Here is a 144,179-nt window from a genome sequence, read left to right on the forward strand (position 1 = left end):
AAGAAATACCTGTGCTAATGCCACGTACCAAACTGATGTGTTATATCTGCATATAACATGTTATAGTGAAATGTCAGGAAACAGTATTGCCACAATTCCCTGTGAATTAACTTTGTCCAAGAATTTTAAAGGAACTCAAACTCTTTTCCCCTCCTGTATCAGTACATTTGTATCTTTTCTCCTCAATGAGGCAATGGGATGAATAAGTTCCTTGTGCTTTCTACTTGTGCTTCCACAGAACCCTTGCTTTCAAACAAAATGGGCAATACAGCAGGGTGGGCACCCAGTAATCAGCACTGCTAATAATGCAGGCAACTGTGTGATTGTTGTGCTGGCACTACTTGTAGTCCCTGGGTTGAGCAAGGTTGCCCAGAGGAGAGAACAAGGTGTCCTTGTGAGTTATCTCCTCTGAATCCACTGCATCTGCCCCCGCTGTGAGATTCTCCCTTCATTTATCCAACACAGTCCCCTGGCTGGAAATGGCTGTCGGATGGACAGCAACCCACCCTCCAAGCCATGTAATTAGGGGTTGGAGTGCCATTGGCTGTGTTGTGTGGCTTTTGCTTGAACATTCACTACAGAATTGTGGCTGTCACATATGAGTGGTGGTTTGAAAGGTCCAAGTTAGGATGTAGCGCAGACATGCAAGCAGAAGCAGAGTGAGAATATTTTAAATGTGCACACATGGCAGGCACTTTATGCAGCAGCTTTGCCATGTAGGCTTAGCACCACCAGGTTCTTGGACTGCTGGTCTCACATTTCACCTATTATGGCACACCACCTTGCCTAGATTGAGGTTCATCACCAGAAAACACTCATCTGTGCAGTTTATTTCTCCTTAGCAGTTCCGCCTAGGTGTGTGGATAGATGAGTTTCAGGACAGCTTGACGTCGCTCATCCCTGGATGTGCTGAAGTTAGTGGTGCAACAGCTATGGTGAGAGCATGAGGAGGTGGCAGAGGAGGAAAGTTGGTGGGAGGATGAGGTAACAGGAAGCGAGGATTGATGTCTAGCAATCCAGTGTGATGATGGGACAAGTGAAAAAATGCTTTACTTTTGAGACCCAGCTGCCCATATATTAACCCAGTGAACAATTAGGGAGATGTAATGTCCCTGCCCAGGCTTAATGGTTTACGTATTGGTGGTTATGTGGACGTTGCCACTGATGTTGTTGCATAGTGCTTTGTTTTGTGAATTCCTGCTGATTCATTAGAAATTTTTGGGAAAAAATGGCGTCCGCACACGTTGCCTGGAGAATCACTGGACGGGAGAAAGGGATTAACCATAATCCCTAGCACCTGACCAATATGCTGCAGGCCACTGTGTGATGTCCGCACCTATCCTTTACCTTCTAAGGCAGTTTGTTAATGAAGTTCATTAAAGCGCAACTATAATTTAAGAAGCCAAAGAATGAAATTCCTCAAATAAAAAGCCCACGTGTTACCCTTTAAAAAGAGCCCTAAACTGTGTTGATAGTGTGTACACTCGCTGAGATAACACCAGTTGTTTGGCTCAGAGGAATAAATGAATTTTTCTTCTGGCTGAGAGAATGTGGGCGTGGCCTCCTCCCTCATCTCCCTGGCTGCGTCCCTCTATCCACTGACCAGCACCTTAGCAGATGTATCACACAAAGTGGGATTAGATACAGCCCCAGCATACAGTATCACAATGTAAGATTAGATACAGAGCCCCAGACGATGGTATCACACACAGTGGGATTAGATACAGTCATCTGCTCTCATTACACTGTAGGATAATGTCAGCTCCAGCTCTTCCCCTGCGCTGCTCCTCACACACAACACCCTCAGCTCTGCTTAGTCACCTCTGTGAGGGGAGGGGGGAGAACGTGCTGCTAGGCGGGGGAGCAGGTTTTGTTTATGTCTCTCTCTGTGTGTCAGGGCTGTTATCTGATCCTCCTGTCAGAGTCTGTACACTCAGGACGGATCTGCAGGGAGGGGGCGTGTCCAGCAGGAATGCAGAAATAAGTCACAGCCAGAGAGGGCTATAAGGGCTTAATCAGCCTTATGTATTTAAAAAAAAATGTTCATTTTAGGTTATTAATGTATATTGGAAAAATTCTTATCATGACCTAAGCTAACTAAAACTGAAAGGTCAAAATATTTTATAGTTGCGCTTTAACCCTTTAAGGACATGGCCCATTTTCGTTTTTACGTTTTCGGTTTTTCCTCCTTGTGTTTAAAAGGTCATAGCACTTGCATTTTTCCACCTAGAAACCCCCATGACCCCTTATTTTTTGCGTCACTAATTGTACTTTGCAATTACAGGCTGAATTTTTGCATAAAGTACACTGCGAAACCAGAAAAAAATTCGAAGTGTGGTGAAATTGAAAAAAAAACCGCATTTCTTTTATTTGGGGGAAATGTGTTTTTACGCCATTCACCCTGGGGTAAAACTGACTTGTTATGCATGTTCCTCAAGTCGTTACGATTAAAACGATATATAACATGTATAACTTATATTGTATCTGATGGCCTGTAAAAAATTCAAACCGTTGTTAACCAATATACGTTCCTTAAAATCGCTCCATTCCCAGGCTTATAGCGCTTTTATCCTTTGGTCTATGGGGCTGTGCGAGGTGTCATTTTTTGCGCCATGATGTGATCTTTCTATCGGTACCTTGATTGCTCATATACGTCTTTTTGATCGCTTTTTATTACATTTTTTCTGGATTTGATGCGACCAAAAATGCGCAATTTTGCACTTTGGGATTTTTTTGCGCTGACGCCGTTTACCGTACGAGATCAGGAATGTGATTAATTAATAGTTCGGGCGATTACGCACGCGGCGATAGCAAACATGTTTATTTATTTATTTATTTGTTTACTTTTATTTAAAACCTGGGAAAAGGGGGGTGATTCAGACTTTTATTAGGGGAGGGGGCTTTTTACTATTAACAACACTTTTTTTTTTTTTTTTACACATATACTAGAAGCCCCCATGGGGGACTTCTAGTATATACACTGTGATCTCTCATTGAGATCTCTGCAGCATAGATATGCTGCAGAGATCCATGAGATCGGCACTCGTTTGCTTTCGGCTGCTGCAGCCGGAAGTAAACGAGTGCCGAGCCGAGGACGGCGCCATCTTGGACGCGTCCCCGGCCGGCATCAGTAACGGAGATCGCTCCTCCGGGACAAGGTCCCGGAGGAGCGATCTCCCCCACTAGACACCAGGGAAACGTTGCCTCCGGTAATCGGAGGCAGCTGTCAACTTTGACAGCTGCCTCCGATTAGCTAATTAGCGGGCACGGCGATCAGACCGTGCCCGCTAATAGCGGCGGTCCCGGGCTACACGCGGCACCCGGGATCGCGGCACTTCAAAGCGGGGCCGCCGCGCGGCCCCGCTTTGAAGTGCAAGTGAGGACATAGGACGTACCGGTACGTCCTATGTCCTTAAGAGGTTAAGGGGGTGGCCAGTCTGCTGTGTGTGGAGGAGGGAGCAGGATCACAGCAGGTAGTTAGAGCAGAGCAGGGATAGACTAAGAGAGTGATTTAGGGACAGAGAGGAGAGGATAGGAGAGGAAAGGACAGGAAAGGACAGGAGGGCTGAGTGTGGGTTATGTCAGCACCTCCACCTAACGCTCTATATATTCCTCAGGAAGGTGGGCAGTCGGCTGTGTGTGGAGGAGAGAGCAGGATTGCAGCAGACACAGCAGAGCAGGGAGAGTGAGACTAACGGACAGAGAGGAGAGGAATGGTGGAAATTGGATGATTGACTGGCTGATTGACATTTTTTTTTATTGTGATTTTATGATTTTTTACACTTTTACAACAACTTGCTTTAACGAATTCTCCCTTCGGTAATAGTCCCAGTATTGTAGCTACTATAGTTTTAGCTGTTTTAATGGAATTTGTTAAGATTCGATTTGCGATAAAATTTTCAATTTTAGCCGAAGATTTGTAAAGCTCGCAAAAACGAATTTCTGGCTGCTTCGCTCATCTCTAGTTGTGAGCTAAATGTTTCGGTGTCAACTATACCTTTGTCGAGGGGTCTGTACATGGAGATTATGAGAAGAGAAGCGGCAGAGAGAAGATTTGCTGCATGTGGCTAGCGATCCTAGGTCATAGTGTGCCAACAATTATTTATGCTCTGTAGATACAACCACCAAATAAGTAGGCACAAGACAAGGAGTTTGCATTTGAAAAATGACTTATTTATTCATTTGAGTTTATGTAGTGGATGTAGGATAACCATATGTCTTGTTTCCACTTTTAACCACCACAACTGAGTGCCTCCTCATTATGTTTATTTGATGCAAGAAAGGAAGACATGGAAGTATAACAGATCACCCAACATGATTACTTTTAATATTTTAATAAAACCATAGACAACTGATAATGGAAAACCATTATAAATCATAATATAAATTATACATTTCTATAGCTCTGAATACTAAAATGAACACAAGCAGCTTTCACTCTGAAGTGAATAATGCTGATAATTACAATCACAATAATCTGTATACATTTATTCAGCTTCAAAGCAAATCACAGACACTTCCTAGATGCTTGACAACCCTGCAGCTAAACCAAAGACTCTTATCTGTGGACAGGACCCTATTGGAGATATTGCTTCTCATCAGTACAGAGTCAACTTGTAATCAAATCTCAGTTTATTTGTTTTTTGTTTTTTTTCCCTCTATGGCATACTTAAACCTTGATGCTGGGTTCACTCACTGTAAAACAAAAACAACACCAACAATCAAAAATAGAATAAAAAGTGACAATCTAAAAATGTGTTTTATCATTGGCTATGTTCCCACAATGTAAAAATAAGAGTAAATAACGGCCAATATTTCAAAACAACGGATGTTATTAATGATCATGATTAGAGATAAGCGAGTACTGTTCGATCGAGTAGGTATTCGATCAAATAGTTCACTATTCGAAATACTCATATTCAACCAAAAATGCAGTAAAAATTTGATTCCCCTCCCACCTTCCCTGGTGGCATCTGCGCTCGCTCGCATCAGAGCTTCCCATAGCCCCGGAGCCGCTTGCTTCACTTTGGGAACTGACAGGTCTTTCTGTCCTGGCCGGAGCGTATACGATGTGTGTACGCTCCGGCCGGGATCCCATTGCAAATAAGGCTATGTTACACACCGCAAAACTACAGCCGAAATTCTGCGGCAAGAACTACGGCCATAGTTTTACGTAGTGTGAACATAGCCTTACAGTAGAAGAATAGTGTTTTTCAGATTCCTATTCAGATGCTACTTGGAGCTAGACAGGAAGACAGTGTGTAGCAGGGACAGTTAGGTACTAGGTGATTTTAAGCAGGAAGGACCCCCAAAAGCCCTTGTTAGGGCTAAAGCTATGAGGTGAAAACCTCAGATATAGGTTATACAGCTGTATACTGAGAGTGTGCCAAAAAATATAAAAATTTGGTACTACTGTTTTTTTTTGCGTTCTGTGCGTAACATTAACCATTGTAACGCCTGTTACTGAGCATTTCTAAAAAAAAATCCTATATATTGGGTATATGGCTGTATACTGAGAGTGTTTACTGTTTGGAGTGTATTGTTGATAGGTAGTGATAGTGGTATAATGCTGCAACTTGAGTTTGTTAGATGCACCCAGGTATGCTTCCCCTGCTGTCCCAGTTGCATTCCAGAGGTGTTGGCATAATTTCCTAAGGTGTCATGGTGGACATGGAAACCTAAATTCGACCACTTGAAGTTTACCAAGTCACAAGCATTTTTTCCTATAGACTTTAATGGGATTCAATATTTGAACGAATGGTCAAGCATTGTGGTCTATTCTAATCGAATTTCGAACTTTAGAATATTTCACTACTCGCTCATCTCTAATCATGATCATTAATAACTGCCTTGGCTCTTAATAACTGCTGTTATTTGCTCTTATTTTTACATTGTAGAAACATAGCCTTAGTCAATAAAAAAAACAACATTGTCTATAGAAAAAGCAAATTGTACAAAATAACAGCAGTATAACACACTTTTTTTTTTTTGCTTACAGCGGTCCATATTTATCAAATTGTGTGAAAAAGAAACTGGTGTAAACTGCCCACAGCAACCAATCAAAGCACAAATCTGAAAGCTGAGCTGTAATTGGTTATTATGGGCAATTTACATCAGTTTCTTTTTCACACAGTTAAAGCCGCACACTCCATTGTGTGCACTGACAGATTCTCATGTCAGTTTTTTACCGGGCAGGTAGCAATCCCGGCCGTAGTGTATACTATTTAGTGCTATGTTCTCACAAAGTTTCCAACAATAAGTACTCGGCACTTAACCCCACAACCACATTTGGGCAGCGTCTTGTGTGAACACTCACTGCTTCTGAAACCGTACTGCTGGGGGATCTCAACTAAATATAGTTCCAACGTGAAATCAACTCCTCCAAGATGAAAGACATGGCACTCACCATGTAGCAAGAAATAATATTCCTTTATTCCATCACCAACACAGGTAAAATGAAGTGGATGAAATGATTAGGCGACAGCTGTTTCGCACGTCATGTGCTTTCTCGCAGCCTATGTTCACACAACATTTTCACAGCGTTTAAAATTACATCTGTCTTTTTGTGTGTAAAATGACAAATGTCATTTAGCTGTCTGGCCTCCTCTTAGTGCAATGATGTCTGTTGGTACATTATTCTAGTTTGGGTAACTAATCGGCCTTTGGGTGTGGCTTAATTAAAAAGACCATTAAATTTAATAGGAAAAACAGTGAAACGATGGTGACAAAAGAAAAACTCTGTTTGAGCAACCAAAAAATAACGTACAAAAATAATTGTCATGCTCATTATTTTGACGTTCGCACAGAACAAATCCGTTATTTAATACATTGTGTGCATTGGATGTTTGTCATTCCATTGAATTCAATGCAATGCAATCTTGGCAAAAAACAAATGTCTTTTCAAATAGCAAACGCCTTTTCTCTTTTTTTGACGCTGTGTGAACATAGCCTTACGCACAATTCTGGACCAGTGTGTAAACTGACAGCCCTTTTCCAAAGGAGTTTAATAAAACACATTATTACACTAAGGTTTTGTTCCCACAATACCTTTTTCCTGGTCTTTTACAGGTAATCCACATTCTTTCCATTTTTAGGAGGGTAGATCAGAAACCAGCTGATTGTCAGCAGTACTCCTAGCTATACTTTCTGGCCCTATACGGGATACTTTCTGGCCCTATTTCTCGCCCTTTTACGCCATAACATAATGCTGGAGAAAATGCGTTGCTCTTAATAGAGAGAGGATTACAACTAGGAGGTGGAACCATTTACACTGTATTTAAACAAGCATTTACCAAAGAACAGCTGCTAGAGCTTTATGGGTGCTCAGAGATAACAGGGAAATCTAATTTTACTTTTTAGACAGTGTAGATCCTCTGAAACACAGCAGAGATCCCCTTGGAGACAAACAAATCAGCTTGCATTACAATGGGCAATGGACAGTAATATGAAGTGCAGAAAGATGACTATTGGCCAATGTTTGTTGCTCACAAGTTGTTTGAAATGACAGTGGCCATTTAAGAATGTAGCAATATAAATCTTAAACTGCTATTTAAAATTTAAGATTAACCCTTTTTTGTCTTTATATCTGCACAGTAATATAAATAGGGATGGTCCGAACCTGCCGAGGTTCGGGTTCGTATGAACCCGAACGTTTGGCAGCAGATTCCCGCTGTCTGCCCGCTTCGTGGAGCGGATACAGCGGGAGTAACGCCTGGAAAACTGGGATACAGCCTATGGCTGTGGCTGTATCCCAGTTTTCCAGGCGGTCCTCCCACTGGATCCGCCCACTCCAAGGAGCGGGCAGACAGCGAGAATCATTACCGAGGGTTCGGGTTCGTACAAACCCGAACCGTACTCGGTTCGGACCATCCCTAAATATAAACACTGTCAAATATTTCCAGCACAGCTTGCAAAGTAACATTGTAAATGCTCTATTTGTGCTAACACACAGCATAAGTTCACACGACGGGACTTTCCCGGCCATCACTGCTGAAGGCCGTCAAAAAGACGTCCAAAATTTGCAAATGACAGCCATTTTTAATGACTATTATAGATGGGCGGCATTAACAAATATCGGTTGTGTTTTTGACGGCAGTTGTCAGTGATGGGCAAAATGTCACATAGTGTGAATTTAACCTGTGGCTACATTCACACACACAGTATTTTTGCTTAGTATTTTGGTCAGAATTTTTCAACGAAAACCAGAAGTGGATTCAAAACACAGAAAGGCTATGTTCACACACTGTTGAAATTGAGTGGATGGCTGCCATTTAATGGCAAATAGTTGTTAAATAATTATTTTAACCCCTTAACGACCATGGGCGTTCATTTACACCCCCACTGCCTGTGCCTTAACGCAGGAGGGTGTAAATGTACGCCCTGCTGGGGACCCGGGCTATGAAGTGGGCTCACGAGCTGAGCTCGCTCCATAGCCCGTGAGGACCAGCTGCTATCTGCCATTAACCCGTTAAACGATGTGGCCGAGGCGTTTAAGTATAAGTGACAGGAGCTTCTCCTGTGACTTAGCGATCGGGTCTGCGCGGGTCTCGAACACACGGCCTGACTGCCGGAAGTCTCTTACCTTGCTCTGTGCAGTCAGGTCTTCAGTCTTTTGATACAGTCTGCTACAGACAGGCTCTATCAGAAGATCACCGATAACACTGATCCCTGCTGTGCTATGTGTTTAATCTAATGTATGTATATATGTAAAAGTCCTCTAAGGGGACTTGAAAAGTGTAAAAAAATAAAAATAAATAAAAGTTTTAAAAGATTCCCCAAAGCACCTCCCCCGATAAAAGTGAAAATCACCTCCCCTTCCCATTTTATACATAAAAAACATAAAAATAATTAAGTTAATTAACAAATAATATACCATAGCATGCGTTATCATCTGATCTATTAAAATAAAACAATATTATTCCCGCACAGTGAACGGCGTGAACAAAAAGTGGTAACAAAATGCAGAGATTGCTTTTTTTAAAGCAATTTTTTTAATTTTATGTGTAAAAAATATTAATAAAAAGTGATCAATACGCTTGATCTAGAAAAAAAAATTAATAATAAAACCTAGAGATCATGACAAAAAATGACACCCCATAAAAATGACAAAAAATGACAGCCCATACAACCGCATAGGTGAAAAAATAAATGCGCTATAGCTATAGGAGTTACAATAGGGCCATTTTAAAATCCTATTTGCAAAAAAAAAAAAAATTACTGCTAATAAAAATAGTAAAATGTTAGAAAACCTAAAAACATGCATATCGCTGTGTTCAGACTGACCTATAGAATAAAGAAAAAAATGCCAGTTTTACTGTGAAGTGCATTACGTAAACATGGAAGCCCACCAAAATTTGCAGAATTACATTTCTTGACCCAAGTTTACCCCATTAATTATATTTTGGGGTTTCCGTCATTCATTTTATGGCAGATTGAAATATGTTGTTACAAAGTACACCTGCTCCTGAACAAAACAAGTCCTGAAGTTGAAAAAATTAAAGAGTTATGGGTCTTAGAAGGCGAGGAGGAAAAAACGAAAAAGCAAAAGTGACAAATTGTCCCGGTCCTTAAGGCCATTTCAGGCTCGATCCTTAAGGGGTTAAACAACGGTCATTGTTTTGAAATGGCGGCCATCCATTCAATTTCAACAGTGTGTGAACATAGCCTTTCTGTGTGTTTCAATCCATTTCTGGTTTTAGTTGAAAAATACTGAGCAAAAATAATGTGTGTGAACATAGCCTATAAATGTAAAATAATTTAATTTTCCATGTGAAAAAAAAATGCTGAAAAGTTGTTCAGTTTGGCTGATTAATAAAAGAACTTTATCAGATGAGGAAGTCATACAGTGGGGGTGGACAACTTTTCCTTACTTTGACACAATCTGTCCTCTGTGGAATCCTACTTATATTTCACACATTGTGGGGTATTTCAGTGTATAAAATGAATCATTCAAGTCTTATTTAAAAGCTAAAGCTTTCAGTATGCACATGATCAGGATACGGCTAGAAGAGGAAGCAGATAGGAAATATGATTTTTACTCAGTGACAGAATTAATCCATCTTATTGCTGTACTATGCTGAAAAAAATACAAATTGATGTCATTTGCCCTTTCCTAAACATAAGTCATTTAAAGGAATGTACTTTTTGTGTTTGCTGTCATTCTGGTAAAATGTCCAATTCATTTACACAAAATACTGTATTGTATCAGCATGTCATCTACGGCTCATAAATGAATATTGATGGGAGCAGTATCAAAATATGCATTGATTTCAAGATATTTCAGAATATGTCATTTTTATTTAGAAACAAGGTTTCAATGGGCCATTTATTGCAGATTAATGATGCATAGTTTTCACACAGACAAGATACTATTTAAAAACTTGCAGCACAGACTATTGATGGCCTCATTGACTTAAATATGTGTGTAAGGGCCCTTTTCTATGGCCCAATATTAGGCCGTGCAAGGATGCAAGGATCAGTGAGACCAGTGCTTATTTGCAGTGCTTTTACATAGCTGATCACTGTGTCATTAGTGCAATTATTTAAATGTATATGTATCAGCTGCGCATCCTGTTTACTCTTAGAGATGTGTGGCCGATAATAAGTTTAATCACCCACATAAAAGATGAGATCAACCGATGAGTGGGTGTTTTTCCTCTCCAGACACTTTTACACACGTTTATAGCAACGCACCTTGCTGACAATGGGCCCATGAAAAAGGGTCTTTAGGTTAACCCCCTCTCGTTGATGCACTGTAAATTTATGTCACTGCAGCCTATGCCTGGTGCTGCAGCGACTTTACTGTAGAGGATGACACAGGTGTGGGAGCTACGTCTGTGACATCCGCGGCGGATCCCGCCACAACCCTCAGCACCGGAGCCACGCTCCGGTGCTGAGAGTCAACCCTATAGATACTGCGGTCAGCACGACCACAGTATCTATAGTACTCCAGACAGACAATTCTCCCTCAGAAGAGGGAGAATTGTCTCTCCGGCGTCCATCGTGGCTCTGCGAACTGATCGCAGAGCCCCGATGGTAGCCATAGAAACTATGTATTACAGTATGTATTACAGTATTGATTTGATGATCACTGTAAGGCCATGTTCATATTCTGCAAGAAAATCAGCCATTGTTTGACACGGTTGACAGCCGTTGTCTAACATGTTCACCCGCCTTATACTGCAGTACCAGCCGCATGTACATAATTTTATTTTAATTGGAATGTGGGCACAATCAAGTATGCCCACAATCCAATTGCCCATTGACCACAGTGTACGTCCGGGAGCCATACTTTACACTGTGAGTTTAGCCTATTTTTTACGGTCGCTGTTTACTGAATTGCAGCTGTAGAAAATAGACACTTCAATTTATTTTTTATGGCTGCAGTGAAAGGCCAAGGGCCATAGTGTATACAGTGTGTATACACTATGGATATTGTCACATTCACTGCGATTCAATTAATCAGCGTTATTAAACAATGGCCGTTGTTGTGACCTCCAACAATGGCCATTGTTAAACAAATAAATACAGTGTGAACTTGCCCTCAGTATTTTTAAGTAAAACAATGGGCTTTGTTAGAGGTTGCAACAACGGCTGTTGTTAATTAGCACTGCTTAATTAATTCACAGCATACACTACAGCCGTTGATCACTGCGGCTGTAGAAAAAAACTGACATGTCTATTTTCTACAGCTGCAAATCGTTGAACAACAGCCATAGAAAGCCGGCTCAGCTCATAGCGTAAAGTATGGCTCTTGGACGTACTTTACACTGTTGTCAATGGGCAATTGGATTGCGGGGAAAAATAGGTTACACTGCTTGGAAGCACACTTTTTAAACGTTTAAATCTACCTACGAGACTTGAAAAAGTAATTGCTTATACATTACATTGCAATATTAAATTGAAGTATATAGAATTTTGACAGCACTGCTAGTAGACCCTGATTATCTTTACCACTTGGCATCCCTTGGTCTCCTTTTTCTAGCTGCCTAGATGTAATTGTCACTATAGACTACAGCATCTAGAGTGTTAAATGGCCAGGATCAGCGTTATCTGCAATCCTGCTCCACCCACTATATTTGGAGCAGAGTGATGAGTGAATCATTTTTACAGGGGACTTTTTTGTGTGAATCACATTGGGGACATGCCAATTGCTCAGATATTTCAGAATATTTATACACCAGCAGGTACTCCTGTCAACGGTAGGAGCTTCTGCTCATACGCAGTGAGCGGTAAGACACTGACTGTATACCTTGCCATTCCAGCAAATGCATGCAGGAGGTTAGCCATGATGCTATATACATTCAATACATTCACTGGTCCAGGCATAAAGCACCAAGCCTAGTATACACAACAATAGTGTAGGGCACAATCTAGGTCGAGGATTGTCAACCTGTGTAAAATAAAAAGCTTTCCCATTAGGTATTGTTTTATTAGAGCTTATTAGAATAAGAAACCTGATCCGTGATTGGTTGCTATGGGCAAATTACACCAGTTTTGGTTTTACCCAGATTGATAAATCTGGGCCTTAGTGGCATGGCATATACTGCATGCTCACCTGCTCATCAATGGAAATGTTCTGGAAGCCCACTCCAGTATGAGAAAATTGTATTTAAATTAGACTATCACCCACAGATCTATACATTTCTAATATAATGTTATTACCAATAGTCCTCGTTTCAGTGGCTTTTCTGGCTTTTCACCACTGACAAGAAATGGAAAATAGAAGAACTACAAAATTTGAATTGACCCCCAGCTTTTCTTTCCCGTGTCAACGCATCATCTTCTGATGTCACAGGAGGCTTGGCTGGATTTCCCATCCCCCTGAGTGATTCACCAATTCACCATCTTTGACCACCCCCTCCAGCCTACACCTGAGCAGGCAAGGAGAGACAGAAATAGCTGCAGCAGCTTCACTGATCCACAGTAAAAATAGGGCTTTGTCCACACACAGAGTTTCATTGCAGTACTGTCACAATACTGCAACATCTTCACAAAAATGATGCAGTACTGCAATGAGCTGGCACTGCCAATACCACACACATAAAAAATGGAGTAAAAACATTATTTTGGAAAAAGTCCTTATTTTGGGGGTCAACTTCAAAGAAAAAAAGATGCTTGATCATAATATATGCTTGGAGATGAGACGAAAAGAAAAACAGCACAAATTAAGTTTTTTTTTTAAAACTTCATCGCAATATAAGCGTTAAAGGTAGAGAATACAGCGCACTGTGTGGGTCAGACCTGATGCAGTACTGCAATTAAATAATTCAGTAAAACATTGAGTTCGGGTTCACACTACATATGACACCGACCATTCTCTGACACGGCCATGTCAAAGAACGGCTAATGTCAGTGAAGTTTATTCCAGCTGGTACTGCAGTACCGGCTGAATGAACTTTAATTTCTTTAGAACTGGGATCTGGGCTCATTCGGGTGTGTTCACATTCCAATTTCCCATAGCACAGAATGTAAAGTCCGACTGGAGCCTTACTTTACATTGTCTCAACTGTCAGTGTTGTGCAATTGCTATTCTATGAATAACGGCCGCAAAAAAATTATATGCCAGTTTTTTCTGCATCCGCAAGGACTCCCGGCTGGAGTGTATACAGAGTGTCCGGTTGGGATTCCATTACATTCAATGTAATCGGCAATTTCATTAAGTAACATCCGTAGTTGCAAAACTGCAACTACGGCCGTTGTTTAATGTAATTATACATTTTGTGAACTTAGCCTGAAAATGCAGTGTGTAATGACAGCCTTAAATGTTCTGCAACAGCTTTGGGTGGGAACTAGGCAGGGTGGAGGACTATGATGAAGAGCTGAGGAAAAGCAAAGAAAAGCAATACAGAACTAAGACGCATTAAAAAAAAATGGATAGTTTCAGTGCTGGGCCAGACAGGTAAGCAATACAATATGCTTTTCAGCAGGTTTATTTTATTTTATTAACCTCTAGTTGGAGAACCCCTTTAAGAAAATATATTTGTGGCTGCCACCTATATATTATGTAGTACATACAATACCCTGAATGCTTTAAAAATTGAACACTAATTCAGACCCTCTTAACAATCTGTCACTCTAGGGCTATGTTCTCACACCGTTTAACAGCGTCCATTGCATAGCAACGGATGCTGATAAACAGCCGGCCGCCGGGCTGCACTCAGCCCGTTCCTGTGTTTCTTTTATAAAGCTTCAGTCTTTTCCTAATACTAAGTGTCCATACAAAAACCTTATGTGTCCTTAATAGTGACAAGTGTGTTTTAAATATTAAAATCTGCTTGATAAGTATTGGTAACATGTTCCACTGGGTGTAAACATAGAGTATTGTACCACATATTGTAGTTCTTAACTGGGAGCATAAGAACAGTCCTCTTTCTTGAATGAAGCTCACACATCACTTAAAGGGAGGGGTCACCTACTACTTCTACTAATGACCGTCAACAATTCGTAAGTAACTCTAAAGTAGCTAAATCACTCTAAGGGTGGTATTACAAGGGCCGATGGGGGCCCGATAATACCTGTAAACAAGCGCCGATCTGCTAGATCAGCACTTGTTTACTGGGCCTATTACACGGCTCAAAAATCGTATAACAAGGGCTGCAGGGACATCGTTACCGATGTCCTCGCAGCCCTTGTTTAAACTGTATACATACTTATCCAGGCTGCAGGGCTCCTCTTCCTCTGTGCTTCTCCCCGAGTCCCGCGCGCTCCAACTTCACAGAGGCTTGCCTCAGCTGACAGGCCGCTCGGCTAATCACTGGCCGCGGCGGTCCCGCAATGAGTTCATCCGCCTAGGTCACAATAAAGAATATCTAGAAGACAATAAAAATAGTCATTTTTAGCAATTGTAATCACTGTCAGTGAATGAAGGACTTTTTGATGGACATTTTGATCCACCTATTACGTTGCACAATTTGATTATCTTCACTTGTATATAATGGAGGAGTTTGATACATACTGGCATGCTTGAAAAAGGCAGTGGAGACCGCTGAAACGTTGCACAAAACCTTTGTTTGCTGTGCTGAACTTTTCTGTTGTTTCCTGTGAGATGGAATAAATCACTACGTTTAGGCTATGTTCACACAAAGTAAATTTTCGTAAAACCATGGCTGTGATTATTACGAAAATATACGTTGCCTAGCCGTCTATGGGATCTCGGACGGAGCGTATACGCATAGTATACGCTCCGGCCATGATCGCTAACAGCGCCGCAAACAACTGACATGTCAGTTTTCTGCGGCTGCTATTAATTGAAAACCCTGTTAGTGCACACTGTGGAGCAAGCGGCTACGGCCGCTCGCTTCATAGGGTGCAGTGGAGACACGAATGTGCCCGCATCAGAACTCTGCAGCCGAAAAGATCATCTGCAGCACCGTCCGGGATGATCTTTTCAGAGACTGGTCGTTCCGTGACCCAGCCGGGTCATGGACTGCCCGGTCCAATACGTAGTCTGCACGTAGTCTGCCTTATACTGCAAGACGTGCTGTGCATAATTCCTTGTGATAGATAGATAGATAGATAGATAGATAGATAGATAGATAGACAGATAGATTTGATCAGGGGTTTGGACCCCCCCAGGGGACTTTAGACCTACCTGCATATGAGTCTCTAGCCTTTATCAAGGTTTTTGATTCCCCAGGGCTTTGGAATTAAATGCAGGAGAAAGGCTACCCCTGCTGTTCTTTACATCTGTCCATGTTGTTCTTCCCCAGTAGTTTACTGTGAGCAAAAAATGCTATACTGTAACAAGCCACAACCTTAGTCACTTAAGCCACAAGAGGATAAAGCCTACTTCAGCCTTCAGGCACCATATTGCAGGGAAAAGCCCTGAAGCGGGTGACAGCACTCTGGAATATAAAATGCATAAGACAGCTGTGGTTTCAAGCCAATTTTTGTATAATTATATTCAGTCTCAACATGCAGTAAATGTACAGTTTCTATTATTACGACTTTTATAATTCAGTAATTACAGTTTTATATAGTAAAATGAATGTAATTACTGTTGAACGTGATAAATCAATTTAATCTTTTATCCCTGCCTCATTGCATTAGAAAACAGATTTTTGTCAATCATAAGATGGCATTGTGTCTTTTTTCCACAGGCTCTATAGACAACAAGTCTTATGCATAGAGCAGATGTCAGATGGTAAAGTTTTGTTGTTGCAGATCATGTTGCTTCTGCCAAGTCTCGCGAGCTTTAATTCAGACACAGTTTCTATTAATGTCTGTACTATCCAATTTACAGAACTGAGGCAGCAGATGCACTTCTAGGCTCTGAACTACTTAAGATCTTCTCTGTTTCTAACTTAAACTTTGAAACATCAATACAGGTGAGTGTCACTGCATTTTTGCATTTCAAAAAGTCTTTTAATCTATGTTCATCTAAACCTTCTGTTGACTGAGAATATTGCAGGGAGAATTCATACAGTGTTTGTTAGCCAGAAAAGACTATGTTAAGCCTGCATCATTTGCTAAAGATAAAGTGATCACAGCATTTAGTGTAACACTTCTTCCCAATGATAAATCTACATATAATGTATTATTATTTATTATACTTCCCATAATTACGTATATGGTCTAGTCAATTGATGTTCAATTATATTTTTATACCGTATATTATTTATTTTTATTATTTTACTGGTGCATAAAGATGCACAGATTTTACTACCATAGTATGCATTTCTGTGTAACACAGGCTTACAACATAGACATGTCAAATAGACTTACAATGTATTAAATTATTGATAACTACATTCTATATAATAATACTTTACACTTGTTATCTGAACCACGCACCTCTTCAGCAGTTGTGAGACTACAAGTTAAAAGAAGTCACGGAAGCTGCAGACTTTCACTGTGCTGTACACAGATAGAGATACAATCTAATTTTATTAGAATTTCATTCCGATATGTTCCATTTATAGATTAGTTCCACTGTACATCTGACATCTATTTAACTTCATTTCAAAATATGGATCAAAGGCTAAATGCCACAAAATAGAATTACATATTCATTATGAAAAAGGAAAATAATTGTAAAAGCATTGCACTATACCAATACTAAAGAATATATTTTTAAAGTGAAGACAAAAATATACAATTAGCATTGAAATGAAGAAAAAAAAATATTAAAAGAATCCCAAAAGGATATGCAGGTTGTCAGGGGCTACTTCTAACAAATGTGATCTATGAATAAATTCTGATGCCGCTACAGCTTTCAGAAGTTTGCAGAAGTTTGCTTGAACTTAGTTGCCAACTTTAACATTGTTAAGGATTCCAGCATGTTACCATAATTGGCTTTATTTATGTTTTCCCATTGTTAAGCCTGCCAAAGAAAAATAAGTGTGTGCACTAAAAATAATTGAATAACTGGGTAACCCTGTGCTTTGTGTTTACTAAAAAGGAAAATATCTTAGAAGTTAAAGGAAATTCTAATCAGAGCAGCTCTCTGCATTCAGAGACAGACAAATAACATGACAGTACTTTCTAATTAACATACGCTGTGAATAGATTTATTGTTATGGCGGCTACAGTGTAACAGTTGAACATCAATACAGCTTTTGTGATATATATTTATAACACTAGTTTATTACCATTCTATCTCCTTCAGTCAGTTGTTAAGCTGCACTAATTCCTGCTTTATTATCATGTAGAAATATACTTGAACTAAAATAGCACAAGTAATAGGATTAGTGCATCTAATATTAGCGTAAATAAAGTTGTTAATATGTAAGGGGCATATGAGGGCAATGGAGCATATTGGGTTATTGGCCTCCGAAACAACGCAAGAGATTACATGGTCATAAACATTGAAAATAAAGATTTCCCTTTCTATAAGTACAATTAAATATGAAAATATGGTAACAGCAATGTAATATTGCAGAAGTGATACAGTAAAGTCAGTAGCATTTATATACTTCCTTATACATAATTGTTAGTGGTAAGGGTGGACTTTGGGTAGTAGCTTCTCAAACAAACAAACAAAGGCTATGTTCACACAACTTCAAAAACAGAGAAAAGGCGCACAATTTTGATATTTAAAATAACTACAGTTTTTGCCGTGATTTAACTGACTGCAATGGCAATGCAATGAAGTCAATGGGAAGACGGACATCCAATGCACACAATGCATTGAATAACTGACGTTTTTACCACGGACGTCAAAATAAAAAACATGATCAATATTTTCGGACGTCTTTTGCAAACAGCGGATGTTTCTTTATTAGTTGTTCACACACAGTTTTTCTTTTGTCACCGTTCCGTCAACGTTTTTACTATTAAAGTCAATGGACTTTTCAATTAAGCCACACCCAAAGTCAAATTAGTCCACCTAAACTAGAATAATGTAGAAACACCAGACGGATCTTATTTTAAATAGAGCTGAAAAAACTTTGTGTGCACATAGCCAAATACTTTTTTTGGTGGTGTTTTTTATGGTGTTGTAAAAGTCTACAGCTTAATATAAGGCTATTTTTACACAATATTTTTTTCCGGCCGTATTTTGATAATTATGGTGATTTTAATCTTTATATCTTTAATTATAAAAATACGGACATATTTTTTTCCTTACAATGATGGCAGTACAAACATACGGCCTGAAAAAGATGTTGTGTACCTAAAAAAAGCTATAAATTATGGGGGAAATTTGCTAAGGAGTCTAATGTGTGCGACTATTCTAATGTGGGTTGGTATTTATTTTGTGACAGTATTTTGTGTGTGATTTAAGAAAAAGTGGCGCTGTCATAGTAAATGTGTCTAAGTAAAAAGGTCACAAAAAAAGTTTTTAACAAAATCACCTGTACTGACAAGACGTAAGCCTGCCCCAGCTTTTTTAACTTTTTTAAAAGTGGCAAATGATAAATTAGGTGCTAATCCTAGATTATGCAAATCTTTAGGTGAATACTCAAAACAGGCAGATTAAAAAAAAAAAGTGGCAGTTAAAAAATATTCTCCTGTAGAATACTGGTTCATAAATAGCTTAGACCAAAAATTGGAAAAAAAAATCCAATTATTCACCTCAAAATAGGTGCAAAGCCCTTGATAAATTCCCCCTATGTGTTTCTGTTTGACTTTTTTTTTTTTGAAAACACAATTTAGAAAAAAAAAATCTGACAAAATTGTGTGCATGATTGAGGTGGTTCAAATGTTACCAGTTTTCTCTATTTTCTAAATCCTTTTGTTTCTTGTCTTCATGAGAGGGGATGGAAGGATCAATGATAGCATAATCCCTCCAACGCCAATAGTATTGTTTGTATGCTAGCTAATATATGATTAATTGCAATAAAAGGTATAATATTTTAAATGTAGGCTATTTTACACATTAAAATAAAATAAAAATACAGCCATAATTTTAAGATAAATATAAAGCAGTATTTTCAATATATTAATGCTCTCCATTGAAATCATTAGTAAATTGGCTGCTAGTGCACCCACTGTATAGCATAACGTCCGTAATTTATTAAATCCGTCCAAATAATGAACAGGTTTATTTTCCTACAAACTTTACATATTCTATTAGAGAAATCCTCACAGAGAATCTTTCCCTCCCCAGCCTGAAGCATCAGCATTAGGGTATATTCACACGGACGGGCTCGCAGCGAGATTCTCGCTGCGAGCCCGGCAGGTCCTGGCAGTTCCCATACACTACATACTTGCTGCGGTCTATACGACCGCAGCGAGTATGTAATTATACCGCCCTTAACCCCTTCTGCTCCCCCGCTGTGTATATACTTTACCTGTCCTCGCTGCACGGGTCCGGCGTCCTGCTCTCCTGCCCGGCCAATCAGTGGCTGCGGCTGGGCAACACACTGATTGGCCGGACAGGAGAGCAGGACGCCGGACCCGTGCAGCGAGGACAGGTAAAGTATATACACAGCGGGGGAGCAGAAGGGGTTAAGGGCGGTATAATTACATACTCGCTGCGGTAGTTTAGACCGCAGCAAGTATGTAGTGTATGGGAACTGCCAGGACCTGCCGGGCTCGCAGCGAGAATCTCGCTGCGAGCCCGCCCGTGTGAATATACCCTTAGCTGGCTATTACTAACTGCATTTATTAATACTACCTCCAGTAAGAAATTTTAAGTATGCACAGGTAATAAGGATACAGTCCCTAACATGTCAAAGTGATTTTTGGTGTACATCCTAATAACCAAGTGCTATCTCAGAGTCTATAAGCATGTTGCCAGCGCTATGGGTTATAACAGGAGAAAGTGAACAATTTTACTCAATTTGCTTTAAATTTAGATACCTTGTCTATTCCACATGCCCCTAGATGTTCCATAATACAAGTTTGATGCATAGTGAAGACTATTTCTTGTGCACTAGAGATTTCTGTATCTTTGGGTTAGTTTCATCCTTGCTATCATAACAACATTATGTGCAATAGTGAGGTGTGGAGACGCTCTCTAGCCCAATCAGCAGTAACACAAGTTTGGGTTTCAAAGGGAGACATGCTTCAATTATTTGATAAATTGTGTATTATTAGCTTACACTGCCACCATACATGCAAAGTCGTACCTGTATCTCGTAGACAACGCCAGCAGAGACTTGGAGGTTTGTGGGTATATTAAGGAGAAATGATAGGGTGTGATATACCACCTGTACATGAGCTTTCTAGATGACTCCAGATGGTTTATGCAGTGAGAAGTATGGGGACTTACTGAGAAGGTGGCAAGCAATTGGTGATCTGTAATTTGTATCCCCAGGTCTTTATTCTTCATTCCATTTTTCCTTAAGTTTAGGAAGAGCTGAGTTGTCTACAAGGGCGAGTATGCTTTAGATATCCCTTTGGGAGTCTAGAATTATATTATAAACCACTTCCAAGGGTACTTTATCATGTCGAAGTAGTAGTACCCCAAAAGCTGAAATAGTCGGAAACACATATATTAAAGGTACAGTGGTTAGTCTGAATATCAAAAGCAAGTGAGCCAGAGAGGTGTGCTCAATAAGTGCTGCCTCTATGTTGACCCAATGTTTACACCTATCTCTTCGATCCCACAACTTCAATTGGCCAAGCATAGTGGCTTGGTAGTATGCTGCCATATTTGGGGATCCTCGACCCCTCCTGTGCTGTTGGTAAAAATAAAATATTTTCTGTATCCATATGTATGATAAATAAAATATTTTCTGTATCCATATGTATTTAGAGAATAATAATAGCCTTAGGAATAATACATTATCAGGGGAAGGATAACAATTTTTATAATGGAGATTCTGCAAATCCAGGAGACTAGTAACACTAGGAAATTCTTGGGGGAATTTATTGGGGGAATAAGTTTCAAATGTGGTGATGTGACATTTGCACATGATTTAATAAAACTGCCTAAAGCATATGTTGCATATCAGCGGACACTGTTAAACTGCCAACCACCAGGCTGCATTCAGGATGCTCCTGCAGCTGATACCCCGGTATCGGCTGCAGAAACTCCATTTTTTTTACAATTGACTTGCAGGCACCATCGGGTGTGCCCGCAACTCAATTAATCATTCACTTCAATGTAATGTGGGGCCGTCGCTGCACTTTACATTGTGTGAACAGCTATTATTACTGGATGCTGTTCGGTGGACAGCATCTGGAAATAATAGGCAGGTACATTATTTTAATGTCTGTTCTAAAGAATCGGCATTAAAATAATGACGTGTGAACACAGCAGACGGCATTGCATTGACTTCAATGCAATGCTGCCCCTGCAGTAAAGAACGGATGCTGATTCCATTGCAATCAGAGTCCATTCTTTACTTTAACCCCTTGCCGCAAAATGACGTTTGGGGAACGTCATGTAAAACAAGTAGTTCCCGCAACATGACGTTCCCCAAGCGTCATGCTTTCCCTGCCTCCCCCCGCTGTCCCTGACGGTGATCGGGCAGCGGGAGGAGGCTGTGTCACACAGCCTCCTCCCGCTGCATCTGCCCGGAGGGGAGCCGCGCTCCCCGCGGGCAGTTAACCCCATAAACGCCGCGGTCAATGCGACCGCAGCGTCTATGGGGGAGATTTGAGTTCCCCCGCCGATCGGGCGGCGGGAGGAGGCTGCAGAACGTTGCCTCCTCCCGCCGCCACATCAGATGTGTCCCCCTCTAACCACCGCACGTCGCCTCTAACCACCGCACGCCGTCCCTAACCACCGCACGTCGCCCCTAACCACCGCACGTCGCCCCTAACCACCGCACGTCGCCTCTAACCACCGCACGTCGTCCCTAACCACCGCACGTCGTCCCTAACCACCGCACGTCGTCCCTAACCACCGCACGTCGCCCCTAACCACCGCACGTCGCCCCTAACCACCGCACGTCGCCCCTAACCACCGCACGTCGTCCCTAACCACCGCACGTCATCCCTAACCACCGCATGTCGCCTCTAACCACCGCACGTCGCCTCTAACCACCGCACGTCGCCTCTAACCACCGCACGTCGCCCATAACCACCGCACGTTGCCCCTAACCACCGCACGTTGCCTATAACCACCGCACGTTGCCTGTAACCACCATATGTTGACCGTAACCACCCCGAATTGCCAGTGACCCTCTCCAGATTTCCCGTAACCACGCCAGATTGCCTGTAAGGACCCCAAATTACAGGTACCCATCCCAGATTACCTATAAGCACTTCAGTTTATCCGTAACCACCCCACGTTGCCCGTTACCACCCCACGTTGCCCGTAACCACCCCACGTTGCCCGCAACCACCGCAGGTTGCCCATAACCACACCAGGTTGCCCATAACCACACCAGGTTGCCCGTGACCACCCCAGCTTGCCCGTGACCACACCAGGTTGCCCGTGACCACCCCAGGTTGCCCGTGACCACCCCAGGTTGCCCGTGACCACCCCAGGTTGGCCGTGACCACCCCACATTACCTGTAATCTCATTTTTTATTGTATTTTAGTAACTGCGCTATTCTAATAACTATTTCTAGCTGCGGTTTTGCTCCAGCAAATTGGCGCTCCCTTCCTTCTGAGCCCTGCTGTGTGCCCATACTGTGGTTTATGCCCACATATGGGGTACCGTTGTATTCAGGAGAACCTTCTTTACAAATTTTGGGGTACTTTTTTTCTCTTGTTCCTCGTGAAATTGAGAAATTTCAAACTAAACGAACATATTATTGGAAAAATTTGTGTTTTTCATTTTTACTGTCTAATTTTGAATACTTTCCTCTAATACCTGTGGGGTCAAACCGCTCAATGCACCCCAAGATGAATTCTTTCAGGGGTGTATTTCCTAAATGGGGTGACCTTTGGGGGAGTTCTATTCTGCTGGCACTACAGGGGCGCTGCAAACGCACCTGGCGCTCAGAAACTTCTTCGGAAAAATCTGCACTGAAAATGCTAATTGGCGCTCCTTCCCTTCTGAGCCCGGCTGGGTGCCCATACAGTGGTTTATGCCCACATATGGGATACAGTTCTACTCAGGAGAACCTGCGTTACAGATTTGGGCATGCAGCTTCTCCCCTGTTCCTAGTGAAATTGAGAAATTTCAACCTAAACGAACATATTATTGGAAAAATTCTAGTTTTTCAATTTTACGGTCTTATTTTAAATACTTTCCTCTAATACCTGTGGGGTCAAAATGGTCACCACACCCCAAGATGAATTCTTTGAGGGGTGTACTTTCCAAAATGGGGTGACTTTTGGGGGGGTTCTCTTCTGCGGACACTACAGGGGCTCTGCAAACGGACCTGGCGCTCAGAAACTTCTTCAGCAAAATCTGCATTGAAAAAGCTAATTGGCGCTCCTTTTCTTCTGAGCCACGCTGTGTGCCCATACAGTGGTTTATGCCCACATATGGGGTACCGTTGTATTCAGGAGAACCTTCTTTACAAATTTTGGGGTACTTTTTTTCTCTTGTTCCTCGTGAAATTGAGAAATTTTAAACTAAACGAACATATTATTGGAAAAATTTGTGTTTTTCATTTTTACTGTCTAATTTTGAATACTTTCCTCTAATGCCTGTGGGGTCAAAATGCTCATCCTACCCAAAGATGAATCCTTTGAGGGGTGTACTTTCGAAAATGGGGTGACTTTTGGGGGGATTCTATTCTGCGGACACTACAGGGGCTCTGCAAATGCACCTGGCGCTCAGAAACTTCTTCAGCAAAATCTGCATTAAAAAAGCTAATTGGCGCTCCTTCCCTTCTGAGCCCGGCTGTGTGCCCATACAGTGGTTTACGCCCACATATGGGGTACCGTTGTATTCAGGAGAACCTCCGTTACAGATTTGGGCATGCAGCTTCTCCCCTGTTCCTAGTGAAATTGAGAAATTTCAAACTAAACGAACATATTATTGGAAAAATTCTAGTTTTTCAATTTTACGGTCTTATTTTAAATACTTTCCTCTAATACCTGTGAAGTCAAAATGGTCACCACACCCCAAGATGAATTCTTTGAGGGGTGTACTTTCCAAAATGGGGTGACTTTTGGGGGGGTTCTCTTCTGCGGACACTACAGGGGCTCTGCAAACGGACCTGGCGCTCAGAAACTTCTTCAGCAAAATCTGCATTGAAAAAGCTAATTGGCGCTCCTTTTCTTCTGAGCCCCGCTGTGTGCCCATACAGTGGTTTATGCCCACATATGGGGTACCGTTGTATTCAGGAGAACCTTCTTTACAAATTTTGGGGTACTTTTTTTCTCTTGTTCCTCGTGAAATTGAGAAATTTCAAACTAACTGAACATATTATTGGAAAAATTTGTGTTTTTCATTTTTACTGTCTAATTTTGAATACTTTCCTCTAATGCCTGTGGGGTCAAAATGCTCATCCTACCCAAAGATGAATCCTTTGAGGGGTGTACTTTCGAAAATGGGGTGACTTTTGGGGGGATTCTATTCTGCGGACACTACAGGGGCTCTGCAAATGCACCTGGCGCTCAGAAACTTCTTCAGCAAAATCTGCATTAAAAAAGCTAATTGGCGCTCCTTCCCTTCTGAGCCGGGCTGTGTGCCCATACAGTGGTTTACGCCCACATATGGGGTACCGTTGTATTCAGGAGAACCTGCGTTACAAATTTTGGCATGCTTTTTTTCTCATGTTCCTTTTGAAAATGAGAAACTTTAATCTAAACGTATATATTATTTGAAAATTTAAATTTTCGATTTTTTTACGGCCTAATTGTGAATAATTTCCTCCAGCCCCTGTAGGGTTAAAATGCTCATGATACCCCTAGATTAATTCTTTATGGTGTCTAGTTTCCAAAATGGGGTCACTTATGGGGATTTCCAGTATACAAGCCTTCTAAATCCATTTAAAAAAAGAACTGGTCCCTAAAAAAAATCAGTTTTGGAAATTTTCACAAAATGTGATAATTTGCTAATAAATTTCTAAGCCCCGTAACACCCTAAAAAAGTAAAACATGTTTCCCAAATTATGCCAGAATAAAGAGGACATATTGGTTATGTGATTTAGTAACTAATTTATGTGCTGTGACTTCCTTTTTTAGAAGCAGAGAATTTCAGAAGTTCATAAAATGCAAAATTTTCTAATTTTTCATGATATTTTGATGTTTTTCACAAAAAATACACAAAGTAGTGACCAAATTTTGCTACTAATATAAAGTGTCATATGTGACGAAAAAACAATCTCAGAATCGCTAGCATACGTTAAAGCATCACTGAGCTATAAGTGCATAAAGTGAAACAGGTCAGATTTTGAAAAATGAGCCTGGTCATTAAGGCCAAAACAGGCTTTAGAGGCAAGGGGTTAAAAGAGCGAAGTGTGATTATAGCCAAATGATGAAAAAAAAAGCTGAGCTTTAGCTGCTATGGCCAACAAAGACAGATTTTCTTTTTAAAAGTTTTGATAAATTAAGCCATTGCATAAGCAGTTACATACACTTCTACCTCACTAAATATTCCATTGTAGCCAGTTGTTACTGCTCCTTGCAATATTTACAACTTAATGTGATTCCCTATTTTTTAGATCCAACATTTTGTGCTGATTAATTTCTTAATATATCCTTATAGCAGTCGGAGCTTTGTTATTCTGATACCAATCTCCAAATCCCCAACATAAGAAAAGGATTTAAAGATAACATGCTGACTACCTGCAGCTAACACTAGAAGGTGTTTGGAAGCTTACTCCACACTGTTAACATTCTCCTGTTTGTCATTGAATTGTTACATTTTTGTCCTGTGAATTTGCCATTTTTTCTGAAGTAGTTTTTTTTTTTTAAATGATGCACTTTAAAGTTAAAGTTTTCCCCATAGTTATTATAGGAATGCATTGACTGTTTAATTATAATCATTTGTTGTAACAAACGCAAGAACATAGAAATTAATGAAAAGAGAACATCTAATATGTTTTTTTAACATCTAGAGAAAACATCTAATATGTTTTTTTATTTAAGGTATATATTTATTTCAAACATGTTTATATTGCCTTACTGTGGTTTTAACTACCACATCTGCTGGACATTCTTTCCAAGTAGCAACTATTCTTTCAGTAAAAAAATATTTTCTCATGTTGCTTCTGATATTTCATCCAACTAACCTCAGATTGTGTCCCTCGTCCCTGTGTTTCTTTTGAAAAACTATTTCTTCCTGAACCTTATTTACCATTTAACCTTTACTTAACGGTTTTGACCATGCTCCCCTTTATATCCTTTCCTTCAAGGTTTATCCTGTTTTTATGCTGGAGACTTTACACAATTTTTTAAGTCTATCTTTGGACTTGCTCTAGTTTATTAATAATACTTTTGTAGGTGAGGTCTCCAGAACTGGACATAGTATTCCAGGTGTTATCTTATTAGATCTCTATACTGTGGCATCACAGTCTCCCTCTTCCTTAGTATACGGTCCCCCGTACCGGATCCGCAGCAGATTTTTCGCTGTGTATTCGCAGTGAGACCCGCTGCTGATCCCTGCCCAGTAAACTCTATGGGCAGACAAACTCGCAGCAGGATGCACATCCCACTGTGAGTTTGTCCGCAGCCCACCCCGTTAACCTCCCGCCGCCGGAGCCTATACTTTTCTTTGTCCCCGCTTGCTTCGGGGGTTTTCGTCACGTCCCGCTAGGCCAATCAGTGTGCTGCCCTGCTGCAGCTCACTGATTGGCTAAGTGGGACATGAAAACACCAGGAGCCCCGAAGCAAGCCGGAGAGGGGACCAGGTGAAGTATATGCTCTGGCAGTGGGGGGTTAACGGGGTGGGCTGCGGATAAACAGTGGGATGTGCATCCTGCTTTGAGTTTTGTCTGCCGATAGGGTGTACTGGGCAGGGATCCGCAGCGGGTCTCGCTGTGAATTTGCAGCAAGAAACCCGCTGCTGATCTGTTATGTGTGAACGCAGCCTTAAGGCTATACCTTTAACTATGCAGCCAACAATTGAACAATTGCTAACTCTAAATGTGACTATACATCTTTAATACCTGTGTGTCAAATAAGCAGAGAAGAAAAGGGTTACACAATATTTCCACATACTTGTATGAAGACCTTAAATCCTTCTCTTCTGAAATATACTCAAACACATACCTGCTTATATGATACTTGGACATTCGAAGTGTCTTCTTTTATATTTTTGGCCAATATTGGAGAAAATATTCGTTTTGATATATTTTACAAACATTTGTAATCAAACTTAATAGAAAATTGATAAAAATTGATAATAATAATAATAATAATAATAATAATAATAATAATTTATATGGGATACAAAATAATTACAATGATTACAAACAGAAATTAGTATAAACTGATATTTTATGATTCAATCAGAGAAAAAAAACAAAACAAAACAAAGAAAGCATCAAAACGCAATTACTGCTCATTATCTTAGTCTGCTGTGTATGAATGGAGAGAATTCTGCGTATGTTACCTAAAAATCTATCATTAGGAAAAAAAAGTTGATGGTTGACACAATACAGTTTAGGCTGGATGATTAAGAACAGATATCCCTGACCATTACATTTTAATTGACTATATAGTAATGTTTATATGTGCTATGCAAAATCCTTGTACCGGGTAAATTTCCGCGTAAATCTATCTATCTGTCTGTCTGTCTGTCTGTCTGTCTATCTATCTATCTATCTATCTAGAAGGGAAGGATAGAAGTATGGAATTAATGAACCACTGAATACATTACATTTACAGCACCATTCACTTTACAAGCACATTTTAGTTTATTTAAAACAGTATCTTACCATAAATAACAGACAATTAAACTGATCCAAAATCCATAGTTATAGCCCCATTTATCTATTTTTATATAGATCAACACATTGTTTAACAGTTATTGAAATGCTTCCATATTTATTTACTTGATATATAGTTTACTGCACTTTAATTATGTCAGCACTTATATCAGTGTATGTTCAGGCAAAATTCACTGCTGTAGTCATGTATACAGATCAGTATACAGAAAGTTATTTACTGTATGCGCTATGAATCTATTTTAAGCAACCAAATATTTTTCAGTCCACATTCACAGTTATTGTCTTTCATTATAAGGCTATGTTCACACTGATTCTGCGGGGCTGCATTTAGCACGTACCGATAGCTCTGTATCGGCTGCAGGAATGCTTTTTTTTTATAATTGACTTGCGGGCACTGTCAGGTGTCTCTCCAGGTTGCAGCACTACAATCATCGTTATATCCTGCTGGAAGCTCATGATGGGAGTTGTAGTTTTGCAGTCTGTGTCTTTTCGTGTTGCAGAACTACAACCCCCATAATTGTCTGCTGTTTTGCAAGTGACATGTCATTTCTTTGAGCGGAGAGGAAGGGAAGCAGACATGCGCCCGCCCTATCATTCACTCACTGCAGGATACTGAGGACGGCAGTATTTTGAGGCGGAGAGCTCCACCACAGAATTAAGCCGTTTTTGCTCAGTGTGAACTGAGCCTTATATGGTAATTTGCTTTACTGAGGCAGAGTTACATCATGCAGGATCATTTAAAAAAAAATATGCTAGGCAACTAATATATACAGTTATATGCTTATAAAATTATATGGGAGAGATATATAATTTGTACCTTTTGTGCTTCAGTCACTGTGAATCTTGATGTTAAAACCCTGGAGAATTGTTAGTATCCATTTCCATTTTATTCACTATAGCTCTTTACTGCACTCCTGCCATTACTAGGCGTGCTGTGAGGGCAGATGACATCACTTCCTGTACATGCCCACACAGTTTAGGAGAACTGCAGATAAGGTGAGCAGAGGAATGGGGCTGATTGCTGCCAAAGCAAAACATTAAAATAAATTAAAAAAGGGGCTAAGAAGGATCCCAGACACTGCCAAAGCAAGTCTGCATTTTTTTCTACACATGTGATGTCGGGTACGCTTTAAGAGAAGAATGTTTTCAATAGAAAACTGAACAAAGGAACAAGGGGACATAATCTGTGGTTAGTTTGGGAAAGGTCAGAAACAACAAGAAAATATTACTTTATCGAAAGAGTAGTAGATGCTTGGAACAAAACTCCAGCAGATGTGGTAGGTAAATCTACAATAACTGAATTTAAATGGACATGTTTGTTAACCCCTAGACGACCCTGGACGTACAGTTACGTCATGGAAGTCTGTCACCAGACGACCTAGGGCGTAACTGTATGTCCTGGGTGTTTCTCCTACTCTGAACCGCGCTCCGGAGCAGAGCGCTCTTCATAGGAGGTGGGGGCCTGCTGCAGTGAGCAGCCGGGACCTCACCGTTAATGACAGGCTGCAGCGATCGCGGCCGCGGCATTTAAGTGTAAATGACTGCGGTGGTCCCGATTGTTAAAACGGACCACCGGAGGTCTCTCACCTGCCTCCGTGCAGTCCGATCAGCGATCTGTTCACTGAGCCTGCACAGGCTGGCTCAATGAGCAGATCGCCTATCACACTAATCAATGCTATGCCTATGGCCTATTAGTGTGTATCATGTAATAAATAAATGTAAAACTCCCCCAAAGGGACTTCAAATGTGTAAAAAAAAGTAAAATCACTATTACACTACCCCAAAACCCCTCCCCAATAAAAGTTTAAAAGACCCCCCTTTTCCATTATATAAATAAAACATATAAAAGGAAATAAATAAACATATAATATACCGTAGAGTGCATTATTGTCCAATCTATTAAAATATAACAAGCGTCATTGTGAACGGTGAACGGCGTACAGAAAAGAGGGTGAAAAGTGTGCAGATTACCCATTTTAGGTTACATTATATACAGTATAAAAAAAAATTAAGGATTTCATAAAAAAAAATATATATATATATATATATATATATAACATTAGAGAATCTGTGTAAACCTGCATATGGTTGTGTTCGGGCTGACCTATAAAGTAATAGTATCATGTCGCTTTTACCATATAGTGCATTACGTAGACACAGGAACCCCCCAAAAGTTACCATATTACATTGTTTATTACGATTTCACTAATTTATATCTTCATAAATAATAATTTTAGAATTTCGTCATACATGTTATGGTAAAATGAAAGGCGCCATTACACAGTACAACTATTCCTGTAAAAAACAAGCACTTACATGGTCCTGTAGATAGAAAACTGAAAGCTCTTGCATGGTCCACTGGGTCATTTTGGGCCTGGTCCTCAAAGGGTTAAAGGGAATCTGTCAGCACCGGGGCTGGTCCCGAGGTGCTCACAGTGTAGTGCAGATGTGTGTCCCCCACTGTGTGTCCTACCCTTCTTTTTGCCATCTGTGCTGTGGTTTGTCCACAATCTTGCCCGATTTGTTGGTAGCAAGTGTCAAAGAGGAGTAGCGGTGAGGGGTTTTTGCCGCACTTTGGCACACCTTACCATTACTGCCTTCTCCCTGTTTGACATGAATATTGATTGCGGCCCGGCCTCCTGCTTCCTAATAACATTATCTTTAGGTCCGCATGCAACGTTGCTGGAAGGGCTGCGCGCGGACTTGCCGGTTTGCACCTGCGCCCTGGCTTTGCACAGTCTGCTTGCTCCTGTTGGCAGTAACATGCATGCGCCATAGAGCAGAGGAGTTGTGCAGACACGTTGAGGGCTTGAAGACAATACACTCAGCGCTCTTACGACGCTCATCTGCTTTATGGTGCATGCACGTTACCACCGACAGGAGCACGCAGACTGCCCAGATCCAGGGCCACAATCAATATTCATGCCAAACAGAGAGGTGGAAGTAGTGGTGAGGCGTACCAAAGTGCGACATGAATGCTTCACTGCTACTCCTTTTTGACACTTGCTACCAACATATTGGGACTGATTGTCAACAAACTACTGCACAGATGGAAAAAAAAAGTTAAGACACACAATGAGGGACACACATCTCCACTACACTGTCAGCACTTCGGGACCAGCCCAGGTGCTGACAGATTCCCTTTAAATCTGAAAACATGCCTTGGACGGTTATAATCAATTACGTCTGGTATTCTATAAGGTGTGTGCACTGCTGGCCAATTTCCCATTGACTTTAATGGAGTACATTTTTATATTTGAAAACACATCCATGTTTTTACCTCAAAATTAAACCTGTATTTTTATTTTATAGTCTGAACAAAGCCTTCTGGTTTCAGGCAGATTAATAAATCTGGGGCCTAGCTTAGGCTCACACACTGTTATTTTTTATTTTTTGGTCATTATTTTTAAATAAAAAAAAAATAACAACAGTTTTTATAACTTTTTCAATCATATTTTATCACTCTCATTCAGTGATTTACCATTTTGGTGGAGCAATTAATTTTCAATTGATCTTTTAGAAATATGGTGACTTTGTTTACAAATATCAAGTCAAGTAGTAAATAATAAGCATGTTAATTCTTACCACTGAACTCAATTCCGCCACTTTTCTCTGCACCGATGGCCAATTGCCCATAGACTTCAATGGAACGCATTATTACATTGAAAAAACAGCCTTATTTTTAGCTTAATTTTATAGTCATATTTGGTATTATTTTACTGTGTGGCAGATGCATCAAGTTTTGCAACTAATGCAAACCAGCAAATAATCTCAATTTTTTTTGCTTAAAAATGTATAAATCTATTGACAAATCCTAGTATGCCAGTATGACCTTGGCATTCCTGTAACCTACTCTGATCGTCAAAGAGTGAAGGCAGCATCCTTCGAACCATGTGCATATGATGGGCTACCGATATTGATGCACTGGCCCCTAAATATTTTAATATATGTCTTTTTCTTTTTCTAGCTATTCATTTGGTTTATTTTGGCTGCATTCACTCCATGTGTATAAAATACACACACACACACACACACACACACACATACACACACACACACACACACACACACATATATATATATATATATATATATATATATATATATATCAGAATACCAGAAAAGGGAACAAAATAGAATTCATTTGTTGTATAAGCCCCTATATGCTACCTTCACAAATATAGCAATGACTATACCAAAAATAATTAAGAGTGATGCTAAATGAGCAGGTGCTGAGAAACCTACATGATCACAGTACACATTACTGGGCAATGAAACTGATTACCAAGGCAAATGCTGACTAGCAGACAAAATTATAGTTTAACAGCTCAGAAAACTTGCATAGGCAGCAGGTAGATTCCTAGGAGGAGGTTGAGTTATGCATGCATGTTATTAATGCTCTAATCATTCAGTTTCTTATTTATTTACTATTTTCTTTTTTATGTATTTATTTTATTTTATTATATCCTATATCTCTGCTTCCCATAATAGTTATGGCTAAATTTAACTAAAGTCAGGCAAATACGGTACTTTTTTGTGGTACTGTTTTTATTTAACCAACCTAAAAATAGCCATAAATTTATCCATAATTACAATAATGTGAAAGTCAATGGACAAAGTCAAGGAGTATTCAATAAATGCTAAGAAATATGTTTGTAGTTCAAAACTGATCAACTCCAGTCAACTTTTCTTATATGCAGACATCTAACAACCAGCATTCTACAGACACCTTGATTTGCTTTTATAGGTAGTTAGTGGTATGCCGACTGTTGTTTTTAGACATGACTTTTGGCCACATCAAGCCATATCAAGTTTTTTTTTAACAAATTATTGTATCTATTGCAGCTATCAGTTATGTGGTACAAGCCGACACAAAGAAAGAATATCTGTGCAATCTGCTTCACAGTCATTTGTGTGTTTTCCTCAACGGTCTGTAGTAATGATGAGGATGAGGATGTTCTAACTAAATCTGGAAAAGTAAGAGGGATAGAAATATCAGTGTTTTCTAGGACAATCACAGCCTACCTTGGGATACCCTATGCAGAACCACCAATCGGAGCCTTGAGATTTAAAAAACCTGAACCTGTTAAACCTTGGTCTGAGGTGTTGAATGCTACAACATTCGGCAATTCCTGCTATCAATATGTTGATCAAACATTCCCTGGCTTTTCTGGAGCTGAAATGTGGAATCCAAATACACAATTAAGTGAAGACTGTCTGTACCTTAATATATGGATACCAAGCCCAAAGCCAAGAAATGCCAGTGTCATGGTTTGGATATATGGTGGTGGTTTCGAAACAGGAACATCCTCTTTAGATGTTTATGATGGAAAATTTTTAGCTCGGAATGAACGTGTTATTGTTGTGTCATTGAATTACAGGGTGGGGGTTTTGGGCTTTTTGGCTTTTCCGGGTAACTCCGAAGCCCCCGGAAATGTTGGTCTGTTTGATCAGAGGTTAGCACTTCAGTGGGTTCATGAAAATATTGCAGCATTTGGTGGCAATCCAAAAAGTATAACTATTTTTGGAGAAAGTGCAGGAGGAGCATCTGTCAGTTATCATTTGCTTTCTCCAAAAAGTCATCCATATTTTACAAGAGCCATTATGCAAAGTGGTACGGCAAATGCCCCTTGGGCAGCTGTAAATAGTGCGGAAGCTCAAAATCGAGCACTGACATTGGCAAACATTTTGAGCTGTTCCTTCAGAAATGAAACTGAAATAATTAACTGCATTCGGAGAAAGACTCCACAGGAAATTATTGAAAAATCACTTTCTATTTTAACACATAGGTCATTAATAGAAATTAATTTTCTTCCAGTAGTTGATGGAGATTTTCTCATTGATTTACCCGAAAATCTTCTGCAACTGGGACAACTTAAAAAAAATACACAGATATTGACAGGAGTTAATAAGGACGAGGGATCATATTTTTTAGTTTATCAGATACCAGGGTTTAGCATTGACCATGAAAGTTTCATAAATCGAACTCAGTTTCAAGAAAGCGTAAAATTAGCATTTCCCAAAGCCACTGAACTTGCAGTTGACTCAGTGATTTTTCACTACACAAACTGGGAGGATGAACAGAATCCAGTTCTTAATCGTGATGCCATGGATGATATTGTTGGAGATTACAATTTTATATGTCCACTACTGGAATTCACAAAGAGGAATTTGGAACTTGGAAACAAAGCATATTTGTACTTCTTCAACCACAGATCATCAAAACTAGCATGGCCGGGTTGGATGGGAGTTGTGCATGGCTATGAAATAGAATTTGTTTTTGGAATTCCAATGTACAGAAGACTCAATTACACAAAGGAGGAAGAAACACTCAGTAGAAATGTAATGAGGTTTTGGGCCAATTTTGCAAAAACTGGGTAAGTTTAATTTTCTTCTCAATGAATTCAATACTTTAGTATTGTTTTTACTTACTCCAATGAGTCAAAGATAATGAAAAATAGTATAATAGATAATGAAATAGTATTATTATTACCCTGATTTACTGTGTAAAGTATTTTTTAAGCATGATCTCAATACTTATATATATATAATAATATATATATTATACTTATATAATATATATATATATATATATATATATATATATATATATATATATATATATATTTATTTTCCTGTTTGGCAGCCGTCAGACTTCTCACAGTTTTTTTGGGGGAGAACTGTAGCTGCAATTTTTGAGCCAAAAATAGGTGTGGATTTAATAAGATATAGATGACAAGTAAGTCCCAAAACTGCGTTGTTGGTCTTCCAAAAAACTGCAGTGTAGGATGCCAACTTTAGGGTGCTTGTACATACAGCAGTAGCACAAGGGCAATTGCTCTTTAGTCAGGAAGCACAAGGCAGCTATCATGTATAGGCCAGCAATTCTCTGGGAGGAAATGCCAGCCTTTTGCATGCTACAGATATGGTTCTGCATCAAACACTAGAATAGTGTTGAAGAATTCTTAGTCTTCTTAGTAGTACCATATCTGTAGCACATAAAAGGCCTCTCAGAGGGTTGATGGCCTATACTGCCTGATGACATTGCTGCTGCAACAAAATATGCTGAAGGGGTCATATAAAATTTTACTAAGTAGCCATCTGTTATGCATTTTGTTTAACAGTACTGCAGAAAGTTGTTGATACAACACTGGGTCTTTTCACCCTGTCGATAACGACTTAGTTCAAAATACACTCATTGCACAAAGAGCCGTGTTTTTAACAAGTGGCATTAAGTTATATTTTAGGGGTTGCGTTTCTCTAAAAAAGGTCCCCCACAGGCCTCGGTGCCTGAGGGTTTGGTTGTTTATATAATGTGTATCATAGTACAGATTTATTACTCTCTTTGGGACAATAACTACTGTTTCTCCAAAAATAAGCCTTACCCCAAAAATAAGCACTAGCTCGATTTTGCAGGGATTTTGGAGTAGGCTTTAAATAAAAACTTTACTCTAAAAATAAGCTACTCCATGGAGTACAAGAAAGGAATCAAATATAATATGTGATTGCTGTTCATGGGGAAAAAATTACACAAAAATAATATAAGACCCTTATTTGAGAAACACAGTAGTAAAATTTGCTCATAGCAAACGATCATAACTCATGTTTCATACAGTATTTTAATGAGCTCCTGGTCAAACTGGTCCATGATCGGTGCTATAGGCAAATTAGACTAGTTTCTGTCTCAGAAAGATTGACTAGTTTAGGCATTTTTTAATAATTAGTTTGTATAATTTGCACATCTATGTTCAAGGACTACTATAGGCTATGTTCACACAATGTCAAAAATAGAGAAAAGGCGGCCAATTTTCATATTTAAAATAACATCCGTTTTGCTGCGATTTAACTGGCTGCAATGGCAATGCATTGAAGTTAATGGGAAAACGGACCTCCAATGGACACAATGCATTGAATAACTGATGTTTATACCGTTATATTGAACATTAAAAAAAAAAAAGTAAAAAAAAAAAAAACCGATGTGTTTTAATTAGAGATGAGCGAACCTCGAGCATGCTCGAGTCGATCCGAACCCGAACTTTCGGCATTTGATTAGCGGTGGCTGCTGAACTTGGAGGCTATTTGGAAATCATGGATATAGTCATTGGCTGTATTCATGTTTTCCAGACAACCTTAGAGCTTTATCCAAGTTCAGCAGCCCCAGCTAATCAAATACTGAACATTCGGGTTCGGATCGACTCGAACCCGAACCCGAACCTGGTTTGCTCATCTCTAATCATGATCATTATTTTCGGATGTCTTTTGCAAACAGCAGACATTTTTTATTAGTTGTTCACACACAGTTTTTCTTTTGTCGCTGTTCTCTCTTAGTTTTTACTATTAAATTCAATGTACTTTTAATTAAGCCACACCCAAGTCTAATTGGTAACCCCAAACTAGAATAATGTACAAACACCAGTCATTGCACTAAGGTGAGGCCAGACAGCTTAATGATGTCCGTTATTTTAGACTCAAAATGACGGACGTCATTTTAAACAGAGCTGAAAAAAACGTGTGAACATAGCCATATTATGTATCTGTAGGCATTCTGCCTGTGTGTCACTTTTACCCCTAGACGACCCTGGACGTAGGGTTACGTCATGGAAGTCTGTCCCCAGACGACCCATGACGTAACTGTACGTTCTGGGTGTTTCTCCCGCTATGAAGCGCGCTCTGGAGCGGAGCGCGCTTCATAGGAGGTGGGGGCCGGCTGCAGTGAGCAGCCGGGACCTCACCGGTAATGACACGCTGCGGCGATCGCGCTGCCGCGTGTCATTAACCCCTTAATCGCGGCGTTCAAGTGTAAGTGACAGGGGGAGTCCCCTGTCACTTACCGATCGGGACCACCGCAGTGTGACTGCGGGGGTCCCGATCGGTAAAACAGACTGCCGGAGGTCTTACCTTCCTCTGTGCGGTCCGATCGGCGATCTGCTACACTGAGCCTGCACAGGCAGGCTCAATGAGCAGATCGCCGATAACACTGATCAATGCTATGCCTATGGCATAGCAATCATCAGTGTAGAAACATAGAAACATAGACATAGTGTAGAAACATAAACATATAATATACCGTAGCGTGCGTAATTGTCCGATCTATTAAAATATAACAAGCGTCATTGTGATCGGTGAACAGCGTACACGAAAAGAGGGGAAAAAGTGCGCAGATTACCGATTTTATGTTACATTATATATTTAAAAAAATCAATAAAAAGTGATCAAAACGTCCGATCTTCACAAATATGGTATTAATAAAAACTAGAGATCATGGCAAAAAAAATGACACCCCATACAGCCCTGTAGGTGAAAAAATAAAACCGTTATAAGCGTCACAATAGGCCCATTTTATTAATATTTAATTGCCAAAAAAAAGGATTTCATAAAAAAATACATATATAACATTAGAGAATCTGTGTAACCTGCATATGGTTGTGTTCGGACTGACCTATAGAATAATAGTGTCATGTCGCTGTTACCATATAGTGTATTATGTAGACACAGGAACCCCCCAAACGTTACCATATTGCATTCTTTTTTATGATTTCACCTATTTATATCTTCATAAATAATATATTTGGAATTCCATCATACATGTTATGGTAAAATGAATGACGCCATTACACAGTACAACTATTCCTGTAAAAAACAAGCACTTACATGGCTTGTAGATAGAAAACTGAGAGTGCTACAGCTCTTAGAAGGGGAGGAGGGTAAAACGAAAACACTAAGATCAAAATTTGCGCGGTCCACTGGGTCATTTTGGGCCTGGTCCTCAAAGGGTTAAAGTGGAGCAATACAAACAATGTATAGCAATAGTTTAATGTTTATTACAGAATAAACATTTCCTCCTTTGATTTATGATAAAACATTGTCTAATTGCTTATCTTTCCTTATTATTTTAGCTCTCCAGTTTTAGGTACATAAATGCTCAAGAGATAGTTCAGATGTTGTGTGCATATGCTCAAGCTACCGAAGATCAGGGAAGTGATATTTGAAAACACTGAGGCAGTTTAGAAACCTCTCAGGACTTTATAACCTAAGATAATATAAACAAGATAATTGTAAGTATTAGTTTAGCACAACATGAGATTTTTCTAGTATTGGGCTATGTTTAGACATGGTAAGACACCGGCTGTTCCGTGATTTGGCCGGTGTCAGAAAATATCTTCCCGGCCGGTACTGCAGTACGTCCGGGTGATCTTTAATGTCGCTATATTCTGATGCGGGCGCATTAGTTTGCACCCGCATCAGAATTCCCCACTGCTTACAATGGAGCATGCGGCTGGGGCTGCACGCTCCATTGTGAGCACTGACAGGGTTTTCAGTGGCCGCTATTCACTAAATAACGGCGGTTGAAAACTAACATGTCAGTTTCTCACGGTGCTGCTAGGGATCCCGGACGGGACCCATAGTATACACTCTGTCCGGGATCCCTAGCATTCCATTGAAGGTAGCGCTACGTAAGTTCCGTAGTAATTATGGCCGTTGTTGCCAATTTGCCGTGATTATTACGTAGCTTACGTAGTGTGAATATAGCCTTGAGCTGTAAAAATATTGGTCACAGAAAATATATTCACAGGAAAGCACGCATACATTAACCCTACATTTTTTAAAGGGGAACTCCGAATAAGCGTTAAGTTATATACATGTGTCTATACAATGTATTACCGTATCTGTACGATTCTGCCACACTGGTAGCTGATAGAAATCCAGGAAGTGAAAAACAATGGCCCCTGTGCCAATTCACATTGTCCTGCTCTCCTGCTCCCTCTGCTATCCCCCCTTAGAAGACAAATATTCCATGCCTCTGTCTCACATTGTATTTGTTTGCTAAGCAAAGGCTGACGATGCAGACGGGGGCAGGGCGTGATCTCACTGGAGGCTTGACTGGATCCCTTAATCTCCTGAGTGATTCACCATCTCTGAATGGCTAGAAGCAGATGTAGCACTAATTATACTGATTTTGATGGGTGGGGGACTGTGATTATCAGTTGAGGGAAAGCATTGCATTCTGGGAACTGCTCAACCAAGAAGGACAGAAACACAATACAGAACAAAAAACACCCAAACAAATGGATTTTTGGTAGTTTCAAAACTAGGATAGACAAGTAAGTAATGCTATATGCTTCTGCAGAAGTTTCATTTTTTTTAACCTCTACCTGGAGTTCCCCTTTAAATGTAAGATTATTATTTAGTATAATCCAATATATTCTGCAGCCCATTATAATTCTGAGGATGAATGTACAGATGAAATCAGACATTTGAGAGAAAATAAATGGGTGTGCAGCAGGCCAAAGCAATCTATGACTAATGTAACCGATCTTTGCTGTGTATATACACAGCATTGATCTCTATGAGAGATCAGTGCTGTTTATATACAAGTCCCCCAGGGGGACTTCTAGTTTATGTAAAAAAAAAAAAGTAAAAAAAAGTGTTTTTATTAATAAAAAAATCCCCTCCCCTAATAAAAGTTCAAATAACCCCCCTTTTCCCATTTTATAAATATAAATTAATAAATAAACAAATAAACATATTTAGTATCGCCGCGCACGTAATCAACCGAACTATTAAATTATCACATTCCAGATCTTGCATGGTAAACGGCGTCAGCGCAAAAAAATTCCAAAGTGCAAAATTGCGCATTTTTGGTTGCATCAAATCCAAAATAAATGTAATAAAAAGTGATCAAAAAGTCGCTCATATAAGTCTCTAGGTGAAAAAATGCAAGCGCTATGGACTTTTAAACATAAAATGGAAAAAGCAAAAGCGCAAAAATGAAAATTGGCTTTGACCTTAAGGGGTTAAAAAGCAAACAAACAAACAAAAAAACTGGTGCAGCATGAGCCTTCGAGGTAGAAGTGGGAAGGTCAGATTATGGAGAGTGTTAGGGCCCTATTCCACCGGACGTTTATCGTTCAGATTATCGTTAAATCATTCGAATCTAAACGATAATCGTTCGGTTGAAATGCAGTTAACGATTAACGACCGAACGAGAAATTGTTGATCGCTTTATAAGACCTGAACCTATTTTTATCGTTGCTCATTCGCAAAACGTTCGCATTGAATAAGACATCGTTCGGTCGTTCGCAATAGATACGAACGCTATAGCGAATAAATAGCAAAGGAAAAACTATCGCAATTACGATCATAAGTAAAGATTATCGTTCCATGGAAATGAGTGAACGTTTTCAGGTCTTTCGCAATAGCGGTCGTTTGAGATTGTTAATCGTTGACGATTATGCAAACGATAATCATCCAGTGGAATAGGGCCCTTAGTTTTAGACTGTTAGCAGAATGCTGGGGAATGTAGGGTTGTAGAAAGAGACAAGTAAGTGAATATAGAGAGGTGGCAGCACTGAGGAGAGCTTTGTAGGTGATTATGTGGAGCGTTAATTGTATTCTACAGTGGTCAACCAGTGCAGTGACTTGCCCAAGGTAAAGTCAATTAAGCTGGGTCCACACTACATTTTTGTAATCCCTTTTTTTGCAAAAAAAAAAAGGATGAAAAAGGGATGGAAAAAACGGATTCAGTTGTGTGCATCCATTTTGATCCGTTTTTCCATTGACTTTCATTATAAAAAGAAAAAAAACGGATCAAAACGCATCCGTTTTTTTAACGTACACAAATATTTAGATGACCTTACTTTTGTGTACGTAAAAAAAAAAACAAAAAAAAACGATGTGTTTAAATTAGAGATGAGCGAACCTCGAGCATGCTCGAGTCGATCCGAACCCGAACGTTCGGCATTTGATTAGCGGTGGCTGCTGAAGTTGGATAAAGCCCTAAGGCTATGTGGAAATCATGGATATAGTCATTAGCTGTATCCATGTTTTCCAGACAACCTTAGAGCTTTATCCAAGTTTAGCAGCCCCAGCTAATCAAATACCGAACGTTCAGGTTCAGATCGACTCGAACACGAACCCGGTTCGCTCATTTCTAGTTTTAATCCTTTTTATTTTATTTTTTTAATGGAATACAATAGAAAAGCAGATCAAAATGGATGCCCACAACTGTATCCATTTTTTCCATTCATTTTTCATTGGGGGGGGGGTGGAACGGATTGCAAAAACGTAGTGTGGACCCAGCCTTATGCAGCCACTGAATCGAAAGGTGAGCATGGGCACTGCATATAGGATAAAGGCTAGATAAAGATAGAATGCACAGTATAGTGTGTGTGTGTGTGTGGGGGGGGGGGGGGGGGGGGGGATTTGAGTGATAGTTACCAAAGCAGAATAAGGAGGCAATACACCCCTGAGCACTTTAGGAACTTGGGAAAGCTGCTTTTGACACTTTGCACTGGAGAATAAAAGAATTTTACTATGTTCTGGAAATGCAGATAGATGTTTGAAATGTACCATATGTCTCCTTGCTTTAACATTTAATAGTGTCAGCAGTTTCAAACATGAATTGCAGCTGACTGATTCAATTTAAATGATGAATTTGCCTTAGGATTATATTTACTTATATCACAAGCGTGAAATAATACCACAACACCATGACAGCACATAACCATAAACCAGCTTTTCCTGTACCCAGGGCAAAGATTCAGTTGTTCCTTTTCTTCCCCATCTTATCAAGACCATCACAACTTCTTTCATTTATGTATTATCTCTGCAGAGTTTGAAGCCCAGATATCTTTAGCTCTTTACTTCTAATACACTTATAATACACTGTGTCCCCTTAATGTGGTATTCTCTACCATGCCCCTTAAAACACCATGCTGAGCCAATGAGTCATAAGGCACTGTGTGCTCCCCTCCCCAAAGGGGAATCATGCACTGTGCCTCTTTAACACACTGTGTCCCACTGCACTGTACCCCTTAATGCACTTTGCACTCCCTTAATAAAAATAATGAATTTTGTCCACTTCCATGCTGTCCTTAGCAACCACTGCTTTAGCGCTTTAGCATTTGTTGGTAGGTCTGTCTCCTAGAAAGGATGCACTCTCAGGCTATGTTCACACTATGTAAAAAACACAGCCGTATTTCATAACAACGGCCGTAGTTGTGCAAATAATGTCCATTACGTAGTGTGAACCCGGCCTCAGTGTGAAATAGAAGAAGCCTCATTCCCTACCAAGCTACCTCCATCTCACAATGGGATTGCCATTTGGGTTGCAGATGCAGGAGAGTTGGCAAGTCCAGCAACCTTCAGCATACAGCCCCTTTGTAAGTAGCTCTTTCAAAGTGACAGAGGTGCTGTGTCAGTTGGGACAAGCTGCCAATCATTCCATCCACACAGCCTCTAATAAATAAAGCTTCTGACAGAGGTGCCATATATGCATAAGACTGGCACCCCCTTCCCCAGACATGCACCGGGGGGGGGGGGGACTTCTGCCTTCCCTCCCTATACCCAGGAGTGAATGTCATCTCAGTAGTAGCAAAGGTCAATGGGGGGAACCAGAGACACTGCAGGAGGAAAATGGGGGATGGGGGGGTCATGGAGAGGTAAGGATTAGAGATGAGGGAACCGGGTTCGGGTTCGAGTCCATCCGAACCCGAATGTTCGGTATTTGATTAGCGGTGGCTGCTGAACTTGGATAGAGCTCTAAGGTTGTCTGGAAAACACGGATACAGCCAATGACTATATCCATGTTTTCCACATAGCCTTAGGGCTTTATCCAACTTCAGCAGCCACCGCTAATCAAATGCCGAAAGTTCGGGTTCGGATCAACTCAAAGTTTAGCATGCTCAAGGTTCGCTCATCTCTAGAAAGGATAAGACGTATATTATGTTTTATATAAGTGCAGGAGTATCCCTTTATTCCCTTGGTGACCAGCCCAATGTGGGCCTTTTTGTCCATACAATGCTTCTAAAAACTTCTCTTTAGTCAACATAGACATAAAAAGGCTTCTTTTTCTTGTGACAAGTTCTTTTTAATGGTATCTTTTTCACATCATTATCTGAATAACTCATTGATCACTTTGTATTGTTTACTGTGCAGCCTACCAGCAGTGATGTCTCTCCGCTGCCCCAATGGAAATACAAAGCCTGCATACAGATTCCACCTCAATTATGTAAATTACATTGTATTGTATAGGTTTTGCTTTAGGGCCCTATTCCACCGGACGATTATCGTTAGCATAATCGTTAACGATTAACGATCTCAAACGACCGCTATTGCGACAGACCTGAAAACGTTCACTCATTTCCATGGAACGATAATCGTTACTTATGATCGTAATTGCGATCGTTTCTTCTTCCGTATTTCTTCGCTATTGCGTTCGTATCTATTGCGAACGACCGAACGATGTCTTATTCAATGCGAACGATTTGCGAACGTTTTACGAACGAGCAACGATAAAAATAGGTCCGGGTCTTATAAAGCGATCAACGATTTCTCGTTCGGTCGTTAATCGTTACTGCATTTCAACCGAACGATTATCGTTTAGATTCGAACGATTTAACGATAATCTGAACGATAATCGTCCGGTGGAATAGGGCCTTTACTTGTTTCTTTTTCCTTGCTACTTACATTACTTGTGTAACACAACTAACACAAAAAATAAATAAGTGGAACACAGAAAGAAAACAGCAATTGCTGAGCTCAGGGAGACAAAAGACAAAAAAAATCTAATGGATTACTTACTGAGGAATCACCCCCTTGGCAATAGACTTTCCTCCCATGGAGGGATATCTGGCTATTTCTGTGTTTTGAGACTCGTAACTTAGGCGCCACAGACCCCTCTTTTGCAAATTTAAATTTATAGGGGGCAATGTATCAATGGAGACTCTTCAGAGTACTCAATTTGATTTTTTTGTCGCTGGTCTCCCTGAGCTCAACGATTGCTGTGTTTTGCTTGTCTATTTTTCTTTGGTTCTGTTAGCCAGAATCCTACTCCACACTGATGAGGGGCAACTGCCCTAAAATGGCTGTCTGTGGATAGATGCCTGCCTTGGTAAACCTTTGTCATGTTGCCACACTCGCAACCGAGTGGGACTTAAGGGGCTACGTATCAGGGTGGTTTGGCGATCTCCCCACTGGAAGTCACCCCCTTGGCAATAGGCTTTCCTTCCCTGGAGGGATATCTGGCTACTCTTGTGTTTTGAGACTAGTAACTAAGGCTCCACACACCCCTCTTTTGTATATTGGAACACAGAAACACCTAATCATTCAGTCAGGAACAGGTATATGCTACCTCTATAAATACACCGATATAACCGAAAACACCGCCATATAGTGATTAGACACCAGGTCTACACAAGTGGTCTAATATTATTCTGCGGACTATTGAAGAAAATACAGCACTGATTACAGGCAGGATACAGACATATTATATAAATATTATAAAGAATCTGTCGGCTCTCCTGTCATGTAATAACGGTCAAACTATTTTCCTCGTCTCCTCTTTAGAGAAGGCAGTGCCGTATTCTGGTATATTATACCCATGTTATCATTCCCCTTGACCCTTCACACTGTCCAATTCTTTCTGGCACAGTGTGCAGGAACACATTCTACTGACCAGAGGATCAGTTAAACACCCAGATGCTATTTAGACCCGAACTACACAGAATAGTGACAGATAATTGTGTCACAAAAAATGGCCATGCAGGCCAGACCTTATTCTCACGTTTCCTGGAGGAATAACAGAACTGCAAACTCATGAGAAATACAGTTATTAATTATACCAGATATATTAGGAGATGAGGCAGCTCCTCTATAATCCAGTGATTGGTCACCTTTCCTTTACCATCCAGACCACCAAGATTACGTCTGACTGAGTTCGCTGCTGAAAGATCTTTAGTCCCCTGTTTCTGCAGTGATCCCATGAAGACAAACAATTAAATTCAGACCTCTAATAAAATTATACCTGGGACCCCTGATTAATCTAAAAATGCAGACTCCTGAATAAATTCATGCTGTAGACCCCTTAAATATATTGAGACACCTGAACAAATTCCTACCCCAGACCCCTAAATAACTTCCCATTGCAGACTTCTGTATTCAATCAATCTGTAGACGCCTGAAAAAAAATCCAGACCTCGGACCCGGAAATAAATTCTTCCTGCGGACGACTAAATATAATACCCCAGACCACTAAATAAAAATACAGTATGCTTCAGGCTCCAAAAAAAAAGAAAAAGAAAAACATTCCACAGACCCTTAAATAAATTAGTAAACTTTAGACCTTGTAAATAAATTAATACTTTATAGTGCACAACTGGCTGGCTGCTACAATGATTATTTATACTTCACATAACAAGGGAGACCCCAGATTACGCATCATGCAGTTTTCTCCTCATCATTTGATCGAGACCGCCATAAAGGCTACTTAAAGCAATAACTTTCTGCAGAATTTACTAAACAAATATCTTAAGCTACTCACGGACAAGAAATCTCCCCACCTCTATACAAACTCCCTTGTGTGCCTTTAAAGTGAATGTACCATCATGTACATTCGTTTTTTAAATATTACCCATGTATAGAACAGCGCCGGTGTGGGGAAGCCAGTGCCATGGTACTTTTTTTTGAACTGCGGCCCGCTTCACGTGTTTCTCGGGCACCGGGCCAGGAGTAAAGCACTGGAGGAGCCCCGGCCCACCCCCAGTAGGAGGAAAACCCCTCCCCTCTATGATATGGTTCTATCCGTGAATAGAACAGTGCCATTCTATCAGTGGCGAAATTAGAGGGGGGCAAAGGGGGCGGTCGCCCCCGGGCCCACCAAGGCTGGGGGCCCCCCGGGCCGGTCCCCCCCAGTACACTTAAGAGCCGCAGAGGCCGGATGTTAATTAGGCTGCTCTGCCACTTTAAGGCTGCCCGGAAGTAGCGGCGGCTGCTCTCAGGGTAGACACTGCAGCTTCCTGTCTGTGTGTCTGCTCACTCTATACCAGGGCAGAAGAGACACAGACAGGACCCCCTCCTCACAGCCCGGGCCCCTCCCCCACTCCCTCACTACCTCCTCCGGCTGCTTCCTGCTCTCCTGGATGTCGGGACAGAAGAAGAGGAGGGGCCCAGAGTCCGACTGTGAGGAGAAGATCAGAGAACTGCACCACATGGCCCCCTCAGAGCTTCCCTGCAATTACAGTAAGTGCTGTGTGTCCTGGGTGCATGGGATGTGTGTGTCCTGGGTGCATGGGATGTGTGTGTCCTGGGTGCATGGGATGTGTGTGTGTGTGTGTGTGTGTCCTGGGTGCATGGGATGTGTGTGTCCTGGGTGCATGGGATGTGTGTGTCCTGGGTGCATGAGATGTGTGTGTCCTGGGTGCATGGGATGTGTGTGTCCTGGGTGCATGGGATGTGTGTGTCCTGGGTGCATGAGATGTGTGTGTGTCCTGGGTGCATGGGATATATGTGTGTGTGTGTGTGTGTGTGTGTCTGTCCTGGGTGCATGAGATGTGTGTGTCCTGAGTGCATGTGATGTGTGTGCCCTGGGTGCATGTGATGTGTGTGTGTGTCCTTGGTGCATGGGATGTGTGTGTGTCCTGGGTGCATGGGATGTGTGTGTGTCCTGGGTGCATGTGATGTGTGTGCCCTGGGTGCATGGGATGTGTGTGTGTCCTGGGTGCATGGGATGTGTGTGTGTCCTGGGTGCATGGGATGTATGTGTGTGTGTGTCCTGGGTGCATGTGATGTGTGTGCCCTGGGTGCATGAGATGTGTGTGTCCTGGGTGCATGAGATGTGTGTGTGTCCTGGGTGCATGTGATGTGTGTGCCCTGGGTGCATGGGATGTGTGTGTGTCCTGGGTGCATGGGATGTGTGTGTGTCCTGGGTGCATGGGATGTGTGTGTGTCCTGGGTGCATGGGATGTATGTGTGTGTGTGTGTGTGTGTGTGTGTGCGTGTGTGTGTGTCCTGGGTGCATGAGATGTGTGTGTCCTGGGTGCATGAGATGTGTGTGTCCTGGGTGCATGTGATGTGTGTGCCCTGGGTGCATGGGATGTGTGTGTGTCCTTGGTGCATGAGATGTGTGTGTGTCCTGGGTGCATGGGATGTGTGTGTGTGTCCTGGGTGCATGAGATGTGTGTGTCCTGGGTGCATGAGATGTGTGTGTGTCCTGGGTGCATGGGATGTGTGTGTGTCCTGGGTGCATGGGATGTGTGTGTGTCCTGGGTGCATGGGATGTGTGTGTGTCCTGGGTGCATGGGATGTGTGTGTGTCCTGGGTGCATGAGATGTGTGTGTCCTGGGTGCATGGGATGTGTGTGTGTGTGTCCCTGGGTGTATGTAATGTGATGTAAGAAGAGATAAGTAAAACTTAGTGTTTAAGGCTATGTTCACACTACATACAGTAAGTTCCGTAGTAATCATGGCCGTTGTAACAATGGCCGTGATTTCTACGGAACTTATGTAGTACTGCCTTCTGAGGAATCCCGGCTGGAGTGTATACACATAGGTAGAGTTTATTTAGTAGTGTTCTCAAACCTGTGACAAAACTACAGCTCCCATCATGCCCTTCTGGCAGGAGATAGTGGGGATTGTAGTTTAAGAACAGCAGGAGGGTCACATGTTGGGGAATACTTTACTAAATAAACTGTACCCCTAAATGATTGCTTCCTAACAGTGGCTCCTGAGCTGTTACCAAACTAAAACTCTCATCATGTCCTGCTACCAGGGTACAATGGGAGTTGTAGTTTTGCCACTGGTAGGGAAACCATAATTTAGGAGGGAGGTTTATTTAGTATAGTGTTCTCCAACATGTGACCCTTCAGTCGCTACAAGACTAGAACTCCCATCATGTCCTGACATAATGGAGGTTGTAGTTAAGGAACAGCTGAGGAGACACTGGTTGGAAAACAATGATTTAGGAGGTCAGTAGTAAAGTACATTAGAGGGGACAGTGGTACAATACATTAGGGAAGGACAGTGGTACAGTACATTAGAGAGGACAGTGGTACAGTACATTAGAGGGCAGTGGTACAGTACATTAGAGGGGGCAGTGGTACAGTACATTAGAGAGGACAGTGGTACAGTACATTAGAGGACAGTGGTACAGTACATGAGAGAGGACAGTGGTACAGTACATGAGAGAGGACAGTGGTACAGTACATTAGAGGGGACAGTGGTACAGTACATTAGAGGGGGCAGTGGTACAGAACATTAGAGAGGACAGTGGTACAGTACATTAGAGGGGGCAGTGGTACAGAACATTAGAGAGGGCAGTGGTACAGTACATTAGAGGGGACAGTGGTACAGTACATGAGAGAGGACAGTGGTACAATACATTAGAGAGAACAGTGGTACAGTACATTAGAGGACAGTGGTACAGTACATTAGAGGACAGTGGTACAGTACATTAGAGAGGACAGTGGTACAGAACATTAGAGGGGACAGTGGTACAGTACATTAGAGGGCAGTGGTACAGTACATTAGAGGGGACAGTGGTACAGTACATGAGAGAGGACAGTGGTACAATACATTAGAGAGGACAGTGGTACAATACATTAGAGAGGACAGTGGTACAGTACATTAGAGGACAGTGGTACAGTACATGAGAGAGGACAGTGGTATGGTACATTACAGGGGGCAGTGGTACAGTACATTAGAGAGGACAGTGGTACAATACATTAGAGAGGACAGTGGTACAATACATTAGAGAGGACAGTGGTACAGTACATTAGAGGACAGTGGTACAGTACATGAGAGAGGACAGTGGTATGGTACATTACAGGGGGCAGTGGTACAGTACATTAGAGAGGACAGTGGTACAATACATTAGAGAGGACAGTGGTACAGTACATTAGAGGACAGTGGTACAGTACATGAGAGAGGACAGTGGTATGGTACATTACAGGGGGCAGTGGTACAGTACATTGGAGGGGAGTAGTAATATAGTTTATTAGGTAGGCAGTGGCAAACTACATTGTGGACACAGTATAATACGGGGACAGTGGCACTATTTAATATAAAAACAGTTCATACGAGGCACAGTTTATACAGGGGGGCGGTGGTACAGTTCATTAGGACAAAGGGGTACCATTTATTTAGCACAAAGGGGGGGGGGGGCAACTGCAGATGGAGGCACAAAGTGGGGGCCCAACTAGTGTTGAGGGCATAAGGGGGGGGGGCTAACTACAGAGGGCAAAGAGAGGGAACACAACTACAGATGGGGCATGAAGAGGATGTCTTACTACAGATGAGGACACAATGATGGATCCTAACTACAGATACAGGCATAAAGAAGGGATCTAAGTATAGAAAGAAGCACAGAAAAGGAAAAATGACTACATATTGGTCTTCAAAGAAGTCTCTGTTACTGTTTAAGGGCACTATGATGGAGAGTTTGTATAGAGGTGGTTAAAGGTGCTGTAAAAGTAAGGTGCTGAAGATGTTTGTCTGGCAGATACTGCTGTGATGATTTGTGGTTAGAAGAGTCTTCACAATGAAAAAGAAAAGGAAACCTGACCCACTCTCATCAGAGAAGACGTCACCTGTGAGTCACTGGATGTGTCTGCACTTTACTTACACCTCTATTTGTTTGGGGTCTACTGAGGTTCCCTATGGGTAACATAATAGGTTGGGGGCCCACTCAGACTCACCCGCCCCCCCCCCTAGGCTGAACCCCTAGCTACGCCCCTGCATTCTATACATGGTTAATACTTGATGGTACCTGAATGTACCTGATGGTACATTTGCTTTAAATTTTATGTAGGCCCCTGTTTAAACTTTCACACTGTAAGGGGCCTTCCAGTTATAAGCCACAATGTAGTAAAGCCACTTTGTGTGCTTCACACTGTAGATAGCTACTCTCTTTGTGTTCATACACTGCAATTAACCCCTTTTTGTGCCCCACACTCTTTAGTAAAGCACACCTTTTTGTGGCCTGCCATTGTTGTTAGGTTTCTTTAGTGCCTTAAAGTTAAGTTAGGCCCCCCTCCCCCCACATTGTAGTTAGGTGCCTCTTTATGCCCCCACAATATAGTCTCTCTTTGTTGTCACAATTTATGAGAAATAATGCTATTAAAGGGGTACTCCGGGCTGGGGTTATTTTTATTGTATTGCCGAGGAAGGGGTGGATATAAAGGCCGCCTGTCACTTACTTCCACAGTTCCAGCTCCAGGTCCCGGATCGCGCCACCCCGTTCTCCCATCCCGCTGCTGCTTCCTGGTCTGAGCTGCGGCTTGATATGTGATGTCTCAAGGCAGCTCAGCCATTAAGCGGCCGACGCGGGACCCCTCTACGACTGCTGAATGGCTGAGCTGCCTTGAGACGTCACGTCTAAAGCCACAGCTCAGACCAGGAAGTGGCAGCGGCACGGCAGAACGGGGTGGCACAATCCGGGTGCCTGTGCTGGAACCGGGGAGGTAAGAGACCGGTGGCCTCTATGTCCACACCTTCCCTGGCCATACAATAAAAATAACCCCAACCTGGAGTACCTCTTTAAATGTAACTATTTCGAAAGTTTATGAAATGCTAAAAATCCCCAAACAATATAATAAAATGTTTTAGGAGTATAGAGAGACTTAAATTGAATTGACAGCTTGCATTACTGAGTGACCGTTTACCAATAAAGGCATCATCTCAATCTGATTAGCTGCTAATTTTCTCTCAATATATTTCATCCCCAATTTCCCCCACCCCAACACTAGTTAATGCAATATAAAGTTTCTAGTACAACATAACAGCAAATCCCTATAGTTTTACATACTTCTTAACTTAAAAAGTTTTAAAGGAGGACTGCAGTGCATTAAAAAAAGCCTCCGGATCATTACAGTATCACTTACAATGTCTGTATCTGTTAGAAATCCCACCATTCCAGGACCCCACCAACCAGCTGTGCATGTTTCGTGCTACAGGCCCTGTGATGCTGCTAAGTTTAAATCACATCCAACTTCTGCCCTACTCTCCTATTCAGATGGCTTACAGTCTGCTCAGGTAATCGCAATGGCGATGTTATAAAGGGGGACTGGAATAACTAAGTGACGGGAGCTAGACGGGCCTCCCTTTAGGAATAAATTATTTGGTGAACCCCCACTATGCCTAGCAAGGACACCTTGATAAATGATTCATTCTCTCATTGATTTCAATGGGGTTCGTTATTCAAGTTGTGCACTCGAGTACTAAAAAATGCTTGACTCGGGTAATGAGCCCTCGAGCATTTTAGTGCTTGCTCAAAACTTTTGTTCACAAATAATTAATAAACAGTTGGTTAAAATGGTTGAGTCAAACCATTTAGCCGACATATCCTACATGTATGGATGTCAGCTTTAGAGATTGGTCAAAAATTCTACTTGGTCAGAAATAGAATAATGGGGCTTTACAGTCACAGTTACACAGTTCTAGCTATCAGTGTTTTAACCACTATTCTGCCCTAGATCATCCGGGATTTTAGAATGTGGCCCTTCTTTGCCATAGACCACCAGGGATACTAGAATTAACTCTTTGGCTAGGTTCCATTTATAATTTTTAAAATGACATCCGCCATCCATTATTTTGAGGATGTAATAACAGCTGCTGGTACATTATACTATGTCAGGTGGATTAATTGGCCTTTGGTTGTGCCTTTAATTGAAAAGTCCATTGAATTTACATGATAATTATTTTGAATTCTGCATAGATAACATCCATAATTTTATACACTGTGTGCATTGGACATCCATCATTCCATTGACTTCAATGCAATACATTGCAGTCAGTTAAATTGCGGCAATAACGGACGTCTTTTTAAATAGAAAAAGCGGACACTTTCTCTCTGTTTTGTGAACAAAGCCTTTCTGTGCTCTTGATCACCAGAGATGTAAATATGAATTAACCTAATCTAAAGGAAAGCTATTTACCTCTTCAATACTTTGTTACTTTTAATAGTTAATAAATATAAACATGAACCTTTTCACTGTCCTAGAATACCAGGGATGCTGTAATTAAACTCATATTTGCCCTAGATCCCAGGTATGTTAACTACTCTGGCTAATTTTTCTGGCACAATAAAGAAATATTTATTGTGTATAGTTTGGGGTCACCACATTAGGAAGAAACAATGCCCAGGTTCCCAACTGTACTTAGCTGCAGATGATTAGAGAGAATATCACTAACTACCTCCGAAGTGATCAATTTAGTACTGCTCAGTTATTTCTATAATTTACAGCACTTATTGGCTTATATATTTAAATAAAAAAATCTTTAGCACAGGGTTAGTATAAGTTCCCTTTCACATGTCCCTCTTCTACATTGCAACAACTTGTTAATGTTTGCACATAATAAACAAGTTCACATGAGACCTTGTAACCAAGTGTGGTGAGGTTTTTTTTGTGACAGCCACAAGGTCACCTGCAATCTTGTTTTCCATAAAGAAAAAGTGAGCTTGCATTATGGTAATCCTGCAATTTTACTTAACTGCTACCAGTTGTCATCTATCCCTAGCTCTATCCTAACGTAGGGCCAAATAAGAGCAATGTTTATTTAAAATAGTATGCCTATGTGTCAAACGTTTGACACTATTTTAGCCCTAGGTATACATCTTATTAAGCATATCAAAATAGGAAAACGTGCAAGGGGCCTTAGAGATAGGACATAAGGTTAAGAGACAAATACAATACTTGAAATAACTCTTACTCATCATTATATATATATATATATATATATATATATACTTTTTTTTTACAGTAAATTTATAGGTACAGTGTAGGTACAGTATTTTTCATTTTGATGCATTTGAATTGATGGCATTATAGTGGATGAGAACATAGATAGATAGATAGACAGACAGACAGATAGATAGATAGACAGATTCTCATCCACTATAATGCCATCAATTCAAATACATCAAAATGAAAAATACTGTACCTCCTGTGTTATATATAATGTAATTTCTGCAGAATAAAGGCAATTTCTGTAACAAAAGGTCACGTAACTGTAACAGTATCTCATAGCTCAAAAAAGTTTCTAATTTTAATTAATTGAAGGGATAAACAGTTGAGAGCTTGTCGTTTATACACACTATATGAGAAAAAAAATATTTATGTTTTCAGCGCCTCACATTTTACAGTACAGCTGATTAGAACACAAAAATCTGTAAATATTTGTCTGCCGTTAGTGATCTATTTATATCTTATCTCAGCTGACTGCAGCATCAATCTTACTTTTTAAGGAGTGGAACAAAGCGTCTCACTAAAATTAATGAAGAAATTCATAAAAAGAAATATGGCTACAGCCCAATTGGGTTTCTATCCAGTAGCTTGCACCAGTCATTTGCCTGCAAAAAATAATGCCATGTCCTCTCTTATCCTTTGTTGCTAAGGTATTAATCAACTAAAGGAAAACTGATAGAATCCAGCATGATTACAGGAGGCTGGAAACTTTAGCAGCGCTATGAAGTATCCTTTTTCTTTCTTAGTCACACATTAACAATATAGTATTATCACTGAAAGACAATCATATGTCTATGCACTTTCAATAATGCTGCACAGGCTGTGAACTCCAGGAAAATAATAATAAAAAGAGTTACCCAACATTTTAACATGATTTATAGTAAACTCTTATGTAATAATGTGGAATAGGATAAGAAGATTCACATATATAATATATACAAAATAATATGTGTAAAGTCAAGAAAAGTATTTAATAACTGTTTAAAGTAAAAAAAAGGTTCTATTCTCAAGTAAAAGCATATTCACAGACTGTACAAAAACTCACATCATTTTTTTGTCAAATTATGGCTATGTTCACATGTCTTTTGAGCTCCGTTTAAAATGACGTCCGTTATTTTGAGTCTAAAATAACAGACATTATTTAGCTGTCTGACCTCCCCTTAGTGCAATGACTGGTGTTTGCACATTATTCTAGTTTGGGGTTACTAATAGGCCTTTCGGTGTGGCTTAATTGAAAGGTCCATTGAATTTAATAGTAAAAACGGAGAAAGAACGGTGACAAAAGAAAAAACTGTGTGTGAACTACTAATAAAAAACGTCCTCTGTTTGCAAAAGATGTCCGAAAATAATGATCATGTTCATTATTATGACGCCCGCGGCAAAAATGTCCCTTATTTGATACACTGTGTGCATTGGACGTCCATCTTCTTATTGACTTCAATGCATTGCCAACGCAGTCAGTTAAATCGCGGCAAAAACAGACGTTTTTTTAAATATGAAAATCGTCCGCCTTTTCGATATTTTTGACGTTGTGTGAACATAGCCAAAGGCTGTTGTTTTCAGCATTCAATGATTTCCATGCTTTGTTATAATGGAAACAAGGGGCGTTGGCTTACATTTTGTATAAAATAATGTTCGTGTCATTAATTTGCGTCCATTATTAACTGTTAATCACACATCATTTTTTTTTTCATCATCCTTTGACCGTAATTTACAATTTTGATGAATTTGCGGCAAGAATAGTGCTAACTAAATGCTAATAAAATGCTAGGTATGAACATAGCCTCAATGCTGGAATTACTTGCATTTAATATGCATGTCATGTGTCGTTTGTTTCTATCATATAAAATCATGTATCTGTCCGAAAGTAAATGTATAACTTCAATCTTTATACATCCTCTTTCCTTTGGATTTACTCCTTGTCAACTGATCAAGAGTCCCAGGCAGAAGTGCCCTGATGCCATCCTGTACAATTTGCCCAGGACATTGCAGCCAATTACTGACACAATGATTGGTTTTAGTGTCCCAAAAATATTGTACAAGCATCGCATCGTGGCTGGTGACAGACACAGCAGTTTTGGTCCAAGTTCACACACTGTAAGACAGCGGCTGTTCTGTGACACCACCCTGTCACACAACAGCCGCTGTCTGTGAAGTGCACCTCAGCTGGTACTGCAGTACTGGCCAGATGAACATCACTTCTTTCTTTCAAATTGGAATGCAGGCACATTCGGGTGTGCTCACGTTTCAATTAATCATAGCAAACAATGTAGAGTACGGCCGGAGCCATACTTTACATTGTCTGCACCATCTATTTAGTGCAGCCACACAAAATTGACATGTCAGTGTCAATGCAGCCGCATGGAGTGTATACACTCCGGCCAGAATCCAAAGAACACAATGTTGTTTGACGTTTTCAATAAATAGCGGCCAGTGTTGCAAACTGCAACAAAGGCCATTATTTATTGAAATAATACACTGTGTGAGCAGGGCCTTATATTGGCACATTACAAACACTGAAACTAAAAACAGCCTTAGGGTACGTTCACACTTACCGGATCCCCAGCTGATTTACTGCTGCAGATCCGCAGCAGATTTCATTTAAATAACTGAACACAGCATCAAATCTGCACCATCAAATCTGCTGCGGATCTGCTGCAGATCTGCTGCGGATCCTGTAGGTGTGAACGTACCCTTAAGCTATGTTTACAGAATGTCAAAAGTAGAGAAAGGGGATCTGCTTTTGCTATTTAAAAAGACGTCCATTTTTGCCATGATTTAATTGCCACAGTGTATTAAATAACGAACATTGTCTGTGCGGACTTCAAAATAATAATCATGACAATTATTTTCAGATGTCTTTTGCGAACAGCGGATGTTATTTATTTTGTTGTTCACACACAGTTTTTCTTTTTTCACCATCCTTTCACAGTTTTTACTATTAAATTTAATGGACTTTTCAATTAAGACACATCCAAAGGGCAATTAGTAACCCAAACTAGAATAATGTACCAACAGCCTTCATTGCACTAAGGGAAGGTCAGACAGCTAAATGACGTCCGTCATTTTAGACAGAAAATAACGGGAGTCATTTTAAATGGAGCTGTAAAAAAGTTGTGTGGACATAGCCCTAGACACTGGTTCACTGAATAATACCAAAAAGCATTCATTCTTCTTAGATGCCTTGTTTAGTCATAACCATGATGATACCAGAAGTGTCTCAGACCAGTTGTCATATGGTTGCAAGTAAGCCAATGTTTAACATACTATCATAAGTTCCCTGCTTAAAAACAAACAAACAAACAAATAACACATATTTTGCACCCTCAGAATAATGTTAACTTATTGTTTACTATTGGTTAAAAAAATGCAAAACAAAACTAACTAAATGTGTCTTGCTTGAAACCTAATTTTAAAAAAAATCTATTTTGAATGCAACTACATAAAAAAAAGAGTATATTATGTAAAATAATGAAAATGTGAAACAGTATTTATTTGGAAATCCCAAATTACTACTTACTACGTACTAGCCCAGGGTACAACGCAAAAACAATGGTGTAGTTTATTTTTTACATCCACTTGAAATGCAACTATGCAACAACAAAATATAATGGTCTAAAGCATGTGCTGTATTAAGGCATCTACTTGGTATTGTAATGGGAAAAAAAAATCTTTAATTATAAAACACCATGTACTAAAAGCATAAGTGTTCAGATGACAGCTTTATACTTCACTAACAGTTCATTTCTCCATTCTAAAGTGCATAACTAACCAGCATATAAAGGCATGTAATGCAAATCTTAACTAGATATTTATAAAATGTTCCTTCAAATTCAAGTATGCTGTTTACTTATGGATGTAATCCAAAATAATATGGGCATTTGTGATGCTTGTTCACTGAGAAATCCATTTCTACCATACATGCAGATTAACTTTAGTCACCACATTGCCTTGATTTATGAGCATATACATATATTGCATGGTAATATAAAGAGGTTTGCTTTTCCCTGTAATGTGATCTGATACTGTTTTGGAATATCCCACGTGGTGCCCTGTACTATGGATATGGTATGTTGATGATGGTTTGGCTCTCTGCTCCAAGCTAGTGTAATTGATCCTTGTGGAACCATGCCAACCTTAAATTCCTTGGCTTCATCTGTAAAATTTAAGATGGAAACTGAATCTAAAGGAAAACTTCCTCATCTTAGTCACCCACGTATAGACTTTCAGAAAGGTAGCAAATAGATACATCTCTGTCATTTGTTAGCCAAGATTTAGAACAGGGTTGTCACATGTAATATTTTCCGATTACCTCATACATATTTTTGTTGCCCATAGACAGTAAATCTAGTACTAATGTAATGTTTTATTTTATTGGATTTAACATTCATTTCATTGTAGATAAGACATTAATGTTTTTTTTCTTTACATTTTATCCCATAAAATAATGTAAGTCCTCCTGAGAGCAATTACTTAGGAACAGCATGATCCATTTTAATCCAACATTGCGTTGTTGCCAAGAACATATGGTCAAATGTGTTCTATAGTACCCATATAGTTATATAACACTAACATTACATATATGAAATTTACATAAACCTCTTCAAATCACTGTATGCAGCGCATGTCAATATATATATATATATATATATATATATATATATATATATATATATGATTTTTTTTTCTGAGTTATGTGGAACAGATGCATGAGTGTCACAGATTCTATCTAACAACTTGGCCCAAACCATATTGATATGTATGATGCACAATATTATACAAACAGGCATATACAGCTGAAGTCCTTTATGACCTAACATGTAAATGCATGTCAATGGCAGCTGTGCTTTAAAGGAGTAGTTCACACACACAAAAAAATCTTTTGAATCCACTGGTGCCAGAAAGTGCCAGAGATTTGTAATGTATTTCTATTAAAAAAATCTCAAGCTTTCCAGTACTTATCAGCTGCTGTATGTTCTGAAGGAAATTGTGTATTCTTTGTCCATGTATTCTCTGTCCATGTGAGGAACTTTCCACAGCAGTAGCAAATCCCCATTAAAAAACCTCTCCTGCTCTCTAAACTGCAAAGAATACACCACTTCCTGCAGGACATAAAGCAGCTCAAAATACTGGAAGATTTGAGATTGTTTAATAGCAGCAAGTTACAAATCTCTTGCACTTTTTGCCACTTTCAAGTGTAACTGTCATTTTCCTGTCATTTTTCTGAAAACAATAAATATCAACAGTACAAGCGATTTTAAGAACCTTTGTAATAGGTTTTATTTAGCAAAAGAGTTTCCTTCTGTACTGAAAAATCTTTTTTCCTACCTCCCCCTCACTTCAGAAGAAGCAGGATTTCTGTGTCCATTATGCTCTATGGAGAGGGGAGGGGTTCTGAGGAGTGAGTGAGCATGGAAGAGAGAAATATCAGTCCTGCACATCACAACACCCTGCAATCTTCCTAGATAAGTACTGACCTTTTGACCTCTGAATGCAGCGTTTTAGGTGCATTAGACAGTCTTCAAACAGCTGACCTTTTTGTCTCTTTTTCCTGCTCACTCATCTGCCTCAGCCCCTCCCTCTTCCATAAGATATAATGGACATAGCAGAACCTGTCTTCACTTTGCTTCTCTGTAATGAAGACGGATTTGCCTGATAATGAACAGATAAGAAGTGAGGGAGGAGGCTGGGAAATTACCTTTTGAGTACAGAAAGAGGCTTTTTGCCTAATTAAACCTGTTATAGAGTTTCTTAAAATTGTTTGTACTACTGATTTCTGCCAAAAAAAAAAAAAAACAGTTACACTTTAAAGTTGTGTGCTTTGCATTTACAGTACATTGACAACACATCTTAGATATATCACCCAGATTTATCTTTACTATTGGTCCCATTTTTTCAATTTTTTTTATTTTTTTTATTTCAGTATTATGGAGGCAGCCATAAGCAATTAGGTATGTTGTCATTTCCTACAGGCAGTAATGCATTATATTGTATATACCATATATACTTTAATTCTGATCCCATATATCAGGGATGGTGAACCTTCAGCCCTCTAGCTGTTGCAAAACAAGAGTCGGATTATCTCTGAAAGAAAGTGGCCATGTTTTTGTAGCACTGGATAACCCCTTTAATGCTTATGCCAGTAAGTAAATTCAGTAGCTATGGAGGTATACTCTTTACATTCCTGAAAACATGTCATTGGGGACTACAAGAGTTGTGCAACTAAAGTAAGGACTAAAGGACAAGTATAGTTCTAGTACATAGCTTTTATTTTTTTTTATGTTTTTAACAGAATTTCTTTCTCTTTACATGCATGCTCGGTTTGGGCAAGTGGATGAGCTATTAATAACTTTCCCCGGATTTTTTTTTTTTTTTAGGTAGAGGGGTAGACATTCCTTTATTTATTAGATTATGCTAGAAAGGTTGAGGACTGATGAGATTTCACATGGGTTTTTGCATCTTTATTACAGACACAGGTCCTTGCCCAACCATGGGTCTAATGACCAGTCAGTCTGGGACAACAGAAATGCATTAAGGTTGGGACTTGTGGTTGTAATATAGAACAAAATGTGTATGCAATACATTATGTAAAACCAGGGGCGGTCCTGGTATTTCTCGGACCCCAAGCAAAGTTATGTCTCGGGTCCCCCCAACACACAGTAAGTGACAGTCCAGTGTAAAGTTTTATAATCCTCCTTTTCACTACTAGCTGAAGTGTCACAGAGGCAGAGCGACCCACAGCTGCACCTCCTGCCCTGCCTATTCCTGCTCTGACTGAGTGACATACATGGTGCTGTGGCTGTCACTGTGACACTTCAGCTGGTAATAAAAAGAGTTATTTTAAATGGAGTGATTATAGTGAAATTACTTCCAATGACTTACAGGAGGCCTCTTCACTGCATCAATTGTAGGTGACATTTTTTGCTAAAGTTGTTCACTTTCTCCTGCTCAGCCATCATGAAGATTTTGCTGGCCATGACTCCTCACTGCAGGATCTGCCAGAAAAACATTTTGGGCTCCTCGCTCCAGCATCATCCACATCTATATACAAACTTCTTAAGTGTATTGCTTCACTCAGTAACCAAGCTCCCTCTATGCTCCCATAGAAGCCCTCCCTCTCTTTAGCTCCCCCTTCCCCCTTAATGGCCCCTCTGTATAGTACACTGTAGTAGATACCCCCCTCCATGCATGCCCTATTGTATACGGCCCCATGTATAGTCCCTCTTATAGATGCCCTCCTTGTGTGGTCCCCTTTATAGATGGCCCCCTTATGTTGACTCCCTATAGATGGCCCCCTTATGTTGTCCACCTTAGAGATGGCTTCCTTATGTTGTCCCCCTTATAGATGCCCCCCTTATGTTGTCCCCCTATAGATGGCCACCTTATGTTGTCCCCCTTAGAGATGGCCCCCTTATGTGGCCCCCCTTATAGATGCCCCCCGTATGTTGTCCCCCTTAGAGACGCCCCCTTATGTTGCCACCCTTATAGATGCCCCCTTATGTTGTCCCCCTTAGAGTTGTCCCCTTATATGGTCCCCCTTAGAGATGCCCCCCCATGTTGTCCCCCCCTATAGATGTACCTCTTATATTGTCCCCCTTAGAGATGGCAAAAGCACATAAAAAGGGGAAAAAAAACTCACTTAAGTTCCTAATGCCTCGCTACCCCATCACTGCTCTCTTTTTCTCTTTTCTCCTGTAGTGTCGGACTGGCCCCCAGCTGATGTGCGGCTCAGCAGGAGATTCTTTCTTGGAAGGGCATGCATCAGTAAAATTCAGTGTGCGCAGGGGCTGGTAGATGCTGAGTGTGCTGGAAGGAAGTACCAGCCCCGGTGCACACTAAACTTTACTGGTGCCTGCGTTACCAGGAAAGAATCTCCCACTGATCAGCTGGGTGAAGGGGGGAGGGGCAGTCCGACACTCAATCTTGCGACCCCAAGCAAAACATTTCAGGGGGGAGGGAAGTGCCCCCCACACGGGCCCACCTCCGACTGTTGTAGCTACGCCAGTGAGTGTAAGTCCGGTGTTCTTGGGTACCAGAGCGGGGCGTGGGGGCCCCCCTGGATGTTGTGGGCGCCACGCAACTGCATGGGTGCATGGTGCCCAAGACCACTACTGTGTAAAACCAGACTTAGGCTGGGTTCACACTGCATTTTTACTGTCCGTGAGCATCGGACTCACCATTCATTCTCTATGGGCATCGTACTCATCTCAGAAGCGCGTGAGCGCCGGGCTTCGGGCACTGAAATCTCTGTCACCGGACCTGATCAAGAAGCGGGACCCGGCGCGATCAGGTAAGTATAGGGGACTGACATAGGGGGTGACAGGTCCTCTTTAAGCATTTAAATGCAGCTGTCAAACCTGACAGTTGCATTTAAATACTCTGCTCCTGGTGTCCCTGATGTCTAGTGGGACAGATCTCCCCCGTGATTGCGCGGGGGGAACCATTCTTCTGCCCGGGCCGGGCATCAGTGTTGCACTGATGCTGATCCCAGCTCGGCAATACATTGCCCTGATCTGCAGCAGGCCAGAGCAATGTATCACTGATCTCATTGATCAGTGATGTGTATATACACAGCATTGATCTCTATGAGAGATCAATGCTGTGTATATACAAGTCCCTCAGGGGCACTTCTAGTTAAAGTAAAAAAAGAAAGTTTTTTTTCTTATTAATAAAAAAAAATACCCTCCCCTAATAAAAGTCCAAATCACCCTCCTTTTCCCATTTTATAAATATAAATAAATAAACAAAAATATTTGGTATTGCCACGTGCATAATTATTAAATTATCACATTCTTGCCCATTTTTACTCGCATCAAATCCAGAAAAAAATTAATAAAAAGTGATCAAAAAGTTGCATATATGCAAACAAGCTACCAATAGAAAGTACAGATTATGGAGCAAAAAATAACACTTCACAAAGCCCCATAGACCAAGAAATAAAAGCGTATAAGGATGGAAATACAGCAATTTTAAACGCATTGTTTTTTAAAAAGGTTTTAATTTTTTAAAAGCCGTCAAAAAAAATAACAGTTATACAAGTTACATATCGTTGTAATCATAGTGATGTGAGAAACATAGATAACATGTCAGTTTTACCATAGATCAAATGGCATAAACACAAAACTCCCTGAAATTAAAACAAATTCCTTATTTTTTTTCAATTTGACAGCGCAATTTGCTTCTCACCATATTTTATGGGAAAATAAAGTCTGTCATTTCAAAGTACAATAAGGGCTCATATGAGTCTCTAGGTAAAAAAAAATGCAAGCGCTATGGCCTTTTAAAATTAAAGTTGAAAAAGCAAAGCACAAAAACAAAAATTGGCTTTGACCTTAAGGGGTTAATTACATGCAAGATGCGGAGAACCTTCCTTTTTCTTAGAATAACCACATCAGTGACCAGGCCTGTGCCACTCTTCCTTACCTATAAAGAGAATCAGTCATTTAATGTATTTATGAAGAATGCTTTTATGTGTTGAGGCTTTGGGAAACAATGACTGCTGTTTTAAAAGTATAATGTAAACGTTTATCTGTAAACAGAGCTGGCAGAGTTCTGAAAACCTGAACTTCTATTCCACTGCCTTTGCTAATACTTCCTTAATAAATTAGCATAATGAAATGGAAGAGAATTAAAACAAGCATGAAGATTGCACTCTTTACAAACGATATTTGAGGCCAACATAGAGTTGACACAGCATTTATTGTGTCCAATGGCATAAAGCGGTTCCTCAGCCCTGAATCCTTCATTTCTTTCCATCTGAAAACCCTTGGCTTGGGCATCAGACAGTCTACAAAGTTTGGCTGCTTAGTGCTATACATGCGCTTATAGATGTTGTGCTCTTAGTATAAGATCCCCAGGTGAGTCAAACTGAACTCACCATCCTCTATATTCTACTGTCTTTATGGTATTACCCTATGGTGCGCCCTTGTCATTGTTCTATTTATCCATCTCCTGCTTATCTGAGAAAGAAGGTCATTTCCAGAAATGCGTTGTACCATTGGATATAATAAATGTTATGTGAAGACTATGTTGGATTTGTATGTTATATGTGAAGAAGAACACATTCTCCAGGCTTGTTTTACTTCCTTTCCCTTCCGTTGCTTTCATGGACCCCAAGTTTGGATATTTTTTTTTTACCTTTTCAGACTGCAGCACTATTGTACATCTTAGAGTGATATATATATCATCTGTGCACTGGGCTATTATTAAGTGTTGTAACTCTCTTCCCACAATCCCATAAGGTGAGCGCTTATTGATCTAAGAGCATTTACTCTATCTAGGAGAACTTACCTGTGTTACATTTTTTTTTTTTTCTTTTAATAAATTAAGAGGGTTTACTCACCTAAAATTATTGATGGCCTGTCCACAGGATAACTGGTAATAAATGAAGAATAAACAGTCTAGGTGAGCCAAAAACTTTGGCTCCATGCACGTTTGTAGTGTTGCCACTGGCTAACATCAGAGCAGCTCCCATTGATGTGAATAACATCACCTCATCACTCAAGTATTGAATGCCTATTCTATGGATTGGTACTCAATAGTTTTAGTCTGAAAAACCTCTTTAATTTGCATAATGTGATGCATCTTCTTTAAACTTGATAAGCTCTTAATTAAGTCTAAAAAAAAAACATTGAGACATCACATTCATTATCATGTGAGCTTTCTTAATAATTTGCTTAAACCTGCCTTAGATCTAAAATTCTCTCTGTTCCATTTGTTAATTTATTAATTACCTGACCTTGCCTACCTTTAAGTTAAAGTCTTTTTAAGGCTTTCATGGACTTTTTGTTAGTTGCTAAATCAATTTTCCTACTTCACCTTGATGGACATCTGCACTGCTTTCAGTTAATCAAAAGCTGTCACTTCTCCAGATGAGGTATTATAATGTGTGTGAGCGAAATTAAGACAAATATTGGTGAGGAAATTGGTTTGGAGGAAGTGAAAAATTAATCTTTTTAATATCTTATTCTTTATCTACTTCTTGCCTATTCATATGGATAGATCAAAGTACATGTCCACTCTAATTTTTTTCTAAAACTACTAATCATGATAGATTCATCAATTGATCCTATCAATTTCTTTTGGATCAGTTTGCATAAGTTTGCAGTCATCAAAAGACATACTGCAAAAAAGGTAATGTGCAAATGCCCTTAGTACTGTAAGGGCCTGTTCACAGTGCAGAAAACAGGCAGAAATTCTGAGTTGAATCTTCGCCAAGGACTTTGCTCGTAATTCCGCCTGCCTTCCTTCCTCAATGTTAAGTATAGGGCACCTCTGCTATCCGCGGCTCTCTGCGGCTCTCCACTGAAAGAATTGACATCTCATTTCTTTTAGTGGCAAGCCGCAGAGAGTAAAGGCGCCCTATACTTAACATTGATGTAGTAAGGCAGGCGGAATTACTAGCGAAGTCTGTGGTGGGGATTCCGCTTGGAATTTCCGCCTGTTTTCCAGTGTGAACGGGCCCTTGAAGGGGTTATCCAGCGCTACAAAAACATGGCCCCTTTCCCCCCACTGTTGTCTCCAGTTTGGGTGGGGTTTTGAAACTCAGTTCCATTGAAGTAAATGGAGCTTAATTGCAAACCACACCTGACCTGGAGACAACAGTAGGGGGAAAAGTGGCCATGTTTTTGTAGCGCTAGATAACCCCTTTAAGCCTCATTCACATTTATGAATTTTTTGTCTGTAATTCCGGACCAATTACAGACAAAGTACGGTCCTATAGGTTTCTATGGCCCTGTTCACACATATGTAATTTTAAGGGGATTTGGCTGTAATACGCACCACAAAAAATCCTGACATACTCTAGTGCGCACAGTAAATCCATGCATAATTTGTGGATGTTACAGAGTTAATGTCTGCACATACAGATCCATAATGTTAGCGAGTGACATCATTTTTAGCAACATCCTTTTACAGAACTGCAAAAAATACAGACCATACAGGTGCATTACAGAGGCAGACTAAAATTGTGGACATAATATACAGTCCGCAATAAAAGGTAATCTTTGAATGAAGCCTTTGTCTCGCCCTGCCACAGCGCACTGATTGGCTGAGCACCGGGAGGCGTCGGGAGCCCCGAAGCAAGCCGGAGCACGGACTCGGTAATGTTTGATACCAGGCCACGGGGGGTTAAGGGGGCTGACTTTTACATACTGGCAGCGAGAATGTCATCCCATTGTTAGTATGTAAAAGTATGTAAAGAGTATGGAATCACATTGAAAGTTACAGTTAAGGATCCCCAGGATTTTACTGCAAATTCACAGCGTGAAATCCGTTGCAAATCCATTATGTGTGAACCCACCCTAAAGTAGTATTTTCCTCTAGGGCATTTGCAATATATTTATAGGATATCAGCACGCACTCTCTGGTTTGCTAACTCATTTGTTAGGGAAACTGTGTAGCTCTCAGTGATATGTAAAATGCCTGCTTGTCTGTTTTCAAATTAAAAACCACCTCTTGAGACTGAAAGCAGGCCGATGGGGGTCAAAGGGTTCTCAGTCTTAATAGAGAGATAAACATTCCAAGGCTGCGTTCACACTATGGGAGGCATTTATTAAGTCCGGCGTTTTTTACGCCGGACGTAAAAATGCCCCCGCAGCTCCGGCGCTACGGAGATTTATGTAGAGGCGGACTGCCTCTACATAAATCCCGTGCGCGCCGTTGCGCACCGCCGAAAACCTACGCCAGCTGAGGACTGGAGTAGGTTTTCGGCGTACATTTTGGCGGAACGGATGATAAATCGCGCGGACTCTGAGTCCGCGCCCTCCGTTCCGCCCACTCTCCGCCCCTTTTCCGCCCCCTTTCCGCCCCCTGGCGTACTCGGCGGAAAGTGCCGATTTGCGAATATTTTATTCGCAAATCCGCCATTTTTGCTTAAAAAAAGACGCAAATCGGCACTTTCCGCCGAAAATCAGCCATTCGCCGGATGATACATGTGGCCCTATGTATATTTCAGTCAGTATATGTATATTTCAGTCAGTATATTTCAGTCAGTATTGCAACCAAAACCAGGAGTAGATTAAAAACACAGAAAGGATCTGTTCACACAATGTTGAAATTGAGTGGATAGCCGCCATATAACAGTAAATAACTGCCATTATTTCAATATAACAAAATTCGCTCCGATACAGTGTGTGTGTGAAGCTACCCTTACTCCTAAATCCAGTATTGCTCCAGTTCCACCACCACTCAAGTGTCTCCTGCCTGTTTAAAAGCTTTCCACCAAGAATGGTTATGAAAAAAGAGACAATGAACATTTACACAACAAAAATTCAAATTTTGTATTGTATTTGCATCTGCTGTTTTCGTATGGCTTGATTTCTTGGGACCATATAGTCACTCCATAATAATAAAATAATTAAAGAATAGGTAACAGAGAGGTAGGATAGAATGTTATATTTTTCAGCATCTGTAGAAAACTAGGAGGCAGATACTATGTATAATTAGTAATGGCTGTTGGGGCTTATTGTCTGGGTGATGAGTGAAGGTGCCATCAAACTGAAGTGTTAATAAGCCACTCTGCCTTGGCTAGGGTATTTATGTACACATATAGAGTGTTAAAGGAAATTCTAGCTACAGTTATGGCAATTACATAGCTGCTATGTAATGGCTGCCATTAGTGGATGTCACCCAACATCTGTTGGCCTGAGATAACTCTGTCACTGAATATTGAAAGGTTTGAGGAGTGGATGTCTCCCAGACTTTCTGTTCAAGGTCTTCTATGTTCTATTAAAGGTACTATAGAAGGCTTGGCATGCAATTGACTTGTGTTGCTTTTCCATTTTTAATTTTTCGATGCGTTCTTCAGAAATGTGAAATTTTCTTAGTCAAACAACTCTGTTCTGTCTGTAGTTCTAAGCTTGATAAATAAGGCAGAGAGCATAGCACAGCCTGCACAGTGTACTGATAAATCCTACAACACAGGGCAGCATTCAGAGCTTTTAATTCTGAATGATATTACAAGCATTTGTTGTGTGTTTTGAATATGGATGAGTAACCAAAGGGCTGCAGATATAAAAAGCATAATGCACAATATGAGCAGAGTATGTAATAACAGTCGTTATGTTCAAATATCTCTCGTTTAGCAATCCAAATGGGGCACAGTCTCAGGAAAACAGATGGCCAGCTTTCACACTCGATGAACAACATTACCTTATGTTAGACACAGAAGACTTAAAGACAGATCGGAAAATGCGTGCCAAGCAGTGCAGATTCTGGAACAAATTCTATCCCAAAATACTGCAGATAACAGGTAATTATAAAACAAAGTTCAAAACAACTTTATAAACTTAATGTACGGTTCAATAAAACAACATTACTGCCACAGCAATTTATCTGATTTTAAGGAAAATGTTCTGTGCTTCAAGGGCATGCGCAGCAGGATACTTTTCTATTCTTCAAAGGGGTAATGCTTTCCAAAAGAAAAAATGAATAAAAAACTAAAAACTATTATCTGCTCCAACGCTGCTGCTGTTTTGATGCTCACCACATCTCCATTGATCTCCACTTTTTGCTCAGTCTATAAGGAAGACTCACCAAAGCCAATAATTGGCCTAGCAGCCATTTCAAGTAATTTCCCACTTTTTTTTTTTCAAAAACATATATATATATATATATATATATATATATATATATTTTTTTTTTTTTTTTATTCAGATTTTAGGAAGACAAATGTGATAAAACAGAAATTCAGACATAATTCACCATGATGGATAAACAATGTGTTCATTTCATAGTATGTATTCAGGATAACAATACCAATTATATACATATTTCTATGGCGATTTTTTTTCCCATAACACTTTATTCAATATTTTTTACAATATTTATTAGTCCCCTAAGGGGATGTGACACGAGTAATCACTTACATAATAAACAGCACTAACAGGAGTACCAATATTCCTGGTCCTTGGGGCCTAAATTAGCTCCTTGACCGCCACAGAAACCATTTGCACTCCACAAATGCATCATTGGTGGGCAGGTAGGGTGACATACTGTATGACATCTGGCAAGTTAAAAGAGGAAACCCTCTGCACTGGCTAAGGTGCTTAAATTTATTGCAAATCCATTAAAATTTCAAGTCCCAATATGACACGCTTCAAGGTGAAAACCTCTTGCTCAGATACCTAGAGTATGTGTAAAGGAGTGTTTGTTTGTTTGTCTGTTTGTTTGTTTGTTTGTTTGTTTTTGCCTCAAAACGTGTCATATTGGGACTTGAATGCTTTATTTGGATTTACTGGGCTTCCTGTATGACCCGTGATATACAGTATCTGACCCTTAAGCTGCAGCTATATGGTGACTGTATGCTCTATAGTAGTTGTGACTTGGCACATCTATATCAGGTGAGCCTTGATCTGTTGAACCATCCATTTTGAGGTGTACTATCCGACGAGGCACTCCCAGTTTTATCTTTATATCTGGAACGTTAAATCACTGGGATCAAAGTTTTTTTCCAAGCCTTGACATTAGAGTAGGATTCAGACTATTATTTGACAATAGAACACCTGCTACATGAGACACAGGACAACCATCCTGGGCCATTTCTTTAGTGTCAATAAAAATGTGTATTTTCACGAGTAAAGCTTATTTTTTGGCAGTGCATCAAAGGGGAAAATTGATCCAAGTCATCCCATTTCTGATGTGTAGCTGTGTAAGTACTGGATTTCAAGCCTAAAACTATATATATATATATATATATATATATATATATATATATATATATATATAACTTCCGGGGCCCTCTCATTCTCCTGAAGCTCACCTGGCAGCCAAGTGTCTCCCAGCCTCTCTGATGATACGCTCATCTGCCTGGGAGAGGTTCGGGGATCTCCGTCTCCAGCGCAGGCAGTGTACATCATACTGCCTGCTCTGGGAACGGTACGGGAGGCTTGCTGATGCTGGGAACGTGCCCCGGAAGAGTAAACAGTTTATTTTTTTTAACGTGGTCGCCCCATACGGTGGGAATGCGGCCATTTTTAAGCCCCCCCCCCCCCCCCCAAACAGCAAACAACAATGCTGCACCAATGTCATATAGCGCAAAAAAGAGATTCTAGGGTAAGGTGCGTCTGTTAAGCCCAAGACTGACAGAAATATTATGTGTGAACATACCCCTACAGTGTTTACAACTGTGCTTCCAGGATTAAAGTTACACATTGAGATCAGAATGGCCTGGGCAGACTCTCCATGGTACTTGCTGCCATTAAGATCAAAGAGCAGGCAGGAAGAAGCAGCATACATCACCAAGAATCATGGATTATAATAATTATTATAAACAGCAAAACTGGTAAAAATATAAATTATAAAATATAGAATGAAATATTACTGAGTTTAATGCAATACTGTATCCACCAACCTACCTCCCAAAAACGCTGGTACCGTCAGAAGCAGCATACATCACCAGTAGGCATGGATTATAATACGTATCATAAACAACAAAACTGGTAAAAATATAAATTATAAAATATAGAAAGAAATATTACTGAGTTTAAAGCAATACTATATCCACAAACCTACCTCCCAAAACTGCTGGTACCGTCCTTTTTATAAGAGTAAGTTCTTCCCAGTCTTGTCTTTTAAAATGTGTTGGTGTCTTGGTTCGGGTAAAAAATGATATTTTAATCTGCAGGAGCTTAGTAAATGAGGTGTGGCCTAGAGTATATGTGCCCTAGGCTTGTAATGCCTCTTCTTTCTTCCTACCCACCCTTTGTTATTAGGAACACCCCTACTGTATTGCTTTAATGTTTTCATGACTATTAAACTTTGCACCATACTGCTTTAATGTTTTCATAAAATTCCTACAAAACTGATAGCTCACACCAAAGTATAATAAACAATATACACTTTATTTGAAGATTCATTTTACATTCATAAAAACACATATTTTAAAATTCCAAGATATTGACAGATTTGCACAGATGACATAGGTGGGCCACAGAGATCACTAAGACATGATTGAGCAGTGAGGGGAAGCGTAATACAATTATTAAGGTGCCCAAACAAAGGTGAAAATTAGTAAAGTGCACAGTGCTGCAGGATCTAGTGTCAAACAAAAATATAGCAGCAAAGGTAGTATATGCTAAAGTGCACAGTGCTGTAAAGAGGCTATGTACCAAATCTCTGATATATGGGCGGCTGAGGTGATTACAAATATACACAGTAATGGCGACAGTGCCTTACCAGCTTCCAAATAAGTAACATGCAAAGGTGCCGGGTATACCTTAAGTCCGGTGACTGCGTGGTCCTTCTCCTCCCCAACGCACATTTCGGGGCGCCCCGTGATCAAGCTAATGCGAAACGTGCATTGGGGAGGAGGAGGACCATGCAGTCACCGGACTTAAGGTATGCCTGGCACCTTTGCATGTTACTAATTTGGAAGCTGGTTAGGCACTGTCGCCATTACTGTGTATATTTGTAATCACCTCAGCCGCCCATATATCAGAAATTTTGTACATAGCCTCTTTACAGCACTGTGCACTTTAGCATATACTACCTTTGCTGCTATATTTTTGTTGGACACTAGATCCTGCAGCACTGTGCACTTTACTAATTTTATTACGCTTCCCCTCACTGCTCAATCATGTCTTAGTGATCTCTGTGGCCCACCTATGTCATCTGTGCAAATCTGTCAATATCTTGGAATTTTAAAATATGTGTTTTTATGAATGTTATATGAATTTTCAAATAAAGTGTATATTGTTCATTATACTTTGGTGTGAGCTATCAGTTTTGTAATATTTTTCTGTTTTAGAGATAGCCCTGTTTACATATTTTGGTCTGTGTAGAAAAAGTTTAATGTTTTCATGCCTATTAAACTTTGGTAAAAACTTTGACCTCATTTACTACTGTGAGGCCGGGTTCACACTACGTGTTACAGAATGGCCGGTGTCAGTGAAGTTCATCCCGGCAGTACCGTCCAGGTAAATGTATTTTGTGCTTAATTGGCATGCGGGCGCATCCGTGTGCGCCCGTATCCCAATTCCCCATAGCACACAATGGAGAGTTCAGCCAGATCCGCACTTTCCATTGTGTGAGCTTTCAGTGTTGTTCATCGAATAGCGGCCACACAAAACTGACATGTGTATACACTCTGGCCGGAATTCCCTGTGATTGCAGTACCACATAACTTTTCTAATAATCACGGCCGTTGTTGCAAATCGGCAACAACAGTCGTGATTAATACAAAAGTTACATTGTGTGAACGTAGCTTGAAACTGTAAAACTGTCCCATCCAACCAGAATCCAGCTTTACTAAGGCTGGGTTTACACTACGTATATTTCAGTCAGTATTGTGGTCCTCATATTGCAACCAAAACCAGGAGTGGATTAAAAACACAGAAAGGCTCTGTCCACACAATGTTGAAATTGAGTGGATGGCCGCCATTTAATGGCAAATATTTGCTGTTATTTTAAAACAACGGCTGTTGTATTGAAATAATGGCAGTTATTTACTGTTATATGGCGGCCATCCACTCAATTTCACCATTGTGTGAACAGATCCTTTCTGTGTTTTTAATCCACTCCTGGTTTTGGTTGCAATATGAGGACCAAAATACTGACTGAAATATACGTAGTGTGAACCCAGCCTCAATCTCATAATCACTCTCAACATGTGTCATGTATGTACAGCAGAAGGTAATGTTTGTGTATAGCTTTGTCCAATTTAACCTACCAATAGTACATTAACATACCCTTTGCATCATGCCCATACAAGAGAAGTTTATTTTAATTAGAGGTGGAACAGGAGCCACTAATCTTACTTTATTAGTGACAGTCTCATTCCTGTCTGAGGTAGTCATTTCACATAGATTGATGAGGTCAGTGTTAATAAGATGCATGACTTATGATTTGCTTTGTGTGACCTTATCACTAAGAAAGTAAACAGGTGGCAATAATATATCACACTGTGTGTCCTTCCACTGCCTTTCAGGATGTGAATTCCTCAATGGAATTAGAGTGTTACATTGGATTGAATTTCTATGAAGTAATTAAACAGATCAATTATGTATGAAGACATATGTTTAATGATGTTTATGTTTCTATTGTCACAGGTGTTATTATCAGGGGCTGTTTTATTACATTAAGCTCCACTGAGATTGTAAGAAGGATAAAAGCCTAGAATTGTAGATATTCAAAGCAGTGAACATTATTTCTATGTTGACTTAAATAAGTTTCCGTATAAAAAGTTTTCTTCCGCAATTAAAAGAAAAAAAAAAGATATAAATGGAGATAGTGACAATCTTCACCATTCATTTGGCAGCAGCATTACCGTGACTGCTTTCATAGCTGTAGTTTTGTTTTATTTAATTTTATTGGCGTCTTACTGTTCACTGTTCTTTTCCCTGGTAAAGAACATTCTCACATTGCTGGCAGCTGGCAACAAGTAGAGGAGCAAATAACCTACGGTTCTGTGCAGGGGATGATTTGCTGAATTGGGACAATAATTTTACTTTCTGTGCTTTAGATTACATGTCTATTGCAATGGTCAATAAAGTATCACTTTGCAAAAAAAAAAGTTATTCTATAAATTGCCAGAACAGGCAATTTTAGCTAGATTCTTTTTTTATGTGAGACTTCATTTTTAAGTTTATTTCAATTTCAAACATTATGGTGCAACAGCTCTTTTAAGAACTAAGATTGATTAATTATTAGAGTCTGATCAATTGATATTGTAGGTATGGCCTTATTATGGTACATATTGGGTGGGACATTTTTAAAAGGAAATAAATGGAATGTAGCTCAGAGAAATAATAACAAAAAAAGTGCCATACAGTACCCAAAAATATAACTGTTCTGTATATGTTCACATTACCTGACTGCTCAGCATTTGTCGCCAAGCATCTGGAGAAGTTTGATGACGACCTTGAGAGACCTAGAAATTATGGCTCTATCCATGTTGCCTGGCAGCCCTAGAGCAGCATCTATCTTCTTCAGACGCTGCTTTTAGGTTCAGGGAATATTGCCCAACCCGAACAATGTTATATGGTTTTCATACTTTCGCTTACTTTTTGCCATTTTTTTGTGTCAGAAAAACTGTAAAAAAAATAGTGGTAAATAACAGCAGACACCTAGCACTGTTCAGTCCTGGTATTCATCCAGGAACCTGCACTGTATAATACACTCTGCACACCATAGTTACATAGTTATTATTTAACTTTATTAGACACATACTGTAGATCATTGCTGGAGAAAAAGTTATCTAGGAGTCACCATGTCTGTAACATTTAATTTCCAGGGTAAGGATATCCAGCCTTGGTTGGATATTACCCTAGTTTTGATTAATTGAACGTCATATACATAGAGATATGTTATTTTCATAGCTCATTAAGACATGGTTAATACTTCATAGAAATGTTCTTTATAACAATGACAAGGAAAATAGATAAAATTGTAGTCTATGGTGATGGTTATTTGTCAATGATTTATTACCTGTGTTAATAGGGCATAAGATATCCTTTACCCTAAATAATAAAACTTACACATGCTTATAAATGTGTTTAGAAATATATATATTTTTTCTGTACTTCTTATAGAAATGGTTTATTTTACAAACATAACCACCTACTTTGGGGGCTTTGAAGAATCTCTGGTATTTTCGTCACTGTGCATGTACATATAAAGCATTCAAAGATGTATGTTTTTGTTTGTATATATGTCTATCACTCTTGTGCATTTTATTCTGATACTGTAGTTCTTCCTAATGCTGACTGTACATGAGTGTATGTAAATAAGTCCATAATACAGATCTGGAATATGAACATATTTCAGATGATACACCTTGAGTATGTCATCAGTATTTTATCAATATTCCACCAGTATTTCTGTACATTAAATACTGATAGGCTGTTTCCCATACTCAGAAAATTGAATTACACTTTGAAAAAGTGATAAAATATAATAAAATGATGATGAAATATCAATAAAATATTGGCCATGTACCGATGCATGTCTATTTTAATTCTTCTCTATAGAATGCAATGGCCATATTTTATCTGCAAAACAGATGAAAGTAACATATGCAATCTTCTTGCAATGCATGTATATTTTATATGGCCAAGTGTAAACCCTATAGATAAACATTAGCTCCGTATTACGAATTGCAAAACGCAAACAAAACATGGAAAGTAAATGCATTTGTGTTAGGCTATGCTTCTACTATGTGATTTTAGCACAGAATGATGGCTGTCTATTGATAATGACGTGCGCAAATAATGTTCAGCCGTTAGCCGGGAACATAGTCGTAAGCTGACCTTAAGGGATTATTCTCACGTCCCTTATTTTGTGGATGCTACAGATGGTGAACCCCTGAAGTGGAGTTTTTCCCCGGGGAAACTGTTTGAATGTTCATGACAGAGCTGCACGGCTGCTTCATTACAGTGTCATGAAGATTCAAACAGATTCCCTGCTCCCAGCATGATATTGCTACATTATGCCAGGTGGGAAAACACTCCACTACAGGGCTTCCCTGTCCGTAATGTCTGCAAAATATGGGACGTGGGAATAAGCCCTTAAGCTAAGTTCAGACATACCGTGCTTCCACGAAAATAAGACAGTGTCTTATATTGATTTTTGCTCCCAAAGATGTTCTATGTCTTATTTTCAGGGGGGGTCTTATTTTTTTAAGGAGAATTTACACTTATGGTTGAAAAAAAAAAAAAAAAAAAAAATATATATATATATATATATTTATATATATATACTGTACAATAGTTGTCATCACATAACCAAACATAGCCCCGGTGGCGGCGGGGGTCTTAGATTTGGGGAATGCCTTATTTTTGGGAGATGCCTTATTTTAAGCTAACCTGTAAATCCTCCACTATGCACTTGTATTTTTTTCAACCAAAATCAGGAGTGAAACTGACAGAACAACATTATAATGCTAAGATCTGCACTGTTTCTGTGTTTTTAACCCACTCCTGGTTTAGGTTGGTAAAAAGCCAGAAAGACAGAAAATTCAGAAATTTGTTTGCCCGGTATATTGGTCAGTATTTTGCAATCAAAACCAGGAGTGGATTGAAACACAGAAAGGCTATGTTCACACACTGTTGAAATTGAGTAGATGGCCGCCATTTAATGACAAATAAGGACCGTTATTTCAAAACAACACAAAACAATACACTATATACACATTGAACCATAAATACATGGGTCAGATTCAAAATGCAGGCAGGGGTACAAGCAGGGTCAGCAATAGTCTGTTACCATTATGACATTATGAGTCTTGGTTGCAGAGCAAACACATAGGAGGCATATGCGGCTAGGGGTTTCAGAAACTCTTCCAACATATAGACATGGCCTCCCTTTGACAAAGAACACTACTTGCTGCCAAGCCCCTCATAAAGACAAACCCCCTTCTCATGTGTGGGCAGGTCCAAGTTCCTCCCCCTTAGGCTGAAAGCCCAAAACCCATACAATACCAAAAGGCGTAATAACTCCATAAGACAGGATCATAGGGAGATGGTTCTGGTACTGTTGGATCCGTCTTGGGCCCCAGAACATTTGGTGACTAAACATGGATTCTCTGCCATTTCCACTTATCTAAACATCCTGGTATCTCAGAGAGGGGTGAGATGCAGGAGGAGGTTTGGTGAATACATATCAATACATACAGTAACCATATTCCCTTCTCCTCACATGGCGGTATTTTGACCTTAACATTACCTGCATCATTCTATTGTGGATTTTGCAGCTATTTCTGGTAAACATAGCCATACCTTAACAGGTAATTAGTTGAAAAAAATATTGAAGGAGATCTGTCAGGTCGGTACCAGGTACCAAGCTGCAGACGCAGGCAGACAGGTGATAGGGAGATAAAACAAGTGATGCCTTTGTCTTTGATGGTAGTCATTTGCAAAGTTATAAAATTGCATTTTTCCTTGTAAGCTGAAGTGCCAAAGCCCTCTGCCTGTGCAGCTCTATACCTGGCACGGACCTGAAAAATTCCTTTTAACATTCACTTTAGTACATGTCTCAGAAAGTGTCCAGACAGGTGAGGTCTTATCTTTAAGGTTCCATTATTATAACACAAGCTGGTTTTATGCACCTAAATTAACATTCGTATATCCAAGGCTTAAATTAATTCACAGAACATTGTTGTTTTACAGCATTACCTGTTTCTGTTTTAGACTTGAAATTGTCCCTTGGTACAGGAATTCTGTTCTCTTAGAAATCTACAGAGGCATGAGAAGAGCACAGATTTTGATAACATTCACAAGTTGCTCAGTGGGATTTCATAAAAACAGCTGTTAAGATAACTCTGGAAAGTTTTCAGCACTATATGTATGTCACACAAACTGCAATGTTTTTACAACATATGTATAAAATGATGTGCAGTTATGGCTCTTACTAAAGTGGATATCACTTCTTTAGCTATCAATGCAAAGAGTATCCCACTAACATGAGCCTTAAATAAAATCCCTAATAAAAAAATCTCTTGCATAAGACTTAGAGAATATTTAGGGGTACACAGAGATATGCAGAAGTCAGTGATTAAGGGGTATACTTAAAGGAGAAGTCCGATGAAAATTTTTATTAAAGCGACTCAATCTGAATCTGACCCACAATCTGAATCTTATACCTTCAGATAGTTGCTTTTAATCCAAGATCTGTCCTGGGGTCTGTTCAGCAGGTGATGCAGTTATTGTCCTAAAAAATAACTTTTAAACTGGCAGTCCTGTCCCCAACGGGCGGGGATTAGATTGTGTATGCATTAGGCTTGCACAACCTATCTGTCCCTCCTCCCCGCCCTCCTCATCATTAGGAATGCTCCAAGCAGATTGTCTCCTATTCATCAGCTGTGTGAATACTGAACATGGGCTGGATCGTTAAGGTACCTGTGCAATGTTCAGACAGGAGAAAATGTTCTAGTGGCATTCCTAATGATGAAGAGGGTGGGGAGGAGAGACGGAGGGGTGGTACAAAGTTAGGGCACAGATATTCTAAGCCCGGGGCTGCAAGTTTAAAAGTTGTTTTTTAGGACAATAACTGCATCACCTGCCCAACGGACCCCAGGACAGATGTTGAATTTAAAGCAGCTATCCAAAGGTACAAGTGGTTTGGGAGGGTCAGATTGTGGGTACAGAGTCACTTTAAAGTATTATATTGCCCTCCAAACGTTATACAAATCCCCAATATATGCTTATTATGGGAAATGCTTATAAAGTGTTTTTTTTCCCCTGCACTTACTACTGCATCAAGCTTCACTTTCTGAATAAAATGGTGATGTCACGACCCGACTCCCAGAGCTGTGCGGGCTGTGGCTGCTGGAGAGGATGATGGCAGTGCCCTGTGTTCCCAGTGTCCCCCTGCCATCATCCTCTCCAGCAGCCACAGCCCGCACAGCTCTGGGAATCGGGTCGTGACATCACCATTTTATCCAGGAAGTGAAGCCTTGATGCAGTAGTAAGTGCAGGGGAAAAAAACATTTTATAAGCATTTCCCATAATAAGAGTATAGTGGTTATTTGTAGAACTTTGGAGGGGCAACACAATACTTTAATACAAAATTTTGCCACACTTCTCCTTTAATCTAACATATGACTCCCATACTACTCAAACAACAAAGTGTTATGTAGGATAGAAGAGCTTTACAGGAAGGACCAGAGCTCAATGATACTTGTGACGTTGAATGAGTGAGGAAGTAGCCGCTGACACTGACCCTTTATTATAAAGAGAATATTCCCACCCAGATAACCCCTTTAAGATCGCAATTCTATAACTGGGTGTACTCAGTATGTAGTAGTCACGTATACAATAAGGCTTTATGCAGCTAGTTGTGAAAAGCTGCATGGATTCAGTGAGGAAGTGGGGAGATATTCTCCCATAGAAGCTATATTTAATATATTACAGCGATATTATCCCCTACAGGCATTGCACAAATCAGATTTTCTTAAAATATAAATTGGCCATAAATATTCCAACAATATATTACCAAATTGACTGTATTCAAGAGGCAATATAAACTGTGCATCTGACAGGTTGCAAAATATCTTGCTATGCATACATTTTACATAAATCTAGTCAAGTCCAAATCTTTGAGTCTAAGAAAAATGGATAGCCAATAAACTAAAGGATTATGAGCTTTATTTCTAAGTATAAAGCACATATGCTATTCCTTACAGAGGTATTTTCAAAACTCATGGTTGCCTATTGCCATTACTAGTAGGCTGAAATGTTACAGCTGACTACAAATTGCCCCCTCTAAGGCTATGTTCTCACTATTTAAAAATAATGACCGGTATTTGCCAGCGGTCCACTAAAAACGGCTGTCATTTTGATGGTGTGATTTCATAGCCACATCTCTAGGAAGTCCTGGTCACAGGATGGAAAGCGTAGGTCATTGTGGGCTGCATTTTACTCCATTTGCCTTTCTCCCCTCCTTGGTTCCATCTTTCTGTTTTTCTCTTTTTCTGTCCGGTGTTATTATCTACATAAACGGGGTGTAATCTTGAAGTCCACATTTAACCCCTTGGGTTTCAATGTGTCCAATTCGTATATCCAATGGAGTTCCCTCCTTTTGAGATGAGCGTGTCTGTCACCGCCTCGTGTCTGTGGAACAATATGTTCCAAAAACACGATGCGTAAATGATGTTCTTGATGCCCAAAGTCGGAGAAGTGCTTGGACACGGGTAAGTCTTGTTTTGATTTACGTATCGTGTATCTATGTTGAGTTAGGCGTGTTTTCACATCCAAGGATGTCTCACCTATGATTGTATTTCGCTATTTCCATTGATTCAGCGATCTGATGTACATGCTTACTTTGAACACGTGTGTTGTTTGTTTTGGTTAAAAATGTCACTCCCACGATTTGTCACTGAATATGATATAGCAGCACAGGTAAAAAGTAGAAAAAATAGATTAGTGCACGCCTCACCAGACTGGGCTCAGCGTCCGGGATAATCCAATAAATTTGAAGGAGACAGCACTTTGTAGAGTGAAAAACGGTGGCCTTTATTCACACCTCAATGTTGCGATGTTTCGGCTATACACAGTAGCCTTGAGAAAGGCTACTGTGTATAGCCGAAACGTCGCAACATTGAGGTGTGAATAAAGGCCACCGTTTTTCACTCTACAAAGTGCTGTCTCCTTCAAATTTATTGGATACTCCCACGATTTGTATCACCTGTTGTCAATTTTGTATGCTGTGTATTTATACACCTTCTTTGCCATGTATGCACACCATACTGCTTGAAAAAGCACTCAGAGCAGGGTCGAAACGTTGCAAGTTGGCCACAATAAACAACTAAAGTTTTTTCCACTGCCGCAGTGTCTCTATTACTATCTATCTATCTATCTATCTATCTATCTATCTATCTATTTATCTATCTATCTATCTATCTATCTATCTATCTATCTATCTATCTATCTACCTATATAATAGAGAATCCACAGCACTCTCGAGTATACGGTGAAAAAATCTGTGATTTATTTCTTTAAAGCATAGTGCAAAACATCAGGGCGTCCTGCAGGGGTGCCGCACTGCAGGGGTTAATGGCAGGCGGCCGCGCGATTGTGGCAGCTCATCATTAACAGTGAGGACCTGGCTGCATATAGCAGCCGATCCTCACATGCTTTGAAGTGAGCTCAGCTCCTGAGCTCACTTCAAAACACCGTCGGACTCCATGATGTATGGGTATGGCTTGGGTCCTTAAGTGACAAGATTCCATGACATACCCATACAGCATGGGTCCTTAAGAGGTTAATAATCATGCAAGGAAAGGTAGATCTATACCCCTCCCCGGGGTTGAAGAAATGAAAAGATAATGAAAATAAATACTTGGAAAAAAAAAAATGAACAAACAATAGTGATATTTTCTGAAATACTGTGTTTTTCCTACTGGACCCTCCAGTGCTTTGTAATTCTAGGAACCATGTCACTAACATTCATTCTTTTTCAATTAATGTAAACACATAGATTCAAATTTAGATTAATACACCCCATGCAATCTTTTTTTCAGGAAATATTGATGAAGTAGAACGACAGTGGAAGGCTGAATTCCATCGCTGGAACAATTACATGATGGACTGGAAAAATCAATTTAATGATTACAGCAGTAAGAAGGAAAGCTGTACTGGTCTCTAATTAATGGTTTTACCCTTTACAGAATCACCATATTATGATTAGTAGGTACAAACATATTGGTACTCATTTAAAGGTTGCTAATATGCAAATTAACCTGAAAAACATATCCATTATTCTTGGAGGTATATAGTACACACATTAATACAACATACATTTCTGTATTGTCTTGTAGATACCTGTAGGTAGGTACAGCCACAGTTATTTAAGCTACAAAAAAAAAAAACATTCAGCCCTTAATTTGTTTGTTTTTAAAATTTTGTTAATGTGCTTAGTGCCAAAATATTTACAATTTATTGCAGTGTCAAAAAGAAATTGTTTACACTGGGATGGTTTTACAGCTTGTTTGGCTGGACCACTAAAGAAGTTGCCAATGGGCCCTTTTATTACCCTAAACCACCTAAATGTTTCCACTAAATCTTTATTCCTATCTAAGCATTTTAGGAGATAATATGTGGATCGGTAGAGGTCAGATAGCTGAGACCCCAAATATAAAGGGGAGATTGCACTCAGTAATGAATACTGAACACACTGAGTGAACATAATGCTGGCAATGTTTCATTTATTTTCTAGGGGGCATTGCATTTTTCTGCATTCAGCATTTAGAAATGTTCAGCAGACCTACTGCCAATTGTCCTTGTTTAAGTAAATATTGGTGTCCTAGCAGTTTGACGGATAGACTATAACAAGCTTAGATGGGAGTACTCTTTAATTCTTTTAGAAAATGAAAGGTCCCCATACACCTCAGAATTGCAGTGGTATATGGTGTATGGGGCTCTTCCACTGACAGATGTCGTTGGACATAGGGGTCCATCATGCCTGACCTCTTTGTTTCAGATATGATAAGCCACAGCAAGAGCTCTGTCACTGCAGCTTACCCCTTCCCCAGGCCGTGATGAATGTTCCTGTGTGTGAGGAGGAGAGTCGGGAGATGGGAAACAGAACTGATGGGCAAACGATTGTTTGCCTGTCAATTATTGAAAGTGTATGGTTATGATAGTGTATGAATGTTGGCATTAATTTCTTCATCACTGTAGACCACCACATATATTGATATTAACTACTTTATTACCCTAGATTACCCTGTTTGTTGTTAACCATTTTACTTTCCCAGGACTTACAATTAAAGGGGTTATCCGGCGCTACAAAAACATGGCCACTTTCCCCCTACTGTTGTCTCCAGTTTAGGTGGGGTTTTGAAACTCAGTTCCATTGAAGTAAATGGAGCTTAATTGCAAACCACACCTTAACTGGAGACAACAGTAGGGGGGAAAAGTGGCTATGTTTGTAGCGCTAGATAACCCCTTTAACTGTTACCCTGGGTACATATTGTGCACAAAGGCATAAAGTAAAATTGACTTTTCATTTAAACTATCTACAATATCACATGTTAAATACATTTTCTAAAGCCAGACCCCTTTCATAAGCTTTATTATAGCATGGTAATGTAAAAGAGACACCTATTTGAGAGCTCCCACCAGAGCCACTGTGGAATCTCTCTTCTTATTTGTGCATCTTTGTCATGTCAGGGAAGGGGATCTACATATTGTTCTTACACAAGGTTTCTGTGTTGCCTTTGTCCGCACCTGTATGTACACGTACAAAACCTAAACTTTGACAGGATTGTTTTTATCTTTAGAAAACCACACATTGTGTTTGAAGTCTCAGAGTAAAATTGTTTCTATTTCTAATTAAAATGGATTCTTTTATAATTTTATTATTTATTCAAGCTTTTTTCTCTATATGTAGAGTACAAACAATAAGTTGATAGTATATAACATGCTGTGCAAGTGTATGAATAACAACAATATTATTCCCTGGTGGAATAATAATAGGTTTTATGCCTCAAAGAGGGTTTTGTACTATCTTACCTACTATATTTTCCTTCAGTGACTAAACATTTTAAATACTGGTAATACCCTCCACTTTCTAAGTTTACATGATAACATTGAAGCCAAAAAGTACTGAACTGCAAACTCCAGAAGACTGATGCAGAGCAGGCAATTGACAGCATACTTCTGGAGTTCTAATATGTCTTGGAAAAACCTTTAACATTTTTTTATTCTTATTTTTGTTTCATTTAAAAATCTCATTAAGGTAGAAAATACCCAAAAATGAGAACAAAAAAATTAAATAGATTACTGTGGTGGTTGGGAGATGTTACTAAAGGCTTAACATTCAGACATCAGTTATTGTTAGTTTATGGCCACCTGTACCCGAGCACCATGAGGTGCTCAATAGAGCATCAAGCTTGATTGAGCACCCTGATGCTGGATCAAGCACTATGCTTGACCGAGCATTCTCGCTCAACACTAGACTTTACCTTAAGATACATTTTTCTTGGGTCATCATTGAGCCAATATTGGCTAACAGTGTTGTATGTCATTGAATACTCCGCTGACTTACACTGGTACACTGAAGAACAACATTTGTCTGATCTTTCATCGTGTTCTTGTATTGACAGCAAGAGATAATACAGAACATCTATTTGATAGAGCTATAATTTGATGCAATACAAACCAGAATAAATACATGTGTATGATACTGATATAGTTATATATTGTTGTTGTTTAGATGACTCAAGTATCTTCCATAATGTATACATTATTGTACTGTGTTATAAAATAGATCTATACAGAATTCAGTCATTTAAATTGAAAAAATAAACACAGTTTGCAAGACAGATCCTTCTGAATATTATTGATCAGTGCACAAGAAAGTTTGTCCCTAAGCAATTCATATCTACTTTACATAAGACGCTGGAATGCATGAATTACCTGATCCTTCAGTTCTGAATATTGTATAGATACTTCTAGTGTAAGAACACCAAAGATATGAAGGATAATTTGGAATATCAAGTGAAATGATTAACAAGGTCACTTTCCTTAACATGGAATAGTAAATGATAAACTGAATAAGAAAAGTACTAGAAGACACAAATAACATTGATACCCAAGGTTATCAGCTCTTATTGGTAAGAAAATAAAATTGTCTATAAAAGTTATATGTTATTATGTATCTGTGTATTTGTGTCTATATTTCTGATGTTGTGTCGGTTGCATATGCCGTATTTTGTTAATACTCACGTCAATGGAATTTGGGTTGAAACTTTGAACCTCATCTTAAAAAAAAAGGTACACTTTTAATAAAACACAAATAGTGCTAAGGAATAAAAAAAAAGGGGGAAAAAATAAAAACATTCCATCATGACAGCAAATATGCCTTCAAATTTGGACATTGCAGGAAGAATGAATAGAGCCCTCGCTGTGAACACACATTCCATTTATTCATTCAGGGACATTTTTTTCTCCTCCCATTGATTGGACCCCCCTCAGATCAACTTGTTTCCTTTATCCTGTAATATCCCTTTTAAAATAGATATATAGAAGGTTATCCGCAGAAAAAGATCACCTGGTCCATTTAATTTACCATTATTTTATTTACTATAGTAATTTTGTCTTTTTGCTAAACAGTTTATGTAACTTGATAAAAGATCCTCAGAATTGAATCTGCTATATTTTTCCTACTTGAGCTATAAATTAGTAACAGAAATTCCAAAACTGCTTATTTTTATGTACGTTTTGAGAACATAGCCTTGAAGTGTAACTTTCATTTAGAACAACTTTGCAAAAATCAATAGTTCCAGCAATTACTGTATAAGAAACTCTATAACACTAGGCAACTTCCTAGAACTTCCTTCTGTACTTACAAGGGTGCGCCCTCCCCTATCATTTCTTATCAGTTGCAGAGAAGCAAAGTGAAGATAGGTTTTCTGTGACTATTATAACCTATGTAGGGGGGAGGGGCTGAGGGGAATGAGTGAAGAGGTGGAGGAGAGAACCGACCTGTGCAGTTTTCAGTATAGATGCCAGCATAGCACAACATCCTGCAATTTCACCTCACCAAGTTCCCAGACCAGCACTAACATGTGAATCTAGTGTTTTCTGGGGCCAGTCTCTAAACTGCAAACTGTTTCTCTTCTTTTCCTGTTCACTCTACCCCCTCAAACCCTCCCCTTCCATAGGTTATAATTATAGACGAGCAAATCACTTGGAAATTTGTTTCAAATGGGTGTATGTGTGGTGTGGTGGTGTGTGTGGGAGGGCTTGAAAAAAGCCTTGTGAAAACAGAAGGAAGCTCTTAGCTGCATAAAACCTATTGCACAGTTTCTTAAAACAACTTCTACTATTGACTTTTGCTACCATTTTTGAAATGCCAGTTACAAATTAGGCTAAAATACATACACATTTACTAATTACTAATTTGATAGTAACAGTAAAGATTATTATTATTAGGGCCAGTTAACATTGATATGTCAATTCTTTGAGCGGATAGCGGCAGGAGTGGAGGCACACGCGCCCTCCCATTCAGACACTGCAGGACACTGAGCACGGCAGAATCCGCCATTTCGGCTCAGTGTGACCTGGCCCTTAGCATTTACAGAGCAGGGTGGACCTTATTCCAGGAGACATATAAGGGACAGCTTAACTACTGAGCCCATTTTGACAAATTTGGAGGTGCCCTAAAATATTTCTGGAGCTTTATGGCTATGTTCTTACAATGGGATTTTAGCAGGAAAAGGCGGCCATGTATTGATAAGGACTGCCGCAAATAAAGATTATAACCTATAGATGTGACAGAAGTTTATATAATATCAGGTAAAATATAACTTTGTTCTAACGTTTATTATGTGCAGTAATAACATATATCAGTATAACATATATGGCAGTATAAAATATAACTTTGTTCTAACATTTTCTATGTGCTGTAATGTGTCCTCTGAGTACAGGCAAGAATAGCAAAGTAAGGAATGCCAATCAACGAAATAAAAGCAGCTGTTTTCATAAACTGCACAAAATCTATACATATGTTAGCAAAATGGTTTTCTGGAGAAAAGGAGTCAGTGTTCAATGTAAACTTCTAAATCTAAACATCAAAATCATTAAAATCATTATACTTTTTATTTTTTTTATTTTTTTATAATTCACTAAACAATTAATGGTCTATCCACTAACAGAAGTGTGGGCCCATGTGTGATGGATCCGCATTATGATATGGTGTCTACTCTGTACCCCAGTATGTCCCTGTTTTTGTACAGAAGCATACAGAGGTTCTTTGCAACATCACATGTAACACTGTGATCGTGTTTTGTACTTGTCTGATTACCATCCGTTCCTGCCAATAATCGTTTGGGGTAATAGCACATGTTAAAAGAACACAGTTAGCCGATATGTACAATGGTAACATGTTAAAACAGCCTCATCATGACAGCAACGGTCCACTGCTTGTTGCTCTGTGTAATAGCAGCCACAGCATATCGCGACTGACTTTAATGGGCAGCCCCTCCCGCGGCCCCTCCCACTGCTCCCCAAGGGGAAAATGAGAAAGCGAATGCTGACCTGACAGGTCGCTGATTGTTTCTTCCTCAATATCGTTCTGTGTAATACAGCCTTAAGGGCTCGTTCCCACTGAGCAAAAGCAGCTGAATTTCTGCGCTGAATCAGCGCTGAAATTTCAGCCGTTAAAATAGGTGCAGAGCTAATTTCCATTGTGTTGAATGGAAATTCTGCTCTGCAGTTCACACAGTGGAATTTCCGCACTGAACTAATCCGCTTTCCGCCAGAAGAATGAACATGTTCATTCTTCCGCTAGCGGAAGCCTATACAAATCAATGGGGCTCTGATTTTCTGTTTCAGCGCGGATTCAGCGCGGATTCAGTGCGGAATACAAGCGGAATACAAGCGGAAATTACTCGCTGAATCAGCGCGGAAATGGGGAAAAGGGGGGGAGGAGGATTCTAGTATATGTTCTGGTATAGTCTAGTTTACTCACCAAATACTCGCTGAATTTCAGCGCTGAATGCATGCGGATTCAGCGCGGATTCCTCGAGTATTCCGCGCTGAATTTGTCAAGAGCTAATTACGAGCTGAACACTTTCCTAGCAGAATACGCAGGGATTCTGCTTACATTCTGCTTATATTCTGCTCGGAATTCAGCGTCAGTTGATTTCAGGCGGAAATATTTCCTTGCGTAATCCGCTCCTTTTGCTCTGTGTGAACGTAGCCTAAGTCACTCTGAATATCTAATTATCAGAAAACTACTAATTATTCCTCTGGAAGCTACAAATAAAATATTAAAATGTAGAATTTTTACTGACTTGTAAATATGTAACTAAAATTAAAAACTTTTATTAAAAAATAGAACTAAAACTATTTTTATGCATAAATGTAGCATTTTGAATGTTTTGTGCAGTAATATTTGTATTTATAAAAGTGTTAATATACTCTCTGGGGTGTGGCTAGATGGTGGGTGTCCCAGGTGATGGGGGCACAAACAAGACAATGCTTTTACCAGGGCAAAAAGAATGAAGGCCCTAAGTAAAACAAAGCCCACTTATTCTTTTATACACCTCAGGTCTGGCCCTTTGTGACCTTCTTCAACAGAATTATTGTGGCATATTAGTGAAAAACATCCTCAGCTCTCAGGTCTGCTTGTTTGTTCATTATCATACATCTTCTCTATGATGGGTTGCAAAATAAAATTAATTGCTTTAATAAAGCAAACACAATGTAAATGAGGATTTTGACTTAGAATAGGTCAGATATATTAGTAACAGTTACTATTATTTGATCAAAGGAAGATAAACATCATTTGTGCATTCATTATTCTCATTTAGGAGTATGCTTCTGTTAATAGCATTAAATGAAAGAACAACACAGCTGAACATTGATCTATTCCCGGCCTGATTGTGAAAATACAGCAGCCGAATAAACGCCTGTAATAGAATACAGATGCTACTATTTGCACCTTCTTTACTTTATCTAAGCTGTACTCATATAACTTGCAACAAACATTTGCATATGTTTGATATCCTCTCTGTTGACTTTTTGAGCTTGTTAAGTTCTTCAGTCTCCAGCATAGATAAAATAGCCACAAGCTGTATAAGCTGTTTGATGCAGCTGGTAAAGCTCCAGGGTATCTATGTAATAAAATAGGAAGTGAGAGGTGACACACCCACTGGCATCTAATTTCCATTGCACTTCCAAGATTTATAATCAACAATGTATATCTCATTCTTATTATTATGACACAAGGGACCTGCTGTGGGTTCGAAAAGGAGAAAATTATAGTACAATGACCTGTAAAAGTAGAAGTGTTATCACAAGATAACTATACTTTTATTGCTATCAACAGAAGCCTTAGTAATGTTCAGCAAAGGTTCATGGCATCCTGCAGTTTGTTGTGGAGACATTGTTAGCAAGTGTTATTCTGCAATTAATATGGTAGAACAGGTTTAAGATTTAAAATGAACCAGATTGATTCACCCCCAGGGAAAACAACAGAATTTTTCAGGCATTATCTTTTACCCAAAACACACTTTAACTGAAAAAAAGAATACAGTATTAAAAATATACACTACACATTGATTGGAGGCAAATCAGAGGCATCATGGTCATCCACAGCTATCTCTGTAGCACACCTATACTGTTTGCATAGCAAGGTTTTCAAACATTTTACATAACGTGCACATAATGTAGCATTGAATGCTGAAAAAAAACAGTTGCCATATTAAGTGAATTGTATATTCATTTAGTGCTTGCTACAACTGTAAAAACATTAACAAAGAGCATGAGTCAATAAACATTACAAATACAGTGGTACCTTGGTCTAAGAGTAACTTGGTTTAAGAGCGTTTTGGTTTAAGAGCTCACAGTTTTTCAAAATTGTGACTTGGTTTAAGAGCATTGCTTTGGTTTAAGAGCTCCCAGGACTTGGTGGGAACGCGAGTGGAGGAGGGGCATGGATCTACAGCACTGTACTCTGTCCCAGGAAGTCTCCCTCACCTTTCAAATCATAGCTGATCCACTTCAGGCTGGGGCTTGCACCAGGGGACAGGACTGTGGAGGTAATCTCTTCATAGCTGTAACCCCTCTCTCCTCGTACAGAGTGCTGCATGTATGTGCCCACATCTGCCCTGCTCATTCCTTCATGCTCCCTGCAGTCTCTGTCTGCCCTTGTGTTTCCCATCCTCTCCATTACTGTACAGTAACTTATAATGTCACATATTCTGCTGTTTCTGAATGTTTGTTTCATCTGTTTTACATGTTATTCAGAATAATAAATGATTATTTTTGGAATGTGGAACCAATTGTCTGCATTTCTATGATTTCTTATGGGAAAATTTGCTTTGGTTTAAGAGTGGATTTGGATTACAAGCACGGCCCCGGAACGAATTATGCTCGTAATCCAAGGCACCACTGTATAAGTAATACAGAATATTGCCTTACAGTAAAGTTAGCCTCCAGTAAGTAGCACTGTGTATAAAACTGCTTAGTAGAAAACCTTTATGGATAATTTACTAAGGTCTATTTTCACTATTTGTTCTCTTTGTCTTTGAGACACATTCATCAAACATTTCCACATTTTTTTTTTACCATGTTCATCATTTTGACGTCTTTTCCTAAAATGGTACATGCACTATAATTTCGAATAGTAGTCGGCACTTCAAGTCCCAGTTTGCCACAGTTCAATTTTTAAACAGCTTGGGTTAACACCGACGGTGCTCTACTGTTAGAGAGATTCAGTATGCACTAATAATCAAACACAGTATTAGGCCATGTTCACATGGCTTAAGAGACCAGCCATTCCGTGACCCAGCCGGGGCACGGAGCGGCAGGTCTCTGCAAAGATCATCCCGGCCAGTACTGCAGTGAAAATTATCTTTCCCGCCGCAGAGTTCTGAGGCGTAAATGCTCCAGTCGGGATCCCATAGACACCCGGCCAATGTATTTTCTCATGTTAACAACGGCTATATAAGTAAGAAAAAATATGTTGTGTGAACATAGCTTATGACAGTATATTACATAGTATATGATGTCATATGTAGATTTCTTAGTGAGTGCTACTGGCTTTACTTCAGCTTGTTGTAATATGGCACATGTTCTAAATATTGTGGCTTTTTGGACACATTTATTGTATGTAAATTGTGAAAAAGCATTAAAAACTACACAACAACAAAAAGAATGCACCATTCTTCACTGTAGGGATGGTCAGTGATGATCAGTACCTGGGTTCCAGATATGACATTTTGAGACCAAAAGTTAAATCTTGGTTTCTTCTGACCTGCAAATCTTTTTTCTTACACTTGCAGAGTCCTTTAGGTGCAAGTTTACCAACTCCAGATGGACTTTATGGTGTCTTTTGACAACTCTATGGCCACTCTGCCATCAAGCCCAGATTGGTGGAGTGCTCCAGTGATGGTTTACCTTTTAGAAGTTTCTCCCATCTGAAAACGGGATCCTAAGTATCCTACCTGTGATTCATGGAGGGACAGCTGGCACCCACTACACAGACTACACGAGATAGACAGATATACAATGCATTGAGGATCAGAGTATACAGGAAACCAGCAGGTGGCAATGAGCTGTTGGTGCCTTGCTACAGTGGGACCACGACAGACAAGGGTCACTTAATTATGTTCCCACCACCACCTGACCTGCTTTTTTTTTATTTATTTTTTTACCTTTGCCTGCAGTACCCCTTTAAGCAAAATGAAATGAGATTCTAGTAAGGAAAACATTCCAGGAGAAATAAACATACATGGGAATATATTCCTTGTTACTGATTCTGTAGGTCAAATTTTATAAACAGCAGTGTGGCAGAGCGGGTGTGACCCTACTGTTTTCTGCACACCTGTCGTTAGGTACCATTGTAAGGTATGTTCTGGGTGAAGGACATTCTACACTTCTGCCATTAGGTGAAACTAAAGTAGATGCATTGCACTGTATTCACTTACACAGCTAAAGGAGGATGCATATGCCAAAGGAGTTAACTTTGCACTTATTTATGTTTATGTCATGCCACTTTTGTGGGATTTGTTTGTTGTCCAATCTGTGAGCTGGGTACCACACAACACTACACCTATACAATACTGTCGTGCTTCCAAAAGGTTCCCAGCCTATCCTAGGGTTCCTCTGTAGTATAAAATGTGAGATAAATGAATGTAGGTGTCTCTAGTTAGTGTATTTCTACAAAAAAGTATGTACCAGAGAGTTAGTTCCTGCTGAAGTTACTCCAGGCCCTGGCCTAAAAGCCTGGTCTTCTGCAGGGGACTTTATGTCTCAGTGTGATCTAGATTTTCTTCTGAAGTGTTCCTTTCATAAAATGATGCATTGCTAAAACCTAAAGTGGGGTAACTACCACAAAGGGACAAACCTTGCCTACGTCTGGATTGACATTTTACTTTCCAAGTATAAGGATATCCTTCAGATGACTGAACTGTCTGCCAACATACTCCATTATTCCTCATTCAGCCATCTTGGGTAATCTTGAGCAGTTAGCTACACCTGGTTGTGCAAGTCCAGGGCCTGTTCTATCAGACATGGCACTTTGTGATCTCGTCTGGCAATAGGCCTCATAGTCTCATAAACCATGTTTATTGGTATCATCTATCAAGTCTTCTTTAGCCAGATCACCCTGACCGAGTTCTGTACTGCACATCTACCAGCAAAAGGGCTAAATTCTCTATAAACCTGTAAACTCAATACAAGCACCCAGCTCAAGCGATCTGTATTATTTGAACCTTGAGAAAGCCTATTTTTGTAACCCTTCACCATACTGCCAAATATACTATTTTGTACTGCAGACTTAGGACCTCAGTAAATGTTGTTTCTGGTTAAGTGCTGGACTTTTTTTTACTTTGTTACTGTTACCTACACCTGTTCTACCTTAAAAAGTTGTGTGACAGTATACCCAAGAGTGGGCGCTACCACTCTTGGGTATAGGTCTGCACCCCCATCTTTTTTTTTTTTTTTTTTTTATACATCAAACCGGTGCAGAAGTACAATCGTCCCAGTTGCCCCCAGCAACCAACCAGACCCCACCCCCCACTTTCCAAAGGATCTGTGAGGAATGAAAAGTGGAACCTGACTGGCCGCCAGGGGCAACCAAGACAACCCCACTCCACACCAGCCTGACAAATATCCCCTATGTTCCCACAACCCCCCCCCCCCTAGGCAAAATAACATCGGTCGCCTGATAGATATATATATATATATATATATTTTTATTTTTTTTTTCTTTTCATTTCTTTCTTTTTTTATTTTGCAAACCAAAAAGTACAAATATAAAATACAAAAAGGGGAACCAATAGATATCCCTTTAACACAAAACCATATAGACCCCCCCCCCCCCCAATTCCCCCCCCCCCCCCCCCCCCCCCTCAGCAACTCCCCACCCCGGGCGGCAGTGGAAAAAAAAAAAAAAAAAAAAAAATAAATAAAAAACCCAAACCTCAGCAAACTACCACGGGATCATTTCCACAAGCTCCAAATTTTAGTGTATCTAATAATAGCCTTTGCAGATGTTTTCTTTGCTATACATTCCTCATAGATTTTGATTTTCCCCACCAGAGACCTCCACTCCTTAACATCTGGCGCTCCTTTGCAGAACCATTTTCTAGCCAATCAGACTTTACATATGGCATATGCCCTATTTGCGAGAGAGCTCTCACTCCCCTCCTCGGGGAACCCTCCCAGCAGCATCTCCATGGTGCCCCCCTTCAATTTATTACCAAGCCCGTTCTCCAAGTAGTCCTTTGCCAAGTTCCAAAAGGCTAAGACCTTAGGACATGACCATACCATATGAAAAAAAATCTGCGTTTTCCTCCCCACATTTGGGACATAGGGAATCCGAGCGACACTCATTATTAAACATCTTCAGGGGGGACAGGTAGGTACAGTATAAAACTTTTAACTGAATAATTTTAAATGTTATATTGGATGATAATAACCTAGTATTCCACAGTACTCTACTCCATTCATCTTCAGAGGTTTCTATACCATAGTTTTGCCACTTCATTCTAATTTTATTCAAATGGACTCTACCCCTTTCCCTTACCAATCTCCTATAAATTGCAGTTAATATTTTCTTCCCGTGCGCTTCCCTTGTGACATAGTCAAAAAAACCATGTGCATTAGTGTTCCAAATACTTTTCTTTAGCGTACTATTAAATGCATCCCTAATTTGTAAAAAACAAAAAAACTGTGCATCGCGTAAGCCAAATACTGCCTTAAACTGTTCAAATGTTAATAACTGTCCATCTTGTGTAATGTGTGCTACCGTGCTAACCCCTTTATTCAACCAAAACTTTCTATCGTGGATTTTAGAAAATTTTACCAAGTTTATGTTTCCCCATATGGAGGTATATACAAAACTACCCGACAACTTACATATTTTCTTAAGTGCTTTCCATCCTTTAGTATATAAGTGAACAAAAGATATTGAAGAACCTAGACCACCAAAACCTGCATCGACAGCTTGAAAAATATCTGTATATTTAACTGTGGATTCTGCTAACATCCATTCCATTAATGGGGAGGATCTCCACATCGCCAGACCTCGAGCCAACACTGCCAAGAAGTATAGCTGAAAGTCTGGAAAGGCAAGACCTCCCTCTCCCCATAACTGTGTCCATGTTACAAACTTGATTCTAGCTTTCTTCCTACCCCAAATCAGAAAGTTCATTAAAGACATCAATTTTTTAAACCAGCTGTCCGGAATCCATATCGGAGAGCTGTTTAACAAGTATAGAACTTGCGGCAAAACTATCATTTTTATGATCCCAATTCTGTCCCCCATGGCTATTGGCATTCTGGACCAGACATTCACCTTCTCTTTCAATTTTCTCAATAGGGGAGCCATATTATTTACCACAAAATCATTTACTACAGAGGAGACCTTAACCCCCAAGTATTCAATTGTGTCCCCCTCTCTAATTATGTTAATCGGTAGATTCCCTACCCCAGGAGCCCAGTCCAACGGTAATAAAGCGGATTTCTCCCAGTTTATCTGCAATCCAGAATAAGAGCCATATTCATTTACTAAGCAAATTAATTTTAGGATGGGGGCTTCCTGACCCTTCACAAACAATACTACGTCATCCGCATATAAGAGGAATTTCTCTGAATGACCCTTCAGACCAAATCCCTCCACCTCCTCATTTTGTCTCAGCCAAGCTGCTAGCGGCTCTAAATAAAAAATAAACAATAAGGGAGACAAGGGGCACCCCTGTCGAGTACCCCTATGTAATGCAAAACAATCTGTACATACATTGTTGACCCTTACATTGGCTATCGGACTTGTATACAGCAGCTTAATCCAGGAGATGAACTCCTCCCCCAGTCCAAACGCTTGGAGGGATTCCCAAAGGAACTCCCATTCCACCCTGTCGAAGGCCTTAGTAGCGTCCAATGACAGGATGGAACGGGGAACCCCCCTCCCTATCTGGATATTGGCATAGAGTCTAGACAGATTATCATGGATTAGCCGACCAGGCACAAAGCCCGCCTGTTCCTTGCCAGGAGCCACCTCTGCCAGCCTGAGTGCCAGTGCCTTCGCTATGATCTTAATATCGGCATTGAGGAGTGAGATAGGGCGGTATGATTCTATATAGCTTAGGTCTTTATTTTTTTTCCCCAATAAAACTACTGTGGCCTCTCTCATGGATCTTGGAAGTTCCCCATCCTTACAGGATTCATTATATGTCTCTAACAAAAAAGGGAGTAATATATCAGTGAATTCTTTATATACTTCAAAAGGAAGGCAATCCGAACCTGGGGCCGAACCTCCCGAGAAACTAAACAGCGCAGTCTTCAGTTCCTGCACTGATAATGGTCTATTTAACAGGGCTCTCTGCGCAGCATCAGCCTCAGGGAGGGATACGCCTCGCAAAAAGTCCGCGGGGACACCCCTCACACCGCCCTTCCCATACAGATCTGAAAAGAATTCAAACACTACCTTCCTTACTTTTTCTGGTTCCCTAATTACAAAACCATCTTTCACTTTTAGATGTGCTATATAGGGTTTCTCATCTTGCGCCTTAATGATGGCAGAGAGTAGTTTCCCCGGCCTCCCTGCCTCCGCAAAGTACTTCTGTCCCTTAAAGAAGGTACGTTGCTGGGCTTTTTTATAAAGAAACTCTGAGTACTTAGACTGCTCCATCTTCATCTTTTCCCCATTAGTTTCTGAGGGATTTGTAGCAAACTCCTGCTCTGCGGCTGCTGCATTCTCTACAAGAAGTTTCTCCTGCGCATAAAACAGGTTTTTTTTCAATTTCACTTCCCTGAAGAGCAAGCCCCTCAATGAGGATGTGGGAGAGATTAGCAGGATAGATTAGAGATGGACTGTGGGAGGATAGGAGTAGTCCAGTCAGACGGAGGTTGGGGGGAGGGGGAGTCGGGGTGTCGGAGTTTGGGAGGGGGGAGGGTTCGGGCAGCAGTGGAGTTCTTTTTTTTTTTTTTTCTCTCTCTCCTTGCTTTTTAAATGGGATCGGAGGTTAAAGTGGTTTTCTGGAATGTGAGGGGAATGGGAGAGGCTGCGAAGAGGTGCGCCATATTCGATCATATATCAAGGCACTTACCAGCCATCGTTTGTCTTGCAGAGACACATTGCGTCGAGGAGACTGTTGTGCGCATTAGGCGGCGATGGGCAGGTAATGAGTTTCACTCCTTTTGCTCTGGATATTCAGCAGGCCTGTCCATATATGTGCACAGAAGCATTCCATTCACACTCCTCACGAAAAAAATAGACCCGTTTGGGCGTTATATATTCCTACACTGTAAGGTATACAACTATGAAGTTATTTTAGCCGGCATCTATATACCCCCCCCCCCCTTCTCCCCCCATGTCCTAGTAAATTTATTAAGCTTTCTTAATGCTAAAGAAGGGTTACCTGTCTTACTATGAGGGGACTTTAACTGTGTGCTGAATAGCCAGATGGATAGGAGGGGTAGGATGCAGAAGAGCAGTCCCTGCATTACACCATTGGCTAAATGGATTTCAGAGGTTGGGTGAATGGATGTGTGGAGGGGGCTCTATGGTGAAAGATATGCCTTCTCATGTTTCAGCCCTGGCTCCAATGCAGCCTCTAGGATAGACATGGCACTAAGTAATGATGTTGGGATGAGATGGGTTAAAAAAATGACATATGAGTTAAGGACAATATCTGACCACTCCCCATTGACAGTCACGTTAAGGGGTCCATGGTGTGGTGAACAGGTGCCAAGGGGCTTTAGGTTCAATGCGCATTGGCTGAGTCTTCTGGAGAGCAAGGGGCAAATAGGAATTGAAAATTGGGCAGTTTTGGGAGGAAAATAAGGGGTCCACCCGTATCCAGTTTGTATGGGTGCACCCCCATCTTACCTAAGCTAATACAATACATAAAGATTCTGGTTTACTGCAATTTTTGATGTTCAAGGCTTCAATGTATAATAAGTATGATCATTGAGATATATTAGCTCTGCTTGCAAAATTTATGCCAATATCAGGTGACATGGGCTTAAAGAAAATTTTTATTTTTATACCATTATCTCTAATTTTGTGAATGCCAACAATAATTCTTTTGTAATTTTGCTCTTACAATCTCTAGTAGGCCTTGCCTAGACTACACATGGGGGGCGGCAGCATATGCAGTAGGACATGAGCTTTAATGAACAGAAAGATGAAGAGAAAAAGAAGATAACATTGAAAGGTTAGGGCATGTATTCTTACTTGAGGTGTTTAACAGTGATGTTTAAATCCGGCTTGTTAGAGGATCAATGGTTTACTGTCATTCCAGTTTGAGGATTTAAAATGAACATGTGAAGCGACTAACAGATTTTTAAGATACTGAAGCTTAATCTAACTACAATACACTATTGGTGTCTTCTGTGTAAAGGTCATGCAGAAATCAGAATATGTATCTCTATTATTGTTTTTCTCACCAGCAAGGCTCCCAGAATACCAACGTATTTGATAGGTAGCAGGAAATTCTGGAAACAGAAAAGAAAAATTGACTTTTAAAATGTCAATGTAGACAACAGTTCTGCCGCTCATAATGCACATGCTGGGCATCAGTCTAATGGGAATTTCTTTCTTTAATTTTATCTGAAAGATTTTTGGAGGATTTGTTTTCAGTAGATAGAGTTAAACTAAGGCAAAATGCATAAATTTACAATTGTATTTAGTGCATGATGACAAACAAATTCTGTATTAATAAAGACTGTTGTGTAAAAAAGAAATTTTACTTTTTTGTGGGGCGCATGCGCGCGGCTCACTGAGGAAGACATGTCCCGTGTGAGCTCCGCTCTACCCGCGCTAACACCGGCATAATTCAGTGCCAATCTTTGGCAAACTAGCACCTGACTATGACAGGCCGGAGGGGAACCCTGCCTAGAAGCGTTTGGAGGACAAAAGAGAAGCTTATCAATCGTTTTTCCCAGTCTATTCCGGACATCTTCTGCTCCATGCAGGCCTCACAGGAAGACGCGGGCACCATCTTGCCCACCTCACAGACTCTTGAGGGAGAGAGCGACGCAGCACAGCTCCCGGATCCACAGGACACTCCTGCCTTCTTTAAATCTATCAAGACATTATTCCGGCAGGAACTGCATAAGGTGTTAACTGACTTTACAGCCCAAGTACAGGAGCTGGGACAGAGGGTGGCGGACGTGGAGCAAAAGATGGATGAGATTACAGACACATTGGACTCTGACCGCCAAGATGTGGTGGAACATGCTGAACGTCTGGAAATAATGGAGCTGAAGCTTGAGGACCTTGAAAACCGGTCCCGCCGTGCTAACATACGGATAAGAGATATGGCTGAATCCTACGTGGACCTGAAATCCACAGTCACTACCCTCTTTAAGTACTTACTCCCTACTGCCCTAGAGGAGATGCTCCGTTTTGACAGAATACATAGAGCGCTTACTAAGCCTCGCAATGCTGATATTCCTAGAGACATTATACTGCGCCTTCACTACCCAGAAATGAGAGACGCCATCATGGCTGCGGCGCGCAACTTGGATCCCCTGCCTGGGATGCCGCCCTCTGTCCACCTGTACACGGACTTAGCTCCGTCCACCCTGGAACGCCGACGCTCCTTCTGCCCTATTACTATGGCGCTTGTGAAACAAGGCGTGAAATATCGATGGGGCTTCCCATTTTCTTTGAGCTTTACCGTCAACAACCATTCCTACCTGGTTCGGTCCACACTGGAGGCCTTGAAAAAGAAAGCCATAGTATGTGAAGATGGAGGCCTCCCTCCTAAACCACAGCGGGGCCCGATGCGCTCCTGGAATCTACCCAAGTCTACTGCCCGTCGCAGACCTGCCCGGGGAGATGTTGACCATGCATCAGACTGAAATGATCGTTTGGATTGAATGGTTCCCTGACTGCCAGTAGTGGTCGGTTGCGGCCGGTCGCGGATAGTTACTCATGTTGCCTACCATACCTGTTGGTATGCCTGGAAGCGGTTGGCGTCTTGTTACGCTGATCGCTTTCCCAGCAGTTTTTGCTTTTGTTCACCAGTTTATGTTTTGCCTTTATTTCTGTTTTGTTATTCGGTGCAGCCCATTTTATGTTTTACATGTATCTGTCGTCTGTTCTTCCCTCCATCTGCTGATATATCTTGCTCCTTGGAGCCTTGCCTTAATGCTCTTTGTCTACCCGTTCTCCCTGTTCCACTTAGCATCTCTTTGTGCTGTCTGTTATGTGTAGAGTACTGTCTCATAATGTCAGGGGGTTTAATTCCCCTGTAAAGAGGAAAAAGGCGTTCAGGGACTACATTAAACACAAGCCCAACATCATTGCGCTGCAGGAATGCCACTTTACTCCTACCTCACACCCTAGATATTTACACCCGCAGTACTCGACTTACTATATTGCGACTTATCACTCCAAATCCCGGGGAGTCTTGTTATTATTTCATAACTCTTTCCCCATAAAAATTCATACTACTACTGTGGACCCTGAGGGTAGGTTTCTTGTTCTACAAGGGAGTGTGTATGATAGAAATATTTGTATAGTTAATTCCTACGCCCCGACGGACGACCCCCTGACCTTTGGGCGGGTGACTTTAATATGGTTTATAATGGTAAACTGGACAGATCTAATACAGCTCCCCTGAGACGTACTGGTACCCAACAACGTCTCCTCACGTCATCCTTCCAGAATCTTATTGCGGATGTTTGGAGGGAATTTAATGGCACAGCACAGGGGTACTCGTACTATTCCCCTACCCATCATCACTATACCAGAATAGATTGGATCCTGACTAATTCCACCGCCCTACCGCATTTACTGTATGCTAGACATGACCTTTCTGCCTGGTCGGACCATGACGTGGTGTTGGCGGAGTTTGATCTTACGGGGAAGTTGTCTACGCCATTTAGATGGCGCCTAAACAAATCTCTGCTTACTAATCCCCGCATTAAACAGCAATTACAGGAAGACCTTCAGTCTTTTTTTCAGACCAACACCACGTCGTCGTCGGACCCTTGCTGGGTTTGGTTGGCCCATAAGGCCTATATGAGAGGGCGGCTGATTGCAGTTGCCACGGGGGTTAAAAAGGACCATAACAAAGCTCAGATTGCCCTGGAAAATAAGCTTATTAGACTGCAGATGGCTCATCAGCGTAACCCTAACATTTTCTTGTATAAAGCTATATCTGATACTAAACTGAAACTCAATGCTTTACTTTCCCACAGGACTGAGAAGGCAATCCGTTAGACCCAAGCTACGTACTATAAGTGGGCTAACAAGCTAGATAGACTCCTGGCCCGCATGTTGGCGCAAAAACAAAAGCTGAACCAGATTCATAGACTGCAGGTACGTCCGGGACTTTATACCTCCCATCCTGACCGCTATTGGCCGTCTGAAGCTGGGGAAAGCCCCAGGTCCTGACGGTTTTTCAGCACTGTACTTTAAGAAGTTCCTATCTCTCCTCCTTAACCCTCTTCTCTCTTTTTATAATTCGCTGTCTGACCTCTCCTCAATCCCCCCTGAATTCCTTGATGCACTGATCACAGTAATCCCAAAGCCCAACAAAGACCCTACCTTAACTGCAAATTACCGCCCCATATCCCTCATAAATTTGGATGCTAAGCTTCTGACTTCTATCCCAGGAAGGCAGGCCCCGGACAACGTTCGCAAAGTCTTGGACCTAATACAGTGGTCTAATGCACACTCACGGCCCTTGATGTTGTTGGGCCTTGATATAAAAAAGGCATTTGATAGTGTGTCCTGGGCCTATCTTTTTGAAGTCAGGCGCTGTATGGGCTTTGGGGGTCCCTTTATGAGTATACTTCATCTTCTGTACTCCTCCCCTTCTGCCCATCTGAAACTCCCCTCCTCCTCTGCTCAAGTTATTCGCATTGCTCGGGGAACCCGTCAAGGGTGTCCACTTTCTCCTGCGCTCTTTGCACTTGCTATGGAGCCCCTGGCGACTTCCATTCGCTTGCATCCAGACATTAGGGGTGTAGACATTGCAGGACGTTCTTATAAGTTACATCTTTTCGCCGACGACTCACTCCTTACTTTAGCTTCTCCTCTAACTTCCCTACCAAATCTTTTTGCTACTCTGGCGGACTTTGCTAAACTCTCTGGTCTTAGGATCAATCAGTCTAAGTCAGAGACTTTATACTGTAATGTCCCCTCCCCACAACAGCAGCTGATTAACTCCAATTTTGGGTTTTCTCCCCACTCTCGCACACTGTCTTACTTGGGTATCAAACTTTCTCCTTCTCTTTCTGCCCTTTATTCCTCTAATTATCCCTACCTTTTTTCTTCCATACGTGCTGATCTTAAAAAATGGAATGTTCCTCATCTTTCTTGGCTGGGTAGAATAAATGTGGTCAGGATGGTGGTGCTCCCGCGTGTCTTATATTACTTTAGATGTTTACCAATACCCGTAGTAAATTCAGATTTAGTTAGTCTGCAGCGTGACCTTTTACGCTTTATTTGGAACGGTAAGCGTCCAAGGATTGCTAGATCTGTGATGTTTATTCATAAGCGTTCTGGAGGCTTGTCTGTTCCCCATTTACGCCACTACTATACCTCAGCCCGATTGGCCCAACTTCTCCTGGTCAATATCAAGGGTACTGCTGCTAGCTGGGTCCAACTGGAGTCTGACTTGGTCCTGCCTTACTCAGTACAAGCCCTGATGTGGTCCTGTGCGCCTACTTTACCACGTTTACATGCATCTGCACAGTTAGTGTTGTATTCCCTTGCACTGTGGAGGCGGGTGAGATTTAAGAATAAGCTCCAATCGGTGGTTTCCCCCTTGACCCCTCTCTTAGGTAATCCTCATTTTCCACCTGGTCTTTTGCAATCCCAATTTGCTTGGTGGAAAGTGAATAATTTGCTCTGTTTGCAAGATTTTCTATGTAGAAAGCGTGTATATACTATGGAGGAATGTGATCACCAGTTTAGTCCACCCCCATCTGAGAGGTTTCGTTTGCAGCAGATTTATTCATTTTTTGGTTCACTCAAAGCATTAGGAGTGGATATCTCGCCTACGGATTTTGAGCGCCTGGCATTATACACCCCTGGTATGTCCGGCATGCTATCTATGCTTTACTCATTATTGAATTTGTTGCCTGCTGACAAAAAACTCCCCTACATGACCCAATGGGAGACTGACTTACATATAACTTTGTCACCATTGCAATAGAAAAATAGTAGTGAACTGCTTAGTAAAGGGAGTTGGCAGGTATCCCTCGCAGAGACTGCCCTTAAGATATTACATAGGACTTACTATGTTCCTGCTAGGTTGCATGCCGTATACCCAGAGGTGTCTCCATTCTGTTTTCGAGGCTGTCAGGAGATAGGAGACATGCACCACATTTGGTGGTCTTGCCCTGTAGTCCAGAGATTGTGGACACAGGTGATTCAGCTGGTGGTGGACGTAATTGGCCGGCCTTTCCCTAGCACACCTCAAGCGTGCCTATTTGGAGTTAAGCCATCTAGGCTTCCCTATCGCCTGTTTAAATTGGCACAATTTATTTTGCTAGCAGCTAGGATCTATATTGCCTCTTGCTGGAAAAAAAAACTCATCTTTCTCTAGACAAGATTAAAGATCGTGTAAATGATATTATGCTTTCTGAAAAAATTGCGTCAATAAGGGGGGACACTGTGGAAACTTTCGAGAAGACTTGGACACCCTGGATTACTTCAGCTCATGTGAAGGACATTTCATATTATATTTCCATATGATGGGACGACGGATACTGGACTTTCTTGTCTGTACTTTATTTCTATTTTTTTTTTCTTTTTGCACTTATCTGCACTCGATAATTGTATTGTTGTTTGTTTTCTTCTTTTCATGTTGAAGGCCGATTGTAGGCCCATTGGCTTTGTGCTATGTGTCTTTGTACTTTTAATAAACATTGATATGTTTGATACTAAAAAAGAAATTTTACTTTTTAACTGTAAAAAAAGGTTGGAAATTATTACCCCATTACAGACTGACTTGTTAGCAGTGCAGCTAATAAAAGTGGGTCCTATTTCTAACAATCTGCATAGCAAGAATTGGCTATGTTCATACAATGTTTAACAGTGTCCGTTGCATAGCAACGAACGCTGTTAAACAACCGGCCGCCGGGCTGCTTTCAGCCCATTCCTGCAGCCGATTCCTCCGTATCGGCTGCAGGCACATTCTTTTTTCACAATTGATTTGCGGGCACCGGCGGCTGTGTCCGCAAATCAGTTAGCCATTCACTCCAATGCAATGGGCGGCCGTGCTGCACATTGCGTTGTGTGAACAGCTGATGCTTCCGGACACTGTTTACTGAACAGCGTCCGGAAATAATTCACAGGCACATTATTCTAACCCCCGTTCTAAAGATTGAACATAGCCATTCTGTTAACTCTGTTTTAAAAACTAAATAACTATTGTGTCCAATAACAATGAAATGCAAAAGAATCCCGATTTAGTATCCCATACAGATCTTTCTTCCAAAAGTTACAAGCTCTTTGAAATATTCTAATCTTTGATTGATGTGATTATTTCTATAGATCATTTTATATAGTATATCAACATCCTAATGTCTTTGACGCTTCATTTTTGCAGCACTTCCCACACTCTGTACAAACTCAAATAGTAATATGTGTAATAGTGATTATATGTATATATATATATATATATATATATATATATATATATATATATTAGAGATGAGCGATGAGCGAGCATGCTCGAGTCGATCCGAACCCGAACTTTCGGCATTTGATTAGCAGTGACTGCTGAAGTAGATAAAGCCCTAAGGCTATGTGGAAAACATGTATATAGTCATTGGCTGTATCCATGTTTTCCAGACAAACTTAGAGCTTTATCCAAGTTCAGCAGCCCCAGCTAATCAAATGCCGATCGTTTGGGTTCGACTCGAACCCAAACACGGTTCGCTCATCTCTAATATATATATATATATATATATATATATATATATATATATATATATATATGTAGTGTGCCCACCAGTCAGTGCCACATAGCAAGTCCAAAACAAGAGTGGCATCTTACTTATTGCTGTTCCCCTTTTACCATGCTAGATTTTGAGGTTTTGCCTCTTCTGGTAAGGACTGGCTATCTTGGAACTACACATGCAGCATAACTTATGTTACTGCGCTTATGTGTCTGAATCTAATGAAAACAGAATACCATAGAGCGTAGGGCTTCCATGCAGTAGGTCCCTATTTAGCGAACTCAATTGTCCCAGCATTCATGTTACATTTTATGCTTATACATGAACATATCACAAAATCTATACATATACATTGCACACACATGTATGCCCGAATATAAGTGCAGTACACCAAAATAGGTAGTTGAAGTATTTTCTTATGTAAAAAGTTTAACTGATCTGATTTAATGTGTGGTTGCAGGAACATTCTAGAAACGTCTGGGAAGTTAGAATATTCATAAAAGACTTTTAATGTAACAGCACAGTTGGGAATTCGTTGGAGGAGCCAAAGGTAGTAATTGTTATGGCTGAAGGGATTCAGTGTAGTGTTGAGTGTCAGGGTGGAGTTTGTGCATGGTTGCAGGAATAAACAGCCAAGGTATGGTTTCTGTCCATCCTATTGCACTGTGGGAGCTCAAATGACATTCTGACTGAGGTCTTATAGTTATGCTTTCCTCAAGAGACTGGGTGCATACTCTCCAGTGACAGAGAGTCTTCAGTGGAAACTAGGAATTCATTCTGGAGCCATCCCAGCATACAGGAAGAACCAGACACCTGGATTAGCTGAGCAAGAACGATTCTAGCTGTACTGCTGCCTGAGGTGAAAACTGAATTGGTATTGTCACATCAGGGAGGTAGACTGAGCTCTAACTGAGCCCTCTGTCCTTGACTACTTGTCGTACTGACTCAGGTAGGAAAACTCAACTAGGTGACGGCTAGTGATGAGCGAATAGTGAAATATTCGAATATTCAATATTCATTCGAATATCTCCCGAATATTCGAATATTGGATCGAATATTCCATCCCATTAAAGTCAATGGGAACAAGTATTCGATTATTGAAAAACATCTATTCGACCACTTGGAGGTAAAAACCGGAAGCTGATGGATTTGAACGCTTATCGAATATTTATCAAATATTTGGCGAACTATTCCATAATATTCGATAGATCGAATACCTTACTATTCGATCGAATATCTATCTATAGATCGAATACCTTACTATTCGATCGAACAGTATTGGCTCATCACCAGTGACGGCCCCTATAGTGCTAAATGCTTGGGCCATCAGTGGAGAGTAGTCAACAGTCTGTGTCACCGGTAATGGATAAACCATAAAACAGAACAAGATTGAAGTCATGAAATAAGGAAAGTGCAGTACACAGAAAGGAGTGCAGTACAAAATCAATTAACAAAGCCAAGGTCATGAAACAAAAGCAGGGTGTCAGACATAGCAAGGAATGCCATTGTAAAAGGACAAGCACTTGACACGCAGCAGGAGAGCGCCAGGAGCACTCCTGAACACACTGCCTTGCTGCGTCGTTGAAAAAGACCCTGGCAGGGTCGAAACGACACCAGTTGCCAAACAAAGTTTATAATTCTACAGTATATTCACCAGTGTGGTGATAAATGTTTTATACATACCTGGCCTATTCCTTTGCACGCTGTAAATAAACTGTTGAACACTTTTGCATGAAAGAGTGCTGGGGAGTCTTCTATTACAGTATATTGGGGTGGAAACCCCTGTCCGTAACAAGCACCTACAATCTACACCTATTGTGCACCCCTATCTCTTCCTATCTAGTGTAAAAGGACAAGTCAAAAACTATGACAGGTGTCTGCTGTATGCAGATGCAGATGCCTCTTTAACCCTTGAAGGACTGAGCCAATTTTCATTTTTACGCTTTCGATTTTTCTTCCTCGTGTTTAAAAGGCCATAGAGCTTGCATATTTTCACATTCAGATTCATACAGATCCTTATTTTTTGCCACACCAATTATACTTTGCAAATACAGAATTAATTCTTCCATAAAATATGATGCAAAACCAGAAAAAAAATATTTATGCAGTGAAATTTTTATTTTTTTAAAAAGTGCAATTCTTTTTATTTTAAGGGGTTTCCTGTTTATGTCGTTCACACTATGGTAAAATTGCCATGTTATCTATGTTACTTTTATTTTTGATGACTTTTAAAAAATGTAAACCTTTAAAAACCAAAATGTTTTATTGCTCTATTCTCATCTCATCCAACACTTTTATCCCTTGGTCTATGGGGCTGTTTGAGGTGTCATTTTTTTGCACAATGATCTGTTCTTTCTTTCGGTACCTTGCTTGCATATATGCAACTTTTTAATCACTTTTTATTAATTTTTTTCTGGATTTCATGTGAACAAAAATGGGCAACTTTGCACTTTGACAAGTTTTTGCGCTTACACCATTTTCCATGCAAGATCAGAAATGTTATAATGTAATCGTTTTTATTCATAAAATGGGAAAAGGGGGTGATTCAAACTTTTCTTAGGAGAGGGAATCTTTTTATTAATACATAAATTATTATATACATTAATTGGAAGTCCCTCTGGGAGAATTCTAATACAACTACACTGATCTATCATATAGATCAGTGTAGTATACATAATACAGCACTAATGCATTAGATTAGTGCTGTATTAGTCTTGTCTGCAGCAGACCAGATCACACCTGGATTGGTAATCTTGCACACTGGGCAAATGCCCAATGGGTTGGCCAGATTACCAGTCGGTGAGCCAGCAGTCCCGCCGCTACAGATCTGCACTGGCCCTCTGCAGTGGTTGAGAGAATACACTATTCACTCGGCCTCTGGCACGGAGGGGGCTGGTGCCTGGCACCGCGAATTGTACGTTTTTTTTTTTTTTACAGACATAGCCAGGGAGCCAGCTATTGGCTCCCGGCCCTGTCAGTCACTCTTGTGGCCGGAGGTAGCATCATACCTTCGATCACAAGATTCTGGTCTCGTTCAGGCTAGCTCCTCGATGCTTAACTGACAGTGCTCGAGGAAGGAACATCGGAGGACTGTGTCACTGCCAGGCCAGGTAGGTATATGGTTTTATCAATTAATTTTTACCCAAAACACTATGCAACTGTTGGCTTAGACCGCCGGCAGCACAGGGGGTGTATGTGTGTAGGGGACAGATGTTGTTTGAGGTTGGCGTATCGGAGATGGCCCGGGGCTGCTATTTTCTATAGGGGCGGGGAAGGGAGGGGAGGGGTGATTACTACAGTGAGATATCATATGGGGGGATTACTAGAGTGGGACTGCATATGGGGGGACTACTGTAGTGGGACTGCATATGGGGGGATTACTGTAGTGGGACTGCATATAGGAGGGATTACTATAGTGGAACTGCATATGGGGGGGTGTTACCATAGTGGGACTGCATATAGGGGATTATTATAGTGGGACAAAATATGGGGAGGTTTACTATAGTGGGGCTGTATATGGGGAGGATTATTATAGTGGGATTGCATAAGGGGAGGGGATTACTATAGTGGGACTGCATATGGGAGGGATTACTATAGTGAGACTGCATATGGGGGGATTACTATAGTGGGATTGCATATGAGGTGGATTACTATAGTGGGACTGCATATGGGGAAGATTACTATAGCGGGACTGCATATGGGGGGATTACTACAGTGGGACTGCATATGGGGAGGGGATTACTATAGTGGCACTGCATATGGGGGGATTACTATAGCGTGACTGCATATGGGGAGGATTACTGTAGTGGGACTGCATATGGGGGGATTACTATAGTGGCACTGTATATGGGAGATTACTATAGTGGGACTACATATGGGGGGATTACTATAGTGGGACTGTATATGGGAGATTACTATAGTGGGACTACATATGGGGGGATTACTATAGTGGGACTACATATGGGGGGATTACTATAGCGGGACTGCATATGGGGAGGGGACTACTATATTGGGACTGCATATGGGGGGGTTACTATAGTGGGACTGCCTATGGGGGAAAATTGATATAGTAGGGCTGTATATGTGGGGGATTACTATAGTGGGACTGCATATGGAGGGATTACTATAGTGGGACTGCATATGCGGAGATTACTATAATGGGACTGCATATGGGGAGGATTCTGTACAAAGAGGGTCTGTACCATATGGGGGCACAGAGAAGGCTTGGTTATCATATGGGCACACATAACAGCTTGACTACTATTTGCAGGCACATATTGGGCATAACTGCTTATATAGGTGCACAAAGGGAGCACTGTTACTGTGTGGGCCAATACATGGGGACTTTGTATAGAGGAGGATGATTGTGGATCAAGGAGCTCGGAGCCAGGCTGGAGCCAGATGGAAAAGAAAAGAAAAAGCGAACAACTTTAAAAATGAAAAACGTCACTTGCAGTTCTTACAGAGAAGCTGCCCCCTGTGAGTCACTGAGTTATAGTTAGTTATGAGTCTGCAGGATCTACCTGTATACAGTCACTGCTTAGGGAGAGTATTGGTCTTTATATAGTGGATATTATTCAGTGACAGTATATAGGTATTATCCAGTCACTGTATGGTGATGGTAGTGCTCAAGGTGTGGTGGTATTATTAGTCTCCCACCGGGAGCCCTCTCTGCTAACCCTTAACGACCACAGGACGAGTATTCTCATCCTGCGTCGTTAAGAGGTTAAGTACCTCTTCAGACTCTCTACAGGGACACCAGGCCACACAGTTCCTGCTATGCTGTTTGGTTTTCAGGGCCCCAGCATAACTGGAGCTGGCTGAACTTAATCCCGGCCCCCCCCCCCTCCTGCCCCTGGCTGCTAATTCGCTGCATGACATCAGCATCAGCAGACTAAACAGACACAAGACTCATACAGGTAAGTACATAACAGGTGCTCTCCGTATTGGAAATCTTACACGAACATTTGTGTGCACAAAATATGCAGTGCAAAACAGTACCAGAAAAGAGGATTATAAATATGTATTTTTAATTATGATACAGTTACAAAGCAATACCACCATTGAAGGAACAAATATCACCAATAGAGAAGAGCAAACCAAAACTCTCGAACCGAGATTCATCCCGAACTGCAAACATGTGATTCAGGAACAAACCAAACGCTTCAAAAGTTCATCCAAAACAGCGATAACACTTACATTAAATTACATCAAAAGTGCGGGTGCATGGGGTTATCTATAAGTAACTCTTCTGTGACATCATACTTCATCCATCAGTATATATGCAGGAGCATGCTGTCAGCACCCAATTAAGCTCCTGATCAGTGAACTGAAAACAGACACATTGTACAGAAAGGAATAGGTGGAAGCTGGTAGAAGCAGAGATAGAGAAAGGCAGAGAGAGGAAGGGAGAGAAAGGAAGAGGCAGGGAGAGAAAGTAGATTAGGTAGAGATAGAAGAAGGTTTGAGGAAAGTAATTGTGTAATCTGTGTAGCTATGAAATTTCTCCAGTCACTTTGTGTGTCACTACACAGTGTTCACTGCTCTCCTGGGTGATTTTAACCATTTATATTATCTGTCAGGTGACATTGTCAGTGCTTTCTTAAAACTGTGTCTGGTGGGATAAAAATGTGATTATACTTCAGTCCTCCACTGCTGCAGGTTCAATTTAATTCTTTGAATCATCTATCAAGCGTCAACTTCAGTACTTTCTAAAAATCATGTCTGGCAGGGTAAAAAATGTTATTAACAATCAGAGAGGCGTTCCACAAACTAAAATCAACTTTTATTAGTAATTGTTAAAAAATCTAAAAACACCACAATACATTTAATGACATCAAGGTCAACCATTTACTCACCTAGTGCGAACCGGGTCCTAATATAGCCAAATGGAGGCTTAACACTATTTTGACCCACAATGTAAACGATACATATTCACATACAACTTAGTATTGAAAACGGAACTACCCAACGCATTTCCCCGTGTTATAGCTGATAAAAGTGGTTAACTAGGGGTTAATCGTTCCAATTAGCCATGTAGTAGTAAAAAATAGGAAGAAATTCATATGCAAAATAGAAACTCGTATGCAAATACAAAGAAATTCATATGCAAAATAAGGGCTCAAAGTTGGTGGCAACACAAAATACATTCAGATAAAGTGCATCTGTGTAATTTGATTAAGGTGCAATATCACTCCTAATGTCCTGTAGCAGGGGACAGCGGTCCATAAAATTGCCATACACAGTGCAGTGTTAGCATGCCCCTGCTACGGTAAGCTGGCTGGCTGGCTGCATCATCTTGCTTACCATAACAGGGGCACAGTAAGAGGCTCAGATGAGCCTAATATTGTATTGTACCCTTCTGATGTGTGATCATTGGGCATTAGTGGGCTAACACTGCACTGAGTATGGCTTTGTATGGACAGCCGTCCACTGATACAGGACATAATGAGTGATATTGCACCTTAATCAAATTACACAGATGCATTTTATATGAAAGTATTTTGTGTTGCCACCAACTTTGAGCCCTTTTTTTGCATTTGAATTTCTTTTCATTTGCATGTGAATTTCTTTATATTTTTTACTACTATATGGCTAATTGGAATAGTTAACCCCTGATAAACCGCTTTTATTAGCTATAACACGGGGAAACGTGTTGGTTAGTTCCGTTTTCAATACTTAGTTGTAAGTGAATATGTATTGTTTACATTGTGGGTCAAAATAGTGTTAAGCCTCCATTTGGCTATATTGGGACCCGATTCACACTAGGTGAGCAATTGGTTGACCTTGATGTCATTATATTTATTGTAGCATTTTTAGATCTTTTAACAAATACTAATAAAAGTTGATTTTTGTTTGTGGTAAGCCTCTATGATAGTTGTTTGGTTTAAATACGTACTACTCTGACTAAGTCAGTTTACGTATTATACTAACGCTCTGTGATATGTTAAAATTTTTTATTATACTTTGGTTATCCACCACTGCAGGTTTAATTTAAACCCTGCAATCACCTGTGACATCTTCAGTGCTATATTAACCCTTAGACGACCCAGGGCGTATAGTTACGCCATGGAAGTCTGTCCCCAGACGACCTAGGGCGTAACTGTATGCCCTGGGTGTTTCTCACGCTATGAAGCGTGCTCCAGGGCGGAGCGCGCTTCATAGCAGGTGGGGGACATCACCGGTAATGACACGCTGCAGCGATCGCGCTGCCGCGTGTCATTAACTCCTTAAACGGCGCGACCGCGGCGTTTAAGTGTAAGTGACAGGGGGAGTCCCCTGTCACTTACCGATCGGGACCCCCGCTGTGTGACTGCGGGGGTCCCGATCGGTAAAACGGGCCGCTGGAGGTCTCTCACCTGCCTCCGTGCGGTCCGATCGGCGCTCTGGTCACTGAGCCTGCACAGGCAGGCTCAATGAGCAGATCGCCGATAACACTGATCAATGCTATGCCTATGGCATAGCATTCATCAGTGTAAAAATCCAAGTAGTGAATGTAAAAGTCCCCCAAAGGGACTTCAAATGTGTAAAAAAAAAAAAGTTAAAAACACTAACACACTACCCCAAAACCCCTCCCCCAATAAAAGTCTAAATCACCCCCCTTTCCCATTATATAAATAAAACATATAAAAATAAATAAACAAATAAACATATAATATACCGTAGCGTGCGTAATTGTCCGATCTATTAAAATATAACAAGCGTCATTGCGAACGGTAAACGGCGTACACGAAAAGAGGGAAAAAAGTGCGCGGATTACCGATTTTATGTTACATTATATATATAAAAAAATTAATAAAAAGTGATCAAAACGTTCGATCTTCACAAATATGGTATTAATAAAAACTAGAGATCATGGCGGAAAAAATGACACCCCATACAGCCCCGTAGGTGAAAAAATAAAACCGTTATAAGCGTCACAATAGGCCCATTTTATTTATAATTAATTGCCAAAAAAAAGGATTTCATTTAAAAAAATACATATATAACATTAGAGAATCTGCGTAAACCTGCATATGGTTGTGTTCGTACTGACCTATAGAGTAATGGTATAATGTCGCTTTTACCATATAGTGCATTACGTAGACACAGGAACCCCCCAAACGTTACCATATTGCATTCTTATTTACGATTTCACCAATTTATATCTTCATAAATAATATATTTGGAATTCCATCATACGTGTTATGGTAAAATGAATGACGCCATTACAAAGTACAACTATTCCTGTAACAAATAAGCCCTTACATGGCCTGTAGATAAAAAACTGAAAGTGCTGGAGCTCTTAGAAGGGGAGGAGGGAAAAACGGAAACACTAAGATCAAAATTTGCGCGGTCCACTGGGTCATTTTGGGCCTGGTCCTCAAAGGGTTAAACCTATGCATGTTAGGAAAAAAAATCATTATTATATGCCAGTCATCCAACTCTCTCGACTCATTTAAACCTTTTGAATCACCAGTCGGGTGAAATCTTTACTGCTTTATAAAAAAAGACAAAAAAAAAAACAGCCAAGACTCATGTGTGCAGAATCTGTCAGGCAATTATTTTAGGTTCTGCACTTTCCCAGGTTCTGCACTTTGCACAGTAACTAAAGAGTTGTCCTCAATAAACATACAGTTGTGCTATTAGGTAGAGTTTGTCCCATTTGGTAAAAAGTTGCCTTCAACTAGAAATATCTAAATAAATAAATGTATGGTACTCACCTTTCTGCCACTTCTGAGTCCTGTGGCCTGAGACAGTTTACTGAAGGAGATGAACTGCCTTAAATGTCAGGACTTTTACCAGAACATGTAGTATTCTGGGGATGGGAGGAAGAAGTTAAGATAACAAGCCCAGCAGACTCCACTAAACTTCTGCGTCTGGCCATTAAATCAGGTTCAATACCAATGTGCATTATACTCTCACTGCACACTAAGTCAGACTGGCTTAACTAAAACAAGAGGGCAGAAATTGCCACCACCTCAGGGACCAGAGACTCTGTTGCCTGAGGCAAGATACTTGCAGCCAGACCATGTGTATATAATACAATGCAACACCAGAAAATTAACAGCCAAAACAGAGACATATGGATTGGAAGGTCCACAGCTTTTTCACAGCCTGAAAAATAGAGCACTGGAGTATGTGAACAAGCAGGCAGACAGAGATACTGAACTTGTTGCTGTAATGCCTGTGAGTAGGTCATTACTCTCAGACATCTGTATTCTGGGCTAAAGGCATATTTTGCACTCCCACCACTAGATGTTTCACTATATTTTATGCACTGTATGACACAGCTGAAGGCAGAGTTATTAAGGGTTAACTGCCTATGTGACTGCAAGTCTTCTTCTATGTTATGCCACTGTCTGTAAGCTGACTGAGAACCTATCTCTGTCGAGGGTACCTGGTAGTAGTCTCTTCTTTATTCCCCTAACCAATCAGAGGTTATGATGTCTCCAGATGTCCCCCCCCCCCCCCCCCCCCCGAAGTCAGCAGACAGAAAAGTACTGCTGAAAACTTTGCTGCAAACCTTCTTGGACCTAAGCTAGCTTTATCCACAAAGTGGGCCTGTATTTCTGAATTTGTGTCATTCTGTGCCCTTGACCAGCATTAGGTGAATCTGCATAGCCATGGATACAGGTACTGTTCACATTTATTGCCACTGACTCAAGGTGGTTAGAGCCCCTTACAGAGTACCCAAGTGTCTGGGTCCCCTCACCCCTGAAGGTAGCCCACCGTCTTTTAAGCCTTAAGTCTTATCTCAAAGTAACCAGAGACTTTCTCCAAGCTTCCTATAAAGTATATTATACAGCATACCTGCATATGGCAGTGATTACAAGGGATGCCAGTCAGCAATGTTTAACCTGTTGTACTTTTACGCCTTTATTGAAAGAAATGTTATAACGTGACCTGCACCTTTAAGAAACAACTACAGTAAAAGTTGCATCTGTTTAAGTGACTCCTGGACTCTGTAGTTCCTCTATACTGCACCTCACTGTTCTTTAACAGGTGCATGTTTGGGACCTGGGGAGGTAATACATCACTTTGTGACAAGTGCTGAAGAGGTACTCCACACCTTATCCTAGCTTACACCGTCTAGCTGCCCTGGGTTACCACACTTGCATTCGCCCTTTATTTACCACTGTTTAGAACTGAGTAGCTAAGGAGCAGCATGTGCTTGAGGAGAGGAACAAAGTAACAGGATGCGTCACAAGAATAGCAAGCCTGATCCTCATTATGCTGGGGACTAATGGGTGCAACATCTTTTCTAAAACAGAATACGTGTAGCTTCCTACTCTATTCTAAGGCTATTCATAACAATGAAAATGTGGTCTAGACTCAAAAATAAGTAAATACATTAGGAGGTACAGGGCCACTGGAGAACCTTCAGTCTGACGCTATACAGATGCCTATAAGTAAATCACAATAGCTAAATCACATAGCTTAAAGGGGTTATCCAGCGCTACAAAAACATGCCCACTTTTGCACCTCTCCTGTCTCCAGTTTGGGTGGGGTTTGTAACTTAGTTCCATTGAAGTAAATGGAGCTCGATTGTAAACCACACCTGACCTGAAGACAAGAGAGGGGGAAAAGGGGCCATGTTTTTGTAGCGCTGGATAACCCCTTTAATATCCAAGGGCATGATTGGATGCTGCATTAGCCTCTGTGTCTTAACTTTGTGTGTGGGTTTCCGGCTGCGATAAATGAAGTGGAAGCTGCAAGAGGGTTACTTCTAATGCATTTAAATGTACAAATCAGGCATCATGCGGGCACTGGAGCGGGTGTCAGCTATATATTACAACTGACACCTTGCTGCCATACTTAGGATTGGAGAAAATTCTGATTTCAGATATTTATACTGATCAGATGCTGTGGTCGATATTTATCTTTTTGTCATTAGAAAGAGGGTAGGGATTTCCTATCTCACCCCATCAGTGCCCCTGTAAGCTTCATTGTCCTTGGGCTTAAAGAAAGGATGTTAGGTGTGCTGTGTGTATACAGGCCTGATAGGCTGTTCGTTGGCTTGTAGAGGAAAGTGATGTAAGAACAAAACAATACAAATAAAAAGCTGTGTTCTCAAGGCCCAAAATAAGGAATAACTCAGGAGCTGAGCTTGCTTCACATTGTTTGAAGGTAGCTATCAGCAGACAACACTTACCATTAATAATGGACACCAGTGATCACGTTTATTAATGTCGGCCACGATCATAGCATTTAAGTGTTTCACTGACAGGAGTGTTGTTTATTACTGACCGATCACCACCTGTGCAACTTTATTGAGGGGTACCAATCAGTTTTCATGTCAGTCTGAGATATGCTCAATGCTTCAGTGCTGCTTATTTGGTGATCTACTAATAGAATCTGCCTCAGGTAGGCTTTACCAGCAGAGCACTGCTGTCTGATCAATACTAAAATAGCGTTCATCAGTATAGGTAATTTTTAAAATGTTTAAAAAAAAAAACAACAAATCAAAACATCCCCCTTTTTACATGTTTCAAAAAAAAATAAATAAATAAATAAACAAACAAACAAACGGTACAGTAAAAGGTGCAAATGAAAAAAAATGAAGATGAAGAAGTGGTTACATCGCATCCACACAATTTTCTGCCTGCATCTGTGTCATGTGACCTCTGATTAGCAACTATGTTTACTAAGTCTGCTCTCAATTGCATGATGCATCAGCACAGAATTACATCGGCAGCTAGAGCCATTACCATTCTTTCCTGCTGGGAGGACAGTGGAATAATCATCATTTCTATACATCTCTACATAAGCTAAGAGACTGTAAGTATACAGTCAGGGAGGCTGATCTGATACCAAATCAGCTGCACATTCATCATCAGTAACTCTAATGGAACTTTGGAGAGTTTATGTGGATTAATCCATGCATCTTTATAACATTGGAAGTTCTAAAACACATGATGACCCCAGTGAGGGTTCAGAAAGACCTGTATTTAAATTCCACAATTCCAGGAATTTTCAAATGGAATGGAACAACTAAATGAGGTAAGACTATCTGAATTATATATACTGGCTGACTATCTGCATAATGAAGGGAAAATACAATTTTGGGGGTGCTTCTTTAAAGTGATTATCCAGGCTTAGAAAGCCACCCTACCTAGCTGCAATACCAAAGTACAACCACTACACAATGTATGGATCCAAAGCCTCTTGCTCCTTATATTGTATACATCAGTGTACCACGGCTGTATCAAACAGCTGATTAGTAACAGCCATTAATAACAATTGCTCAGAAAACCCCTCTATGATATGTTCACACTTGGCAGATTTTTTTTTTTACAGATATTTCTGCAATTGTTCCATTTATCTAAACAAGCTGCCTTAATGCGCTGGCAGAATAAATTAAATGGCCTAACAGCAAGCAACCAATCAGAGCCCAGGTTTTATATCTTAACAAGTGCTGTGATTGGCTGCTTTGGGAAAGGAAGACAGTCTTGCTGTTATTTGTTTTTTTATTTATCCCCACCCCCCGTCTGCTCTCCGATTGCTGAAATGACACAATAAGAGAAATATACAGTGAAACTGCAGCATATTTTATTCCCTAATTTCCAGATGTATATCTTCCTATGTTGTTCTTCTTCATGTGAAATGCCACATGATGTAATGTATTCCTGGTTAAATGTATATATCCACTTTTGTAGCAGATCCATCTCCTGTATATAAATGGACACTTCCACACAAGTTTTAACAAGGTATTGAGTGAGATAGAAAACCATTTTGAGAGATTACTGAATGCAGCTTACTAACTCACCAATTTTATAAATGCTAAGCATATTGCACATTCACAGCAGACCAAGAACAGAAATAGATGTCAGCTATAGCTCGCTCTCACGGTTTAGAAATACATCCTGCCTGTGAAACATGTGCCCTGAGATGGAAAATACCTCTGAATAGATCCACAATTAGAAAGGCATGCTGTTCCCTAGGTAGAGTAATTCACACTGGATACTAATGTTCTCCAGTGATTGCTATAAGTGTTTTATTTATGAACTGTGCTATGCTTAATATGTTCTTTAAAATTCCTCTACATTTGCTTTGTGCTGTTAAAGTTACTCGAAAAATTTAATGCCAAATAGGCAAAAAAAATAATAATAAAATTAAAGTATATATAAGTCCTATCTGAAAGTATATCAACTCCCAATAATTTCATAGATCATAAAGAAACATAATTCAGAATACACTTTGTAGAGAAAAAAATACCTAGATGTATTCATTGAGCATGAAAATAAATATTATCTTTTTTGTAAGTGCCATATTGTCAGTCCCAAAAAACACTATGTAAAATTTGTGTCTGAGGAAAGCCTCAACTGGGGCTAGGGATTCCAATCTGTTTAAAGAACAATTTAAAGGAGAAGTCTGGTGAAAATTCTTATTAAAGCATTGTATTGCCACCCAAAAGTTATAAAAATCACCATAAAACACTTATTATGGGAAATGCTTATAAAGTGCTTTTCTCCTGCACTTACTACTGCATCAAGGCTTCACTTCCTGGATAAAATGGTGATGTCACGACCCAGCTCTGGCTGCTGGAGAGGATGATGGCAGAGGAATGCTCAGTGTCCCTCCTGTGCCCTGTGTCCCTCAGTGTCCCCCTGCCATCATCCTCTCCAGCAGCCACAACCCGCACAGCTCTGGGAGTCGGGTCATGACATCACTATTTTATCCAGGAAGTGAAGCCTTGATGCAGTAGTAAGTGCAGGGAAAAAAGCACTTTATGTGCATTTTCTGTAATAAGTGTAGATTGGTGATTTGTCTAACTTTTGGTTGGCAATACAATACTTAAATAACATTTTTCACCAGACTTCTCCTTTAAGCATTTAGTTTGTATGGGTTTCTTCTGTGTACTCTGCCTTACCCCTCTTCAGTAACATACTGATAGACTAATAAGCTCTATTATGTCTTGATTTGAGATAAAATTAGATTGTCAGCCTCATTAAAGAGAGTGGTTGATGTGAAGTGCACACAATGCTATGGAGGCACTATACATACTCAGCAAGCATGTGACAAAAGTATATCTAGTGCTCTTTTCTTGTTCTTAGGTTTCTATTACATTGGCCGATGGGGGCCCGATGAATACTGTAAACGAGCTCTGCAAGAGGAAGAAGAGCGCAGGAGGAGCCCTGAAGCGTGAATGGGTAATGTATACTTTTTGTAGAATCGTCAGCCACTGGCCAAGCATCACTATTACACATAGCGATGCTAGGCCGTCGCCTGATGATTTATAGGTTTGGGCCTAAAGAAACGATCAGCCAATGATCATTTCATTGGCTGATCTTAGCTCTATTACACTGAACGATAATCGGCCAAATCGGACCAATTATTGCTCCGTGTAATAGGGCCCTTACTGATAATTCTTAATTCCTTTTTGTCACATGCAGATTTTGGCTATGCTCACATGGTGTAAGACACCGGATGTTCTGTGACCCGGAAGATAATCCCGGTGTCACAGAAGATAATCCCGTTTGTGGTAGTACCAGCCGGAAGATTTTCACTCTTGATGAATTGGGATGCGGGCGCATTCGTGTGTGCCTACACATCCCAATTAGCCGCTGCACTCAATGGAGTGATCAATGATACAGAACTGACATGTCGTTTTTTTCCGGCTGCTAGGGATCCCGGCTGGAGTCTATACTATGTGTATACACTCCGTCTGGGTTTCCCTTAGCCTGCAGTACTACGTAAGTTTCATAGTAATTACAGCCGTTGTTGCAAATCAGCAACAGTGGCCGTGATTACTACAAAATGTATGTAGTGTGAACATAGCTTTAAAGTTAAAAGTGATTCAGCAATTTTCTATGAGTCTAAAGTTAGAAAAAAAATAGTATAGTATAACATTTCCATCCCCCCCCCATATACTCAAAGATTGCGCAATGCTCATAGGTTGTAAGCTCTTGTGAACAGGGCTCCCAAACCTCTTATTTAAATTACTTTACTATTCTCTAATATCTGATTTAGTTTGTATATGTTCACTTGCATTTAGACCTGAAGCTGACGCAATTGCCTACACTGGAGTACTAAGCAGAATGAAGGCAGGAGGTAGGAAGAGCTGGAAGCCTGTGTTTTGCAGCTTCAGTCAATAGCTGCAAGCAGGAAGTGAAGTCAGAGATCTTGACCTTAGAGATGAGTGAAGTTACAGTAAAGATGGATGTCCTTAGGGCTTCCTGGAAAACATGGGTGCATTCCTGGGTCTCCTAGGGCTTCATCTGTCATTTATAGGCAGCAGGATTTAACGGCAGAGCGATCAGGTTGTTTATTTGTATTGTTTATGTTATTCATACATACACAAGTTCTGCAGCTACAACTACATGATGTCAGAGATTGCTTTCATATGTGGTCCCCATACATTGACCCCATGAAGAGTTATTCTCTTCTCTCCATAATAAAGAACATCTCTGTGGAATTTTATAATGAATACCTGAATTGCAGTGAATTCTTTATAACAAGTAGCTGACTCAAGAGGCTTTGGATAGTTTGAAATTCCATAAAAGAACAAGAAATGCACAATGCACAGATGTGACCAGTTGCCGTAGTCGTAGCAGTGACTATGGATGTAGCAGTGTCTAAATGTTGTTGTGTAGAACAGCAAGCTAATGCAATAGGTAACATGATTTAAAGTATGCGTAGCCATTAACATTTAACTAAGGCATATATATATATATATATATATATATATATATATATATATATCCCTCCTCCCATAGGAGTTTGTATGAAGTCATAGCAAATATCAATTTCTTATTCCAAAGCTAAACTGTGATTGGTTGCTAAGGAAACATATTTTGCCTTCTGCTATATATTTACCATTCCCTAAAGTACACATGTTAATGTCCCCTGTTGACCTTCTTAGAAACGTTAATGTACTTGGCTTACACAGGTTTAAATATTGAAAGAGATGTATCATACACATTCAATGCCTACATTGAGAGTTGCAGCAACAGTGACACCTTCAGGCAACTAGAAGTACTGCAGGTTAAAAATTATTAAAATGATTCCAGTACATTTTCTTAGGCTTTTAACACAGCTTTATAATGTGATATGCTCTGTTTTGATCTTCTAATGGCCCTATTCCACGGAACGATTATCGTTCGTTTTCGGACGATATCGACCGCTACGGACGATAATCGTTCCGTGGAATAGAGTGCAACGATGAGCCGACATCGTTCATGTCGGCTGATCGTTGCAGTCGCTTGTTTTTCAACATGTTGAAAAACAAGCGACTGATATAGCAGCGACCTGCTGCCGTCGCTCCGTTGAATAGGAGCATCGGCAGCAGACGCTGCTATATCCTATGGGCTGCCCGGACGATCAGCGATCCTCCGAGCAGCCCCCCCGCAGCTCCCCGCCGCCCCTCCCGCACTCACCCGCTCGCTGCAGCCGCGTTGAATAGCGGAAGCAGCGAGCGGCGAACGAGGAGCAAACGAGCGCTAATAGCGCTCGTTTGCTCCTCTAAAACGACCCGTGGAATAGGGCCATTAGTCTCGTTTTTTAATCTGTTTTTCATTCACTGTTTGTAAATGCTCTTATTTTTTTTCAGTACAGGATTATAAGGACAGAGAGAGCTCCTGGTCTTCTCTCACCCACAATGACCATAGAAATTTTGATGACAGAAAAATGTCTATAGCATAGTGCTCTGGACATGCAGTATGACCCGTGCAAAGGGATGGAGAAGATGTCACCATCATCTATTGACAGTAATGGAACCTGTGTGATCTGCCTCCAGCAATGTATTATACTGTAGATGTTACCTTTCATTACAATCATCTCTGTGATGATGAGATGACTTCTGAGAAGTGTTATCTACAGAACAGGGGATATCTAGTATTTTTTATAATGACACATAAAATCTATATATTGTCATGTATACTTTTAATATAGAAGCTTAAAACCACCAATTACTTTATCATACCACATTGTCTTTAAAATAGAGACCCTAAAATTTAAAACATATACAGAAATCTCCAAAAGATCTATAGAGATCTACACATTTCAACTATATAAATTATGTCAAAAGTAAATTACTTAAACATGGTGTTACAACTGTATTTATTAACATGTGATACCTATAGTGTAAAGAAAGCCATTAACTTTAATAAAATACTGTACACAAATTCCCCTTTTCTATCCCTTATTGTACTCAACATTGAATAGTATCCAGCATAAAGGTAAAGAGGCCAGCTGCAGTATGCTGCTCTTATGACCTTGGAGACTTACAAGCCTAGCTGCAAATAGAAAAAGTCCTCTTGGGCATTGCTTGAAATGTAGTAGAAGCTATTGTAATGTGGACCATTCATATCTGCATGTACATCATCAGAAAAAAAACTTATGTAGTGGTAAAGTGGCTGTAAGATATAACATATATACCCATTTTTTATTATGTTCATTAAGTGCACATTTAAACACACACATAGATAGATAGATTGATGGAAGTCGTTCTTAACCCCTAGGCGACCCTGGATGTACCTGTACGTCCAGGGCCGCCTACGTGTGTTAAGAGCGTGGCCGCGCTCCAAACCGCATCGGTCCCGGGTGCCGCATGTAGCCCGGGGCCGCGGCTATTAGCGGGCAAGGTCCCATCGCCGTGCACACTAAGTAATCGGATCCAGCTGTCAAAGTTGACAGCTGCATCCGATTACTTGTATGCAGCCATCCCTGGTGTCTAGTGGAGTTGATCGCTCCTCCGGGACTTTGTCCACACATCCTGCTCCGGCTGGGCTCAGCGCCGTAATGTCGCTGATCCCGGCTCGGCACAGCAGCAGCCGGAAGCAATCAAAGTGCCTACCTCATCAATCTATGCTGTATAAGTATACAGGATAGATCTCAATGAGAGATCAGAGTGCTAATGCTAGAAGTCTCCCAGAGGGGCTTCTAGTATAAGTGTAAAAGTAAAAAAAAGTGTTTTTATTAATAAAAAGCCCCCTCCACTAATAAAAGTTTGAATCACCCCCCTTTTCCATGTTAATAATTAATTAAAATAAAAAAATAAATAAACATGTTTGGTATTGCCGCATGCGTAATCCCCCAAACTATCAATTTATCACATTACTGATCTCGCACGGTAAATGGTGTAAGCGTAAAAAAAAATCCCAAAGTGCAAAATTGCGCATTTTTTGTCGCATCAAATCCAGAAAAATTGTAATAAAAAGTAATCAAAAAGTTGCATATGCGCAATCAAGGTACCGATAGAAAGACTTTTTCTGTCCCCCTGTAGATCTATTATTTAAAAATATAAAACATTACAACAAACGAACAATATAAATAACATACATGTTCAATATATATAAGTCCATAAATGTATTGGCTGTTCCAGCCTCATATTCACACCACTGTATTAACCTCCACACATGCAAACTAGATTTTTCTTAAAAACACAATAATTACACAAATCGCCCTACCCTCCTGAAGTGTGACTTACATGTTGTATTTGTGGGCATGAATCATGGCCAGTAGAGATGAGTGAAGCAGCTGAAAATTTTGCAAATTTTCGGTCAGAATCACAAAGATTCATGAATCACATGCAAACAAATCTCATTGAAACAGCCATAGTAACTAGTGATGAACAAATAGTGAAATATTCGAATATTTGATCCCATTAACGTCTATGGGAACAAGTATTCGATTATTGAAAAATATCTATTCGACCACTTGGAAGCTTACCAAGTCCACAATGACACCTCAGGCAAAAGGAAAGGGGATTTGAACGCTTATCGAATATTTTTCGAATATTCGGCGTACTATATTATTATCGATTATTACTATATATTATCGATAGTATCGATAATATTCAATACTATCGAATACCTTACTATTCATTCGAATATCTATTTGATCGAACAGTATTCGCTCATCACTAATAGTAACTATGGGACTATTACAGAGTAAAGATTTTTTTTTTTTTTAAATAAATGTTGTTGTGACAGTGTCAGAAATTGGAAAATGACAGTGGCAGCAGCACTCTGACTCTCTTCAACCCTGAATGGCCTGGGACGGGCACAAGGAGGTGGCAGTGGAAACACTTGGACTTTCTTAGATCCTGAGGGGCCTAGGATAGACACAGGGAGGTGGCAGTGGCAGCACTTGGACTCTCTTTGACCCTGAGGGGCCTAGGACAGACACAAGGAGATGACAGTGGCAGTGCTCAGACTCTCTTCGACCCTGAGGGGCCTAGGACAGACACTGGGAGGTGACAGTGGCAGCACTTGGATGCTCTTTGACCCTAAGGGGCCTAGGACCAGCACAGTGAGGTGATAGAAGCAGCACTTTGCCTCTCTTTGACCCTAAGGGGCCAAGGACAGACATTGGAGGTGGCAGTGGCAGCACTCTTACTCTCTTCAAACCCGAGGGGCCTAAGACAGATACAGGGAAGTGGGGGCAGCAGCACTTGAACTCTCTTTGACCTTGGGGGGGGGGGGGGGTCTAGGATAGACACAGGGATATTGCAGTGGCAGCACTCAGACTCTCTCCGACCCTGAGTGGCCTGGAACAGACACAGGGAGGTGGCAGCGGCTGCACTTGGACTCTCTTTGACCCCGAGGGGCCTAGGACAGACACAAGGTGCTTGGACTCTCTTCGACCCTGAGGGGCCTAAGACAGACACTGGGAGGTGACAGTGGCAGCATTTGGATGCTCTTTGACCCTAAGGGGCCTAGGACCAACAGTGAGGTGTTAGAAGCAGCACTTTGCCTCTCTTCGACCCTAAGGGGCCAAGGACAGACATTGGGAGGTGGCAGTGGCAGCACTCTTACTCTCTTTGACCATGAGGGGCCTAAGAAAGACACAGGGAAGTGGGGGCAGCAGCACTTGAACTCGCTCTTTGACCTTGGGGGGGCCTAGGAAAGACACAGGGAGTTGGCAGCACCAGCACTCTGACTCTGTCGACCCTGAATGGCCTAGGATAGACACAGGGATGTTGCAGTGGCAGCACTCAGAATTTCTTAGACCCTGAGGGGCCAAGGACAGACACCGGGAGGCGGCAGCACTCACGAATCTCTTAGACCCTGAGGGGCCTAGGACAGGCACCGCAAGGTGGTAGCGGCAGCACTCTTACTCTCTTAGAGGGGACTAGGACAGACAGTTGATGGTGGTACCAGTGGCGGAGCTTTCCTTTTCTCTTTTAAATATATGAGAAACTAAAGAAACCCCCCAATGAATAGACCCACACAAAACCTTTTTTTTATGTCAAGCAAAATTACTGTAATGCAACGATTGAGCTGAATGAGCCATCCAACTGCCCAAAAATGGAAATGAACACCTAGTCACCAAGTTATTGATTCTAAGAAGTGCAAGACACAACCCATACTTGCATCTCTTGGCGTGTTTAAGCTAAAGGGTTATGAGAGTGATCTTTCCACCCTCGCTTTGGTCACTCCCCAAAAACCTTACCCTGATGGTGCACTCACATGTCATTTCAGGGCTGCACCCTGAATCCAACAACGGATCTTTATGTCGGTCAGTACTATGTAGACTTTTGGAAATACACAGTTTTAGTGTTTAACTAGGTAGTTCCACACTGAACCTTGCCTTATCCAGGTGTCTAAAAAAGAGCTGCACACCTACCCCCGGAGGGTTTTAGGCAGCAGAAACCAAAAACAACCATTCAGGGATGAGTGCACCATAAGCAAGACTAACCTGCCTTTCAGCAACAGATAGCTGCTGTTAGTAGCTTTAGAAGTTTCTTACATCACGTTTAGAGAACATCATCCTCTGTGATATATACACCGTCAGGAACCCTTCTTATAGCTTTAAACCAATCAAAAATCACAAGAGCCATTAAAACGTCACACAACAAATACCCTATGAGGAACTATTGTGCGAGCTCTGAGTACCTGCATCTGTGCTGGTGGTGAAACCTTCTTTCCTCTATGTCTAGAGGAAAGAAGGTTTCACCACCAGCACAGACACGGATTCCTTGCTGTAAGAGCATTGAGACAATGGAACTGCCATATGATGTTGTCATGGCTAATTCATTAACTACGTTCAAGGAAGGCCTGGATGCTTTTTTTGAAAAATATAATATTACAAGTTATGGGCATTAGATTTCTTGTGATTCAGGAAGTTATATGGATTATATTTCTGTTGATGCAGGGATTATTTTGATTGCTATTTGGAGTTAGGAAGATATTTTTTCCCTGTGATGGGGCAATTGTCGTTTGCCTCATAGGGGTTTTTCATACACAGTAGGGTTTCTCTAGGTTGAACCTGATGGATTCTGGTCTTCTTTCAACCTTACTAACCATGTTACTATGTTTGATATCTTTACCCCAAGAACAGTTATTGTCCAGTTACCATGCATGTCCCTAAAATTGGGACACAAATGGTAAGATTCCTTGGAATTGTCCTCTTTGTGAACCAAAAGTCATGGGCATGTGTGTCTGGATAATCCTGTTCCTGGGGCATACGTTGCACATTGAACCATTGTTCTTTGACAAAGCATTAAGCTGGAGTGGATAATATATGCTATGTTAGACATGTTTTGGCATGGGCACTAAATATATATATATATATATATATATATATATATATATATATATATAAAAATATCTCGAAATTGATTATGGGTATTGGCTACAAGATTATCCTACAGAATTTTTGCATAAGGGGTAAAATTACTTGGTATTAGAAAAAAAATAATGGGTGGGTGAATATTTTATTTAAGGCCTTTCTGCAATAGGGACTTGGCATGTGCTGACTGTCACCTGAAGTTTTAATGGTCAGGCATGGGGGTGGTGAAGTCGGGTCCTTTCCAGGTTTGATTTATTTTGAGGAATAGTAGCAGTGAATGTCTAAGTTGAACCCATATTCAGAAGTGTGATTCAATGTAGAAAGACTTTGAGTGCGTTACCTATTTCTTGCACCAGTTGAAACTAAAATTGTAAATATTTATGATAAGCTCTCCAGAAGTTAAAAGTATGCACAATGTTGTAAGGGTGCGTTTACACAGAGAGATTTATCTGACAAATTTTTGAAGCCAAAACCAGAAACAGACTATAAACAGAGAACAGGTCATAAAGTAAAGACAGAGATTTCTCATTTTTTTGCAATCCATTCCTGGCTTTGGCTTCAAAAATCTGTCTGTGTAAATGCACCCTAAGCCCACAAAGTAGTCCAAGTAGTAGTCTAAGTAGTCCACTCCATTATATTCTTGATCTGAGTAGTCTTCTCTATGCACCAGCATGTCAAGTTTGCAGGCTTACGAGGGGAAATGCAAAAAAGTAGAAAGATACAAATTACAGTGGTCCAGTGGAAGAGGGACCTGCCACTGCACTGTTCAGCCCCCTCACTGTAGTGCCCAAAGGTCCTCAATACTTCTATGTGAAGATCAGCCCGGACTACAGGAGGAGGAGGGGGGAAGCCTGGGAGCTGTAAGTGCTGTGTATGTGTGTCAGTGAGTGTATAGATGTATATGTGGGTATATGTATATGTCAGTGTGTTTATATATGTATCTGTGTAAATATTTATATGTCAGTATGTGTATGTATCTGTGGCTATATATGTGTGTGTATATGTCAGCAATGTCTGTAGCACTGGTGTATATGTGTGTGTGTGTGTGTGTGTGTGTGTGTGTATGTCAGTAGTGTCTCAAGTGATTGACAGGTTTTCTCCCAAAGATGTTCTGCAGCAGCTTCTATTAATGCTGGGCTCTAATAAAAGAACCCACCACTAATATCTGCTGCATTTTCTTTTATTTCTGGTTGAGTATTTCTTATTACACTGAGATGATTTCCCTGTGTACAGTCTACTCATCAGCACTAGTGTAATCACATTACAGCGTATATATGTGTGTATGTCAGTGGTGTATCTGTATATGTGCGTCATTGTCTGTGTTTGGCGGGGGGGGGGGGCTACAGGATTCAAAAAAATAAATAGTAATGAGAACAAGAAAAACTGGCCAAACTTTGTATGCAGCTACAGGTGTACATATGCAGCAGGTAGCATAGTCCTGTGCCTTGGGAAATTGTATCAATGATGCATGGCAACCAGGGCCGGACTGGGACTTGAAATCAGACCTGGCACCCAAACCTCAGCAGACCACATGCCATATCATCCCCAATATATTATAGATAGCAGTGTAATATACAGTACATGCTGCAGCGAATGCTGCTTTATTTCATGTTCCTAACTACTTACTTAAATATGTGAACCCCATCATCAACGCATAAAAATAAAGATAAAGCATAATGTACTGTAGATTTGATGTTGCATATTTATGTATTTTAGCAGCATCAAATCTGCAATGGATTATGTATGAACATGCCATTAAAGGGAATCTGTGAGGTCCATACCAAGTACAGAGCTGTAGAAAGGTGCAGGGGAGATATAGTAAAAGTGACAGGACTTTTAGCCAGTGTAAACTTTTATAATTCTCCATTTCATTACTAGAAAAAGTGTCACAGAGGCGGAGCCGAGCTACAGCTGCACCTCTGACTGACATACATGGCCAGGCTGCGGCTGTCACTGTGACACTTCAGCTGGTAATGAAAAAAAGGATTATAAATGGAGCGATTATAGTGCAATTACATTGACCTACTCACAGGAGGCATCTTCTCTGCATGGATTGCAAGTGACGTTTTAGCTGCAGTTGGTCACTTTTTCATGCTCGGCCATCATGAAGACTTCTCTGGCTGTGACTCCTCTCAGCAGGATCTACCGAACAAACATTTTAGGTTCCTTACTCCAGCATCATCCACATCAATATACAAACTCCAAAAGAGTATTGCTTTACACAGTAACCTTGCTCCCTCTGTGCTCCTATGTAAGCAGTTAGGCCCAGTTTGTGCCTCCAAATAGTAGTCCTCACTTTGTAACATCCCCATATAAAATTAACCCCCCACACACACTTTGTAACATCCCCAGATAAAAATAGCCCTCCTTTGTAACATCCCTATAAAGAACAGGCCCCTCTTTTGTAATATTCCCATATAGAATAGTCCCCCCCCTTGTAACATCACCATATAGAATAGTCCCCCCCCTTGTAACATCACCATATAGAATAGTTCCTCCCCTTGTCACATCACCATATAGAATAGTTCCCCCCGTTGTAATAGCCTCATATAAAAAAGCTCCCCCGCCTTGTAACATTCCCATATAAAAAGTCCCCCCCACTTTGTAATATGCCCATATAGAACAGCCTGCCCCCATAGAGAATAGCCTGCCCCCTATATAGAATAGTCTGCCCCCCCTATAGAATAACCTGCCCCACCATATAGAAAATCCTGCCCCATCATATAGAATAGCCTGTCCCATCATATAGAATAGCCTGCCCCATATAAAATAGCCTGTCCCCATATATAATAACCTGCCCCCATATAGAATAGCCTGCCCCACCATATAGAAAAGCCTGTCCCACCATATACAATAGCCTGCTCCACCATATACAATAGCCTGCCCCCCATATACAATAGCCTGCCCCACTATATAATATAGCCTGCCCCACCAAAGAGAATACCCCCCCATAAAGGATAGCCTGCTCCACCATATACAAGAGCCTACCCCCATGTAGAGTAGCCTGCCCCCATATAGAATAGCCTGCCCCACCATATAGAATAGCCTGCCCCCATATAGAATTGCCTGCCCCACCATATAGGATAGCCTGCCCCCCATATAGGATAGCCTGCCCCCCATATAGGATAACCTTCCCCACCATATAGGATAACCTGCCCCACCATATAGGATAGCCTGCCTCACCATATACAATAGCCTGCCCCACCATATACAATAGCCTGCCCCCGATATACAATAGCCTGCCCCATATACAATAGCCTGCCCCACCAAAGAGAATTGCCTACCCCAATATAGGATAGCCTGCTCCACCATATACAATAGCCTGTCCCCATATAGAGTAGCCTACCCCCAAATAGAATAGCCTACCCCCATATAGAATAGCCTGTCCCACAATATAGAATAGCCTGCCCCCATATAGAATAGCCTGCCACACCATATAGAATAGCCTGCCCCATATAGAATAGCCTTCCCCACCATATAGAATAGCCTGCCCCCATATAGAATAGCCTGCCCCTGTATAGGATAGCCTGCCCCCCATATAGGATAGCCTGCCCCCATATGGGATAACCTGCCCCACCATATAGGATAGCCTGCCACACCATATACAATAGCCTGCCACACTATATACAATAGCCTGGCCCCATATACAATAGCCTGCCCCACCAAAGAGAATAACCTACCCCCATATAGCATAGCCTGCCCCACCATATACAAGAGCCTGCCCCCATATAGAATAGCCTGTCCCTTATATAGAATAGCCTGCCCCATCATATAGAATAGCCTGCCCCCATATAGAATAGCCTGCCCCACCACATAGAATAGCCTGCCCCCATATACAATAGCCTGCCCCCCATATAGGATAGCCTGCCCCCTATATAGGATAATCTGCCCCACCATATAGGATAGCCTGCCCCACCATATACAAAAGCCTGCCCCACCATATACAATAGCCTGCCCCACCATTTACAATATCCTGCCCCCCATATACAATAGCCTGCCCCACCAAAGAGAATAGCCTACCCCCCATATCGGATAGCCTGCCCCACCAGATACAATAGCCTGCCCCACCATAAAGAATAGCCTGCCCCCATATAGAATAGCCTGCCCTACATATAGGATAGCCTGCCCCCCATGTAGGATAGCCTGCCCCCGATATAGGATAACCTGCCTCACCATATAGGATATCCTGCGCCACCATATTCAATTGCCTGCTCCACCATATACTATAGCCTGTCCCCATATACAATAGCCTGCCCCACCAAAGAGAATAACTAACCCCCAATATAGGATAACCTGCCGCACCATATACAAGAGCCTGCCCCCATATAGAATAGCATGCCCCACCAAAGAGAATAACCTACCCCAAATATAGGATAGCCTGCCCCACCATATACAAGAGCCTTCCCCCATATAGAATAGCCTGCCCATCATATAGAATAGCCTGCCCCCATATACAATAGCCTGCCCCATACAGAATAGCCTGCCCCACCATATAGAAAAGCCTGCCCCCATACACAATAGCCTGCCCCCCAGCATACAATAGCCTGTCCCCATATAAAATAGCCTGCCCCACCAAAGAGAATAACCTACCCCCCATATAGGATAGCCTGCCCATCATATAGAATAGCCTGTCCCCATGTAGAATAGCCTGCCCCATCATATAGAATATTCTGCCCCATATAGAATAGCCTGCCCCATACAGAATAGCCTGCCCCACCATATAGAATAGCTTGTCCCCATATACAATAGGCTGCCCCACCAAAGAGAATAACCTATCCCCCATATAGGATAGCCTGCCCCACCATATACGAGAGCCTGCCCCCATATAGAATAGCCTGCCCCATCATATAGAATATTCTGCCCCATATAGAATAGCCTGCCCCCATATAGAATAGCCTGCCCCACCATATAGAATAGCCTGCCCCCATATAAAATAGCCTGCCCCCCATATAGGATAGCCTGCCCCCCATATAGGATAACCTGCCACACCATATAGGATAGCCTGCCCCACCATATACAATAGCCTGCCTCACCATATACAATAGCATGCCCCACCATATACAATATCCTGCCCCCCCATATACAATAGCCTGCCCCCATATACAATAGCCTGCCCCACCAAAGAGAATAGCCTACCCCCCATATAGGATAGCCTGCCCCACCATACACAATAGCCTGCCCCCATATAGAATAGCCTGCCCCATATAGAATAGCCTGCCCCCATATAGAATAGCCTGCCCCACCATAAACAATAGCCTGCACCCCTTTGTAATATCCCCATGTATAACAGGCAGCCCCTGCAATGCAGCCCCCATGTGGGAAAAAAAAACCATATTCATCTGCCACATCGCTCCCCAGCAGCAGCGTCTTCTTCTTGCTTCCTGCTGTCCAGGCTCCCAGCGGTGTCTTCAGCTCAGCCCTCCAGGATCCTCTGCGTCACGTCCCGGAAGTGACGTCAGCCATCAGGGGTCGGCTGTAGCAGACGTGCCTGCGCACGGCACGTCTGCTACTCAAAGATAAATTTAAAAGGGGCAGCGAAGCCCCTAATTGTACGTTGGTGTGCGGGGGAAGGGGGCCCGTCCCAAACCTGGCACAGCGAGTCACAACCACTGCAGAGGGTCGCCGGTCCAAGTATGCAGTGGGATCAGCAGCCCCCGGATTGGTAATAGTGGCGGCCCAGCGGGTATTTGCCCGGTCCATCAGATTACCAACCCGGGCATAATGGCAACGTGTTTTAGTGGAAAATAAAATAATAACACATATTGTATAAAAAAATGCTTTTAAGCTGTTATTTTACTTTTTATGCAGCTTGATTGTCTTTGTGTCGGGGAAGAAGAGATAATATCAACATTGTGTGAATATGTGCACACCATTCAATGTACCATACTTGTAAATAGTTCACAGTTTGTATATGGTAGTATAGGTTGTATATATAATTTTTTACTTGTATAAGGATTGTATATACTTCAGGTTTCAGCCATGGATCGTTGGTTCTCCTTAAATAGGAATGAGTCTTTCTGGATTTATCAGATGCAATTTCTGATAAAACACATGTTTTAATATAGTCCATGGTTCCATTGACCTATTATCTGCATAGTACCGTATTCTGCATAGGTGCCGTATTCTACATAGGGTATGTAGGGAACCTCTTGCAATAACATAGAGGTGCAAGACATCCCCGCATGCACAGGAGGTCTCCTAGCTTCTGGAGTGCCTTGGAGTGATCCTGCTGTGCACAGAGTGATGTGTTTGGGAGTATACCAGGGTGAGGGTGATGAGATTTCTTAATATACACTGTAATATGTGTATATACAATAGTAAGAGAGGCTGTAATAATTTTTAAAATTGCATGGGTATACTGTGTTTTTTTTTTAGAAGATATACTCAAGACCTCAACCCAGAAGTCAAAGGAGTACAGGTGTCAATGGGGTACTATTTAAAGAGGTATGTAATGCAATGGAAACATACTTGAAAAAAGCTCTATAGCACAGCTGAGCTGAAACAGGTTGCACTTTTTAAAAATAAATATTTTATTAATTTCATATTACTGTAGTCCTGCCTCTGTTCTACCATAGCTATTGCAGCACTTCCCACACGGTGTAGCCGAACAGCTGGTGGTCACCTTCTCACCTCCGCTCACATATACAGGTTTTTTTTACTGTCAGTTGATTCAGACTGACTCCGTTTAGGTACTATTCCCTGATGATAATTTAGATATTCTATGTAAGGTTTGCAACATCATCTTTACAATCGAGGAAAATGTCTCTTCTCCCAAGCTGTCACCCTCCATAGGCATGCAGTACAAGATTGGACTTTGCCCTGAAGCTTCCCCCTCCTGGCTCTCCACACTTCTTTGTGGCCTCTGAACTCCTGCAGTCTCAACACTGGCTTCCAATTCATGGCTGTCTGGATATTTCTCCATAAGTTCTTCTGAGTACAGGGGCTTAGGGGCCTATTCCACGGGATCGATAATTGGCCGAATCGGCCCGATTCGGACGATTATCGTTCGGTGGAATGGAGAAAACGATCAGCCAATGATTGTGTCATTGGCTGATCGTTTATTTAGGCCCAGACCTAAAATCATCGGTCTCCCACCACGCATCGCTACGGTGGAATATCGGTGCGCGGCGGCGACCAACGATTTGAGAAGCACCATACATTACCTAGCAGGGCTTCTCCTCCTCTCCTTCTTCCTCCCCGGGTCCTGCGACACAGCATCAGCAGTGGGTTTGAGACATCACAGGAGTTGGGGCAGAGGAAACATCCTGACCTTGCCATGGAATGGTGGTGGTGCTACTCCGGGACAACCCTTCAGTTGACTGCTATCTTCTCTCCTCTCTTTCCCTATCTCTCTCTATTGCTCTCCCTGATTTTCTCTAACTGCCTGCTTCCATCCTGCTCTCCACTACAAACAGCCAACTGCCTGCCTCCAGGAAGTGAATCACCCAATATAGAGCATGAGGGGGGGGGGGGTGTTGCTGACATCACAGTAGGGATTGCATGTGATTGGACGAGCGCTAGGAATTATGGATAATCCTTTGCTCCCACCAAGTTACAGTACTGCAAGCTAACATGTGCGGCCACCACATGAAGTGAAGTGAACTGACAACGGGATTTGTAGTGAATCTGACTTTGCAAGATTTGCTTCGCTCACCTGTAATGGCTAGCAGTAAACCAATCAACTGGGTGATTTTAGTACCAGAAGCAGTTTTACTACCGTACATATAAGATTGCTGGAGTGCCTTATTGCAGTATTGAAAATAGTAGTGCGGTTAGTGCATCCCCTATCTTTTACAGTGCTAAGGTGGGGTGCACTATAAGGCCAGGTTCAGACTATGTAACTGTGCGGCTGTATTTGCGGCTGTAATTGTGCGGCGGTATTTTTGGTGGTTCATGCGTACGCTGGAAAGTATAGGATATACGGCTGCACAGTGCACACTATGTATGAATACGGCCCGATCGTAAACGGACCCGTAAAAAATAAACAAGACCATTGTTTGCGGCTGGACATGCGGCCGAGCATTGACAGGCGGTCCGTAAGGAGTACTTTAAAAATAGCCGGCAATGATGCCGAATGCCGATGCCTCTAATAGTTAATATATTAAATTAATAAAACACATTCTCTTTGTAATAAAGTCCCTTTCGTTGGTCAATAATTTAATTCTAACGAATCCATCATTTTGCAATTAAATATACTGTTAAAATAAATAGATATATAAATAAATGTATATTTATATGTATATATATTTTTTTTGACAGTATATTTAATTGCACAATGATGGATTCGTTAGAATTAAATTATTGACCAACGAAACTGAATTTATTTCAACGAAAATGTGTTTTATTAATTAAATATTAATTAGTACAGGAAGCTCCATAAGCCGTTAATTCATATGCCGGCAATAGAGCTTTCTGTACTAATCATCACTTTACTTTAATGAAAACATCAAATGTTTCTTCTAATTATGTTATCACAATAGCATTATTAGAAGAAACATTTAGAATTATATGTGCGCTCAGCTGATTGGCTGATCGGCTGAGCGCACATATAATGAGCCGGTACGCAGTACAGTGACTTCATTGTGCTGCGGACCAGCGAAGAGGACACATCGGGGTGAGTATAGAGCTCTCCCCACCCCCTCCCCAGCACTGCACCCCTCCCAGCAAGGAAGGGGGGGGTCAGTTAACCCCTTCCTTGCTGGGATGGGTGCAGTCTGACATCAGTCTGGCCCCCAAGGGGTTAAGGGGGATGCAATACATCCTCCCTTAACCCCTTGGGGGCCAGACTGTAAGCAGCGATCTGTAAAGATGCTGCATACTGTAAGGAGCACAACACCGCTCACAATGATGGGTGTTGTGCTCCTGTTTGTGTGTTTTTTGTGTGTTTCTCCCTTTTTGTTTTTCAGATATCGGTATCCTGTGGATTACGTCGGATTCCGTGGACTACATCGATGACCAGCGTTTTTTTTAATGTTTTTTTTTAATAAAATGGTCAATGAGGGGTGTGGGGGTGTTTTTATTTGAATAAAAAAATTTTTTAACTTGTGTCTTGTCTTTATTTCTTTACTTTATAGACTTAGTAGTGGAAGCCGTCTAATAGACGGAATCCATTACTAAGTTGGGGCCTAGTGTTAGCCGGTATAAAATGGCTAACACTAACCCCCTATTATTACCCCAGTACCCAATGCCACCAGGGGTACTGGGAAGAGCCGGGTGCCAGTGGTCCCGGAGCGTCAAAATTGGCGCTCCTGGACCGGGCGGCAGCAGGCTGGTAAGATTTAGGCTGGGGAGGGCCTGAACCAATGGCTCTTCCCACCCTGGTGTTACCAGGCTGCTGTCGTTTGGTTTTTAATCCGGCTGGTTATAAAAATAGGGGGGACCCTATGCGTTTTTTTAAATTATTTATTTATTAAAAAAAAAAAAAACGCATAGGGTCCCCCCTATTTTTATAACCAGCTGGGTTAAAAAACAAACGACAGCAGCCTGGTAACACCAGGGTGGGAAGAGCCATTGGTTTAGGCCCTCCCCAGCCTAAATCTTACCAGCCTGCTGCCGCCCGGTCCAGGAGCGCCAATTTTGACGCTCCGGGACCACTGGCACCCGGCTCTTATCAGTACCCCTGGTGGCATTGGGTACTGGTGTAATAATAGGGGGTTAGTGTTAGCCATTTTATACTGGCTAACACTAGGCCCCAACTTAGTAATGGATTCCGTCTATTAGACAGCTTCCACTACTAAGTCTATAAAGTAAAGAAATAAAGACAAGACACAAGTTAAAAAAAAAAATTATTCAAATAAAAACACCCCCACACCCCTCATTGACCATTTTATTAAAAAAAAACATTAAAAAAACGCTGGTCATCGACGTAGTCCACGTAATCCGACGTAATCCACAAGATACCGATATCTGAATAACAAAAAGGGAGAAACACACAAAAAACACACAAACAGGAGCACAACACCCATCATTGTGAGCGGTGTTGTGCTCCTTACAGTATGCAGCATCTTTACAGATCGCTGCTTACAGTCTGGCCCCCAAGGGGTTAAGGGAGGATGTATTGCATCCCCCTTAACCCCTTGGGGGCCAGACTGATGTCAGACTGCACCCATCCCAGCAAGGAAGGGGTTAACTGACCCCCCCCTTCCTTGCTGGGAGGGGTGCAGTGCTGGGGAGGGGGTGGGGAGAGCTCTATACTCACCCCGATGTGTCCTCTTCGCTGGTCCGCAGCACAATGAAGTCACTGTGCTGCGGACCGGCTCATTATATGTGCGCTGAGCCGATCAGCCAATCAGCTGAGCGCACATATAATTCTAAATGTTTCTTCTAATAATGCTATTGTGATAACATAATTAGAAGAAACATTTGATGTTTTCATTAAAGTAAAGTGATGATTAGTACAGAAAGCTCTATTGCCGGCATGAATTAACGGCTTATGGAGCTTCCTGTACTAATTAATATTTAATTAATAAAACACAATTTCGTTGAAATAAATTCAGTTTCGTTGGTCAATAATTTAATTCTAACGAATCCATCATTGTGCAATTAAATATACTGTCAAAAAATAAATATATATATATATAAATATACATTTATTTATATATCTATTTATTTTAACAGTATATTTAATTGCAAAATGATGGATTAGTTTAAATTTAATTATTGAACAACGAAAGGCACTTTATTACAACGAAAATGTGTTTTATTATTTTAATAGATTAACCATGAGAGACATCGGCATACTGCAGAGGATTGCAAACCCTGGTAATAGCAATTCATGTAAACTGTGTTCCCTGCTTTCCCAGATGCATCCAGAGGTGTTTGCATCACTTTCTTAAGATTTTATTTGTTATTTTTAGTTGAACCAGATTTCAAAGTAAATGACCGTATGTTTTGAGCCGCATGTCTATTTTTTCCCACGGCCGGAGTTTCATCCGCACATTTACAGCCGCATAAAAAATACAGCCGCACAGTTACATAGTGTGAACCTAGCCTAAAAGATGAATGAGGAGTTGGTGCACTACTGTACAGCAGTTGCTGAGAATAGCCTAATACAGTAGCAAACAGTACTTTATGTGTTATAGTGCGTCGATCAGGGTGAGTGTCCCTGGAATTGTGACCAGTGAAAGGTGTCTTATTGCTTCTTAATAAATATCTCTCTACAATCAAGCAGGGAGAGTCTATCAATCAAGGCTGGTGGGACTGGACGTAGCCCCCTTATGACTTGTTACCACACTAATGACTTGTTGGTCAGGCAGCATGGAGAGTTGACAAGTTTTCTTTAATGGGGTTATCCAGCGCTACAAAAACATGGCCACTTTCTTCCAGAAACAGCCCCACTCTTGTCTCCAGCTTGGGCAGGTTTTTGCTGCTCAATTCCATTGAAGTGAATGGAGCTTAATTTCAAACCGCATCTGAACTTGAGACAATAGTTATGTTGTCTCTGAAAGAAAGTGGCCATGTTTTTGTAGCACTTGATAACCCCTTTAAAGATCTCCACCATGATGTTCATACATAACTCTTCTGACGGCTCTGCTAATTGTAAATATGGGCGTTTTTTTTATCAAATAAATATATTCTGTATGGAAAGTATGTCAATGTACCTATAGATGTGCTAAGGAACTATGCAAATGTAAAATGATAAGGCTTGTGCTGTACCTCCATTACACTTCCTATAAAGTTGTATTTTATGAGTACTCAAGTACTCAGATGAAATCAGCATGTATTGGCATAAGGACAAGTGGGATAAAAGTCAATGATTGTGGAGTCTCCAATCATTTCTAATGTCTTCACATGCATTCATTTCCCTACTTTGGAGTGCTGATGCCGAACTTCACACTTGCAATTGCAATTTCACACATGTGCTCTTGCTGATTGGATCACATCATTATGTTTGACCCTGATTTTACAGATCATATAAATCCGAAGAACATGAGGTATGTCCGCCAAATGATCAAGCGGTACACCCATTCCTACTTAAACCAGTGGGATATTTTTGAAACACCATAACATTTACTATAATCCATACGGAGGGACTGGACAGCGCATGCATTTGGCTTAAAGGATCAGTCCAGGAATCAATATAATCCTTTTGTGTCCAGCTAAAATCACATCAGGTACATTCCATGGCAGTCTGTTCTCATGAAGTTTATCCTACCCCTTTAACAATTACAATGCATTGCATTCTCGAGAGCTGTCTACTTACATATCCTTATGCTACTATTTTACTTTTAATTATCCATGGATATAGCAATTGTTACTCTTTTCGTTTGTTCGCTTGAGGGGGAACAAACTGAATTAATATGTGAGAGAAGAAAATAATGTCCTTGTTATGTATCAGTTTACAGTTGGGTTAGAACTGGTAACTTGAACCAATCTGGTCATGCAGTGCTTGTCTAAATTACATACAGTATAGAAATAGCAGATCATGGATAAGAAGAAGAGGGGGTAAGATGGCTAGGATAGAAATGGATACAAGCTAATGGAGTTTCATTATTTATTTCTAGCTCTTCTTGTGTTCTCAGGTTCAGTCACATGTTCACTTGCTTTTGATTTCTTTGCTTTCTGTGATATCTTTAGTTTTAATAATATGTTAATTAGGCAGTTTGGTGCTCTGGGAGAAGCACTACAGACCTTAGTGTACCGATCCGCCCCACCCGCTGTCTTCCTATGAATATTTATATAGCACCCTGCAGTGATGAGCGTCGGAGTGATGTCACTGCAGAGGCCCACCTCAATATTCATGAGAAGGCAGTAAGCAGATGGGACAGATTAATACATATTAATTAAACGGAAGACTTAGCAAAAATGTTGCTTAGGATGATGGATGGAGATGCCCCCACGGTACCAGCTACTGATCACAGAGCATAGCACCCCCCCTCCTCCATCAAACAGCAGACCACCAGCACTCCTCCCACCACACAGCACAGCCCCCTTCCCCCCAGACCATAGGTCACACAGCAGTGACCACCACCTCTCCACCAGACCACAAAGCCCCCCCAGAACACAGGGCCAAGCAGCACAGCGGCTGCCACCAGCACCCCTAACTTCCCTCCCCATACCACAGAGCCACACAGCATCCCTTTGTTCCCGTCCCCTGGACCACAGAGTCAGCGAAGAGAACTAAGTAACGTGCTGGTCCAGTAAGTATGTCTTGGAAAGGGGGGGGGGGGGTACATTCTGTGTGCCATTCTGAAGATTGTAATGTTGTACTAGCCAATAACTACTACATCACAGAAAGGGATCCCACATCTCCAATACAGACTGACACCCATGTTGCAGTGAACTGGTGTGTCGTCATATGTACCAATATGATGTGATATGTGCTGAATACCTTCCCTTTGTATAACAAGTCTGTAGTCAAACTAAATTTTGATGCAGTCAATTGCAAACGTTTTTGTGCATGCTTAGTCTGCTGTTAAGGCTTCCCATTTAGTATGAACACAATTTAATTCCATATGCTAACAACATTCTTTTAGCAGTCTACTAGTCAATTGTATTCATTATACCCCCAAAATCCAAATACCTAATAATAAAAAAAGTCATTTACTAAGTGTTTTGCTAGGAAGTTATATTTTCAAAGATAGAAATGATTGATTCATTGAAATGCATTGATGATACTGACTCATTTACTGAAATTTGGAGTAGGGTTTAATTACAGGCTTAATCATTTGGCTTTAGTAAATGACACACAGGTCTCATAACAAAACATTTTTTTTTTCAGAAGAAGCATTGTGATACTTAATAATATGCAATCAATTTAGCCAGAATGCTTTATTTGGTTTCATACCAGGATACTGACTACAATTTCATTCATGGTCACTTTAAAGACTGCTTACACTTTTGTAACCAAATCATATTTTTTTATTCAACATTCAAAATAAATCCAAAATTAAGCAACTGTACAATAGGTCTTAATTAAAGATCTCCTATAGTTTTGTTTCTACAACTCTTACGCAGATACCTCTTCACACCAACAAACTGCAAACAAGCTCTGTGCAGTTTAATGTAGTCTTCTATTTCTGTCCTTCTGTATTTAGTAGTTTAACAAGAAGGACAGTAAGAAAAAGTATCTAGTTTACAAAGCCATATACTGCTGGGAAAAAAAATATTACAATGCTGCCACATGGAACTGTATAGCATATACAAGGGCATTACTTGAATTACAGGGCTGTACAGGACGTACCATTTTCAGGGGTCTGAGCTGTAAAGACTAAATATGTCTTACAGAGTTTATATAACCCAGCACAAACAGAAACATTGAAGATTGTCGGCAGAAAAAGACCACTCAGTCCATCTAGATTTATCTTTTAGTTTTTCCATGCTAATTATCTTAGGAAAGATATATGTTTATCCCTGGCAGGTTTAAATTTAGTTAGTGTACATTTACCAACCACATCTGCTGGAAGTTTGTTCCTAGTATATACTATTTCAGTAAATTAATATTTTCTTGTCTTGTTTCTGACCTTTCCCCAACTAATCTCAGATGGTGACCCCTTGTTCTTTTGTTAATTTTTTTTAAACTAAAACACTTGCCTTTTGAACCTTATATAGTTCTTTAACATATTGACAGGTTCTATCTTTAGTGACATGCTTTACAGCAACACTCATGGACATAGACAGAAATAGACACACTCTGCCCCCTTGAGATAAATGTGAAACATCACTGAGCGTGCTTTGTGACCTTTAAAGAGGTAATTCCACAGGGAGCTGCTATTGTTTCCTAAATCTACTGGTGACACATGTCCCTGTAATGTTGTACAGATCACTTTACAGCAGCCTCCTCTAATCACCACAGACACAACAGGAAGCTTAGTTTTTGCCCCAGTGGTTAGAGTAAAAACTGAAAGATATCAGGATTATTTTATAATATAGATAGAAAAATGAAAAATTAGAAAAAATTTCACCAACAATTCTTAACAAATATGTTTAACATAAAAACATTATTTTAAAAAAATAGATACTTTTTTGATGACATATTCACTTTAAGCTTTTTACGCTTAAGACCTTCCACCATTTCTGTAAACCGTCTCTGAACCCATTCTATTTTATCAACATCTTTATGTAGGTGAGATTTCCAGAACTGGACACAATATTCCAGATGGGATGTCAATAGAGCTCTATACAGTGGGATCACAATATGGCTATGTTCACACAACGTCTTTTGAGCTGTTTAAAATATGTCCGTTATTTTAGCCTCAAAATGATGGACGTCATTCAGTTGTCTAGCCTTCCTTTAGTACATTGACGGCTGTTGGTACATTATTCTAGTTTGGGATTACGAATTGGACTTTGGATGTGTCTTAATTGAAAAGTCCATTGAATTTAATAGTAAAACCAGAGAAAGAATGGTGGAAAAAGAAAAACTGCGTGTGAACAACTAATAAAAAACGTCCGCTGTTTGCAAAAGACGTCCAAAAATAATGATCATGTTCATTATTTTGCTGCCCGTGGTAAAAACATCCATTATTCAATGCATTGTGTGCATTGGACGTCCGTCTTCCCATTGACTTCAATGCATTGCCATTGCAGTCAGTTAAATCGCGGCAAAAAAGGGCGTTTTTTAAAATATCAAAATCGGGCGCCTTTACTCTATTTTTGACGTTGTGTTAACATAGCCTAACCCTCACAGCACTGGGGTCCTGGGTTCAAATCTCACCAACATCTGTCAAGAGTTTTTATGTTCTACCAACGTTTGTGTGGTTCGATTTTGATTTTGAGCCCTAACTCCTCAGCACCACCATTTCGTCCCTATCTCGGCTCAGGTTCTCATGATAGACTGTAGCACTACTCCCCTCGCAATGATGACCCTCAATGCAGTCTCCATGACGTGAAGCAGGGGGACGATGTCATTCACATCGTAGTCATTGCGGACGACCAAAAGATTGTTTTCCTTAATCGGCAAACAAAGTGCATCATCTGCCAATGGGGGTCCTGGAAATTGCAATTCTGCTAGAATAAGCCAGAATACATGACAACGAAGTCAGAGACTGCTAATCTCAGTTGTTACAGCCGATCCAACATGCAGAGGGACGAGTTCCACCACGTTTCACCATGTCTGTCAGACGGGGAGCAAAAATTAAGTAAAATATTAGCCTTTTATTTATTTTTACAATTGTTCTATCAAGGGGTGGGATATATTAGGAAATACTTGAAGTTGATGTGTTGGAGTCAGAAAATATGGGCAAATGTAAGGAGTCTGAGTGACTTTGACAAGGGCCAAACTGATAGACAACTGGGTGATCGCACAAACTAAAATGTCAAGTTTTGCTCGGTCTTCCCAATATGCCGTGATTGGTACTTGCTGGGCATAACTGTTCGGAGTGAGGACAACACTGATTAGTCGAAAGATTTACATCTATTGTTTACTACACTGTTCTCCTTAAAGAGGTTGTCCAAGAAAAATTTACGTTTAAGGATAGGGGAAAAGTAAGAGATCAAGGAGGGCCCGACCGCTGTATCTCTCGCCAATCTCCATATCTGGGCCCAGCCTTTCTTTTATGAATAAAGCAGTTGTTGTATCAGAAAAGTGCTTACTCGCCTCTTTAGGGTGGCTCCGTAGGAATCAATAGAGCCACGGGTCACATGCCATACATTCATAACAGAGAAGCAAGGGGCCGGATACGGAGATCAGCGAGCGCGCGGGGGGGGGGGGGGGGATTGGCGATAGGGTACAGAGCGTTGGATCCACTGCAGTCTCTTATTTTTCCTTATGCTGCACCACCAGGATCTTTGCCCCGGCACCAACCAGGTGATATTAAAAAATTTCATTAGTGTAAGTGGTACATGATCCACACTCTACAATGACATTTCATCTAGACCTACATTGTATTGTTCCATTCATTCCATTCCATCTTTATTCTTCATTCATTCTATTAATTTAGGGCAACACTGCATTGTTGCATCCATTTCACAGTATCTGTATCAGAACGTTTAATTTTAATGTACAGAAAAATGTGGTCAACCACATAAACGTAAAAAACAACGGGCTTCATAAATGTCCCCCAATGTGGCTCTAGCCTTACTCTTTATCCCCAGTATTTTCATCGCATGGTGGGCCTGGCACACATCGAGAATATACATTAGGCACATTCCTAACTTCCTATGGGAAGTTTAATATTGTCAGATCCTATAAGATCCTGTATGCATATTTCCCTTGTTGTTCCTTTTTTCTGAACATCATGTTTTTGACACCATGTACTTACTGTACCAATACCTATTTTGTAATAAGTTGAGTTTTATGCGGCTTTGCATGATTGATAAATAGACATGTTCTTATTCCATATTCCGTGTATTAAAAAATAAAAACTGTAAATATATTTGAAGGGAAGCTCTTTTGTATGTTATTTTATAGCATTTTATAAATGATATTCTTTCATGATAATATTTGCTCATTATGTTGAAAATTGTTCTTACAAATATACCCTCACTCCATCTCACTTCAGCTTATAGAATAATATGTCAAGGCACTAATGTTTAAGTGGTAAAAGACTTCTGCGCTATTGCAAACATTTATTTCATGTTAGTCTGTTTTTGATTTTGCTGACTTTGGTTGACAGATAAATACTGGTGTTTTACTGTACTGGAGATTAAACACTAATGTGCTTTAAAGTTTCACATGTCTGCAGAAGTAGATTAGCAAAACGCCATTACTTTTCGAGGGATTTTCAATAAGGATTTTCCAGCATCATCATATTGCATGTGATACCCTTCACTTTCCATTAGTTTGTGAACGCTATATGATATCAAGAATAAAGCATCCTGGTCTTCACTGTGCCAATCATAATTCCACTGTAACAGCTGAAAAATTAATGTGACAGTTCCTTTAAATGTTAATATCATTAGATTGGCCACTTTGGTGTCATGATAAAAAGGACTGTTAAGCAAACATAAAGGACAAAACTTGTGAACGTTCAGTTCTGAAAGCAGCTAATCAATTTATTAGGATTTTTATGGTACAATACCATACGTGTGATCATCACTATTCTTTTGTAGGGAGGTCAGGATGGGTCATGAAGCTAAATTAGAAATTAGTTTAACAAGCTTGTTTAAATACTGCAGACGTCCAAAATCTGGAATATGAAACCCGAGGGATCAGGAAAATCAACTAATCCCATAGTAGTGTATGCATAAGCGAACTACTTTCAAGGCTAAATGACATTTCCCTATTTTACCAGGAGAAAAAAAAAAAAAAAAGAAAAATTAATAAAATTGACCAGGTAATATAGTGACTACATTGACAATGTCATACCCAATTGAGCATATAAGCATTGTATTCTACACCAGCTCTAAAAGCTTATTACTGAGAATAAGAGAAGAAGGACCCCTGGTGACCAGTTGATCAGGCGAGAGCCTGGCGGAAAACCTCCTTATAATTGGGGAAAGAGCTTGGTGGTGACCCTGGTAAAAATGTGGACAAGAGCTTGTAGGTTACCCTTGTCAATATTATGGATGATCCTTATAATTGTGAGTAAATGCCTGTGGTGACCCTGTTAAAAGTTGCGAGCAAGAGCCTGTTGTTACCCTCCTTATAATTGAGGGTTAGAGCCTTGTGTGACCCTGTTCAAAACTGTGGGCGAGATCCTGTTTTGACCCTTATTAGGACTGTAGGTAGAAGCCTGGCGTGACATTTTAAAAAATTGAGCAGTTGTGTGTTATGGCACCAAGCACAAGGGCTGCCAAATATTTAAAGGAAAAAGGCATACCCATACACACCTGCCTGTTCTGACCTTCTCAAAAGTATTGGGGGTGAAAGCCTGGTGTGACCCTCTCAAAAATTGTGGGTGAGGGGGGTTGGTGCAAGACAGAAGGCAGAGCTCATTGAGGAGCACAGCTTTCTTGTCAGCTATTTGGGTGCTTCTCTGATGTGTCGGCGCATTTCTGGTGGTGGTCAGCCGGATAGTGGTGGTTCCCCTGCTGATGTTCCTACAGCAGTTTGCAAAAGACAAATCATTCACCCTTGTTACTTTCTTCAAAATAATACTAGATGGCAGAAGACCTCTCCCTTTGTGAGTGGGTGCTCTGGGGAACACTTGCGAGACCACTTGGTATGGCCTGCCTTCTCCCTCTGGCCACACCACTGCTTCTAGCTGATCCCTCCCCATCCAAAACACTGTGTCCAGTCGGTTCACCAGTTGGACCAGTAACTTTACCATTCACCCTCTCCTCACTACTGTGAGACGACGGCAGGTGAATGATGATCTCCAGTGCCTCCTGAACCATGATTTCAGAATGCGTGCTAGAAAATTGACTGACTGTGTTATCCACCATCCAAGTCAACACCTGCTCACCATGCTGTGCAATAAGTAGTGGCATACTTTGTTTCTCTGCTAACCAGGAGCAGTGGCCAGGGATCCTGCATAAGCCATGTTCATGTTCTTACTTAGCAGCAGGATCCGTTTCAACATGCCCAGGTTTTCTGCCCCCTCCCTATTCAGTATGCCCATGTCCTCGTCCCTTTCCAGTATTCTTTCATTTTCTGTTATCAGCATATTACTCACAGTAGACAACAGCGTATACTGAGTGAGCACCACTAGACTATCGTACTATGACAATGGTTAGACTGTATAATACTAGTTGTATGCTGTATAGCAGATGGTTTCTGAGATTTGTTTTCCAGAAAGGAACAACTCTAGTCAGAAAAACAACTGTTTTCAACTTTTTGGTGGTAGTGTTTATACTACTGTCAGCAAAAAATTGTGGCAGAGTATACAATGGCATATACTGTACTCAGATACCACCACTAAACTGTTGCATTATGACACTTGTTAGACTGCATAATACCGGTACTATACTGTTTGACAAATGACTTTTTTTTCTCTAGTCCTAAAAAGGACTTTAGGATAGCTGTGCATTACTAGCTATATGCCAGCTAGTATACTATTCTGTAGAATACTGGTATATTGCATGTATTTTTAACTTTTTTAAGTCACACTGACAGACTATTAGTCCTAAGAAAGGAATTTTGGATGGTTGTGGATAACTATTACTAGCTATATACAATTATACTTTTCCATAGAACACGGGTATGTTCTATGGAATTCACACTGACAGACTACTAGTCCTTAAAAGGACTGTTAACCTAATCACTTACCTAACTAACCTGACTAAACCCATGCTACCTCTGCTCCATCAGCTATCCCTGTTAGCTAATAGCAAGCAACTGAGTCTATAGACACCCAGGTCACCTAATGCAACCGACCAATCACTGCTATGACAGCAGCCAACATACCTGCAGCAGGGAGAAGACTATCAATTTCATTTGAGCACAGTGCGGTATTTGTTTCAGTATCACGTATCTGTACTTGGGTAGCTTAATATGCAAGCAAATAGTGAGATCCAACGAGAAGGTGAGCTCATCTCTACTGATATGTAAAAATTTAAAATTTCTCTCCCCCCCCCCCTCAATAATATGTAGCTTTACTTTATTTGCATCTTCACCAGAAGCCTCAAGGATGAACAAGCACAATGTAAATTCTCCACATTTAGTAGAGGGGAGGGAAGGTCAAGTTTTTAGAGGTGTCTTTAGCAGGTGTGGGGGGCTAATCAGTGTGTGAGTCACATTTCTACATAATGTTGATGGTAGAAGTGACTCATTTTATTAGCACCATTAGTTGTTTTCATAAACAACTAGCTAAAAGCTAAAGTAACAATACAGAATGCGGTCATGTTGACACTTATGTCTGTTTTAAAAGGGGCAAACCTGCATGGTTTTATGTTCAGAATAG

The 144,179-nt window shown here is 40.6% G+C and overlaps 1 protein-coding gene across 2 annotated transcripts; it reads left to right on the top strand.

Moving 5' to 3' along the window:
• The first annotated feature begins 16,240 nt into the window (after window positions 1-16,240).
• BCHE (butyrylcholinesterase) lies at window positions 16,241-80,910 on the top strand. Of its 2 annotated transcripts, XM_069975255.1 has the most exons (4): window positions 16,241-16,328; window positions 32,977-34,508; window positions 66,733-66,899; window positions 79,602-80,910. In XM_069975255.1, the coding sequence occupies exons 2-4, from the start codon at window positions 32,986-32,988 to the stop codon at window positions 79,724-79,726; spliced, it is 1,815 nt and encodes a 604-aa protein (XP_069831356.1). In that variant the 5' UTR covers window positions 16,241-16,328; window positions 32,977-32,985; the 3' UTR covers window positions 79,727-80,910. The 2 variants fall into 2 exon arrangements, with proteins under 2 accessions (XP_069831356.1, XP_069831357.1); XM_069975256.1 differs by lacking the exon at window positions 66,733-66,899 and having other exon boundaries at window positions 79,602-79,695.
• Window positions 80,911-144,179: the final 63,269 nt, after the last annotated feature.

The sequence above is a fragment of the Dendropsophus ebraccatus genome, chromosome 6 (assembly GCF_027789765.1).
Source record: "Dendropsophus ebraccatus isolate aDenEbr1 chromosome 6, aDenEbr1.pat, whole genome shotgun sequence".
Classification (NCBI taxonomy): Eukaryota; Metazoa; Chordata; class Amphibia; order Anura; family Hylidae; genus Dendropsophus; species Dendropsophus ebraccatus.

Excerpts from the sequence above, each read along its gene's own strand:
- BCHE (XM_069975255.1), top strand. The coding sequence starts at position 32,986 with ATGTGGTACAAGCCGACACAAAGAAAGAATATCTGTGCAATCTGCTTC. Across the intron at positions 34,509-66,732 it reads GCCAATTTTGCAAAAACTGG|CAATCCAAATGGGGCACAGT; the intron begins GTAAGTTTAATT and ends TCTCTCGTTTAG. Across the intron at positions 66,900-79,601 it reads CAAAATACTGCAGATAACAG|GAAATATTGATGAAGTAGAA; the intron begins GTAATTATAAAA and ends TCTTTTTTTCAG.